The sequence below is a fragment of the Tachypleus tridentatus genome, chromosome 13, assembly GCF_004210375.1.
Source record: "Tachypleus tridentatus isolate NWPU-2018 chromosome 13, ASM421037v1, whole genome shotgun sequence".
Classification (NCBI taxonomy): domain Eukaryota; kingdom Metazoa; phylum Arthropoda; class Merostomata; order Xiphosura; family Limulidae; genus Tachypleus; species Tachypleus tridentatus.
In genome coordinates, this window is record NC_134837.1 from 35,779,313 (window position 1) to 35,901,096 (window position 121,784).

Sequence of the window (121,784 nt, forward strand, 5' to 3'; positions counted from 1 at the left end):
CTTGATACTGAATATTTATACTTGATATTTATGAACGCTTGATAAAGAAATGGCTTGAAAACATTGATCCTCATTTAACATTCGGCGAGATGGAGGTCAGAAAATTATCAATAATACTTCATTTAAATGAAAGAAATAAAATTAATGGATTTCGTCAGTATTCGACGGAAAAGACGGTTCGGAAAAAATCGTAACGTTTGAAACACTCTCTGAGTACTATACCCATTTCCTCAAATGAATGTGAACGAGAGCCTTCGTAGATAAATTTGATTGCTTCCCCAACTAGAACTTCGTTGATTAAAAAAATCGTTTCGGCACTCATGTTTATTAAAGTTGCTGGACCGCCCTTCACATACTTTGATCCCAATGCCCGGCATGGCCAGGTGGGTTGAGGCGTTCGGCTCGTCAATTCGGAGGTCGCGGGTTCAAATCCCGGTCGCACCAAACATGCTCGTCCTTTCAGCCGTGGGGGCGTTATAATGTGACGGTAAATCCCAAAATTCGTTGTTAGAGTAATATCGCAAGAACTGACGGTAGGTGGTGATGACTGGCTGCCTTCCCTCTAGTCTTACAATGCTAAAATAGGGACAGCTAGCGCAGCTAGCCCTCGAGTAGCTTTGCGCGAAATTCAAAAAACAAGCAAACAAAGATTGATCCCCTCAAAAAAAAAAACTAACCAAAGTCATAGTGGCTCCGAAAACGTCACTTAGCAAAAGCAAGAAAAAAATTCGGGGTATTCCGTCAGATGAGAACAGAATGAGAATTTGAAATCTTCCATAAAAAAGGTAATTCAGCATGTTTTCATCTCTTAATTTCTTACATACACTGCCGGCCAAAATCTTAAGGCCAATGAACATTTTCTGTTGTTAGACTCAAACATCTATTTGAGTAGAGCTTCGAAAGATGAAAATAAGAAAAGGGAAAAACAAAAAAAAAACTTTTTTAGCACTTAACAGGGAAAATGTGAACACTATGAAATTAGCCTAAATACTAGCTGGTGAAAATTTTAAGACCATACCAAAAATAAGTCTTATACAGGGTAGTAAATGCCCCAAAAGAGGTCTCAGTGGTGAGTTGCACAGCCGTCATTGCAAATAACTGCAAATATTCGCTTTGACATGGTCGATATAAGCGTTTGCAGAAGGCTGGCTAGAATGTTATTCCAAGTAGTGAAGATGGTTTTACGAAGATCATGGACTTTATGGAATGACGTCCTTGACATCCACCCCGAAACATTTTCAATGGGGTTCAGTTCGGACGAACACGCTGGATGGTCTAAAAGAATCACGTTATTCGCCATGAAAAAGTCCTTTGTCCTGCGGGCATTGTGGATTGCAGTGTTGTCCTGCAGAAAGATCTAGTTATTTCCACACAAGCGAGGGCCTTCGGTCAATAAGGATGCTCTCTTCAACATGCCAATGTAGCCAGCCGCTGTTTGACGCCCCTGTGTAACGTGAAGCTTCATTGTTGCATGGAAGGAGAAAGCACCCCAGATCATGATGGAACCTCCTCCACTGTGTCGTGTAGAAAATGTCTTCGGTGGGATATCCTTATCGTGCCAGTAACGTTGGAAGCCATCTGGACCATCCAGGTTACATTTTTCTTATCAGAGAACGAAACCTTTGTCCACTTTTCTACGTCCCATGTTTGAAGCTTTTCAGCAAAGTTTAACCGAGCTGTTTCGCGGTGTGGAAGGAAGTGTGGCCTTTGAAAACGTTTATGGTTTTTAAAGTCTTTCTCTCTTAGATGCCGTCTTATTGTTCTTGAGCTGTATTCTGCGTCCGTGAGGACCTTAATCTGGTTTGAGGATCGGCTGGTATCATGCCGGACCACCCGTCGTATCCTCCTGCTTAACGCCGGCGAAATTTTCTTGGGCCGACCACTTGAAATTCTCGTTCCGTATCCCTAACGGCATATTAAGAAATTTGCAACAGCAGTTTTACTACGCCCAATCTCAACAGCGATGGCACGTTGAGAGAGACCTTGCTTTTGCAGCTCGACAATTCTGCCACGTTCAAACTCTGTCAGAATTTTAGCCTTTGACATGTTTTTACCCAATGTAACACAGGAGATGTTAGTAGGAGATGTTGACAACGCTAATGCTTGAACACAAATGACTAAATTTTGTTATGTGTTTACCTATTAACGCTTCGTTTCAGTATGGTCTTAAACTTTTGACCAGCTAGTATTTAGACTAATTTCATAGTGTTCACCTATTAAATGCTAAAAGAGTTTTTATTTTCATTCTCCCTTTTCCTATTTTCATCTTTTGAAGCCCTACTAAAATGAGTGGTTGAGTCTAACAATGCAAAATGCATATTTTTCTTTATGTTCATTAGCCTTAAGAATTTGGCCAGCAGTGTATAAGTACTAGCACCATTGTTGTTGTTTTTTTTTTGGTTTGTAAAAACAACAACGAAAAACAAACAAAAAGCACTGCGTATTTGCACATGAATTTCATAATGTGAAATACACTTCCAAACTGCAAAATTTAAGGTTTTCGATGATACAAAATGAAATTAGTAAACACATATAAAGTGCAGTACCGAGACTCGTGTTCGGACATTACACAAGAGCATCGAAGTTTGTTTGTTGTTAACTTGTTTGAAACAAATGCTATAATTATAAATATAATAATACTATATTAAAAAATATAAGCGGTGTCTTGGTAACACATTTAAAATATGTTTTTATTAATAAAGATGTTGTGGATTTTTATGTTTTCTAAGAATTTCAACAAAGAATTTGTGCGCTTTCTGTTAAAGTGAAATAACTTTTAGCATTGTATAACGCGTTTTCAATTTTCCAGGCGGCGTTTAAATATAATAGACTATATGATGCTCCATGATTTTAGCTTGGTATTGAAATCTGATAAATTAAATATGAAATTATACTCTTTAGAAAATTATGTTAGCTAATTTAATTTGATTACCGCTTTTATGTTACAATCTATATGATATTGTGAAATGATAGTGTATCCGTGATGAAATATTTTTTGTATTAAGTTGCCTTAACTTTTGTCTTAAAACCCAAAAATATTGCACTTTATTTTTAGTTTCACATTTTTTGAATGCACACCATAATACTATTACTAATAGTAATAATACAATACTTATCGCAGTGACTCTTAGTTAAAACTTTAACACGTTTAGTGTCAAGTTGGAAGTTAGTAGTAAGTCTTCCCTAGATCTCGTATAATTATTAATTAGCATATAAAAATCTTACAGATTGAGTACAATTTACAAATATTAGTACTGAGTTGTACTACTAGTAGTAGTGAATTTGGTTTTTTTTTCCTGTTGATGGTTGAATAAAAATTATCCAATTTCTTTTTTAATCTTAATTGATAAGACAAGAAGACTATTTTAAATTTAACATAACACAGTTCAGTTGTGAGTCACCAGTTAGTGTCGTGAAGTGTTACATAATTAATTATCTCTTATTGCAAGGTTATTAAAAAACTGCATTGTTCAGAATTCTCATATAACTATTATTATTATATGGTATTTGCCAAGATTATGAAAGAATGTTTTGAATATTCTCATGCTGAGTTGGTGAAAATATCAGACAATAAATTTCAAGGGTTTTATTAGGCCATTCAGTAGATATATCTGTTTAATTATTAAAATATTATAAACATTGGCCTCCACTGCAACTGTCACCTTGGAATTGAACAAATGACATATGCTTATTAGAAAAGTTTCAGAGGAGGGTCATTAGAGTAATTATGGGTATGAAAGCATAATCAGTTACAAAAATAATTTAAGATCTCTATAATTTATTATCTGTTTATAAAAAAAAAAGGCATAAAAGGTAATGTTGAAGTTTTAAAACTATTCAGGGTATTAATAGGTTGAAACCTTCTGATTTCTTTGTGCTCTATTTTGAAGGTAAGAGGTCAGAAGTTTAAGACTTGAATAAGACAAGTTAGATTCCAGTTAATGGTATTTTAGTATATTGAATGAGTTGCCACCAGCAGTAATTGAGACTAGCACCTTACTAGACTTTCAGTTAATTTCATAAAAAAATAAAGTGTAGTTTAATTTTACATTTTAGGAAGGGGGGTTGCATGGATGGTTTTGAAGGATCATGTAGCCCCTTGTTTGTATGTTATGTTGAAATTGTTTGCGTGGATGGTTTTGAAGGATCATGTAGCCCCTTGTTTGTACATTATGTTGAAATGGTTTGCATGGATGGTTTTGAAGGATGATGTAACCCCTTGTTTGTATGTTATGTTGAAATGTTTATGACTATTTCTCAACATTTTTCTTACCAGAGACTGGCTTTCTGTCTCCATGAACTGTGCTGTGCTTGTATTTTTGCACTCAGCTAAAACCTCATGACAACTTACACATGAATATACTTTAATTTTTCCTGTTTGTGAAATCCTGTAGGCCAGCAGGTAGTTGTGATGAACTGGTGTTGGTTCACGAACCTGTGGTTGGAAAATGGTGATATACAATACAGACATTAAGAAGTATTTGGTCATGTACTTCTTTAAGCATGAGTCTTTATAAAGAATAATTTATGTATTTATATTCTAGTTAGAAATCATACTGGCAATTTAGAGGGAGAAACATATTAAGGTAATTATTTGAAAGATCTATTGGGCCTTTGCTGATGTGTGATTTTAGTATAGTGAACAACTGGAGTTCTGAAAGCCTTTTTACAAAAATTTTATTCTTGTTGCAAAGGTTTTCTTGAATTATAAATTATATAAACATTTTCAGTCATTTGTATGATTGTTTTGAATGTCATTACAGTGAGTCTTATTATATAAAGACTGTTGATTTGCCTGAGCTCACTGTTGCACTTAGAATAAGCTACTTAGATTTTTTCTCATTCAGTCTAAAGAGCTTACCCAACCATGGTTGATGTGGCTCTTAAAGAATTGATTTGGCCTGGAAATATTTTATGAATTTTCAACTGAAAAAGGCTTTATGTATATAATGAACTTGCGAGCAAGTTTACTCTTGGCTGGCAAGGTATGGCTGAGAGTAGTTGATGTTGAAAGTTACCATAGGCTTTACGTACTTTTACGTAAAAAAAAATTTGGATTAGTTTACCCTCCAGAGCATTATAAACATTAGAATGTACAAAAGACTGTATTTTATTACTAAAATACACAAAATTGAAAACTTGGTCACAAGGTTTCTTAGGACAAGACGTCACTTGATTAAACCATTGTTCTCATCTCATGGGATTCATTTCTAACTTTCAAGTGTCAAATATTTGGCAACACCTGTTGAAGGGGTTGATTAAATGGTTATGATTTTTAATATGTCAGTTATAAAGTGACACATTTTGAAATGGAAACTAATATTGGGGTAGAGTTGTGGAACTTGTATCGTCAGATGTCCAAGACTAAGTTTTACCATTTGTACAAGTTTTTTTTTATTATTTCACTGATTTTTTCTGTTATTAGAATAATACTCTAGGAAATTTTTTATGGAACCACACAAGTTCCTGGAAATCCTGAACTGTGTAATTGCAATACATACACATAAATATGTAAAAATGCATACTACTTAAACCTTGTACCAGAATTTTATACATAAATTAACTTATTCGCCTAATTTACAAATCTTCAAATTCAGAATAACAAATATATCTAAAACAATACATTATTTTATATACAGTACTTGCCCAGAAGGTTTTAACTTGAGCTCTAGAAATAATATATAATAAAAGTCACAAGAAATTTAAAACTGTTTTATGTATGCAGACATATTAAACACCATTTTAGTTTGTGGCAGCATTTTTGTAAGCCATAATTTCTTTATCAGTTCTGCCTGTAAAATTGTAATGACTGGGTATTAAAAAGTGTAAAATACGTGAAAGAACGTAATGTATGAAAATCTTAGATGCAAAATTTAGTACTTACCATTCTCAAGTAAGCTGACCTGCTAGTGATGTGATAGATGGATATACAGTGTGACTAAAAATGACCATAGATATATTTGTCCAAAAATAAAATAGTTTGCTAAAACTAAATAATCTAATTTTATTTTTGTTAGATTTGCTTATAATGGTTTGCAATGGATTTACTTAATAAATAGCTCACATTTTTCATAGTTTTTTTGTGAAAGCTACAGAAAAAATTATTTTCTCGAAGTGGTAAAATTTGATATGCAGCGTGTTTTGCACCTAAGTTATTTATATATATCAATGATCCATAATACATGGCTTGCAGGCCAAATTAGGTCCATCAGCCCATTTTGTACAGCCCAAATTATAATACGCAACATTAAATTTTGTCTCTTAATTAGATGGAAGTATTTTATATATTATTGAATTCAAGAGTTGCTGCATCTCAGTTTAATATAAATTTTGTTGAATAGTCTTTAGAGTTAATAGAAAATGTTAAAGGCTCAAAAATCTTTCAGGCCAGATATGATTATTTATACTCACATTTTAGCTAGCAATGGACAATGAATGTAGCAATAAAATTTAAATTTAAGTGTTTCATATCTTCTAAATCAGAAACTTTTAAAATGTATTTACATATTGTCACTTTATGAACTTTTAAAAATCATGCCATGCCATGTCTGCGAAATACCACATTTAGATGGAAATCATGTAAACATTTGGGTCATTTGTGCATTTTAGCACAATTCAAGAATTTGTTGGGTGTTTTTCACTGTGATATAAAAGCAAAATTGTAAAATTTATATATTACTTTATTGTATCTGTATTCTGGAACAGAAAGTGAGCAAATAGATTTTTTTTTACTTGCAGTCTGCTTTATGGAAATTTTTTTTTCAAAATCTTTACACTCTTGATTAGGGTTAAGTTTTCTAAATCCAAATTTATTCTATGAAATAATTACTTTTCTCTAAGAGTCACAAATGTGACATTATTTGTTATATAGTTAATATGTAGTTTATATATGAGTTATCATATTAAAATGTCTACTTACTATATAGGTATAAAATTATTAAGGTATGTGATTAGTGTAAGTTTGACACATCTTTGTGTTGTTATTTGGAGTGTTGACTTCTTAGGCTGAATGGCCTTTGGTGAGTTTATTTTGTGGTATACAACTATTGATGTTTTAGTTTTTAGAAGCTATCATTGGTTCACTGCTGAATTTTATGATGTCATTCAATGTAAGAATAAAGGGGATTGTTGTTGTTGTGAATTATATTTCAGAACACAGAGAAAATATGGTGATAGAAAGCCATTTGTCTTGTCAAGTCAGCACTTCTCTACATGAAGTATATATGTTATGTGACATCACCCTTGAATTAAGTTGAAAATGTATGTTAGTATGAATATTATGGAGGTCCTTATTTGAAGCTAAAGTTTCAAATTAAAAATTATAAAGTCCTCTCCCTTTCACAAAATAAATATTGAATGTCAAATTCATTCATCATTTTTTATGATCCTGTACAACTTGAAGGAGGAATTGTTGTTGTTCTTTCTTTCTTTGGTATAATAGCATTATACTTCTCAATAAAGGCCATTACCTGTTCACCATTGTTACTTGCCATATTAAAATGTTGAACTATCTGTATTGCATCCCTTTGGTCACCTCTGAACTCCCTCAACACAGGGACATAATACAGATGATATTTCAAAGCACCTGAAGTAATCTGCTTTGTTTTTTGATTAAATCTTCAGTTGACATGCCCTCATAGTTACTGATGTTCAGCTGGATGTATATTGGAGGCTCATTCCTCCCTTTCTTCTCAGTTAATTCCTTAATCACTGCTCCAGCTCATCATGACCAAAGCTGTGAGCTGTAACAGTAAGACCAGATGTTGCCTTTCTGTCTCTCAACTTGGCCCTGTCCATAGCTATATCTGGACTGATAATATTTTATCTTGCACTGTTTTTAGGTTTAGAATTTGATAATTGTTTAATTGCTCCTCTGTCCTCATTGCTGTTACTGATGCTTTATCCACTAACATCATTATCACTTTTTTCTGATGATCCCTAATAACTGACAGTTTCATACAAGATCTGCTGTTTCTGTTCTGCTTACTATTTCTTGCCCATGCTTGCTTCATCTTTTATTTTTATCAGCCCTAGATTTCTTAAAAAAAAAAAAAGGACATTATCTACTTAGCCTATGTACCCCTGATGTTCCCTTTCCCTCTCAGCAAGGAGAAAGTCCTTGTCTTCTGGGAATTTTTCTGAGGGTTGTGGTACTCTTATAAGTGATGTCAAAATGATGATTTATACTGTTGGCCAATTTTGCTGCCTTCAAGTTGGTAGTAGTATAATGTCCTGGATGAATTATAAATTGAGCCTTGTTCTAAAATACTGATGCCTCCATTATCATGACCTTTGGGCTTTCACAAACTTTCTTATTTACTAATTTGTGATGGCAGAAAGATACACACAGCACTTTCCCATTTGAAGGTAATTGGCATGTGCCTGGCAGTGGTCAGTTGCAAACTCTCTTTTTGTTAACCTAAAGATGAACTTAGGTCAAAATATTGTTCTCTATTTTTAATAAAAGTTTTAATACTCATACCAGTCATCATGAGATATATAATTGGCCTCCTGTTAGTTCAGTTTCTATTGAACCAAGTACCAAAGTAGTCTGTTATCACAATATCAGTTTGCAGTGACATGCCAATATAGTATCAGCTGAAGTGTTACAGAATAATCTGTTTGAATACTTGTATACCCTCACATAAATTCTAGGAACTGTTGTCATGTCATACAGATTACACTGAATTATAAAATGGCAGTATGACTTTTATGCAGAATATTGTTGAAAATTTTGAGTAATTTGTAATGTTTCAGAATATGCTATAACATTTACGAATAATACCGAGTATTCCAGAATTACTTAGAATATTCAGAATATGCAGATTTAATACAAGCTACAAAGTAAAATTTCAACTATCTTGAGTAACCTCTAAATGTTATTCAGTATAAATAACACTTGGTGTAAGTTATTTATTATGTATTAGAATAAATTGAGAGGATAAGAGTATTATAAATCTAAGCTTCAGAAATAAGGGCCATTCTAATGAACATTATAGAAGTGAAGATTTGGAGTAAAATCAACTTAGAATAAGTTCATGAGTAAATGTTTGCACTAAAGTTAGTCCCTTGTTGTCATGATCACAGATTATACTCATCTTAACATTTAAGAACAACAAAAGGCTTGTTGACCCATTTCAGTTGTTGCATCAATGAAACTGATCAGCCATTATTAAGTTAAATCTTTATCAGACCTTCCCTTAAATTTAATGTATCTGCCACAACTGAATGCAACCCATTTAAAAGGCCAACTATCCTGTTAGAAAAGTAAAACTATTTTAGTTGAAGATGGCTCTTACCCTGTTGTATTTAATATATTTTATACCTTGTCACAACATTAGATAAGTGAAAATATGATTCATCAACACTGTCAATTCCCATAACAATCTTAAACATCCCTATCAAATATGATAACTCACATGGATTATCTTAGATTTATTATAATTGAAAGCCATCTGTCATTTCCTTGCCAAACTTACCAAATAATTTAAATACTTATGTAAAGTAGCAACATCCTTCTTGAAAGCCAGAAACACCCAAGACTTTAATGGTATCAACAAACTTATGCAATTTATTAATATATTACATTTTCAACTAATTGCTTTTCATATACCCTTTTTGATTGCCTAATGTCCTGTTTGACCAATCCTCTTTATTTTCTATAATTTTCTAAGTCTTCCATCATAGCAATCAAAGAAACTTCTTATTGAAAATGTATTCACCTGTAACTTATCACTTGCTGATAAATCGTAAAGAATACAGTATCTGTTGGGGTAGAAATTAAGCTAGTTAAATAGATTGAGAATTTTTGGGTAACAGAAGGAAGAAGGTTATTTTAATGGAGTGAAATAACAGTGGATTAATGTTACGAGTGATGCACCTCAAGGTTCTCTTCTGGGCCCTTTATTAGTTCTCATTTGTACTGATTACATTGATAATGGAATAACTAGAAAAATTAAGTTTGCACAAATCAAATATATGAGTATTCCAAACTGTACTGAATATGCTCTAGTTTTGCAGTAAAATATTTTGACAGTTTGGTGAGATGGATAAACATATGGCAGCCATGATCCTTTTAAATGAAATGAAAGAAAACTAAAACATTTTATTGTTATTTACCATAATTTTACTTCAAAATTAGTCATACTTTTGCAGTAAAATGGACATTTATATAGTTATAGATATTTGATTAGAAATTTTTCAAGATATAGATGGTGGAATGGCAACTGAAAATAGTGATTCAGAGAGTACCAATGGATGGACACTTTTATCAACTATGAAAGATGAACAAGAGGTAACTTAAGAAAAGTTCTTTTTTATGGTTTTACCTTTATCCTTTGGAATAACAAATATACAAGTAATTCTCTGTATTATGGATGTTTCAAAATATGAAACAAATTATCCTATATACATATACTAATTTATATTCATTAAATTCAGTTTATAAAAGTTGTTACTTCCAGTGGTTGTACATCACGGATGGAGAATTGCTTTTCGTTACTAATACCTCTAATACATAATACATAAAAGGATGTTTAATAATTTGAAACATTTTAACATTTAGTTCAGTTTCTGCACTTCATGAAGTATCAATGTGTTCAGGTCATAAAATGCCTTCAAATTCCATAAAACCTGAGCTTATGCTATAGCAGATAAACACAAATTGTAAGAAGTTACACACTTAGAAACTCAAGTGTATTACATATTGTTGAATTTAAAGATTTTCATATTTGTTAATACAGTATTAACAGAAGTTTAAAATTTTTTCAACTTGTTCATTATCAATATTGCATAAATTACAGCAAGTAAGAGTAATTTGATTATCTAAGATTCTTTATGTTCATCAGTTTTAAATCTAGATTACATGTGTGCACATTATGTTTGTAGCCATTCAGTGTTGGTATAATAATCATTCAACATTGTATTTCATCTTTTATCAAATTAAATGCTTTCATCTAGTGTAAACTTAGAATTCACTCAGAATCTGTTGTGTTTTATCTTAATTAATAATTGTATGTGTGTATGCATGTCTACACACACAGGAATATTAAGTATTGAAAATTCAGCATAAATATAAAGCAGTTAAATATTTCTAAACACTTGTATACATGTTTAAGTATGTACATGTATACCAGTATCCAGAAAGAAAAAAAAATCTTATTTACTCCCATTTTGCTTATCAGCAAGTATGAATATTACTCTGTACATGGAAAAGCTATCTGACTTTATAAATGATAAAGTGATGTGGCATACACTCTGTAGTAGTTTATCATGCCATTAAGAGCTGAAGTTGATAGCTGGATACATGAGTGTGTATATACTGTATTTATGTACATATTAAATTACATGCTGATTGCTGGCCAGTCTGAAATTATAAATGTAAAGTAACATTTAAAAATAGAGTTATTGTATTAAATATGTCAGAGAAGCATCTCTCTAAGTATCCACAAAATATCAAAAATGTTAATTTTGTACCTTTTTAAAAATTTATTTAAAATTAGTAATGCATTTTACAAACTTCTGTTTCTAACATTCATAAAACTTTTCTAACTAATTTAATTATTCGATTGAAAATGGTTAAAAAAATTAAGGGAAACAAAAAACATATAAATACATTGTTTATTGCTTGTTATCCTGCTTTTATATATGAAAGATTATATGCCATACTACAGTGGTTAAATAAGTATTGTGAATAACAGTAAGCTAGTACATGAATCTTTGTATACTTGTACTGATGTACAATACATAAACGTAGTTGTATTACAACATACTTTTGTTCCATACAATATATATACATATATATACTTAATTTTTTGTAGGTCTAACCCCAACACACACACACACATGTGAAAAATATATATGTATAAGTTCTTGATGTAAACAGCTCAAATGTATTCAGTATCACCTAACTTACTTAGATAAATTTAACTTATTTTTGTATGTTATATATAATATATACCATGTCTTTATTAATAGGAGTTGTTAAACAAAATCATAAATGTATGTGTAAGAAGGGCAGTGGAGAGAGACTTAAATTGCTGTTTACCTAGTACTTGTGGCTGTAATATTATGTTTTGGCTCCGTAAGTCAACTTGACATAGTCCTCTCAACCGTTTTACATATCTTTATAATAAACAACTTTAATAATACTGGATAATTTTTCTCAGTGAGAGTTCCATACACACAATATTAGGCTTTGATCGGTCATTATATTGTAATATCAGTGTATATATAATAAACAGTTGCATGTTAATTAAGTCAAACAGTTTCAGACAGACATTTTTTAATTTTATGTAAACCAAATTTTTATCATAATGTTATTTTTGAAAAATATAATTGCAGCAGACATATGGAATATAACCAGTCTTTTATATCTCAAGTTCTACCATAGAAAGAATAAAAGGTTTGAAGTATTGGTTGTGTTTCTTACTAACTATTTAAAAGATGTAGGAAAAAATATACAGTTTTTTGTTGTAATATTTGTAATGCTATAACCATTATAACTGAAATACAATGTTAATTTATTATGATCTGTTTCTTATAAATTGATGCCTGAAATGAGTCTTGCATGACCAGGTGGTTATGGCACTCAGTTTGCAGTCTTATTAGAGTTACAAGTTCAAATCCCTGTCTCATCAAACATGTTTGTCTTTTTAGCCATAGAGGCATTATAATGTGATGGTCGATCCCACTATTTGATAGTAAAATAGTAGTCCAACAGTTGGCAGTGTGTGGTAATAGCTGTTTTATCCTGTATTTCGCTGCTAAATTAAGGATGGCTAGTGCAAATACCCTTATGTAGCCTTTCATAAACAAAGCTTGAAATCATTAGTCTAAAGCATAAAAATCATAAACAAATTGAAAAATTGCTAATGTAGTTCAGACTTCTCTGATATATTAAGTTTAGTTAAAAAACAAAGTATAAATGTAGCAAAAGAGTGGGTGAAAAATAATTTGGTGAACAAAAAAACTTCTTTTATTTAGTGTTAATATTTGAATTTTTTTTTTTATTTAATGGAACACATTTGAGCTGTATTCATACATTTTAGAAGACAGATGGAGATGGTATACTATGACTATAAGCCAAAAACTTTGATATTATTTAACTAATATATAAACAAAAATATATTTAATATTTTTGAAAACCATGTAGCAGAAACATTTCACAACTTTAACCAAGCCTAATTTAGAATCAGTATTGTGTACAAAAATAACCATTAAATCAGTATCACCTCAAATCTGATTTATTTAGTGGGTGTATGTTTACAGTACATGTCTTGATACAAATAGCATAATATTTTACAGAGGAGTAATGATGAAGACCTCAATGAAGAAGGGCTTGTTGAATCAGTTAAGGAGAAATCTGTTGAGAGAGACCAAGTGTAAGCTGAAGTTAAAATTAGAAATTGTTTCAGTTATTTTCATCATCAATTTTCTGATTATGAAAGTGCTGTTAAACAGCTGTTTCAAACTAATCATATTTTGAGCAGTTTACACAAATGTTTCATTTAAAACATTGACAAAACAAAAATGGGACTTTTTTTTTTTTTAAGAAGTGAATCATTTTAAATATGAATAGTACTTCTAGTTAATTTTTCTTGGGTTTCAGAATGCATTATCAATCTATGAGAATTACAAGCTAAGTCACAAATCCTTTTACCAGCTACTTTTAAGATCTTTTTTTTTTTTAATTTTGTTGCTATAGGCAAACTGTTACTCTGCACTTATCACCAATACCTGTGATGGGTACAGCACATTGTATAGGTTTTTGCTTAACTATATATAAACAAACAAAATATTTATCACAAAATTCATGAGACTAAAAATACTTTAAATATTTCCATCAGTTTTCTATAATTATCATCTTTTTACTGTTAATTCAGTTCAGTAAATCAACAGTGCTAAGCCAAAAGGTTAAACTTTTTAGAATGTTGCAATCCATATATGTTTTTCTTTTTGAGATAGCTTACATTTTCAACTTTGATAGTAAAAAAAATTACTTTTCATTTTGTGTTAAACTTTGCAAGATTTCAATTGATAGAAGAATGTTAGATGTGATATATTTTTAGTTAAAGGACAAATATGTTAAACTCTATATGTATTTTGGAAAAGATACATACTATAACTCTAAATTTATTATGATTTTCATACAGTTTAGCTTTTAGTAGATATTAAACATTGATTGTACATTAAAACATGAAAAAAAACTACTTAAAAATTTTATCTGAACATTCAAAAGTTTTAGTAAGTCAGTCTAAGTGAGTAATTTGTATGGCTTTTTAAACACCTCTAAAATTGGTTTAAAAAGGTTCTGTTAGACAGTACATCTGGAATAAAATGTTTGTGCACAAAGAAACTGTAACAGATTGTAGTTCTCTGGGCACAAAAGTCAAATAGCTGTAATGAACTATATGTAGAAAAAGATTTGTTGTTACTGGCTATAACCATGTCTGTCAGTTGTTTAAAGTTGATTAGCAAAACAATCAAAATTTGGAGGGTAATTCTGTGGTGGGTTTAATAAATGTAATGATATCCCACCCTATTTGTAAGGTAGGAGATGCAAAATTATAGATTCTTGCTTGTAGTTATGTTTCTGATTGGTTGTAACAGTGAAGTTAATTTTAGGGAATCCTGAAGGGGAAAAATTGGAGCTCTGAGTAAAATAGCAACTGAGAATTTGAAAATGTTATTTTTGAAATTAAAAATTTCAACTTGGATAATAAAAAAAGTCTGAATTCTTAAGCATTTTTTCATGCTAAGTTTATTGATGCATATTAGTAATGTAGTTGTTCAGTTTACTATTAAATGTCACTGTAGAAGGTTGTATTGGAAGGGTTAAATTGAATTTTTATTGAAGATATAAATTGAACAGAATCTTGGGCCCCAATAGAGCATAGCACTTGTATGTAAAATAGGTATTAATTTTGGACATATATATGCATATATATATATATATATTTATACAGTGCAATGCTTACCCCCTTCTTAAAATTAGCTATTCCTGTTCAGTGTCTGCCCTTCATGTGTGAACTTTTTCTTTGTGCATGCCACAAGCCTTCTTCTCCACGTTATTGTAATTGCAAGATTCCAACATGTCTCTCTTGCAAATCATCATGCATTACATCCTCACCAGTAGTCTCATGTCATGTTCATGTGATGAATATGACTCCCTCTACACTCTTCTACTGAACTATCACTTCTCATTTAGTACTGTTTGAGTTTAGATGTGCTCTTTTGTATGGTTCAGGTTTGACTTTGTTTTTCCTCACAAAGTGGTTACTTTCATCTTAATTTCCATTCATTCAGCTTTATTAATATTTGTCAAATAATTCTAGTTGTCTTATTTCTGTACTCAATTTTGATGAACCTTTCCTGTATAGTGAATTTTGAAGTTAAAGTTACAGCTTTGGGTGTTACATCAGTGACAAGCATTTTTTTCTTGGGCCTCAGGTAAAGGCAACCTGAAAATAGATTTATTTGTTTTTATATGTTGAGAGTTCAAAGTTGCATGGACAATCTTTATCCCCAGACATAACCCAGGCTTGTTTTGATCCAGTTGGGTATGTGTAGACTTACATGGACTTTGATCATCTTTTTCTGCCTCAAGAGTTTGCCATTCCTTCACAATTTCCACCTAAGAAGTCTCGTAGGCCTAATTTGGTTCATGTGGATTTTGTGTCTCAAGTTTATGATTTATCCATTTCACCAATTTCTCATTCACTTATTTTTACAGCTGGAACAATCTTCTCAACCCTTTCTGGTTTTTTTTCCCCTTCCCTGATATTGTGGTTCATCCTGATCAATCTCCCTTGCAATTAAGTGAGAAAATTAGCATGCAGCATCACCCAAGGACTTCTGATCAGTTTACCCTTTTTCCTCGTCATACAGTCTATCCATTTTTATATCAGCACTTGTTAAGTTCCTTATTATCTATTTCGGTGCAGTTCCCAATTTAAATGTCAATTTTACCTGGACACAATATTTTTGCTTGTGTCATACCCTTTCCAGTCTTGTGTAGTATCATTCTTCCATGCACTTCCTATCTGAAGCTTTCCACAGAAATCCTAATGGATTTTCTGTAAATACCTTTCCCTTCTCTCCTCCATTTTAGCCTGCAAAATATTTTCAGTTCTGATGTTATGTACATGGTTTTTTTGTTGTTGGGATCTTATAGGTTGTGATGCCATATTGGCTCAGATCCATTTATCCTTGATATAGCTCAGGGATTTACATATGGTCACATTTTTTAGATGTTATGCCATTGATGTGGTGCCAGAAACTATCAAGTTTTGGGTGCCTTGGTGTACCAAAAATCCACCCTTACAAATATTGAAGGCTGTTTGTTTCAGTTAGAGCCTTGTGTCCCACCAATTTTTCTTTCTCAACCCTTACTTGTTCCTTCTACTTGGAATTTTTTTTTTCTTTTGAAGTGAATGTCAGTCAAGCACTGCCTTATCCTTTACACCTTCATTCAGTGCAACTTTCGTTTCACTGTGCCCTTTTGTCTGCTCATGAGTTTTGTTATTTTTGGGATGTTGTTTTTCATAATATCACTAGCTCATCTGAGATCCCTTCAGTGAGCATTTGTGAACAATAAAACCTCGCTTGAGATCCTCTTTCCACCTCTCCTTTTTCTTCTTTTCATCAGTGGGCATGCTGCTTACTCCACTATGACTGAATCTACCCTTTTCATTGATGCATTTCTTCAGAAATGGAGGGCATGGATTGATCATCATAAAGTTTTGGACTGTTAGTCTCTGGGTGAAAGGGATTTGTAATTCATTGTTCTTGAACTTTTAGCTGTACATCAGGCATAATGTCAATTCTTTCTTCTCACACAACATTGTCTGGCAATGGTTCTTTTGAATAATTCTACGGTGTGGCACATATCAGTCATCAAGGAAGCATCCAATCTAGAGATTTGTGCTTTTGAGTGTTAGATCTGATATACTGGGCCAACACTTCACTTTTTTCCTTTCTTCTCATCCTCATTATCAATTGGAGAAGATTCTGCAATCTGGCATTTGGACACCACTTCCAATATGTTCTTTTCCCACTATCTCCATCATATCACATTTTTCTCTTTCTCAGAATTTTGTCTACCATCTGTGGCTATTCTTCAGACTTCTATACGATTATTGCTGGTAATTTTTATTCATACTTTCTTTCAGGGACCTTTATCAAGTTTTTAACACATGAATCCTGCTGGGTGGTGAGTGGTGCCTTACCAGGTATTCTTCAAATCTGCAGTGTACAACCACTTTGACTTGTGCCTTATCTTTTCTGGCTTCACATGATCACCATGAAGACAAGATTGCTTGAATGTGAATGCTCTTCCAGTATTTTGCTTTGTAAATGGTGGTTGTGTTTTGCAGGTGTACATCTCATAATACCCTCTTATTTGCAATAACTAATACATCAGGGTTAGATATCAGAATCCAATTCACCTCTTTCATTGGGAGACCTCATACTACCATCATGTGAATGTTGGTACCTCACAAAAAGGTTTTGGATTAGAGTAAACCAATCAACATAAATCCTCATATGAGTTCAGGTTGTCTATCTTCCATGATTTCCACTTTTTGTGTTGTGAGTTGCAACTATAGTACTTGGGATTGGTCCAGTGCTATCCTTGGCTATCTTTCCTTCTTTTCTTGCAGGGATGTTATTGACATTTGGATGATCTCCCTTTCTGTGCCATGGTTGAAGGAGCTGATTCAGTGTGCTAGACATCCTCTTGATACTGGAATTGAAGTTCCCAGATAGAAAGCTCATAGCTAATCCACTTGTCATACCAGAGAATTGGAGCGGCTCTTAATATCTGGTTCTTGAGTTTGATGAGGACAGTATGTAGTTGATTTACGAAGTACATGTACTCCACCATAGCCTAGCCATTCTACACCCAGAAGCACATCTTTATTTATCCATCTTTCTCATTGTGAGATTGAGTTGCAATATCTTTTTTTTTGTTAGGATTACTCGTTTACCAAATTCTTTCCCACTCAGATGTGCTTCTCTCATTTTCTGCTTTTATATCTTATAAGTTTCACAAATGGGTGAAGAATATACCTGCCCCAGAAGTAGTGCAGTTACCCTCTTCTAATCTCCAGATCCAAATGACTTTTGTCATTCCCTTGTACCAGTGCCTCCTCCTTCTCAATGTGGGATTCTAACTAATATTTTGAGGGGCAGTTAGTACTATGTTGGTATTTATAATTTGCCTAGACTGAAAACATATTTCCAATAGGTACTAACCTCCTCTCAGGCTTCCTTTCCATCTTTCTTTGGTGCTGACATTCTCTATCAAACTATTACTTTGCAGTTTGGCAGAGAGAGTCACGTGTCACATTAGCATGTCATGCTTCTATTGGTGATTATGTGATGCATGATGATTTGCTTTAGAGACATGTGTGAATCTTGTAATTCCAATAAGGGAGAGTGAAAGGCTTGTGTTGTGGCATGCATGAATAAAAATTTTGCATATAGAGGACAGCAGTAAATGAGAATAGATAATCTAGTGAGAGTAGGTAAGTACTTATCAGAAATACATTTCCAGAATAGAAAAATTATAACTTTTCATTTATCTCTGTCTGTATGACCTATTGTCTGGCACAGTAGACAATGAACCTAAGAGTTCTTTTCTCATGTTCATTTGCAGCAAAATTGCACTGCACACTTTGAGATCATAAGTGCATTATAAAAGTAATTGGTAAATCACACTATTTGATTACAGTAACCTAACTGGTGGTAATTGCTGTTGACTAGCTGCCTTCCTTCTAGTTTTCATCAATTCAAAATTAAAGATAGATAGCACATATAGTCCTTGTGTAACTTGTGCACATATCCATAAAAACAACCAATATTTTTTATTTCTTTTACAATGTTATTTAATGCTCAATCTTTCAGCATCAATCCATTAACTTCTGTTACTTATTGTGAAGTTAAAACTTCAAACAATGTTTTATTATACAGTAGGTGTAAAATTGAACATATAGATTCTATTGTAAATTTTTCACCATGTTTGATGTTTTAAAAGTATCATGCACAGTACACAATTATTTGTAGGCTTACAATTGTATAAGGAGCATTTTTGTATTCTTTTCACTGATGTTAATACTAGAGATAAATGTAGGTTTAAAGGTGTATTTTGGAAAATTTTAGATTTGAAGTAACTCATTCTCTAATGCGTTAGGCTCTGGTTATTTGAAATAAGGTCTAAAATTTTCAAAACAAAATATGTATCAGGTTTTATAGATGCAATGTTACAAGTAATTCTGTTTTTGTTAGAGTAAGGCAACTGCTAATTCTTTTCTAATGAAGTAAATGAGGTTGGAAAAAAAATTAAGCAAATGAAGCATGTCAGCAAAACCCAGTTTATAAGAATATTGTTTTTCAAAAATACTTTTATGATCATGTTAAGTAAATAACTATTGAAATAATTGTGAAAAATACCAGGAAAAAGTGCTTTTTTGGTAGTATGTACATATGAAGAGCTATAAATTAATTTTAATTTATTTAATGTATTTCTGTGCAGAATGTTTTATTAGACAGTATATGATTTTATTTGTTTTTAAACCCACAGAACAGGACCAAACATACCAGAAGTCACTGTATCTGAGGCAAAAGAAGAAACACAAACATCTGAGGAAGGGTCCTCTAATAAGCAGACTGAACTTGCCGTCAAAGAAGATTCATCATTGGAAGTCTGTAAGGAAAGTCAGGTTGAAGTAATGGAAGATGAATGTCAGCAGGTTAATGAAACTAATCCACCACGAGAGTTACTAGTACCATCCAATCATTCAAACTGTAACGTTCCCAACCTCACACGTAAGAAAATTTCAAACATAACTTTACTTCCAACATGACATAATTGATATAGAATTTTCTATCTGTATTCAGCAGCACTTTGGCTTGTTTTCAGTATCACAGAAGATTATTGTACTTAAGAATTTTATTTCCTGTTGATTCTTTAACACTAAAATTTCAATATTAGAGAGAGAGAGAGAGAGCTGTAATTTTCATTTTTAACAGTATCTTTATTGAAAAGCCAAAAAAGGAAAGTTATGCTATTTACACATTATGTTGACATTTTATATGTAAAATGTAGTCATTAAAATATGAATATTACTATTAAAATGCAACATTTAATTTTTATTGAAAGAACAAAATACTAATAGTCTAATAATAAACAGACAAAAATAAACTTTTTTTTTCAGGATAACACATACCAAATGTATATTTATATGTGTCATTTAACCCTGACTTTACCATCTCAGCATTTTACTAGTAACAATTAACATGCAGAGTGGACTTTAACTGTTGAATGAGAGTGTTACGTTTGTAAAACTAATAACAGTTCATATGTTGTGGTTACTTGCTAAGTAACAAAGAACAATGTTTATTAGGTGACAGCATGGTGGTTAGGGTGCTCAAGTTGCAATCAATGTATCTCGAGTTTGAATCCCTATTGCTGAAAATGATCATCCTATATGGTCATCATCTGAGTGTAAAAATTCTTGACTTCCAAAATTATATTAAGTGAAAGTTTTTTGACTGAACAAAATTATGAACATAAACAACTCAGTATGTTGTAGTACTCCTCCCTGCTTGTAGAGTACAAATGGAAGCTACTCCGAACTTATCTATTTTTAGTCACAATTTTGCTCCAGACACAGTTGTAATGTCTCTGAACTTTGTTGTTTTCTGTGGTTAGTAAGTGCTTTATATTTTAAAGTGGTTTCAGTGGGACTATCTCTGGCTTGTTAGTTACACATGAAAATAGATAACTTAGAAATATAAGTTACCCCTTTCTGTTAAATGGTTCTTGCTTCCTGTCATGGCTACTTTAGCATTCAAATAAGTTTAAATTGATTTAAATTTGTAATATATTTCAATACAAAACTAATTTTTGGTAAGAATGGCCTTGACATTTGGTGGGTGAAGTGGTCACTTGTGCTTTGGTCCAGCAGACAGTGCAGAGTTAATTGGTTATATTATACAAATGAAGAGCTTTTATATTGACTCTAATATCTTATCCAGTCAACAGAAATTTGTGCACCATATTTTTTCAATAAAAGTTTGTTTTTGTTTGAAAAACATCCTGCACTAATTTTTTTCATTTCAAGTTAAATGTGATTTACCTTCTTTACAAATCTTAAGATTTTGATCTGTTTTATGATTTTAATAGCACATAAAAGCCAAGTTAGCTGTTTTTAAGTGGGTCTGTTTGTTAGCAGTTGTATAAAAGTAGTTGGATTATGTTAACTTACAAATGCATTTTGTATAAGTAGGTACAAATTAAACATGCTACACAGTTTATTTACTATGACAGCTATGGACTACCCAGCCACTGATAACATCTGATAAGGTTTAGGGAGTTGAGCTAGAACTATTTTAAAGTAATTGTGAGGTAGTGTTTATGTGATGATTATTTATTAATTAGTTTTACGTATTACGAAAAATTTTCTGGTGAACTGGTAAACTTGTTTTTGCATGTTTTGGGTACACACATAACCTGGTAAGGTGTTGTTTTTTATACCAAAAACCAGTAATATGTTCTGCCAAGAGAACTTTTAATTGCAGCAGAGATAGATTACAACAATTTCATGAACAATGAAGGGATTGAAGTAATTAATGAAGATCTCTCAGATGCTTCTTCACTTTCCCCTATCCGTGAGGAATTACCAGCTGATGTAGACATGAAACCAGGAGTTAAACACTATGTTCACACTCGTAACACCCGCTTAAATGTGATACTGAATCTTATTGTGGCATTGGCAGTTACTGCAGTGATTGGACTTGGTGTGGGACATTTCCTAGGTAGCTATAGATTGACTTTTGCTTTTTTATTTGATAAACCTTGTAGAATATGGTATTGATATTGTTTGTTTTTATCTTAGTTTATATGGAAAATGATAGTTTTAGAATTTTGTGGAAAGGCAGGTGTTTAAAAGATGGTGTGTTAGTTTTTATAGATATAAGATATACTTAAAAGTAGCTTTTTTTATTTTTACTTTTGTATAAAATGTATATATTTTTACAATCTCTCCTTTTCTTGAACAACTTTAAAACACTTAGATATTTGTAAAAGAGTCTAATGGTAATTTTTAATTAATTCCTATTTGAACTGATGAGCACCTTTTCAGTATCAAATATAGACATGCATATCAAATTTTAACCTTTAAGCAAAAATAATGATTCTAACTGTTTCAACAATTTTCTAAGCAGATTATTTTACAATTGATATTTTGTAGCATTTATTTAGTTTCATTCACAAAACCAAATGATGAAACTTGTACATAAAAAAAAAGAGAGAGAGAGAGATTGTAAAGAAATGTTTTACTATTCCCAAATTATTGTTTTTATTTAGTAAGAAACCATATTATCATCCTTTGAGAATACGGTTCCCAAAGTTTGGTAGTTTTTTTCTATGTGATTTTCCTTCTCTTTCTATACCTTATTAGGATGCTTTATCATTCTCATTTGTTTATGACCTCACAACGTGTAGTCAAAACAAAATTAATATGGATATACTTTTAAAATAGCTACAAGCAAGTTTTAAATATTATTGGATGTACTTACATCAGTATGAAGTGAAAAAGGTTTCAAGAAGCCACTTATTGTTTAGTGGAAAACATGTAGACCCAGCTCGTGCAGAGTAAAACATTTAAATGTTTAGAAGACTTAGGAACAAACCACAATTCTGGAAATTTCATTATCATCTCTGTACACATTCTTTTCATACCTAAAAATATTTTTATGCTGAATTACATTTGTTTGGAAACTGTAGAAATCTTATTCTATGACAAGACATCAGGTAAGCCCTATTAGGTTTAGAGAGTACAATAGGTAATGGCAAAATATTCTGCTGATTCAGAACTTTATTTGTTGATTTTGAAAATTTCAAATTATCAAGGTTATCGTACTGAAAGAATACAGATAGATAAAAGTAATTTATTGAAAGAAAATTGTGTTTATCAAATATAAGTCGATTTTGTTAACAGAAATTTTGTTGTGTAATCTCAACTGGTGCTGTTGTAATTGGGCAAGTTAAGTCACCAATAAAATTTTGTCACTTTTTGTCATGCTTTTACTGATGTTATTGTAGAAGTAATTTCTGCAATGCTGAAAAATCAAAATAAGTATTAATGAATATTATTTAATTTCACACTGATTGCTTATATAAAATGGAACTTTCTGATTAGGATGAAAATGTTGAAATTCTAAACAAAACAATCAGTGATTTTTTTTATTTTCAAAACCGCATCTCACAACATTTTTTTAAAAGCTCACAACATAAAAAAATTATAGACAAACTAACTCAAATTGTACAAATATTTTAATTAAAACTAATTATTTAATGTCCTAAGTTTCATGCAATTTAGTCTGGTATTTTCATTCTCAGAAGAAAAAATCAATAGATAACTTGCCTAATTAATTTTTCTTTTTTTTATTTCATCTCTGTCTTTGCATCATCTTCATTTTCTGTTTTGATGCTCCCTCCTCATTTGAGTTGATATCCTTTGATGGCAACTGGGCATTTCATTGTGGTTGGGATGCCAGACTGTGTATTCTAGTATCCATTGTTTGCATCCTTTTGACACTAAAAAAAAACGTAATATATTCTATTTAATAATCATCTTTTAGTCAACCTCCTGCCTTGGAAATGGAATACTAGAACAACTTGTGAAATAATTAAGCATGTCAGTGGAAGTACTGTCTGTCATGAAACAGTATAAATAACAGTATATTTTTCTCTTAGGTTGGTCAAATCAGTGGTGGTATCAGAAACAGGTGACCCGCAGTCAAGTCCTTAAACTAAAGCAGCTGGAAGAAGAATTGATCCAATGTATGAAACAAGAGAATCAACTGGCATCAGAGTTTCAGGGCTCTACAGTATGTAACACTAGGTTATAGAAGAAATATGTTGCATGAAACTATGGCCTAGTGCCTAATATACTAGAATATTTATCCTAGCATCCTAGAAACACATATTTTGGGCTGCATTATAATAGTGTTGGTGAATTCCAACTATTCAATTAGAGTAACCCAAAAATTATCCATGAGTGCTATTGACTAGCTGCCTTTCCTCTTATCCAGTGTTTCTCAAATGATAGGTCATGACCTCTCATTGGGGTTGCAAACAGTTTTCTTGAGAAGTCACAAGCTGTCTGTGCTAATTCGACTTTTTGAGTCCTAGATGAGTCTGAGAGGCACACATCACTCTTGTTTATAAACTATGATGCTCTGTGCCAAAAAACATCAAGAATGGTTTCACCCTTTTAGAAATGATGGAGGGCCATGATGTCCAAAGCTGGCTGAGAAATACTGCTCCAGAGTGTAGGTTCCAAATGAGAGATGGCTAGTGCAGATATACCTCTTCTAGTCTTACACAAATGTCCAAAACAAACAAACCTGTCAGTGACCATTACAGCATATTTCAAATAGGACAATCTACATGTATGGTTAGTTTAAGGTATAAAAAAAGTAGGTTTTAGTTAAGTAACACTAATTGACTAATTATAGTTCTCTTCACATGTGAACAAAGTAATAGAAACATAAAATCTTATGACTTTATTGCTCTAATGTTTATCAGGTCCTAAAGGTCAAATCATGAGGTAGTTACAAGCAATACACTTCATTTTACTTAAACAGTTGTGTCAAAATAAAAAAAAAATACATTATCATTTTTCTAATATGTCAAACAGTTGTGTCCAGTATAAGTGAATAAAAATTGAGTTATGATAATTGTTTATACATCCAGTAATATACTTTTGAGATATATACTTGTGGGAAAATATTTTCTCTGCTGTGGTACAAATGGAATTAGGTTATGCCACAAGTGATATATTACTAAACTTTGATCATGGTAGCTGTCTATAAGTAAAATGTTTAAGGATATGTTTTTCTTCTGGTGTAAAGAAGGAAGTACTTTTTTGTTTTGTATAATATAAGAATTAGTCAAAAGCTTTAGACACTGTAATTAAACACTCATAAAAGTGGCTTTATTATTAATGACAAGTCAAAATATATCTTTTTGAATTTCTCATTTTCAATCTCATAAATTGGCTGTCATCAATCATTTTCAAGTGTTAGGTTTTTCTTTCAACTACTTATTTTTTAAATTGGCATGAGGTAAATAACCAGTCCTTATAGAAAGTCATACTAACATACAATTATGTGTAATATTATTACAAAAATTCTTTTTTGTTGTTTTTGTATCTTGCTACATTTTGAACTAATCATTTGGCTCTCTTCAAAATGTTTTTTTTTTAATTAAATGTTCTAGGTTTGCTATAAGAACTCAGAATATTGGAAACAAAGGTTTGAGGAATTATTTGATGAAAGTGAAGACCTAAGAGTACTCATGGAAAAGACTCAAGATCACCTACGAAAACAAAATCTGGGCATGATACCATTATCCCCTGTCTCAACTAACTGCCCATCTGATGTCAGCGAAGAGTTTCACAAGCTGAGGCTTGACTTACTTGTGAAACAAATGGAACATTTAAGGGTGAGGCATATTTGTTTTTTATGTATTTTTTGTTTGTGTTTTTGAACTTGAAAAGTAATGATGATTTATTAATGTGCAGAACAATATATGTATGAAATATTTATGGTGAGATATATATTTAAGAATTAAGTGGATGTCATGCTCAGTACAGATGAGCATACAGTAAAATCATATATTTAATTTATAGACTTAATGTTATTACTACAAGGTTGGCACCAGTCTGTTTCCATTGTAATACTTACCTATTCTCACAGGATTAGCTATTCTCTTTCATTGCTGCCCTCTGTATGTGAACTTTTTACTTATGCTTGCCACAAGCTGCCTTCTCCCTTTTATTAGAATCAAGTGATTCCAATGTATGTCTTATGTAAATCATCATACATCACCTCTTCATCAATTGGAACATACTAGTATACTCACAGCACTCCCTCTCTGCATCTCTACTGAACTACCTCTTCTTGATTGGCAGCACTTGTATTTGGCCTTTTTTTTTTTTTTTTTTCATTCTTTACTGTTTAACATTCATATTCACTGTATTCATGAAGTTGTCTTCATTTATTGCAGTCTATTCTATTCACATTCCAAAGCTGATGTTATCACTTTGGTTGGTCATTCGATAAGGCTTAACATGGTTAGTCCTTCATTAGTTTAACTATGATATTTCCTTACTGTTATATCATCATTTCTATTTCATTTCATTAATCTTTTTTTCTTCACTTGTGGTTGGTGGAACCTCTGAATTGGGACCCACACAGACTTTTCCCAGTATTGTGTTTATTTATTGTTAAGTTTCTTCTTTTTTTTTACATTTTAGGGTTATCTTTTGTCCTGTATAGTTCAATTAGGCTTATCTAGTTACCATGCTTTTCAATTTCACTGTAGTTCTGTTTTAAATTTCTTTATTATTTCTCCTCATTTATCTTGTTTGGTTTGACCTTACTGCAATATTATATATCAGTTTGCTCATGATTTTGTTTACAGGTTTATATACATTAGGGTTACAGTTTTTTTCACTACTACATCCTACAAGATTCATTTTCTACACCATTTTCTTTGCTTTTTAATATGTTGACTAATTCATTTTGTATTTCTTAATAACTTTTCCTTTTACAGTTAGTTTTGTTTCATAATTATTACCATTCATTTCATTTAGCATATATTTATCCTGTTTTAGTATTAATTTCATTTAGTTTATAATTTATTCTTTCCATTATCTAGTGTATTAGTTTCTCATAGTTTTATGGGCAGGTTCACACCTCCACAGTTCCAGAGTTTTCATCAGCTCATCATCATGAAGGATGAATTCCCTACACCATGTTCTTCCCATGTTTCACTGCATTAACTATTTCATTTTCTTTGTGTTTTTTACAGTTTATACTTTTTACTGTTACATTGATTTAATCTACTGTATACCTCTTACCATTAATTTCATTTATAATTTATTCTTTGTACCAGTAATTTAAATTCATGTGTTGGTCCCTGGAAGATAGTGTCTGCCATGCCTGCTTCTACCACTGCTCACCTTCCTCATTTATGGCCAAACCAATTTTCCAACATCATAAAATTTTCAGTTCCCCCTGATCATATCATGAAATCCCTTCCATACTTCTACTGCAGTATCTACTAAACATTTTCAGACATATTTTGCAGAATGTTATCTTTTGTCTCTTTTACATTTAGGTACTTAAAAGCTTTCAATTTTACCTTAATTTAACTTTAGGCAGATTTCTCTCAGCATTTGTTATTCTCTTTTCCCCCATATTGCTCATACATGTTTCACTTTATTAAGTGTTCTATTTACCTTGTGGGTTTGTCGAGAAATACTTCCTCTTTCTTCTCTCCATGTTGGAGTTTTTGCTATCTCCTTTCACTCCCTCCTCACATGGCTTCTTTGCTTTTGGATAATATAGAATGTAATACTGTTGTTCTTTCTTTTCATTATTAAAGAGTTTTACAGCATGTTTGTTTTCTTCTCTTGTCTGGTTTTTGGAGTCATTGTTCATGTGGGTGTCACCTGTTTACACTTCACATATTAGATCTAATCTTACAAAATATTCATATTCTTACATGTCATGTTCTGGTGTTCCTGTGTGGATCACAGTTTGTTTTCTCATGCCAGCACATTCTATTCATTGTAGTGGTTTCTTGATTCTCAGTGTTCTGGCATTTTTGTCTTCCATGGGATTCTTCCTGCATATATCCCTTTACTACATCCATTAACCTCCTATTACCTCTGTTTTGTATCCAGTACTTCCTCCTCCATCTAGGGCTATTGATACCTTTGGCTGAGATTGGTCCCACAGGTTCCTGTATGTTCTTCCACCCATCCTCTTATTTCCCTGGGTGATTTTCCTCATCTCTACCGTTTAGTACTAAGCCTTTCTGATTGCTACTTAATGACCAGCTCAACCATGGTTTCTGTGACTTCTCCAGCTCAGCTTTTACCACCACTTACTCTTTGTTTGTCTCCCATTCTTCTTATCCACTTTGTTAACCAGAACTCCATCTAGACATTTACATTGTTCATCTTCATGCTTGTCTCTTATTCAGTCCTTGGCAAAGAGATCAAGTTATTACTACACATAGCTTTCTTTAACTCTTTTCTATTCACTCTTCAGTGGCATTTATTGGAATAAATGGAACGTGTTCTGCATTTAATCTACAAGTCAGGAATTTCCTGCAGGCTGAATCACTGTGTTTCAGGTGGCAGAATTTCTCTGTTTTTTTTACCATGGATCTTCTGTCCCTTTGATCTTGGGTTATTATGCAGAACCCTTCCATACCTATTTGTGTTTTTTTATGCTTCTTCTAAGTTAGTAATCTTCCCTGACTGCCTACCATTCCAACTTGAGATATTCATGTGATATTTTATTCCCTTGTATTACCTTTGTTTCCATCATTTTTCTCATATTCCATATTTCACTTGCTCTTCAAGCATAATTCCTTCTCCTTTATGCCTGTGTGGGTTAGAAGTAAGGTTTGTTCTCTATGATGTTTCTTGAATATTTTTCCCACTCCCTCTTTTCTTATATCTGGATCTTTCTTTCCTACCCAAGACATCAGTGGCTATAGGAGTTAACTTCTTTAGTTTGATTCTCTTCTTTTCATTTCCCATCTTTATCCTTGTTCCAATCCAGGTCAGCTCCTATGTATGGTATCTGTTTTTTGTTGTTCTGTTGCCCATATGGTTTCTTTCCATGGTTTATGATCCTGCCTTTTATTCTTAGCATTATTCACTGTGTGAATACTTTCTAATAGTGAGCAGTACTTAACTAGGTATCCTTCAGTTGAAATCTGCACTGCATAACCATGTTAAATATTGTACTCTCTTCCATGGCTTTGCAGTGCTCACCTGTGAGCTGAGGTGTTCCATAAGATGGCATTTAATAACCTTGAGATATTTTTGTTTGATAAGCATGCCTGATACAGACCATACTACCCATGAACTTTATGGGTAAGCAGGAAGAGGATAACTGCCCATCCTTGCCATGCTTTGACTGAATAAATTGGTATGATATGCTTTCTGATAGTGATATTCCTCTAGACTCTTCTTTACATATTCAATATTCTTTCTTCTATTGGAGTGTGGGAGTCCTTACCACATTCCAGTTCTAAGCTGCTGTGTTGGTTGATTATGGAGGCACATTCCAGAATGCAGAATGGAATCCACAAAAAATATATGGCTCAACAACTCTGAAGGCCATGTCTCATCTACATCAGTAGAACATTACCATCCTATCACCAACTGATTGGTTCATGTATTTTCCTCCCTTGATTTCCTGAGTCAGTGTTATGGGTCACATCAGTAGTATATGGGATTTTTGTGGTTGTATATTTGGCTATCCATCATTGTTTCTTCTTACAGGGATGTTATTGCCATCTAGAAGGTCCTGGTCTGTTTCATGGGTGGGGGAGCTTATTGCATGTGAAAAATATACTTTTGATACCAGATGTCAAGTTCCTGGACTGATAGCTCTGAGATAATTCTTGTGCCATACCAGAAATTGGAGTGATGTTCTACTGATGTAGATGAGACACAGCCTTCAGAGTTGTTGAGCCATCATCTTGCTGGATGATATGGCTTTGTGATACCATATTACACAACCACTGAAACTGAGCCATAGAAAGTGTAGTTCCTCCCTTTCATTTGGGAGTCTTAATCCTAATGATATGTGGATGTTGGTACCCTGTGGTCTGATGTTGGATTTGAAGTATACCAATCAACTTAGATCCTTACACAGTTTTTGGGTTGTGTATCATTCTCCCTTGATATTCTATGTCAGCATTATGGGTCACATCAGTAGTATGTGGGATTTTTGTGGTTGTATATTTGGCTATCCCTCATTGTCTCTTCCTACAGGGATGTTATTACCACTTGGAAGGTCCCAATCTGTTTCATGGGCAAGGGAGTTTCTTGCATGAGAAGGACATACTTTTGATACCAGATTTCAAGTTCCTGGACTGATAGCTGTAAGATAATTCTTGTGCCATACTAGAAATTGGAGTGGTTCTCAATTCTTCAGCTCTTGGGTTTGAGGTCAAGATGATGTGGTTCTCATTCTACCCTCACAAGGAGGTTGGTACCCCATGATGAGACTTTGGATGTAGTTGACTTACGAAATATGGTCCAGCTACTCTACATCCAGGGGTACATCTTTGTTTACCAACTTTTCCCATTATGGAATTGAATTACAATAGCTTTCTCTGGTTACAATTACTTTTTTGCTGCATTCTTTCCCACTCAGATATTCTGAATATTCCCACCACTCTCATATTTTGTCCTGTTATTTTACACGTTCCTCATATGGACAGAAAGTATACCTGGGTCAGAGGTTGTGCATTTTCCATCTTCTTATCTAACTCTCTCAAGTACAGAGGTATCCATTGGATGCTTTCAGGGGAGTATGTTTGTTCTTCCTTTGCACTAATCTCTCCTCCTAATCATTCTGAGACTCTAGCTAATCTTGTGGGAAGACAGAAGTACATTAGAAGCTATAATGTTTCCTTTTCTGAAAATATATTTCCAATAGGTACTTCCTACCATTTCTCCCCATATGCTTTCAGTGCTTTCTTTTTCTGCTAAACTTCAAAGTGATGGTTCAGTAGAAGTGCACAGAGGGTATCACATGAGTGTGCTATGCTCCTATCAGTGAAGAGGTGATGCATGGTAACTTATATGAGATGCATATTAGAATCACTTGATTCCAGTAAGGGGGAGCAGAAGTCTTGTGGCATGTATAAATAAAAGGTTTGCATATGTGGAGCAGCAATGAATGAAAATAATTTATCTTGTGAGTGGTTGTAAGTACCTATCAGAAATATATTGTCAGTATAGGAAAATTAGTTTCCATGAAACTATACATAGTAATATTAACTTTGTGTATTTTAACAGAAGTTGGTAAGCTTTTAATAAACATTACAAGTCTGGAGTACAGGCACAAAACAAAAGAATGCAGAAATATGAAATAAAATGGCCAGTACTTTTTTGTTTTTTGAATTCATCAAACAGTTTTAACTATTATTCTTTTCACAGCTGTTTACTTTTAATTTTATGAATCTATTGCATGTACTTTGGACCACTGTCTTTCATCAAGAGTAGTAAATCACAATGAGATTTCATTAGCTATTTGTTGTAGACATCACAAACAAAGTAAAAATTCATGATGTTTGCACTCATTATTGGGCTTCACTTTTTTTTCAGTTAGTTAATTTTTTAGGTGAACATTCATGTTTTTTTCAAGTATGCATTTTAAAACACAAAAAATATATCAGGGACTAGAATAAAATGTCCCAAAAGTATTATAATTTGCCTGCCTTTCTAACTAAGATATAAATAGGTTTAAAAAAATTCCATAACTGCTGCTAGAAAATGACTTTACAGAAAGAACATGGAGATTTTCTTCTTAAATACTGTCTTTCTCTGCTAAGTATAAACAAATTATTTAAATATTCCCATACATTATAATATGATCTTTCTGCTGGTTATAAACATGTCCATCAGAATAAATACTGTAAATAATCACACGACACAGGAGAGTGAAGTCTAAGCTTTTTCAATACTTTCTTTTAAAATTAAGAAATTAATACTTAGATAACATAATTACATTTTGGAGCCAAATTTTATTGGGTATGTTAAAAATGGTGTATAAATTAATTTAAATAATTATTTATATTATTCACAATGCATTTGTTTTTTTCCTTATGTTTTCTAAACTGTAAAAATAGATAAACATTTTACTGTAGTATTTATTATTTCAGTTTCTTAAAACATACGAGGAAGTGAAACATCAAGAAAAGGAATCTCGCAAACGTCTCCAGGTTTTGGAGAGTGAAAATACAGAGCTAAAAGCAAAGCTGGAGGAAGAAGAAGAAGATGATAAGGTACTGGAGCAAACAGTTAGTAAACTTAGTGAAGAAAATGTAGAGCTCAAAGCTAAGCTAGTAGAAGAAGAAGAAAATGATAAGATGCTGGAGCAGAGAGTTAATAAGCTCAATAAAGAGAATGTAGAACTAAAAGCTAAACTGGAGGAAGAAGAGGAAGATGATAAGGTACTGGAGCAAAAAGTTAGTAAACTTAGTGAAGAAAATGTAGAGCTCAAAGCTAAGCTAGTAGAAGAAGATGACAAGATTTTAGTGGAGCTAGAGCAAAAAATGGAAATCCTTATGAAAGAAAACAACTTACTTAAGGTTCAGCTTTACTTAAATGATGATGATGAGAAAGATAGTCTTACTAGTTTGAAAGGGAAGGTTCGTAATGTACAATTTGAAAATATAGAGCTGAAGAAAACATTGGAACAACTTCCGTCCCAGCACTTGCAGTCGACTGTTCCAAGTGATTTAGGTGACCAGACTCAAAATATAGATACAGATAAAACAGAAAGTAAGTTAAAGTTAGAATCTTTAAGGAATCAGATTAATGCTCTGGTTAGAGAAAACAGACATCTTAAAGCAGGCATCATTCAGATAAAGTACACTCTGTCTTACCAAACAGAAGAAGAACAACAACAACGATTGAATGAACTGCAGCACGAGAACCAAGACTTAAAAGATGAGATTGGAAGACTCCAGTATATAAAATCCTCTACCAGAGAACATCCTTCCCTTGATGTGCCCCTCAGCGATGAAGACGTAGGTACAGATCATAAAGCTGAAAATGCACCTGAGGATACAGTAGAGTCTTTACTTCAGATGTTGGCTGATGCAAAACAGGAGTCTAGACAATGGAAAAAACTTTATGAAGAAATTAAAGCAGAATTACAAAAGAACAATGCCTTTTTGAATGGTACATCTGTTCCTTGGCTTCTGCCACATGTAAATTGGACTGAAGCAGTTATCACTGGATTTTCTAATGGCACTAAAACTGTTACAGGCATCATAACTTCAGTTCTTGACCATATATCAAAACACAGTATGGCAGATACTAACGTTATTAATGCACAATTAAATGTAACTGAAGGAGTACTTGAAGACTTTCAACAGAGACTAACAGAAAAGTGGACAGAGCTGCAGAAGATCATAGAGTCAAAGCAATATCAGCAGTTCAACAGCAATTCTCAGAAATTAATCTTCAAAATGTCACAAGCTTTACATAATGCAGTTCAGAAAATGCAAGATGTTGCAGCAAGGTTCTATAAGAACCATAAACCCTTAGAGGCTCAGATTGACAAGTTGACTGCAAAAGTTTTGAAAATCATGGAAAGACAAGAGGAGCGATGGACAGAGATGAAAATGAAATGGACAAGAAAGATATCAAAAGGCCAGGTCTTGCTTGATACGGGTGTAAATGAAGATGGTCCTGATGACTACATGATTGTTGATCATCAAGATGAAAATGATAATCAGAAGACTATACTTGAAAACAGAAAAGAAGAATCCAAGAACTCGGGACGAACAGAGCTATGACTAAATGAAGAAAGACAGTGCTGGTGAAGTTCATACACCATCTTTCTTTAAGACCAAACACCAATAAATGAAATAGAACTAGTAGCACAAAGATACTTATGTGATTAGATTTAGGAGAGATATATGGGCTAAAAAAAATTGTACACACAAGAAAACATTGATCCAGTTGTTAAAAATTAAGAATATAAGTTCTGTAGGGAAAAGAGCTTATTACATGTGATAATTTAGAAGCAAAAAGAAAAGCATGAAGAGTAGTTCAAGGAATTTCATGTTGTGAGGTACCTTGACTTACAGTTTATCTGTTAAAAATTCCATTAGTGGCATGTGTTTAAAATCATATACAAGGATACATGTTTGTGATGTGTTCAGCTTAGTGAAAGTAATTGTACTTTTGTGTAATTAGTCTAAATGATTACATCATTGCACTTCTTTCCATTGGCTAATTTTGGCTGATTCTAATAGGACCAATTTTTATTATTATTATTTCAGATTTATTTCAATATCTTTTTCATTTTTTTTTGCTCTGTTTTACTACACAGAATGAAATGCTTATTTTTGTAAAGTTTCACACTTTAAAAGTAATACATAACAGGTACCAGTTTCTTCGATTCAGCAAATGATAATTAGTTGGCTTCATGTAATGAAGGCATTCCTCATTTATTGTGAACTGTTTTTAACAAACACCAAAAGAAGCAGAGACGTACGACCATGGTTAACTACCAAAGATTAGTTGCACTTTGGTTTTAAAGGATAGTGTGTTTTTTTTAACTCCTTGTTTTAGAACAATATTCTTAGCTATTGTATGTTGTTCAGAACCTGTGCAAATTCACTGCTTTGTGTACAATATATTTGTCACAAATGCACAATAACTGAATTTTAGACGTTGTTCTATACACTTATACAGAGTTACTCTACAGTGAATTATTTTGTAAGAGATTATATTATCTACTTCATATGAACTCGTACAATAATTGGTACAGAGGTGTTATTAAACATTTCCTCTGCTGTTTACACAAAGGTGAACTAATTACATATAAACATATGTTAATTTTAATGTAACACCTCTTTTACCTTATTCTATATATTTTTAAATACACATCATGTTGCTCGTACACTCCAACCCTGATTGTACCTAACCTTATAAGCTCGTGCTAGATGCATATTACTGTTTGTTGTCTTGGAAGAATGTTTTAGACTTTAAAAAGTTCATGTATAAAATTAAATACACTTTAGCTTTATACACAAATTTGTATTAAATGTACTTCATTGCTCTGTAGATTAAAGCCTTTCACTTTGTCAATGCATGGTATTTAACATGACCTTCAAGTATTATAATTAGTGTATTAGTGGATATTTATATTTATTAGTGTGCAGAAAATATAAATATATCAGACTAAACTTTAGAGCTTTGGATTAATGTTTATGAGATGTGCACCAGTCTTCAATAATATTTTGATTACTATGAAATGGGTTAAAACATCAGACATCACACATTTATAACTTCAAGATTTTCATACATTCAAGTTTTTAATATTTGCTTTTTCTGTATGTTTCCACTTTTGACAGTGTATTTCCTAAAACATAATGCATTTAAAAAAAAAACAAACCTCATAGAGCACCATAGTTTTTTAACAGTTTGTTCTCTTAAACCTGAGTAAAATGCTTATTTGCTTAATTGTACAATATGTACATGACATGTTTTAGAAGAATGATTCTTTTATGAAAGAGTGATCTAATTGATTCATAGAGAGTGTATAAATATTTTAACTTTATTTCTTTGTAAATTTTTCAAAACAATAAAGTTAACTTACTTATTAGAGAATCTTATGATCACTGTTCTAGTTTTTCAAAGACAGTTTAAAGTTAGTTTTAACATCCCTAAATAGCCTATAGTAGAGATGTTAACCTTGATCTTTTGGGAGAAATATCATCATTAAGCTAATTTTTAAGAATTTTAAAACATAATTTTGCCTTTGTTTACACATTTTACCACACTCAATTTGACACATAAATTAGTGTTTAAATTATTGACATTATTTATACACAGTCATTATAGTCTTTAAAGTGTCATTAAAATATTATTCAAAGAAGCATTAGAAATTTATTGAGTTAATTCAATGTTTGCTTATCTAACATGTTAAGCAGTTAAATGTTAAAGTTGATTTACTAGAAGAAAAAAATCACATTAGGGTGAAAAGTAGAACATGAACATTTTTACCTGTAGCACAAAACTGAAACGTTAAAGGTATTGGTGTAAGTCTAATGAAGAGGATAGACTATGTCCAAGCATTATTAGTACTCTCTATTCTCCAACACTTACCTTGAAAGGCCATAGAAAATATCATAGGAGCATCTTAAGATATTTCTCAAATAAGTCACCTACTTATTCTATTTTAAGCTACTTGCATTTGCATAAGGTTATTAGAGATACAGAAATTATCTTTATCATAAATTATGTGTTACAGTAGTTGTAATGTTAGTGAAAAATACAGTGCACTTATGAAGAACTAAAATATTAATGAACTTGTCACTTTATATGTAATTAAAATTATATTATCAAATTTGCTCAAGTTTTTCAGAGTTTCTGCATGGCTGTAAAAAAAAGAAAAATTACTCCTTGAAATATGTTTGGTGTGAGATGTTTCTGGTCTGAAGATTGTTTATTGACTCTTCCCATTTCAGGAACTCTGTATGATCTTGGGTACTTGCCATTCTACTTGTGATTGAATATCTTTTTAAACTTTCTATAACAGAGATCTTTATAGTTATCAGTGAGCAAAGTTGGATTTGTTACATTGAGTTGTTTTATAATTTTATGATGTAATCTCTGTTTACAAAGTAGATTCTCCAAGTTGAAAGTGTTATTCTAAAAAATGGATCCATTGTGCATTTTTTTTATTAAAATTTAACCTTAAGTTACTGACAGTTTTTCACATCTATGCATCTGACATAAAGTTTTAAAATTGTTATGTGTCTTTACCAAAAAAATGTTTCACCTAAAGGTGGGTATTATCACATTGAAATTTTTTTCAATATTCTGAGCAGTGATATAAACTTTAGAAATTTTATGTTCAGGTTACACATAAACACAAAATCTGATAACCAGTTGGGGAAAAAAAGACAAAAAGCTTGGTGCACATTATGTATATTCAGTGTAATTAAAATTCAGTTTCCATTGAAAAATGTGTTTGCTTAAAATAAGCTTTTACAAATAACCTTCTGTTGAGTAAAATACTTTAATACTTTTGTAATTTTTTTAGAAACTATTTTTTACTTCAGTGTACTGTAATACTGAATTTTTAAAAACCATATGGTGCACATCTGCATTAATTTTATCAACTTTGGAAAACTTAATAGTGTAAGTCATATAATAAAAAGGATTGAAATTCTAAAAATACAAAGTTATTGGACCAGAACTTTATTTCAAAATTCCAAGTTCAGGGTTTCTATTAACCCTTAAACAGCAGGAATGTTGTAGGTAGCAACATCAATTGATGATGACCGTCATTTAAGGGTTAATGTGCAACTACTGTCATGTATGTTTTCTTTCATAACAGTTATGGTGGTCAGTTATCATTTAAACATAAGTAGTTATCCATTTGTTAAGCACATATTTTAATATAAATTGCAGTAAATTTTCAAGAGTTAACCTAGCTTTTCATAATCTTCTGGAATATTAAATTAACAGGTAATTGACTTGATTACCCAAAATATTTTGTGAATTGTGCATATTTATTAGTATCACAAGTATTAGTAAATAATATTAACAGATCATAGAGATTATAAGGGTGGTTTCCAATAATTTAAAAGTTCTTAATTTCATAACACAGAGTTTTGTTGGTGTTATTTCAATTATTTCTGGTATTTTAAAAACCAAAAAAATGTTTCCTTCAGTGCTTATCAAGGAATATATTTTTGGTATGGAGATATGAAACTTTTGCATTTTGTTTAATTCTATTTAGAGTTTAAAACTTGAATGAAAATGTCCACTAATTTGGCATTTACAATTTATTAGTTGAAAATTACAATTTAAAAAATGTTATAGTAACACTGCTTCAAATTTGAACAATATTCATGCATAATTTGTTTCATTTAAAATGGGAAACTTTAGTAAAGTTTTCTGTATTTTATCATGGATTTTATTTTATTTCCTTAAAGTAAATAAACAGTTGATGGTGCAGTTTAAAATATTTTCTTATTAAAGTTTTTTTCATGTTTATGTAACATCTTTTAATGTTTTTAATTAAAGGAGAATTCTGATGTATATTTTTTTAAAGTAGTGTAAGTGAAACAGTGCAAAGAAGAAAATTAATGCACTTGCATTGAAAGGTTATTTTTTTTATGCAATTCAATGAAAAAGGAATTTTGAAAGTATATTTAAATGTTCATGTTTTTTAACTTAAGTAGTGTTAAAAATACAAGCTTGTTATCTGTATTGAAAATGTTATGTTTCAAAACATTAAATCTTAGATATGTCAAATTTTACACATATGTTTACAAAAATAGCATCAGATTAATTAATAAAATATTATGTTTTAAATTTTTTTGAAACCTGTATTACTTTTCAAAGTGTTACATGTATAGATACCTTTTTTTTTTAACTAGACTAAACACCAGAGCTCTCACTAATTTTTCAAACTTAAATTTATAAGAAACAATAATGATAAAGAGGTCCTAGCTATCTAGTTGAATATCAAAATATTGTGGAGAAGATGAAATTTACTTCTTTCAGTAGAATAATGAATACATGTAATAAATACTCAGTTAAACACAAAGGAAATGCAGTAATATTTGGATGGTTTTTATATACTCTTGAGGTTTCTTTAAAAATTCACATTTCTATTGTATTTGAATTATAGCTATGTTTTACGTTCTTGGAATGTAAAAATATAACTGAAAAACAGACAGTGTAAATTTCCTTTAAGTTTTTATAGATCAAAAACTTTGAAGCTCCCCAGTGACACAGCAGTATGCCTGTGAACTTACAATGCTAAAAACCAGTTTTTGATACCCATGATGGGCAGAGCAGATAACCCTTTGTGTAGCTTTGTGCTTAATTACAAACAACAAAACTTTGAAGTTAAAGTAAGTGAAATTGCAACAGAAATTTTTGACAATTGCACACAATTAATTTTGTATATTGTTCAGCATTAAAAAAAGTTGTTGATTATGTATCTGGTCCAGATCTAGTGTTTCCTTGCAAATGTGTATAACATGGAACAAAAGTTACCATGAAGTTGGTACTTAAGAAAATACAATGAACACAACTGAAATCAGTTTTTGTTATTCTTTGTTTCAGAATAGCAGGCAGAAACATAATCATATTCCAAATGAAACAACTGTATTGTCTCTTTTGCCTATAACAGATTCCCAATTCAATAATAGCAAATGAACATTTAACAAAAAAACAGATTGTACTGTTTTCATGAAATGATGTATTTTAACAAATTCCTAGTTTTATAATAACAGATGATTAGTTTAGATCAGAAATGTTTTATAAATTATAAAAAAGGTACTCTGAAATTATAAGGAAAACTGGTAGTTTTATAATTTATTTTAGCAACTTTAATAAAATTATAAAATTGAATACACTTAATCTGGTTGCACATACTTAGAATTTGATTTCTTAAAACTGCAAAGAAAACATTTCAAAATACTTAAGCACTGAGTTCTGAAATGAATGTTAAAACATAGTTCTTGTGTATAGGTAGCTACACATAAGAAGACTGAAAACTAATTTGTATGTAGAAACAAGTGTAAATGTTGCACAAAAACAATAAACAATTTAAAATTTGCTTTCCAAGGTGTGATTTAAGTGTAATAAATGTACGTACAAAGTTCATATTAACTATGGTTGTTTACTTTGTAGTCAATGAGAGTAAAAAATAAAGAAGCAAGTTTTGTCTTAGGTTTTGGTGAGAGAAATATTGTTGATGTGGTTTGCCTTGCTGTTGTGCTCTGCTTCTGTGATAATGTATAAGTTCTGAAGCACTCTTGAGCACCAACAACATCTGTAGATCTTAAAAGCCTTGATCTAATAAACCAGAGTGTAAAATCTGTTATATTTAGCAGCATTCTCATGTTTTGTGATGCTTATAGCAAAAATTAATTACACATGATAAAATATTACATACTGTAACTCCTTGAGCACATGAAAAATCAAATACAAGAAAGAATACAGTGTTTCATGAAAACATCTTAACCATTATGAGTCTCATCAAAATCGTTTTACAGTTGCAAAACTCATTCATTGCATGTTGTACATTTAACTAATATAAAAACTAGTGTGTGTCACTCTACACCTTGCTCGGTTTCTCAAAATGGAGTCATAATAGCCAAAATGCATTTATCAAGATAGAATAGTTTGATTACTATCTGCCCATTGCAATTTAGTGAAGAATGTGTCATGAAGCCTTATAAGTGTAGTACGTATTGGTATAATAAGACTATAAAGTAAATATGTATTGTGGGATCACCAAGTGCATAAAATTATCAATGCAATTTTAAACTTAAATTGTTTCTGAATTAAACTATTTTCTTCTATTATATCACCAACTTTTATAATTAAAAGAACAAACCTCTTTATTCAACATAAACTCTACATTAAGAAATTGATATTTTTCTAGTTTCATTGTGTATTTCATTTTATACTTTCAATACATAGAGTAACAACAATATTAGGTTATACTTTTGTGCTAACCAACATGGCATTGGAATGTAGTGTTACCAGAACACTGACTTTTCTATATATTAGAAATTGTTAAGCTACCTGATTTTTACCAGTAATTATTGTGTGGATATCACATAAATTCATTTTGTGAGTGATCATAATTTTCATTGGCTTACAAAAAAATTTACTGACATTTGATTACACTTTTCTGCCCCTTTATTGATCAAGCTTGATTTCACAAAATTTATTTCAGTTAGCCATGAAATGTAAGGTTATGGTATACTATTGAGGTGGTAGTATCTGCTCTGTCATTTGTGGCAGGCTATATTTCTAGTGTTTAATAAATATCACCCAGTATAAAGTAAATAAAGAAAGCTGATAGTTGAACACTGTAAATTATAATCAAAATTGGATATTTTTTGTGTAGATAATTTATCCTTTATACCTACATTTTCTTTTAGTAAAGTGATTTATTAAAAGCATTTTTATAGAATATTGTATTTACTCTCTACTTAAGATTTATAAAGTTTTTTTTTTTTTTTTTATGTCTTAATATATAATTTTTTAATTTTTTGTTTCTATAAAAGAAGTTTAGTTAAACAATTATCAAAAACTAATAGTATATTAAAGGGAATGAACAACATGTATACTTTTAACAATGAGTCTAATTAACAACCAACAGTAATATCAACATTCTTCATCATTTTATGACATGATTAATGTAGTTAAACTATAACTGTTAAAGGGTGGCAACTTCACAATATGTCTTGTGCAAAAAAATTTGGAACTGGACAACCATTAACATATAACTACAGATTAGTGCTTTTGAAATGTAAAACTGGTTTTTGAAAAATTTTAAGTCTTTCATATTTATTTTCAAGAGTACATTACAGGAAAATTCTTAATAATTTGTAATTCATAAAATTTTATATTGATATATTAACATCAATCTTCATGAATACTGAAGAGTAAATCTGAAAAAGTTTAATTTTGTGGGGGAATTTCAGATAAAACCAGAACTTCCTCTGTCAGCTGATACAAAGAAATTTATAAAAAGTATGAACATGAACAGAAAAAAAAAACATTCAAAGAAAGCAATGTGTTTGAAAATATATTGTTGTTTGGTTTATATATACATGGAAATGAAAAATGTCAGAAAACACTCACTTTGATAGCAGTCTTTTTCTTGTACTCAGTAAAATAACAAGGAATGTTTGCATCTAGTTAAAAGAAAATCCCTGTAGCTACTTAGTGAACCTGAGCGCTCTGTTGTGCTGGATGAATCCATTTCATCCAAAACCAAATATTTTTGCTAATGTTGCATTGCAATCAGTCTCCTTTATTTAAACACAAATGCTATGAAATTTTCCTTCTTGAAAATTACATGAATGACAAAATATAGTTGTAAATGGTCCACTAGATAATCATATTACATACATGCTATGTTCCAAGCATTGGGTTGACTGTGCATTTTATTTATTTATTCACTACTATTTTTTAAGAAATTTACTGTTGAACTGTTTCAGTGGGTATCTGCTAGTTTCCAGTAAATGCAGCCAGAGTAATCATGATGACTTATTTGTTGAGAGAAAACAAGAAAGGGAAGTCCAAGAAGAGAAAAAAGTAAGTGGAACAGAAAGCTAAACACAGTTTCTTGTATGGAAGATAAGCCTATTTGTAGTTTTTTCTCTACCAGTGTTGTCGATGGTTCAGATAATTATGGTGGTAGACAGTAAGTAGAATATTTTATACCTCTGATTCTGTGTAGCTTTGTAGTGTATTGAAAAAAGCTACCACAAAACAACTACTGTGAGGGCTCATTAAAACGTAATAATATCAGTGTGTAACACAATATAGTGGATGTTTTCAAGTGTGTCAGTGTTCAAAGATCTTGTGTTCAATTGCTTCAGAACTAATGATGGGTTATCTGAAAAAAAAAACGTATCTTTAGGTGTACCATAAACAACAAAGGGTGACTACACTATATTGTTGGACAGTGATTTGTAATGTGAAACAGCTGCCAAGATGAATTCTGATAAAGGAAAGTTGTCATGTTGTTAAATAACTGAATGAAAATTCCTTGAAATGGCCTAAAGCACTGAGGAGTTTCTATGTTAACTCATGAATGCAAGACCAAAAAGGAGGACGTTTTTTTAAATCATAGGAAGGTGAATCTGAGGCACTGATTACTTGTACATTTCTAAGTTATGATGTCAGTTGTGTTGATTAAGTTGTTGCATATATGGCATCATCTTAAGATTGTGTAGAGGTGCCTTTTCTAGTGATATGAATATGTCAACCTTTTAAAATGTTTGAGTCATACACAGTTTGGTATGAATCAGGGAATAAAACACTTTCAGGTAATAAGGTTTTGTTAATGGATGATGCTGTCCAGTTACACATGAAAATGGACTATGTGAATAATACAATAGGTACTTCAAATTGTTTTGAATTAGGTGTCTTCTGGAATGTAGAGGGAGTCATTATCTGAGAAAACTGAGTTGTGCCCAAACTATGAAGTGCATTTTCAGTGACCAGATAGAACCTGGAATGTTTGTTCAGTGTACTGAACTTTGTTCATGAACTTCATGAACTATATACAGAATGATGAACAAGAGTAAAGAGATTGTAAGCTGCAATCCCTTTTGTGTTCGTTCAGTAATTTGTATGGCCTAAATGATGAAGAAATAAAGTTTGTGCTGATTAATTATTAGCAGAGGCCGAAACTGTTTCTGAGATATTGCATTCAAATTACAAACCAGCAATGGGTAATTCAAAATTTGTAGGGTGAGCTGAGATATTTTTTACTACGATGTAACATTAGTTTTAGTGGATTTCAAAATGAAGTTTGCATATGTGACACTTTGTATATATAGAAGTAAAGAGAAAACTTTCCAAAAAAGTAAATGTAGGGATAGCTAATATTAAACCTTGAAAAACTGCAAACAAGATAGCAAGGATGGCATTTGCATCATCTCTACGTAGCAGAATGTTAACAGACAAAAGTAGGATAAAACAAACTTAATTGTGATGAAATAATTATATATATGTTGATATATTAATTCTCACATATGCTATTATGTAGAAATGATGCAAATGCCTACTGTGAGGGAAGTTGTAGCTACAAACATGTATCAACAGAATGAGGAGAATGGCAATTAGGTTGGATGGAAAAGTCTAACTGTCATAAATCAATAGACCAACCAATGAAGATGTTCAGTGCAGGGGAACCCACACCAACCTGTAAATGCACTTGCAATGAACATGCAACAAATGAATTAGGGCAGCAGAAGACCATTTCAAAAATCACTTATCTCAGTTACCAATAAGATAAAAGGGTTTGAGTGGAGTAAGGAGTTCAGGTGTTGCAATAATGAAGATTTGTAATGGTAATGTTATCCAAAAAGTCAAACTTTATTCCTTTTGAACAGAAAGGAGAAGGCAGGTTTGGAAAAATGTCACAATAATCAATCATCCCCTCTTGTCTGTCCCAAATGTTCAAGCCTCTAGTGGTGGAGTCATGGTTTGGAGCAAATTTTCTTGGCATGTTCTGGGTTCCTTGGTCCTTTCAGAAGGCAAACTTAGTGCATAATTTCAGGAACATGAAGAACACTTCTCATTGTCACTACAGTCTTTGGATCTAAATATAAGTATCCAAGGAATAAATCTGAAAGGCACATTCCACTATCACAATACTCTGCTTAGCTCACTTCATAAATTGCATGCAGTATTTATGGATTAATGGGAGAAAAGTCCCTTATGTCACACTCCAGTGCATGTATTCAAGCAAACAATAACTCAACACATTATTAGGTATAGGTCTTAATAAAATAGCCAGCCAGTGTGTGTGCCATCTAAACTGAGGACATATCTGTTCACTTGTACCAAAAAGTCCCATGAAGAGGGACATCTATGATTAGTTATCAGTTTGTAATTATAGGTCTAAAACACAGAAATACATATTTATTTTACAAGCCGAGTCAAAGATACTATTGTTTTTTGTAGCGAATATGTTTTCCAAATCCAGAACTGTAAACAAAATTCTGTAAGTCCAGTAGTGATAGGAACCCCCAAGCATTTCTTACATGGATATATTTCAAGAATGAATTCCTGGAAGTTAGATCATCAAACTGAGATTTGATCAATCCTGCCAAATTTCAGTTGTTAGTTTGAATACAACCTATTCTAGCAGATCACTTTTATGTTTCGTATGTTCATGAAAAAGAACATCCATTAGTTAGCTTGCGCTTTTTCTCTGTGCATCTATCAACTGACATGTGTTGGATATAAAGAGCTTTCTGTCTGGTTGCCGTTTGCAAACTAGCAGCACATAGCAATTACTTGGTTTCATGCTTCAAATAATACAATAGTCGACTTTATATAATATCAGCACATAATACATTTGAAATGACTGTTGCCCATCAACGTAACATTGACTTAATTTGTAGATTCAAGATCATTCTTTAGCATTGTCAACCTGTTATTTTAGGGTATTGTCATTTCTAAATATTTCACTACATGATACTGATAGTTTGTTTTTATTGCAGTAATTAACAAACTACATAGTTTTTGTAAACTTACATTTTGTTGTTTGATATACAGGATGTCTGTAAGTTATTGGATCACACCAAATGAACGTGTGGTTTATGGCACATGGGAGACTAATATCTGAAGTTTGTCCCTATACTTTAAAAGGAGTTATTTGAAAGAAAATGCCTATGAACATGTCAGATATGGCACTGTTGTAAGCACAAATAATAAATTCAATTGCAATAGTTGCTCTGGAGATGCTGGCATATATGACCTGTACATAACCAGAAATTGATTACAGCCAGAAATTGTTCCTGTGTCAAGGTGGACTAACAGTGTGACTGGACAAATCTGATATCTTAGCCTCTACCTCATTATACAACAGTTGTCTTGCATAGTTCTTAGTCCAATTACTTAACCAGGGCTTCAATAAGTTTTGTATAAACCTTGTATTTTGTATAATTGTTGGTTTAAATTTTTATTTAGTTTAGCTTGTGACAGATACAATACAATTGCTCCTGAAATAAATGCATTTAGTTTTTCTTCATGAAACACTTTACTTAAGTTATTAATCTCAAGAAAATTTTCTTTCTCACGACTATATGTGCTTGTTTAATATTAGTTTGAACTGCCAGTTGTTAGAGTTTAAATTATATAATCATCAACTAGTGATACAATAATGTTTATTTTTACATACACATGTACAAAAATCCTCAAAATAAAATGTATCAACAGTGTAAAAAGAATAATTTATAGTACACTGAAAATTTGACAAAAATACAGGGAAAAAGAATTTAATAACTATGTCATTATGCAAAAAAATAAAAGATGGGTTTCACTAAATACCATACTTCTCTTTAAATATAATGATACTTGACAGTAAGAATAACATTTTGCTTTACTGTTGTATTATTTCTTTATACCTAAAATATCAAACATCTTGTAGTAATAACAACATAATAAGCCCTTTCTTGTTCTAATTCTTCAGTGAAGCATAATGGTTAATAAGGATATTTATTTACTGGTGTTTAAACAAATTATAAAAGCTTTCAATCATATGAACTTAAAACAACATCCATTTTATTGGGTATATATAACAATTATACTTCAGTGAAAAACTTCAATAAAAGAACACAGGTTTAAAAAAACCAAAATGTTCAAAGAATTTACCTCACTTCTTCTAACTGAAAATGGACTCCAATAATAATTTCTTACATTTAACTTCATATATGTATTCATATAGATTTGTATTTTGTGCAATATTACTACTTCCTATAATAAATTCTCAATTTCTAATTGTAACAATGAGAAGAACTAATATATAATTTTCTGATATTTAGTTTTATATATCACATATTTTAGTAATACTCTTCACACAATAAATCTAAGTTGTTTATGTTGTTGAGGCCTCATTGACAAGTGTAACACTAAGAAAAAGTTTACTAGTTTGCAAAAACTATTCTTTCACTACATCTTATTTTGCTAAAAGAAAGTTTAAATAATTTTTCATTAGTATGCATATGACATTACTGTAGTGTAATACCTCAGAGTCCTATACTTGCACTGCAGAACAATAAATATACATATAATCTCATCTGACTTCATGAATAATAATATCTTGTTATGTAACTCTATGTATAACCTTTGTATATTGTAGTACCTTCAAGTATGCATTTAATATTTGCCATGTTCAAGGAACTTTAAACATTTTAAACAATACTTAGAAGAAGAAATACCAATTACCAAAGAGCTATTATCACCATGTTGAAAGATGGTGCCCTCCCATACACAGAATGAAGTGTACCCAATTTTTATTATCCTTTCATGTGTTCCCTCAAGACCAGTTCTAACTTTTCTACAAAAGACTATGCTATACTGTAGTATGGCATATCTGTGCAGGACTATACTAACTTTTATATGAAGCAGGTCAAAATAGTCTTTCCACATAGTCAAAAACACATTTGGTTCAACTCCATTTTGCTCAATTTTCAAAACATTAAAATGTTAATAGATTTTATTTCTAATTTATTCAAATATTAGCTACTGATGAAACAAAAGTGAAATTTAAAACTATTAAAAAATTATTACTTTCTGAAAATGTGTATATCAACAGAAGAATACAACCATTAGTCTTATTTCATAAGACAAAATATTATAGAAAGTTAACATATATATAAATAACTGATATGAATTAATTAACACTTGAGAAAATTAAAACTTGAAATAACTTAAACAAAAACTAATCACCACTCCAAGTCTAATTTTCATATAATACATTTTACTAAAGGTCAATGCTTGAGTATAACAATAAACTTTCCTTTATATAAATTTATACTATCATAAACTTTCAAGTTTATAACAAATAATAAGAAAGTTAATAAAAATACTTGTCCTTGCAAAACTTAGTAACAAAATACTATTACTGCCACTATATTAATATACTCAGTAAATTCACACAAAATGCCTATAGGAATTATACTACTGTCTGAGGAACAATGACTCATGACTGCAGCTTTCACTTAAAGCAAGCTTTACGGATATGAATTCACTTTATTAGAACAATTGAATTTTTAGGCTGAAATGAAGCAAAGTTTACAAGACAATGTAATTAAACCAATATAAAATAGCTGATGATGAGAAAGAAGCTTCCCACTTATAATAATTAAGTTTGGCCTTCATCTGCAGAATCTTCTACAAATTCATCAGATTGACTTGAGGTACTTGACATGCGTAGATCACATATACTTTTTTCGTCTTGAGAATACAATCTGGAAATATAATAAGAAACATCCTTAAAGACAAATACATTATCTGAATTCAAAGGCATTTTCTAGTTTTTGAAACAAGTAATAAGTTATTTTTAAAACGTTCTTGAAATTTATTTTATATACACTGTCACATACATCTCCAAGTTCTTACTACAGCTTTCACCATTTCACAAGTGGCTTTTTTAGAGGACTGGCAATTCTACTTTTACAGAGCAGTGACACCTTTTAACTTGCAGAGCCTATACTAAGTGAAGTGCTCTGATTTTAATACTATATGTTATTAATTAGAAGGAACTGTTTTAATAAAGTTAAAGAAAAATGTACCAGTGATGTAATTTCAGACAGCTAGTAACAGTAACAATAACTTTACCACTGATGCTTTTTTAAACAAAACAACCTACTATGGTATCTGATATAAAAAAATCTGCCTACAAAAGGTAATGCATGCATTTATTTAAATACCATGAAAGTCTAGTGTGTTTGAAAGTTTTGTTTTTCACATGTGGTCTATTACACCATGTCAGTTTCTCTTATAAATTGATACCATATGAAAAACAATACTTACCCTTGCAAAAATGATTCTATAAGAATAATCAAAGAATTTAGATAAATAATAACAGGTTTTAAACAAATGAAACAAATCTCTGTATAAAGCTTAAAATATCAAACAAGTCTGATACTAAACACTGCTAAAAATACATGTGTATAATGTGTGCTAGCTTTTAATTTATTGAATCCTAATAAAATATTGAGTAACAGAATAAATAATATGTTTCATCAACACACGTTAAAGTTCAGTACCTTTTGTTTCCAAGAAGAAATGGATCTATGATTAAATTCATGGAACTCCAGCCAGATGCCTTGGATATCCCTGTCCACAACTTACCCAAAGCCTGACAAAACTTTATTCCCATCTCTTCCAAGTGGTTAACATTCAGGTGATAACCCTAAGTAGAAACACCACATTCAGAAGTAAAATAATACATATTAAAATTAAAATACAAACAAAACTCTCCCATAATATTTACTGTATTTTGAATAATATTACATAAGAAAATAAACTGGTCAGATCCAAACAAAGAATCATTTCTGTGTTGGTCTTTTACTTACTTATAAGTATAAAGCACAAAATGTACAGACCATCTTAGAATCAAATTAACTATTATCATGTTAAATATATCTATAAACTAGACTTAATACACGATGTTAGGTAAACAAATAGGTTTGAAAAGCTTTTACAGAAATGAATAAAAACCCTACAACCAAAGCACTTTTGAAAGATGGACCTTCCGTCTTTCAGAAGTAAACTGAAGGTCCACTTTTCAAAAGTGCTCAAGTTATAGGATTTTTACTTATTTCTGTGCATACTTAATAGACGTATTACACATTATAATTGTTATACAAAATCTATAAATACAATAAATATATGTTTGTTATAACCAAAAAACAATCCAAAATGAAAAATAAATTAAAAAATGTTGCACTAATTGAAAGGATCCCATGGTATAAGCTATAATGTGGGATATAAAATGTACCCTAGATTTTGGAGGTGACTAGGATCCTTTCAATTAATGCAGCAATTATTTCTTTTTTATTTTGGCTTGTTCTTGGTTATAACAAACTAATACAATTTGTCAGAGGTTTGGATTTGTTGTTCTTAATGCAGTCCTTCATTCTGATTTTAGTTCACTTAACTCTATCAGTATTAATGTTCTCTTAAAAAATATATACATATATTTTCTAAGTCATATTAAGTGCATAACAAAAAAGCAGTGCAAATTTAAATGTGTCTACATCATCCATTTGAAGACCAGAATGAGATACCTACTATACAAAAAATCTTCCCTAAATGTGAAGATGTGTCTGTAATCAAATTAGATTATGTTAAACATGTGAAGCTAACCTTTAAAAACTTGATAAACAGATAAACAAAATATAACTTATGAAGAAACACTGATCTTTGAAAGTACTGATATTTCGCAGGTGTTTTTCTTTGAGCTATAAAACTATTTATCAGTCAGGTAGTTAGCAGGAAATGCCCTCTTCATGCAACATTTATATAAATACAAGAGAACAAATGAAAGTAATGAAAATATATTTAAAAACTCGCAACACCACTGAGGAGCCGCACAGAACATATTTTTCTATGTGATACCCAACATGATACATTATTTATCATTTACATCCAAGGTTTCATTATTTTTTGTGAATCATAAATACAATGTTTCACCATCACAACCATTTAACAAAAATAGTTCCGTTCAACATTCCAGACAAAATAAAACTTACAGCATATATACCCTGATCACAACCTCCATATGTACATTCCATTGTGTAGCTCATAGCAACACCAAATTGTCGCCAAACTGTAACCCGACCTGTGCCTTCTCTGTTTCTCTCAACAGCAAAGTTACAGTTCTCCAAATTAAAAGCAGGTGCCATGTGATGTAAGAGAACTGGAAGACTCTACACATAGAGGAAAAATTATCAATATTTTCCCCAACATTTTGTTTTAAAGATATCATTATTAAAATAAAAACAACAATTTATAAACATCACAATAATAATAATAATGAAACATTCTTTTCTGCAGGTGTTGTTTTTTGTTTTTTGCTATGAACAACCTCCATTTGTACAAGTGTTATATTGAACTTTTATTTTTTTTGGTTTAAGTTAAATGTAAGATTTTGTTATCTACAACTTTATGGCAAAACTTGCAGTGATTAGCAAAGCCACACCAACTGATGAGTATGACTAAACTGAACTACCTCATAACAATGACTGTCTGGTTTTTCTCTATCACAAGACCACCAGGATTGGGAAGGACTACAACCATATAGAAAAACGTTTTTTCTTCGAGAATGACCATGGTAATCACAATATAACTGAAAATAAAGTAAAAAATACCAATAACAATTAAGTTAACTTTGAGATAATAAAAATTAAACATTTATTAGTATGGAAATACAAGTTTTATATGTATACAATATATGAAAAACATCTGTTTTTATGGTAAAGCCACCTATGCTATCTGCTCTCATCCATAATTTTAAACTACTGACCTGCTCCACTCTACCACCCATTATATATGCTAAGAAATTTACTGTCACTCTTAAAATGCACATACAGTGCTTGAACACAACACACAGTATTAAAAATAATTATGGAAACAATAATCAAAGAAGATGTGAAAATGAAAGGCAGCAAAGTAATAATTTTCTGAAATGAAAAGGTGTTTCTGATAGGAACTTTCCTCCACTCACACATTTAGGTTTTCTTGTTTTATACTGCCCTCTATTAGCAAATGTTTTTGAATGCTTGCCCTAAGCCTTCAACCCTCCCTCTGATGAAATCCAAAGTTCCAATACATCTCTCATGTAAATTACTAAGCATCATCTTCCTACTAATAGGAAAGCACTACTATCATGTAAAGTACGTGACTCCCTCTACATGCCACCACCAAACTATCACTGAAGTTTGGTAAAAGATGCAAACACCATAGATAGTGGGGAGAAAGAATGGGAAGTATGAGTGGTGTGAAGTACCCACTGGAAATACATTTGCATTTAAGAAAATTATAACATCCAATATGGTACTATCTCTCTGCTAACAAGATTAGTTTAAATCCCACAATGAATTGGAGAAGAGACCAGTGCAATGAAAGCCACAGGTGTGTCCCCAAGAAGTGACCAAAAGACACATTTTAATCGAGAGGAATAGATCAGAAGATTTAAGGAGAGGCACCACACCACATCTGAGCTAGGTATATTTTTGCCACGAAAAGGACAAGACATGGTGGAACAAGAAAAAGCTCATCTGCATGGGAGAGTACAGTGCAACTAAGAGATATAAAAGAAGTATAATCACTAAATCTCACACTGAAAGGTGGGTAAGTGATTATGTGCCCCCAAGTGCAGAGTGGTTAGGGCATGATAGACCACACTTGGCAAGTCAACTACATCCAAAACTTCACTCACGTGGTACCAACATCATTGCAAGGGTCTAGAAGAAACCTATCAGAAGATTCAAGGAACTCACAGAGCAGCCTAATTCCAAGGATCCTGAAATGAGTCATCAGAATATGAAGGAAGTCCACTGCATGCACTCAATCCTCAGGACCACAAACAAGATAAACAAACCAAGTCATCAACATCATAATAACAAAAGCCCAGGACAGAAACAAAAGCAAGCAACCCACTACATAGAAGAGCATTTGGGAAAGGAAGATGGAAAACCCAAAACCTGTGTACAGACTTGAGTGGTTGATTCACTCAATCTCCAAAATCTAACTTGCTGGGTATCAACATCCACAAGAAGATAGGAAGAGAGCACCTAATCAAAGGGGTGTACTGCATTTAGGCACCTCAACTCCAGGAAAACCACCCACCTGGAGGGTCTTGTAACTCCCTCTACACCAGTAGAATATCACCTTCCTACTCTGACCAACAGGTTCAAACTATTAAATGGCAAGGACTTCTGTATGCAACTGGGAGAAAGAGGAAAAATTGTATTGGAGATTTGCAAGGGACTGCAAAACCTGAAACAGTGCAACAAGTGATCCAAAACCTGTTTTAAAAGCAGATCACACCAATTTATTCAATCAAGGTATGGCAAGGATGGGCTGTAATCCCATTCTGCTATACCCATACCATCAATGGGTGGTGCAGTCTGAGACATGCATATTATGCAGAAACAGGAAAAATATAAAATATGGAATAATGCTACCAAACATCCAAAAATCAAGGAGACAAAATACCTTTCTCAAAGAGCCACATGAGACTTTTGGAGATATAGGCAACTGTTTGGTGCAAATCCCAGAAACCCCAAGTCAATGATCAGGAGTGAAAAATGCTTCACTTGCAAAAATAGATGCCTAAGGAAGAAGGGTGAGTGGAACAGATTAAACGTGAAGCTATTCTGCAACAGAAACCAGAAAACCTTGACAAGGACCTAATAAAAGCTAGGTGAGAAGATAGACAGCACAGGATAGAGCACTGGTGAGACAGCATAAAAAAAAGGGAGGACTATCTGTAGTTGAAGGAATTTAAGGAACCAAGACTTAGCAGGCCAGGAAAGAGCAATCTGAAGGATAGCACATGGAGACACATGGATAAAGGAGACCACCTGAAGAAGTAAATGGATGGGAGGGCAAACATAAAGGAACAGATGAAACCAATCCTAGCTGAAGGCATCGACAGCCAAGGCTTGAGAATAGGTAACTGGGAACTAAAACTCAGGTTGTTTGGATTGAGGGTGGTGAAAAGGTAACAATAACGAGCATATCCAGATGCAGGGACCATACTGTGGGATTAACAAAATCCAGATAGGAAGGACAGACAACCAAGAGAATGAAAGCACCAGTGACATGATATGCTATCAAAAAAATTGATGTGTGTGTGGGTCCACTAGAGAAAACTCATAGTGCAAAAACAAAGAGATTAGGACCTGGTGCACCAGTGATCTATAGAGGCCACCCAGTAAAAATATCACAATGGATCATAACCAACAAACAGCTGGCAATAGAAAATAAATGATCCAAAGCCTGATGAACAACCAGGAGTTTGAGAACAGCAATGTGAAGAGAAATCTTGTTCACTGAACAATGACCCAAAAACCCCTTGGTGATCAACCCATGCATCCGAGCTCTGAAAAAAGCATTTGTAAACAGATGTAACTCACATAAGGGAAGGTGAATAAGAACATCGAGCATCCAAAGGATCTTGTGCAAGGTTCCACTGGCCATGAAGGGGCCACTGAAGCAAACATATGAGCTCTGTCAAGGGGAATGACAGATGACAGAAGTAACCACTACCCAAAAGACAACAGAACCTTTCCAGTAGGAAGTAAAGAAGCAGACAGAGCAGTCTGAACAGCCAGCTCTATAGAATAGAGCCTGAGAGAAGGTGGAGCCCAACCAGGATGGATGTTGAAAAAAACAGGGAGAATGAAGGAATGTCCCATCCAATATGATCAACCATTCCACCCACACAGCTTCCAGAAGAAGCTGATGAGTAGGGCTGGGCAACTCCCATTCAGAAATGACAAGAAGTCAGTTGCAAATGTGTATGTGGAAGTACAGTCCCAAACATATGAATATGCCAAGAAAAGGATCAAACCACTCAAAAAAATCATACAGTACAGAAGCAAAACCAAAAGACAGGGCTCTAAAAGATACACCATTCCAGGATGAGCAAACCTGTGTGGAGTAGGTACAACAGCCAGTTGGAGCAGGAGGTCAAGAACTGTTTCAAACAGACACAGGCACGACTAGTGATTCTAAGAAGGAGAAAGGAAATGAATGTGTAGCTGCAAAAAACATCACAGCAGTACTGCAGAAAACAGTGACAGACAGATATATATAGAGCAAAGTCAGGAAATGGAACCTGGAATCATACCTGGCTATGACAGAGTACAATGGGTCTCTCATAAGGAAAGTCAGATCCCTATTGAACAGAAGCCACCCACAACAACAAGGACACGGTAATCATGTCACACTCAGAACATCATAAAAATGGAACTGGGCAATGGGTCTGGGAGAATATAGCAGCACAGCCCAAAAAAAGACCTAATGGGAAGTGAATCACATGTGTAGGGTCAAAGATGAAAATAAAACACAGCTGTTCAAAAAGTTACAAAGGTGGATCAACCCAAAGCCTGTGAGGGACAGGCTTATCAATGTTGCCACCAAATTGAATGGTAAAAGAACAGTGTAAACCTGAACAAAAGCAAATAGGGACACAGTAGCAAAAAATAAAATAACACATAACTGAGATATAAGCTAAAAAAAACTTATGAGGGCTGAAGAGAATCATCAGGAAGGTTTGAGAAATCACAAGATCTCCAGGAGGTGGGGGAAAATCAAACTCATAATTCAATGCCTGTAAAAGGTTAAAATAATACAGGAAGAATAAGGGCACAAACAGGAGACAACATGCATTCCATATAGTGCTTATCTTCCCACCAACAAAGGCCAAAAAATCCACTGACATATCACCTGTGCCTGTGGCCAAAGGTGTTGGAACAAACAAGAGATATGTTCCGAAGGTGCTAATAGCAACTTCAAAATTCATGCAAGATACAAAACCAGCAAAAATGTACAGTAAACATGGGTAAATCAAATGCTCTCAAAGAAAAGTGAAAGGAAATTAAATGAACAATGTTAAAGAAGAGTTTAACCACATCTAGGGTAATAAATGTTTTAAAGAAAGATGTCTGCACTTGGTTTGGTGGTTGCACATACAAAGAGTCACATGCATTTGTGATAGTAATGCTATTTGTGGAGAGGTGATGCATGGTGATTTACATAAAACATGTGTTGGAATCTGAGATTCCAACAGAGGAAGGGGTTGAAGGCTTGTAGCATGGATTCAAAAAAGTTCACAAAAAGAGGACAGTGCAAAACAAGAAAAGCTAATCTTGTGAGTGTAGGAAGAGTACAGTATCAGAAGTACAGTCAAGTGATAATAGTTTACGCTGTAAATTGTCATTCAACCATTCATAAACTGCTACCTCAGTATAAAGCCTATAAAGTACAAGCAATCATAACATGCCCAGTAATAGCAGTAGTGTGAATCCAGTACAGACCCCAGGAATGAAATAGTATATGAAGAGATTTTGCTGGTCAAAAAAACTATATCCAAAAATTACAGTAAGAATGCCACTTTCAGCAGGAGCTGTATGCAAGATTCCAAAACAAATTCATGAAACTGGTATTGTTAATGATAAAAGTGATTGAGTGAAGCACTCTACACATGTTGTTTAATGTATCAAAATATATTCTTCACAAGACAGACAATGGTGATCATGCCAATGATCTTGCTGTAAATACAGGTGGAGCTGTTACACTGAAAGTAGTAACACACACATTTACACAAAATTGTTACAGTAGCTATGAAACTGCTTAAAAACTACTTCTGAGAAGAGATAACTAAATCAAAAAGTTGAAATGAGTGTTTGGCCACAAACATCAGAATTAGAAACAATGAAGACTTACGTGAATCTAAAATTGAATTATTCAGCAACAATCAAAACTAGTTTGTTTAACAACAGAAAGGAAAATGGTTTCATCATTCAATGTACACATGTAGTGGAGCTTATCAGGGATAAGCTTGGGTCCAAGTTTGGATTACATCTCAATTAAAAGCTTTGGTAATCTACATAAAACTGATGGCAGACAAACTACTGAAAAAGTATAAGCAAATAGTGATCAACCATGTCATTCCCTCATAACTCACTGGGCAGGAATTCATCTTCAACCAAGACAATGATCCCAGGTATGCAAAAAATTTGGTTGAACAAATATTTTGATGCTCAAGAAGCAAATGGAACATTCAAGTTTTGTCCTGCACAAATTCTTGATATGAAAAGACTGTACATGCTTCTGTAAAAAATTATATCAAGATGATAAAGAAACTTCACTGTAATCGATGGAAATACATTTAAAACGCTATCCCACAATCACAGATTAAAAAAACAGTTGATTGGTTGGTTTGGTATTTTATGGTGCCAAACATCTGGTAAAAAGTTAAAATTAAAGTAAAATTATTAAAATTCATAAAGTAAAATTAAGGTAAAACAAAACAAAGTTTAATTTTTCAATTAAAAACATAAATAGCATTAAATCCAATTTTTACATCTAGTGTACAACAGTAAGAGAAAAATTACAGTAATACAAGTTGTAAAGGACTTTCTCTAGCATAATTGTAATGATCATAACTCACCAGGAAGACTAACAGGTAAGTTCAAAACCACTGTTAGTCACCTGAAGTTGGCTTTTCCAGTCCTAATTTTGAGTTATTTGACATTATGGCCATTTTCAGAAAGTAAAGTAATAAAAGTTTTATAAGACTTGTAGCAAAATTTTAATTATAACTCTCCAGGATGACTAACGGGTAGTTCAAACAGCAGCATTAGACACATGAAGTTGGCCTTTCCAGTCCTGGTTTTCAGTTATTTAACATTATGGCCATTTTTTAATTTCAAATCGAACTAGATGTATTTTGATTCTTAAAAGAGAATCACATTAAAAAAGGTCTAATCTATAAATTAAAAAAAACTTAAATAACATTAAAATGATTAATGGCCTTTAAAAAACTAAAAACATTTCTAAGGTAGTGTCACCATCATCAATAACACTGTCTAAAATTACGGATAAACCTTGGAACAGAAAATGCTTAAAATGGTGCCATCGTTGAGAGTCGTAACAATGGCAAGACAGTAAAATGTGACTCATTGTGACTTGAGTGTTCCACAGACAACATATTGGTGCATCAGACTCAGACAAAAGAAAACAACGAGTTAAAAAACTGTGACCTATGAGCAGTCTAGTTAGAACAACTTCATCTTTCCAATCCTTACAAAAGAGGGTTTTACTTGGTAAAACTTGTTTTCACATTGCTTTGGAGCTGAGCCTTAAATACAGGACCATAGTACATGTACAGAACAGGCATTGCAGTTATAGTGCCAAGGCAGACAGATTTAGCTTAGGTGTCGCCGTGCTCATTCCCGTGAATTCCAACATGGCCCGGTATCCAGAAAAACTGGATAGAAGTAGATGTTAAAGAGAAATGGGTCAGTCAGTTTTGAATATCAGCAAGAATAGGGTGTGAACTAATGTAAAGTGATTCCATGGTCAGTAGAGAACTAAGTGAGTCAGTATAAATAGTGCAATTTGAGTACTACTAAGCTTCTATGGGATCCAGGGCAAGAGAAGTGGCATACATTTCAGAAGTGAACACAAAAGCTGTAGAGGAGATACTGCATGTAACCATCAAACCACAATAAACCATGGCATAAATAGGAAGTTCAGAGCTTATACACAGAGTTTCATGAACCTTCTATGCAACTCTGCTATTTCCAACTGTCTTCACTATATACTTCAAAACTTTGTTTCTTACCAAAGCATCCCACCTGGGGTTGTGCTTTCCTTCCTCAGTGGTCCATACTTTTTCAAAACAGACGATCTGCCATTGTTCCTTTTGGCCTTTGTATCAAGGCACAGTTGGATGAATTGGGTCTGTCTTTGGATAACATTGCTGTATCCACTGGTCAGCCCATCCCACCATGGCTTATTACAGTATTACCCAAATGTGACCTATCTTTAAGTCATCTGAGAAAAGCAGACACTCCCAATTGGAAATACTGTCTGCTATTTGCTGAACATCTTTTGAACCATCCTTCCATTCATATTTATACAGATGATTTGAAATCAGGTGACAGCAACTTTCAAGTCTCAGGGTAAGTAATATTTTGAATCATTTTCAAATGCTGCACTGCTTTTTCTTCTAACCATTTAGGACAAGAACGAAAGTAGGAAGGGTGAGAGCCATTGCAATTGATGCAATGAGGGTCTGTTTCACACTCATAGGCTTCATGGTCCTTGCCACATCAACGAGTACATCTCAAAGAACCACGACATAACGTCTTTAAGAGACCGAACTACTGACACTGGAAACATCTGAGAGGGTTTGAAATGTATGGCTGTACCTTGCATTTAAAATAACTTGCCTTGATGGTGGCAGGTGGATGCATTGATGTCAATGTCAGAATAAAGACATTGGATAGCATCATAACTCCATCTTTGCGAGTGGAGATACACCTCACTTTATAAACTCCTTGGATGGAGAAACTAGCGAGAATCTCTGACTCAAGGATGTTTGTCAAATCCCTCTCAACAATAACTCCTCATGACAAATTCAAAGTAGCATGAGACATAACCTCAATAGGTATATCCCAATCACCTTTGAATGCAAGAGGAGTTAACTGAGTTGAGATGTGGATGTTTCCATCAATATGTCACCAGAGCAAAGCTTCTTTACTGACTATGGAGAGCCAGCACATCCATCTAGTCCCTTCTGAATGAAAAAGGGAGACATCTGCCCTAAAGGTTTGTCTAAAAGGGAATGTAGTATAAGAAAACAAGGTACAGGTGTTACAGATGTTGAAGATTGCAGCTCAGAATCTTCAGGACGTGGTAATATACCTATGGAATGTTTTTTCACCATTTTATTTAAGTTTTTATTTAAAGGATTCATAATAAAAAAAAGCATATTTCAGTGTCCATTGACCCCACACACCATGGAGCCTTATGAGGGGATGCACTACAATGCCAAACACGGACACTGCAGCAATGCCAGGGTTTTGTGAGCAATATACCCAAACACCAGCATCATATACAATGTCCACAACACCTGTTGAAAACATTCAACACTGATACTTGGATAACCCTTGCCCAAGTGGATCAGCCACATCATCCAAGGGGAACCACCCCAAAGCTGCCCGTCTACAGGAATTTGAGGCCAAAGTGGTGTGTTAGGGTTGGACCCCTCAACCACCAGGATCCTCTCTTCCCCTTCATGGGTCACCACACACAGCAAACACGTGGGTGGGTGTTTAGATTTCCAAGAGGAGGTAAATTGAAAGAACAGAACCTGCCCTGGGAGGTCTCCTCACCACGTACAGGAATCCACACCGAGATGGAGGGGAGAGAACATGATATATGCTCTGGGTATATCAAACAGCTTACAAAGAAAACACTAACATATAACACAACTGTGATAATGTGCCATTAATAAACTTCATATCACCTAACTGCAATTACTCACTATTTGTGACTTTTATAGCCATATTGCTTGTGTAATTCCATAAATATTTTCCACCACTGGATATCAGAATCCAAATGTTAATCACATGTAAGACTTGTAAAAATATTATTGTAATATTTTTATAGAAAATATTAAAGTTCATTAGAGAGAAACATAACCTGATAACCAAATCATAAAACAAATTTTAAAAGTTTAAAAGTGATAAATAATAACAGTCAGAAATGATAGTACAAAGCATTTGAATATTTACAATATAGAATTGTATTAGATAATACACTGACAGTCAAGCCCTATGGTTAAGTTTACCATTTTTGTTCATCAGGATCAAATGATTGTATTAAGAGTACATACAAAATGTACAATTGTAGAAATACATGTAACTATATTAACTTGATAATCAAGCCATATAGTGTACTTTTAATGTATTAAACCCTGATGAACAGAAGGGTATATGAACTGTGTTCAATAAAGAAACATACAAGGTTATACCAACTTGATTACACCTTGATGTGGATTTAAGCACATTCAAACCTAACAATAAGTAGTAGTAAATTTTTTACTTAAAGATATAAACTGTACAATCAAAAAACATAGGTTGCATTACAGATCACAGAGCAGACTTTGGTACATTTAAACTTTACAATCCTAAGTGGCAAAATTTGTAATACTCGTTAAGAAATGTGTATAATTACAGAAACAGGTTACATGAACTTTATAATAAGGTTATAAGCTCAATTTTAATACATCTAAACTTATTTAATTAGAACAGTAAAAGTGATATTATAGCAAATAAGTACAATAAAAAAATATTAATAGCCAAAGCATAAATTAAATTTTAAAATACTTAAACTACAAGAAAAAAAAACAGTAGGAGACACTATAAACACTGCTTCTAAATGTACAAGCATAGGAAAATCTAAGGCACCAGCAGTATCTACCAGTATTACCAATAATTTATAAAATTTTCATTAACATTTTAAGATGTTTCAAACAACAGAAAAACTTTTAAACAGCCAACTTACAAGAGGAGTTTTCTCAATGGATTTCAAGTAGTAAAAAAGAGCCTTTGTATGAAATATTGATGGATGAAGTTTACTGTTGGGACTTAACCATTGTCGATTGAGGTCTTCACCACTTAAGGAACACCGATAACTAGTAAAAAAATGACTGACTTTATAAACCAGGTTTTTAATTTTTAAATCATCATCTAACAATAAAAAATAGATTAATAGGCAGGTATTACTGATAATATAAGCAATTTGAGATATTCCATTGTTCTGTTGAAAAAAATGTAAAAAGAAAGATTTAATACACTAAACATATCAAAACCTTTGTATGTCTTTTTCTTACCTCCCATTAATAACGCCATCTGGATTTAACATAGGAACTATCTTAAAAATCATCATTTCCCTTAGCCTTTCGGCAGATGGTTTATTTCCAAGTAGAAAATCCACAGTTCCTAGAAAATAAGCAATTGGTAGGTCAATGTTGTGCCAAACATGGAATAAAAGATGGCTTACTTAAAGAAAGTAGCTGGAATGAAAACTATGAATAAGAAAGTAGCTGGAATGAAAACTATGAATACTTAAAGGAAGTAGCTGGAATGAAAACTATGAATACTTAAAGAAAGTAGCTGGGATGAAAACTATGAATACTTAAAGGAAGTAGCTGGGATGAAAACTATGAATACTTAAAGGAAGTAGCTGGGATGAAGACTATGAATACTTAAAGGAAATTGCTGGGATGAAGACTATGAATACTTAAAGAAAGTAGCTGGGATGAAAACTATGAATACTTAAAGAAATTAGCTGGGATGAAAACTATGAATAATTAAAGAAAGCAGCTGGAATGAAAACTATGAATACTTAAAGAAAATAGTTGGGATGAAAACTATGAATACAAAAACTCAGGAATGTTTCAAAATTCCCACAATGACTTATCAACCACATCCAATAACTTGATTATAGACATCTATGATGAAAATTGTTGTTTCAGAATTAGTTATAATTGCCAGATATGTATTCGATGGTTTTGAAACATAAATGAGAAAGAATACTTATGATATCTAATGTGATGAATCATGAACAATTTAAAAAAAACTATCAATTTAGTTTTCACTACTGAGTGGAAAGACTCAACAAAACCTGGATTCATTAAAGTCTGTTTTACTAGGCAGAACTCTTGATATATACACACATTTATTTAAATTCATCAATTTCTTTAATTAATGAAACACATTATTCAATAAAACAGTCAATGCAAGTGTTTTTCAATGGTGTAAGTCACTTTTATATTGTTTGTAAATTTGTACTTAGGACAAAAACTCAGAGCAATATTGCTTCATTAGATAACAATCAAAACAGTTTATGTTGCAGTCAAGAAAAAAAAAAAAAAAGATGTTCTGCTTTATATATAAATAAACCTCTTAGAGAAGCCCAATGTCTCATCTTCCAATTTTTAATACACACAAATCACTTAATGACATTCTCAAAGTCTCTACATACATAGTACTATCTAACACAACTGCAAACAAGAGAACAAGCTTGAAAAATCACTGTGGTAATCCCATGCAGTACTACTGTACTCGCCTTTCATAGACCACGACGAGTTGCTTTCTCCTGGATGTACCCGACCCGTCAGGATTACATATGGCCGGAGAGCTGAAAATAATACATAAAATGCTATTGTTAATTGAAAACTTGTAATTTTATTTTGTATCATGTCACTAGAAATTCTACAGTTGTATAAAAAACAAGTTGTTTTATTATGGTCTAAACTGCCTCCATCAAAAAAATTGTTAATATTATTTGCCATACAATAACATTTTTAAAGCCTGTATCTTAAACATAAGTTAGATTTTCCTTAATCTGATTTTAGCATTTTTTCTTTAAGGCACTAAAAACAATTAAGCAACTTCTTTTTATTTTTAGATTAATTTTCGTTTGAAATTATTTTTACAAATCATTACCAAAACATTACTAGTGCTGATGCCAAATTACAAAAAAAAATATTATTTCCTCAGTTAATTAGTCTGCCTTGCCAAGATCCATTTGAAAACAGATTGTTTTAAATTGTTAGGTTACTCTAAACATACACAACAACAACTGAAAATGTTAAAAATATTTCATATGACTTTGAATCATGATACTAAATGTTTTCATTTTCCAAGATAAGTAACCAATAACGATTATCATGCTCAGTAATAGACAGGAAAAGATCCTGAAATACTGTTCTCCAAGAAATTAAATACAAAAACTCTTACAGATAACTATTTACTATTACTTACAATTATTTCTCATGATTTCGCAAAGATTTAGAAATTTTTAATTTATCTCTCTCCTCTCACTTCAACAGTAAAATTTGTATACATACACATACATACACCCTTGTGCAAATTAATTGAAACAAATGGTCATTTTACAATATTTTCAGCATTGCGGCCAGTGTAGGCTCGCTGGACCCACTGATTTCCTTTAATAATCCTTTTTTTCACACAGACAGCGTCATTAGCTGTATTTTGCAGAATGGTCGATCTATTTTTGGGATATATGACGAAATTTTGAGGAATATACGTCATTCAAAATTGCATTAGAAGGGCAAAGGGACTAGTCAAAAACAACTTCTTACCAACTCAATGAAAAAAAATGGTATCAATGGGGTCTGAAATACAAAAACTGGACCCAAAACAATGGAAAAAGGTGTTATTCAGTGACAAGATTCATTTCTTCATACAGGGTCAAAGAAGTCTACATGTTTGCAGATATCCAGGTGAGAAACTTCAAGAATCTCACACCAATCAGTTCATAAAACATCCCTTGAAGAAGATGTTTTGGGGCTTTTTCAGCTAATATGGTGTCGGAGGCTTAAATATCATAGAAGGTATGATGCGAGGACCACAGTACATCGAATTTTTGCAGAGAAGAGTTATTCCAGAATTGAAAAAGAGATTTCCAGATGGATCTGGCATTTTTCAGCAAGATCTGGCTCCGTGCCACACATCGATACTTGTGTCCAGGTGCTGGACTGGCCTGGAAACTCTTCGGACTTAAATCCTATTAAAAATCTTTGGGTGATTTGTAAAGAAAGACTTCGGGGAAAAGACTGTACTACAAAAGATAAGCTAATTGAGGCCATAATTGAGGTGTGGTACCCCAATCCAAAAATTAGTAAAGATTGCAGTCAACTCGTGGACTCAATGCCAAAGTGGAATAATGATCTTCTGAAAAATAAAGGCGACCATATCATGTATTAATTTGTGAGTAATTTTTGGATTCTCAGAAATAAAATGCAAAAAATTAAAAAAATCGTAATTTTCTGTCTTGTTTCAATTAATTTGCCCACACACACACACACACACACACACACATATATATATATATATACACACAAGATCAGAACCAATATCTTTAGAACTGTATAGGCCTAGCATTCAGTGTATAATCTTTATGTTACTCTCATCAATTCTCCCCACTGAAAACTAATATGGAAAGAAGAGTGATTACATAAGAACATATATAGATATTTACTTGGATTTCATTTCAGATATTTTTTTCCAAAAATTTTATCCTTAGGTAACATTTATGTTCACCTCATGAAATTTATGCTAGACAATTTATGTACTTCAGTGTGAAAGAAAAACTTTATCTCAAAATCCATTGTGAATTATCTTGAGAGTTATGTGGGATGGTCAGAAACTGTATGATATGTCAAACATTTTTTTTATGCTAGTGTTCATTATGACATAATTCATCAAATATTTACCTACAGTTTAACATTTACTATTTATGCAATTATTAATAAAATGTTACAAACTCACACTTAGACTTACATAATTTTTCACACAATGTGAGAAACAAAAATTCAAGTAGTTTAACACACACACACATCTATTTGAATTTTTCTTTCGCAACAATCCAGGCAAATATCCTTTGTAAGGCATTACATACTTCAAAAGATATAAACCAGGTCTCAAAAAATCTTAACATAAAATACACTTCTTGACTAAGGATATTTACCCAAAATGTCATTAAAAACTTAAGTTTCCCTTTAGACATTCATGAATGAACTTGTTTCATCACATGTATGGATAATGAAACTTAGATTTGGAAAATATTAATTGAATAATTTTACTCATCACAGTGCATTCCATATTTGAATCGTTTCAAAATAAAATGTTATTTACAGATTTATTTTATACATTCTTACTTACCATCAGGAGGTTGAGCTGTTATGGTAAGTAGAGGAACAGGATTGCCAGTTATAGAAGTGCATAGATTTTGTTTCTTGAAGTATACCATAGTAGTGTCATAAGAGTTTTCCAGACAATATAAGTGAGTCTTACAGAAACAAAGTGCAAAATATAACAAAAAAAATTACAAGGAGTATCATACAAGTTTTACAAGATCTATATTTTATGTTAAACACAAATGAAAACTGAAATGATTAAAAGAGTGAGTACTGAAAGCCTAAACAAAAAACTCAGAGATTCAAAATAAAAACAGACAGCTTACTTTTGTTGGATGTGACCTTCACCATGCATTTACTTTTACAGTGCATCAAAATCAATAAGATTTTTTTTTCTTTCAAAATGTAGTACATAGATAGGTACTGCAGCATCCCCACCTAACAGTTAGTTTTGTCTTCCATTCCAATAAAGTTATCTTCAATTATGGTTAAAATAACAGTGAAAGGTAATGTCTGTAAATTCTTCAGCAGCAAATATACAAATGTAAACTGCTACCCTTAATGACTTAAAACTCAAATAACTTTCAAATTACTGAACTTCCACTATACATTTATAAGAACTCAGATATAAAAATATATATTCATCAAATATCTTATTTTTTAAAAGAAGTATTTCAAAAATGTATTTATAGAATTGTAACTCAATATTACAATGCTTATAGAATTATTATGCCTTTACTAAGAATTTAACTTTTTCAAAACGTCTATGTATCCGCTTAATCCAATTTAAGCAGTAAATGTTTATTGTAATCATAGGTAATTAAGGGGAATGTCTAAATTTGTTAGCTTTATTATTATACATATGCTATTTGTATAAATAAATCATAGCAATATCAAATTAGTTAACCCAGAAGTTTTTGTTGTTTGTTGTATTTCATACAAAGCCACAAAGAGGCAATCTGACTAGCCATCCTAAAGTTTATAGTAACAGACTTAGAAGGAATGCAACTAGTTAATGCTATCAGCTCATGAAATACTCTTATCAAAGAGTAAAGATTGACCATTACTCTTACAATATACCCACAGTTCCAATGTATGAAGGACAAATATCTTTTTTGACAATAAAAAGGCAAGAAACATAAAATCTCAGACCCACAGCCTGGCATGCTAAATTGTGTGGGTCTGGCCACAGTCTGGCCACATTCACTCCAGGCTAATAATGAGATTGAGGTGTAAAAATCAATCAATAATGAAGTGGTGGTAAATGTTCAGGTTTTAGATTGGTTTCATTCATGTTTAGAATGAAGTTAATTACAAGTAGTATATATATCATAAAAGCTCTTTGGTACAGGTTTTTTTCAAGTTTCTTTGAATATTAAACTTTTATTAACCAGTGTTATTTCATCCTGACACTATAATTAGTCAGAAATATTTTCTACCAACAGGAAAAAGAATTTAAAAATTAACTTGATGTTTCTGTCTTTCCTTCTAGTAGTTCAGTATTTAATATTTAAGATGTGTGTGTATATAAATATATATTAACAGACATTACAGTTCAAAAATATTCACCTGTAAAAGGGAATAGGTGTAGGGATAATGATATGCTAAATAGCAGACATCACCAGCATGAACAAATGACACTGTAAATGACAAGGTGTAGTATGGTTTTCCTCGCAAGACTGATGAAGTTGTGCCCTGACGAATATAATGGTTCTTGTAGTAGGCAATATTACTCCCTGTTCGCACCCATTTCCCCCTTCCTAACATGCTCTCCTTTACTGAGAATAACAATGGACACATGCCTGTTAAAGAAAGTAACATTGGGTTAAATTAATTAACAATATAAATATATAAAAATAAAAATAAACAGATTCCTACAATAATTTATCTTTATAACAGTGCTACAATTACACCTACATCAAAAACTAACTTACAAGATTATTACATATTATTATACCTACTGTACATGTCCATTATAAGGAGCAAAATGCTGTCATAAGTATTTGTAATTGTTTAATTCATAATGTATAAAATCTAATAACCAATGGAATCTCAATGTTTCGAGTTTTGTACATGTACTAGTTACGTCAATGAACGTTTTTATATTATATATGTCTTTAGAGTTTTCAGGCTTTCACAAGTAGTTAAAAATATTGCATATTCAATTTCATTTTCATGCTCTAAGACTATTAAAAAGTTACTTGGAGACTTTTACTCATAAAAATATGCATCTGTATGTTTATGTGTGTATGTGTATTTCAGAGAGAGAGAGAAACAATATTCCATTCATAAGTGCTGGAATGCATTCCAGGTAATGTATTTTATACAAATATGTTAGAAAGGGTAAAACAAAACCATAGGAGAATTACCTTTCAGTTGTTGTTTCCAAAACAATATTATCAATTAGAATATTAACTGTGTAAAATAATTTCTTTGATTAAAAACATTACACGAAAGAGCACTTGCCCCTAAGGAATCTTAAAAATATCAAAGTAAAAACTTTGTGAGTATTCAAAAAGAAAGAAGCACATATACTACCATAAAGTTCAAGGTATATTACAACTACAAAACTGAATTAACAAGAAACTATATAATGATTTTATAAACTATAGTTGCTTATGTCTTGCATGGTAAATGTTTTGGGTTGCCACCCTGATGGAATATGTTTTCAACAAACACCTTTTGCTGTAATGAAGATACAGAGAAATATATGAAAATTATAAAATGTAAAAAATACTCTATGTTTATAATTTTATTGCTCCTATTTGGTCTAGTAATACAACTTAAGAATTCAAAAAATGTTACTTGTTTATGCATGTTGTATATGAAACTTTTACATGTTTAAAGACTGTTGAGGTACAATGCACTCCAAACTACCCTGTCAGATGAAGCTTCACGTACTTTAATGTATTATACTCATTAACTTCTTTCTAAAATCACAGGGAAATTTTTGTCAATGATTTGTTATATATATGTATGTCTGATAAAGCAGTAACATCTACAAATAAGAATCAAGGTGACAAACATATATTTTATTCATTACAAGTAATGAATAACTCAATCTCAAAATTGTGTTTATATGAATCAGTTAAAACTATTTGCTCAGCTCAATACTGAATAACTATTACATCAAAAGCAATTTCATTCTCTTAATGGCTTAACACAGATAAGTTTGTGAGTAATTAATTTGAGAGACAGTAAGTTAATGAATGAGTTACTAATTAAAATAGTAGCTAGCAATCAGTTACTATTAGTGAGTTAGTAAGTTATTGAATTAGATAATAAGTTAACTCTATTAAGACAATATACAGAGTAGGTTATATTACTTGTGCAAATGTTTTTAGAAAAATGTAGTTTCAGAAAAATAAAATATTCAAATGTTAATACACAAGCTAAAACACTAACTTAATTAATTCACTAACTAATGTACTATCAATACAACTATCTCACTAACTACCTTACTAACACACTAGCTCCCTAGTCAACTAACTCACTAAACCAAAAGCAATTAACTCTCTAACTAACACACTTACTATCTCATTAACATTCTCAAGCTTACTGTCTGTCTCGTTAACTTGCTAAACAACTAATTCATTAAATCACTAATTATCTAAATAGATAAATAAGTTTAGTTTAATTCAGTTAATTAATGACTTTGTGAACTAGATAGTTCACACACATGACTCTAGGTTATGATTGGCTAGTTCTCAAGGCTGCCTCATATTGAGCATCCAGTTTATATGACAACAACATCTGTGCCTATATACTTCACCTTCACCACACTCACTAAATATAACTCTTCATTATCCTGAAGAAGAACAGTGAACTAATTGAAAGCACTCAAGTTTTGGGTCTCATTTGAAAACTATTTAAATTTTTGTATGTGATTCTGTGTGCTAACTTCTTAGTCAGAACACATATATACACATATATATGTATCAAACATGTATGCAAAAATGACAATGAATATTTTCTAAAATATTTTGACATTTTTTACAGCACTATGCAAAAGTGTTAGAATAAAGTGAAATTGTAGAGATCAGGCTAATTTCAAAGAACAATAGAAGGTAAATCACAGGTGAAACATCAAAATGTTATTAATCTTTATATACTCTTCAAAAAAAGAAACGCAAAAGGCAAAATTTGAGACAAATTGTTAACAAGTTTATTCCGGGTAGTTCTGTATGACATGTAAGAAACTTTGCACATTCACTGCTGAACATCCAAAGTCTGCAAAGGCGAAGTCCACACTCGCTAGTTGAAGTTTAATGTCACTCAACGTCAATAATGAGTATGCCCCCCGTGAGCATCAATAACTGCTTGGCATCTCCTTCCCATGGAAGAGATGAAATGATGAATCATATCCTGTGGAATGGCTGTCCACTCAGCCTGCAAAGCTGCTGCAAGCTGAAGTAAAGTCTGCGGTTGAGGTTGTCGCCGTCGCAGACGTCAATCCAACTCGTCCCAAAGATGTTCGATGGGGTTTAAATCTGGTGATCTGGAGGGCCAGGGAAGAACGTTGATGTTGTGGTGTCTCAAGAAGACAGTGGTGAGTCGGGCTGTGTGAGGACGAGCATTTTCATGCTGAAAAACGTCGTTGACGTTCACCATGATGGGTTGCACATGGGGCCTAAGAATCTCGTAGACGGTTGCGTACGGTCTGATCGGAAATCCTACGCAGCCCTGGTATGGTTGAGACAGTAGACGTTGCAGTGGTGGTCCTATCCCAAAGGTGACGTAACTGGATGTAGTGATCTTGTGCGGGCGTGGTCACACGAGGTCTGCCAGATCATGGATGGTCACGAGTTGATCCATGTTGTTGGTGACAATTCCATGGCCTTGTGATGGTGCTTGGGTGGACATTCACAGCTCTGGCAACATCTGATCGAGATTCGCCTGCTTCCAAGCAACCAATGGCATTGTTGCGTTGTGCTTCAGTCAGTCTTGGCGTAACTGTATTGCGTGTCGGTGGCTTAACACTGAGCTATGGAAACCGAGAACCCGTTGGACTTGCAGAACATGCAGATCTCTCAAACAAATTTATTGGACACGAATGCATTTTGGCGAAAAATCTGATGTTTTCCTCCATTTTCAAAGTGCACAACTTTTATTGTCATTTTGGTCTGACAATCAGTGCCTTAACATGTGTAACATCACATACTCTGAGCTTGTAACGTTATTACATATATTTCTCTTTAAAATAAAAAAAATATCCCTTTCGCATTTCTTTTTTTGAAGAGTATATTTAATACAACAGAAACTCAGTGGAAATGCTTGAGTTCAGCAAACAATTAATATGTTGTGTGTCCCCCTTTTGCTTTAATAACTGCAGACAGTTTTTCAGGCATTGTTTCAACATATTTAATCAAAGTGTCCTTTGGGATGTTATCCAAATGTCTCTAATACACTCCCATAAAGTTTATTTGGAAGTAACTTTTGATTTGTCAAGTTTTTAGTTTATCAAATCCCAGATCTGCTCAACTGGGCATAGATCACGGACGTATGGGAGCCATTAGATCTTTTGAATGATTCCAGCAGCTTCTTTCTTAGCTAAGTAATTTCTGCATAGGTCAGATGAGTGTTTGAGGTAATTATCTTCTTTATAATAGATTTCTTTACTAATGATACACAAACCACTGGATATACCATGATAAATCATTATCTCATGATACTTGCACTGGTCAATTATTCCATCTATTTTGCAAATGTCTCATGTCATCTCAGCAGAAAAACACCCCCAAACCATGACACTGGCCCCATACTTCGTGGTAGGTGCTATGCATTGAGGTAAGTATTTTTCTTCACCTTTCTTCCACCAGACATACAACCACCCATTGAACCAAATATTCCAAACTTGGACTCATCCTTCCATGACACCCTTTTCCAATCATCAACAGTCCAGTTTTTGTACTTTTTAGCAAATTTTATAATCTCTTGACAGTATTTAGAGATAGAAGTAAAAGTTCTTAACTGCTACATATTCCATTCTCCATGAGTCTCCTTGATACTGTAGATGTAGACACTTTTCTGTCATTTGATACACGGTCATTTATCTCATGCCTGAGATCAGTGGCAGTTTTCCTTCTGTCCCAAAGGCTACATAAACGATGATACTTAACATCACTATCATTGAGTTTAGGTGTTCTGCCTCTTACTTTTCTATCTTCAAATTTCCTGTCTTGGTCTCATGATCTAGGGTGTACTTTACAGTATTTAGGGAGCATTTCAAATGTGCAGCAATTTATCAGACAATTCAACTAGCATCACGTAAAGCTCTTTTGAGAGCTCTCTTCTCAACTGACAGTTATCAACACTCTTTGGACTGTGGCATGACAACAAAATGTAATAACATATAATATTGAATTGTTTTTATCAAAATTTATTAGTGGAATGCTATTAAATTAATTTCTTCTTGCATGCATTGGTGCCATATGCTAGCTCCTTACTAGCTTCTTTTTATACAGTTAAAACACTGCATGGGATACTGTGACAGTTATTTCTAACTCTAAATTTGAACAAGTTATGGCTGAACTCTTATGGCTTGCCCTTGGTATAAGTATGTGGGAATTCTAAACAGTGATAAGTATTCTCACTATGGCCCATTTGATTGTCAACAGGGGTCAACGAAACATTACCATAGCGTTGAAATTTACCTTCTGTAATGGTATGGAACAATTAACCACATAAAATGAAAAAAAATGATAAAATATTTTCTTACCCTAACACTTTTGCACAGTACCATACATTTAATTTAAAACTTCCATGTTTCACCTACCACCTGTAAATATGCTGCTAGATTTTTCACAGTTGATGATATTGAAAGTATAAGGTAGATAGGCTTCCATCCCTGAGACTTCAAAATAAAACCACTGATGATGATAATCTGTATTCATGTCAGAACTAAGAATCAAATCATATTCCTTATCTTTCACCTAAGGGTCACAAACATAAGCACAATGAGTTGTATGTTACAACCAACATGTAATTAAAACAAAAGTAATAACTTGTCCATCATTAGAGCTAAAATAATTTTAATTTTGCATAATAATGAACATCTCCCCAAATAACTAACTCTTAACAAACTGCAATTCTTAAGTAATGCTCACAAGTTCAACCACAGAACATCACACAATTATCCATTAAAAAAAAAAAAACTCCACGTATGTTGTTAGTGTGATAGGATCAATAGAAAAACAAAAGAAATTAAATCATACCTAAAGATTGCTTTAGTTAGAAGCATAACAAATTAACCTTTCTGAAATAAGCACAAACAATTTTTTGTATTAAAGATGATCCTAAATTTTTCAGAAGATAAAAAGGTAAGACTGAATAATCAGTTACTAGGATACTGTCAATTTCCCTTTATTTCTAAATATATATAATGCATTAGATATTATGCAGAAAAATGCAGTTTGTACCAAAGTAGGTGCTTTTTCCCAGAGAATAAATTGGCTCCAACAGCATTTCAGTCCAGCTATTTCAAACAATGAAACTACAATTATTAATCTCACCTCGCAATAATGTTATATTCAACCCAAATAGATGTATTTACAACACAAATAAAATTCCTTGTTACTTGCCTTCATTCATAATTTAATGTATCTTTGTATTTCAAGTTAAATTTTCCAAATTATGTATCGCTTATTAGTGGGCTTAATATTTAAAAAAAACAATGTTCATGCTTTTTTTTGTACAAAAAAGTGATTTGAAATTTCTTTGCAAAAACTCATTCAATAGGAAATCAGACAAGAAACCCATAATTTAAAGTAGACTTTACACAGTTAATACAAAAACAAATCATTTCTAGTGAGCATGATATGCTATTGCTGTATTTGTATGACAAAAAGAGATGCAAGCACTTATCAAAATGAAAAACTGATAAAAAGATAAAAAAATCACAACAACAGATATATGAATAGTAGGATGAACAACAACAACAAAAAATCACATCTAAAGGCAAAAAATACATAACAGGGCAGAAACAGCAAGTAATATAGATCTCAGGAACATTTTTCAGTAATAAAGACATCATTCTTTCTGAGCTTAGCCTCAAGAAACACAGTCCTCCAAGAATTAGATTTAAAAAAATTATTTTATACATCATTTTAAAAAAATATTCAAATATTTATATATACACAAAAATTGCCAAGGAAATAAATATTAATCTCTTCTACAACTCTCTATCAAGACTCATTAGCATAAATTATATATATTCATATTCATTACTCTTCACAATAATCATTCCTACCTTAATTGCTTTCCTTAAATTTCCACTTTCAAAGCGAGATTCAAATTTAAGGTGGGGACCAACATACTGCTGAAGAACTCTGAAAAATGTGTTAATCTTTTTTTTTAAATCATCCCTGCTCTGAACACAACAGTTGTCACTAAATGCACACATGCTATTTGGGTATTAGTCTTTCAAACTAAATATTTGCTAATTATAATATGCTGTCCCATTAGACACAAGTTAATCAAATCATTTTAATGTATTCACACACATACCACTAATTAATAAGGACAGTACACTGGAAAATTTCCAAAGTTAATATGTTAAAGTTTCATTAAACACAAGTTAACCAAATCATTAAAGTTTTAATACCCATACCAGCCATCTTATTAATGTATTGTTACTTCAAGTGGATTTCTCACCATCATGAACAAAATCAGTTAGATTAACAACTTCTAATGAATAGAAAAGCCAGTGTGTTTTGGTAACACTACAATCCAGCTCTGGTTTTCTTGACACGTCGCTTACCAACAAAAGCATAACCTATTGTTGTTGTTAGTCTATGTACTTAAAGTATAAAATGAAATGCACAGACAAAAAAACTAAAAAAAAATATTTTTTGATTCTTTAATTTGGAGTCTCCATTGATTAATGAGGTTTGTTTGTTATTAAAAATGTCAGTGATATAACATGAATATCTCAATTCAAAAATGATTAAATTTTAAAACTGGATCAATTTTTTCCTTTCACAATCAATTTTATGCATTTGTTCTAGGCTAGGTGATCCCACACTACACCTTTACTTTAGGCTTAATATACCAACACTCATTACACTTATAAGGTTTCATGACCCTTACCCTCCTCATTGGGGTAATGAAAACTGGAAATAAGTAACAATATTAAAAACCTGTAAAACCACAGATACTTAAATGAAAAATTCAATGTCATCTTTTTTCAACATATTTCAAAGTTCAAACAACCAAATCTCAGCAATGAAACAAAAAAAATTCAATTTCTTTGTATTTGTTCTTTGACAACTCTATGAAATCTGAACAAATATATACAAAAACTAACAAAGAAAAAAAAGTATATCTACTATTTTAACAATTTGAATCTCTCAAAAAGTGGCTTATATTTTATATATCTCTTTTACATTCTAAAACAACATAAATAAACTCAATATTTATATCCAGTTCAAATTGCAAAAATTTTATGGCCTGGTTCTGAATGTATTAAACACAAGGTAATATCTCTACCTTTCTTCATCTTTATTTTCAAGTCCCTGGAATGTTTCACTCTGTGAATTTTCATCACATAAAAGCTTATCAAGATCATACACGACAAGTAACTCATCAGAACCACTACAATTCAACCTATTCTCCACATGACTCAGCAACTTATTTCTGAAAAAATATAACAATATTTTTAAAACCTTAATTTTATAAAGAGTAGTGGTCAAAGTTTCCTCAATAGATCCCACTTACATCACCACTTTTAATTGGTCAGTATCTCTTTAAATATTGCTAATGTAACAGAAAACCTTGTATTTTTTCATTTTTTATAATCATATGATGAAAACATGAAGCAAATAATGTAATAAGCATATTAAACACTAATATTTGTACAGTAATTTAAAACTAGGTAAATAAAAAGAACAATTTCATCTTTCATTGCTTTGACTTGAATTCATAACTAGTCTCAGACATTTATTTTTATTCATGAAATAAATAATAGTAAGTAATGACTGGCCAGAAAACTGTCACTTAACACAACAAAGTCATCCCTGAAGGCTGTGTGTTTATCTTTTTTTATTTTTCGCAAAGCTACACGAGAGCTATCTGTGCTCCTTGAAGGTTGAATCTAACATACATTATTAAGACTAAATTATACAAATAACTTTTAACTCTAACTCTCAACCATGGACTCAGCTGATTTAACCAAGTTTGTGAGTCCAAAATGACCTTTATTTTCCACAATATAACTTTCAATATGTATAGTGTTTCATCAGAAATTTCTGAAAGCTTCCAGTAAATATTTTTGTTCTTAACATTTACTCAGTACTATTTTCCAAATATATAATAATGACAGGAAATGTTTAGAAAACAATGTTGAACCATAATTATTAATCTATGATAAAATTAAGGACTTTCCACAGTGAAATAATCTGGAAATTCTTTCACCATTTACACTAATCCCCTCATGTTATTTAAGCATTAAATCCAGCTTCCTTTCAATAATCACAGACACCCAAAGAGATTTCTCAACCCTGACCAGAGAAATACATCAGTTGACTACTGTCACCAAAATATAGTTAACATGTCAAAAATAGCATTGCTTCTAGTAGGTTCCTCGAATAACTTACGAGGAAAGCCATCTCAAACAGTTTCCAAAAAACTTTCTCCCTCATAGTTTGATCCTAGCATTTCTCCTTCTACATGCCTGAAATTAAAATCACCCTTAATTATGACTTCATTAACAGTTGAAACCTTAATGGCATTGTAAAGTTTCTCACTAATTTTATCAATTTCATTTGGTGGTCTGTAACAAATTCCATTGAAAGCCTTTTCCCTTTATATTCACTAATAGAAACCCAAATGGATTCAATCTCCATGCTATTATCTTCAATAACCTTAATTTCAACAAGATGTAACTCACATTTTATGTATCAACCCACTTCCCCCTCTTTCATACTCTATCCCAACTGAATAACCTGCAACTCTGTATATTTCAGACACTTCTGTCATCTAAATCATCTATGTTTAACCATGTTTCAGTTATTACCATTACATCAAAATCTTCCATTCCTTCCACTGCTCTAAAATAATCTATTTTATCTTCTTATACAACTAAAATTATGATAGTAACAATTAAGCCTATCCTTGTAACTACTTCTAAAGTCATTTTTTATGCTAAACGTTTCTCTAACTCTTATTTGTTCTGCATTTAATTTTCCTGACTCTCACAACTGTCTGTCTAGTCCTAGTTTGAAACTTTCCTTACAGCTGAGCTAATAGCCTCAGCAAAAAAACCACCCAAACACTATTTAAATATAAACCATCCATTCCACAAAGCTCCCTTCTTCCACTGAACTGATCCCACATGTCCAGCCAGCCTATGTACATGTCCTTATACACTAACCTAAGCACAGCATTTAGCCCAAGTGACCTACTTTTAACTTCATACCCTCAGTTAATTCTGGGCAGTATCACTGACAAAATTAAGTTATAGCTTTTTTCTTTAAATGCCTTTATCAACTCCTTTTGCTTATTAATTAGCTCCTCTGACCTGCCTTTACCTACATTATTAGCCCTTACATGCAACACAAAAACTGAATTTCTGCTGGCACCCTTTATCATATCTCCTGCTCTGTTATTTATATCCTCCATCTGTTTCTAGGTAACATAATTCTTTTCTCCCTATTTACCCACAAACTATTCTATCCACATACCTTAACAAGGTTTCACCAATAATTATAACCTTGTTATCATCCACATCCTTCTCTGACTCTTTTGTTCTCCTTCCCTCCAATAGTTCCTCATCTGTAGAAGCCAAGGGCTGAAATCTGTTACTCAACAGAATAGACTCATTATAACTAAATTCAGTACTTTTTACTATGATAGTATTCTTCTAACTTCCTGAATGTCATTGTTAGCTGATGTATCCCTTGTATATAAATGCTTAAGCTCCTCCTGAAATCCTGCTACAATTTCCCACAGTCTACACTTCTCTTTATCTATTGCTTCTACTTAATTAGGATAGTCTCCTGCTTCTCCTGCAACCTACAACTTCTACACAGAAATTGCACATCTTCATTTACCATAGTTAATTATGTGTCCATATTTTAAATAAAATTTAGATGGTTTTCCTTTAATTACAAAATCACTTAATCACAAAATAAGATATTATTATCTATCCAATGATATAAAGGCTAGATTATAAAAAAACATAAACCAGCATGAAAATCTATCTAAAATGACATACCTATTGATACCAGTCTTCTGTACGTTTAATGGTTCAAGAATAGCTCGACATGGATCTCCTTTCATTTCAGGGTAAGCAATCTTTACAAAAGGTATCTGGTGAAGTGTCCTAGAAGTCATGTCTTCATATACTTCTGAAAAATTAATTTTTTCTAAAAAGTCCTCTCCTTGCTTGATTTGTTTTGCACTCTTGAGCAAAATATTTCCTTGGTCACTACTTTCTTGGGCAAAAGCCTTCTCTGAAAAATTATTCATTTGACTTCCGTCATTGGTTACTATCACAGATACTAAAGGAGATCGTTCCCTAGAAAATATTACATCTGTCATTTCATTACCTTCTACTGCATTTTCAGTTTGTGAGGAATACTTTGTAACCTGTAGGGAAAGAAAAAGAAAGAAGATATTTTTTAAGCAAAGCGTAACAGAAGAGATGAAACTCATTCTTTTTTTATCTGAAAACTTGTCTTTACATTGGATACAGTCAGAGTATGAATGAAGTTTCTTACTTTGCAGAAACCTGTACTGATTTATTATTTTAAACTACATAATTAGCTCATTTCTTGTGTAAAACATACCACCTATGTTAAATAATCTTTTAGGAGGATGAGTGATAATGCAACTCAATGTCACTAAAAATGTTTTATTTCTTTAGAAAAGTAATACAATACTAATGTGATACCCAGCCAAAATATGACATACAATAGCATATATGTTCTATACATACCCTTTCAACTTCTTTACTTGTTAATTCTGGAAAAAACTTGGAATAATTCTTCAAGTCTTCTACATTGAGCTGATTTTCAAGAGCTTCACAAGGAACTTGAACCTTTTTATTTTAATTATACTTTATTAACTCAGAATTTAATACACAAAACTTCCTATAGGTATCCAGCTTATGGAATCTAACAAAACGTTTTTGTATTTGAACAAAACACCAAAGCATAACTGCTGAAAGTCAAGATGAAACAAAGCATATAACCTAAGATTTTTCTTTTGCTTAAAATTAGTGTTTCCTTTAAAGACTAGCATGTTCCTATAAAAAAGTTCAATTTCTATCAACCCAAGTAACTTTTATCCCCCATATATAGATGTGAAATTATCCTCACAAACTTTACATCAGAGAATAACAGCAACACAGATTTTAAATACTACATTTTTCAACAGGACATTCAGCTATATCAAGACAGATAATACAAGAAAGCAGTCAAATGTTCTGTTGACATGTGCATTACATCCCTTCCCTAATAAATCAATTTATAATCATATTAGCATAATGTACTTCCATACTCAAGCTTTCCAATATATTCATGTTCCTTTTCAACTAAATATTTTATACCTGTACTTACATTTATACGCAGTAGCTAGTGTTATTAAAAGCACTACAGTAATTTCAGTATTGCCTTATTGTTTGCCAAAATAGACGATTGTTGGAACTTATATGCATCATATATATTTGTTACAAAAACTTTATACTTTTAAATTAACCAAAAATAATCACTGTTAGAAACAAACATCTTATAATTTATACTTCAATTTTTTGTAACATAAAATGTTTATATTAAGATCACTACACTATTTATCACATCTCTGGAAACAAACTACATTTTCCAGTAATTTTGACACACTTTGTTATGGTTATGTATTAAAAGATTACATAAGAAAATTATATATTCTTTTGTAATAATAACTTGGTTTTCGGAAAAAATATTTTTGGAAATAGATATTCTACCTAATTATTAAGTACTTTGAATAAAAAAAAAATATATAAATAACAAACTTCAGTATCCTCCTGATCAGAAGTTCCATCACCAGAGGAAGAAGACGAACTTTCATCATCCAGAAACTCTCCAACACCACCTATAAAATCAAAATTGAAATAAGTACAATGTAGATTTGTTTTCACTTAAACATTTCAGTTCCTCTTGTAAAACACAAAATACTTCTGAACTCAGAAAATTATTAGTATTTCTGTACAATTAATAATTATTTTCATAAAGCAACATAATATACTGATCACAAATAACTTTCTATATTGAAAAAAAACACAAATCAGTATGAAAACATTCCCTTTGAAATGCAACTTTTTTTATTATTTATTTAAGTCTTGACATCACACTCATCATATCTTGGTATTTCAAGCATCTATTACATAAGTTTCAGATATAGGTTTGAAGATAAATGAAAAATATTACTTGAAATCAGCTTTCATACGACCGATAAAAAACCTTCACATTTGTAGAATGCTCCCAAATTAAAATATTGCAATTTTGAATTAATACATTATACAACACCACTACTGAAATAAGAATTCTATCTTATGATATTCAACTGTTTTACACACTATAATCAAGAAGTTTTAATTCTAACCTTAATTATATCATTGTCTTTCAACTCATTCAGCAATTACATTGAACAAAATGCATGTTTTTTATAATATGGTGTGGCAGAAATGTTCTTTCCAGTATGGGTACTTATTAATTCAATAGTCAGTCTTCAAAAAATTTTCAGACACATAGATATTAGTACATAATTATAGTTAAATTACACAAAAGTTATGCAAGATAAATCCAGTTTGTGGATTTTAAAAAGTTCAAAACACAATTACAAGTGCATATAGACTTTCTGGTTTGCTAGCCTATTGAAAAGTAATGTTAATTGCATTTTTACATTTCATAACACCAAATTTTATCATTTAATGCAACACAAGAATTTCTCAACGTACCACTGGTTTCCCAATATTCACAGGTACATATAGAATTAAACAAATAGACAAGAAAACCACATATCTGACTTATTATAACATTTTTGAACAATACCTAAACCTGAGGGTTAATACCAGTTACTTAAATTTCTATAACAAAAACCAAAATTCCCAAACAAGTTTGTTTATTTATACTTACTTAGCATCCAATAAAAGGATCTACTGAAATGTTAGACACTGAACAGTTAAACAATAAATTTGTATTTATATTTCAATGTAAGTGAAACTTTAAGACCAAGTCATTTTTCAATAATTTGTCCCTGCTCCAGCCCTGCAAACTTCCTAAGTTAGTGCAACAGCCAGCCTTTGCAATCGCATGGTTGAAATATTGGGTCAGAAGCAAATGATGTCACTCAAGGTAAACAAGACCAGTTGTGGTTGGCCTCCTCTCTGTGCATGGAAAATATTGGTTTGTTTTGGTGAAAACAATGTTGTTGTTGTTTTGTTTGTTTTTTTCTGGTTAAATTTCATTTGACATATGTCATGAAAATAGTTATTCATGAGTAAACAACTAAAGTTTTTCACTGCATTGTTTATGGATGTGGGAACACTCTCAAGAAAAAAAAGAGGAATCTCTGCATGAGTCTTGATCTAAGTCATACAGAAAACAGCACACTGTCTGAACAAAGTTTGTATCAAAAACTCATGATAAACTGAATCCATCAAAAGCTACAATACATGCAGTGAGCACTTTTTGGAAAAAAGAATAATTCAGATTTACTTCCTAATTTTTATGGTCAAATTAACCAGCCAAAGTTTGTATCAAAAACTCATGATAAACTGAATCCATCAAAAGCTACAATACATGCAGTGAACACTTTTTGGAAAAAAGGATAATTTAGATTTACTTCCTAATTTTTATGGTCAAATTAACCAGCCCCTTATAGCATTAAAGTATAGAAAGTAACAAATAATTTTTTTTCTCCAAAAAACAATCATTTGATATTTACCTAGGAGGTTATAGAGATTACACAAATGAAATCTAACAATTTTTCAAAATTACTTTGCATACAAGATAGTCAACATACATAAATAAAAAATTCACAAGAAAAGGTTTAATTTAAAAACCTTAACACTATTAAAAACCTGATATTTTGTGTACAAAAGCCTCATAATGTTTGCTGATAGTCTGCAGAATTTCATAAAGATATGCATACATTATCAAAAGTTAAAATATGATTAATCTGATGGTTATAAATTAGTGGTTACATAGTAAGTGTAATGCACCTATTCCTGTTGTCAAAAACATTAATACCTAAGAGGAAAGTATTATATTTGTTGAGATATTTAAACACAGGCATTTGTTACAGAAACACTTCATACTTCTTGTCTGTTTTCAAATGACTCAAAGAAAAAACCTGAAAAGTTAAATATTCTATCATTTCACACTTAACTTCAATCCAAAACAGTGAATCATCAATAAAACAATCAATAATTGATGACACAGGTTTGATCAAATATGACTATGTCTGACAAAAAAAAATCACTTAAATGATATTTCAGACATATTTCTAAAAATTGGTCACTTCACATACACATGTCACCAATCAAACACAGCTTAAGACATCTGCTATGGATGTCTTAGTAACTGTACCATCTATCAAATGAATGTCAGCTAGCTTGTAACAGAAGTATCTCCATCACTAATTGTATGATTTTTCCATCTCACTCATATACCTACAGGTTCACGTGCAGGACTTTTTGAAATTAGCAATGCATCTATTACTGTATCACACGATAACGTTTCAATATAATATTCTATCTCAGATTAACAGATGGACTCCTAGCATCAAAACAGCTACAAGACAAACACCCACTAACCTGGGTTTTCAAAGTCTTTTGGAATAATTTCTTTCCCAGGCAAGGAAAATGATACAGGGTGGTGGAGGGATATAACATCAAGAGCAAGAGGAGGCAAACACCTCTGTATAATGGTACTAGCCTGGACCACTAAGTGATCCCATGATTCATCAGAAATGGGTAAAGCATAGCACCAGGCAAGAAGGGCAGACGGAGCACTAATTTCAGTCAATGCTTGACGTCCAGCCCCTGAAAAAGACCACAATAAATGGAATTTCCAATACTTATTTTTATACTGTTAGAATTGGAACCAAAACAACTTTTATACAAACAAAGAACAGGAAATAAGAAAATATTATTTATTAAATGCATAGATAATTCACATGTACATGAACCATCACTATGCATATGTATTCTTTTTTATTAAGGCTTCTTCAAATTAAAAAATAAGCTACAAAGAGTAATATGGAACCTTAATTTCAATAAATTGAATTCATCTGTCAATCATACACAAAGAAAAACGTCATTACGTCTCACTAATGAAATTTCACTCCTGCATTACATACCACTTTTGTTGTAGCCTATAGAAATACCACTTATCAATTTATCACACAATTATAACAAATGGCACACACGGAGTTATCAGCACCTAGTCTAATTATCAAGCTGTTGTGTAAACACACAAAATTATGAGCGTTCTTAAATCACGTAACAAATGTTCACTGACACAATAGAAAAATACAGTAGTACTAGCTCTGCCTTGTCATTTATATATTACTTAGAAAAAAATTCACTTTACCTCAACATTTCAAGTCTGTGACTTCTCATATACAAACAATACTTCAAACACAGACAAGTAATAACCAGATTTATACTTTTACAATACATGTAGCATCTTTTACTACACTAGAATGTTTTTATTGTTCTATTAGAAACATCCCATATTCTTAAAAGGTAATTTCTTCATGAACTCAGGTAAAAGATGCAACAGATTTTTTTTTGTTATAATAATCTGAAAACCAAACTAAACTGTAAATTTATTATTAGTTCTGAAACTGTAAGAGTAAGTTTATTTTGAGTAACAAGACTTATTTCAGGTTTTACTTTACAGATTAATACAAGCTTACTTATGAAAAGAATCTGTACTAATATAACTGATTGTTTCATACTTACTTTAAACTGTATATTAACCCATTGGCACTGAGACACAAAGATGTGATGGATGTTTTACAGTTTGTTAAGTCACATTGTGAAGTAAACTATTGGATAAAATACCTTAAAACTTCAGAATTATTTTCTACAGTTTTTCCATGTATATAAATTTATAGCTTTGAAATCTTGAAAAGATTTCATCACAACACATTTAAGAAATAATTCAAAATATTTTCCCTTTTTTCTTACTTTACTTGGATTGTAAATGTGTAGAATATTAACATTACATTTTATTATCATAAGTATAAACTTATAGAAGTTTTAATAGGAACAAAGCCAACTTACGGGAGACAGACAAATGAAGTAAAACTTGAAGAACTGCTTTAAATATTCTTAGCATTCTTCTTCCCCTTTTACTGGCAGCAACCCAAGAGCTGGGGTCAAGCAGTTGAAGTAAAGTTGTAATTCCACCATGCTGTATTACCTGTAGGGCATTTTGCCCTAATGAGAAAACAATAAATGTCATGAAACCCTGACTTAGTATAGATTACACTGCATACACACATATAATAACTTGAAACAGTCTAGTATGCATGCAGAATGAATACATATAGGATTACACGCAGCATACAATATGCCCATCTGATTCTGTTTGAATAAATGATTTTAATATTAGTAACTTTCACTTGCTTCAATCGAAGCTCCTAATTAATTAACTTTAGCTTGTTGTTAATTTTCACAAATATACCTCTTACAGCATTTCAATTAAAGATGGCATTATAGTATCATTACAAATCTAAAAGTATATTTTGAAATGTTTTAATAGTTAACTTAATTTCCTCTAATACATCAAACTTGTCACTTTATGATATTAATACATATAGCAAAACCCTTCAACATACCTTTATTTAGTGGTCTGTTTAATCTTAAAGATGATGTACTTACATTAGATTTGGCCTGTGTAACTGTATTAAATAATAGCATAACTCTTCAACATACCTTTATTTAATGGTCTGTTTAATCTTAAAGATGATGTACTTAGATTTCGTCTATGTAACTGTATTAAATAATACCTCAGTCTGAGCTGAATGAAAAAATATGAATATTGATGTATACTTTTGTTTTGACAGAATGTAATGGTGATGAATTTTATTTATTCAGGTTAAAAATTGCACTTAGAAGTTACATATGTGATATATTTAGGTAAAACCAAGTTAATCTTTAAGGAATTTGGACAAGACACTAATTACAAAGTAATGCTAAATCTCTAACTAAATGATTAATTATGGTAAATAAAATAAAGTAGACAAAGTGAAATTCTAAACACACAATCTTTATTAAAACATTAACACAAACACAGTACATGTATTTGCTTTATAGAATAACAGACTGTCATTTTCTACTGAATTCTCCTAACTACTTTCTCTCCAAGAACCAGATTTCAGATTGTTTAAATCCAATATTCCTTAGTTCACAAGAAATGTGAAAATTTACCCAGATCAATTAATACTACTCCCATGACTGGTCATTCTCATCACATAGGTAAGGCCATAACTTATAGAAATCACCTGAACTACCACCAAGAGGCACAGCTGTCAATGTCTTTATACATCATGCACTATTTCAGCAGGGCAGAATACGTACTACTACTCATTCAAGTATAACAAAGGATAAAATACAACTAGAACAAATTGAACAGCTTTCTCAATCATTTGTTATGTGAAACCTGCACATACACAAGACAAAACTAAATTTAGAATAAACACCATGGTATCACAAGATGATAAAAATGCCACACTTTCCTACCTTCCCTACTTTAGACTTTTTCCTAAGTCCACAGATAATTCTAAAACAAATACACTAAAAACTCTTAATCTGATTGAGGAGTGTGTCAATTTTCTCATTTTTTCCTAACACAGACATCACAGCCCCCAACCCACTATGGGTAGGTTAAAGTGCACATATCATGACCATCTACAAAGTTGCATTCAAAATGTAATTACATTACTTTATTATCAATATGCATGAATAAGCTTGGCAGTAAAATGTAGTTGATAAATCAAATTCAAATATTATGTACCTTTTAATTTTAAAAGGAAATATTTCAACAAATCCTCCGTTTTCCCTTGTATGAAAATTGTGATATTTGTTCAGTACATTTTGCCCATTCATTAACAGTTTAACTCCCTTTTCTGATGAAGTTAACATAAATTAGTCATTATAGTATAAATACTATTAAGACAAAGTCTAATTATTATACAATTCAGTCTTTTTTTTTTCCTGGAGTCATAATTTAAAAAACCAGACCGTAATGCCCACCTGTCACATCCTCTCTTTCACAAATGGTCAATAATTTTCCAGACCGTAATGCCCACCTGTCACATCCTCTCTTTCACAAATGGTCAATAATTTTCCAGACCGTAATGCCCACCTGTCACATCCTCTCTTTCACAAATGGTCAATAATTTTCCAGACCGTAATGCCCACCTGTCACATCCTCTCTTTCACAAATGGTCAATAATTTTCCAGACCGTAATGCCCACCTGTCACATCCTCTCTTTCACAAATGGTCAATAATTTTCTCTCACATTTATCATGGAGCATTAGTTCACAAGTTGCAGAAGTGAAACTAACCAATAACCTCTGCAGTACATCCAATCCAAAGCTGTTGATACCAGAGGCTAGATTGATAACAACTACTGTCATTCTGTAAGCAAACCTCCTAGACATTGTTGGATAATGATTTCCCCATTAACCAGAAAAAGTTCATGCTAAATGACTAGGATGATAGTTTTACTTAAGAGTGCCTGATATACTTCAATATCTACTGTTAATCACCCTTATATGGATGATATAAGAGTGACTAAGAGTAGATACTGAAAAGGTTGGGCCAACCATCATGTTGTTTGGTGTAAGTTTTCATTGCACCACCTCCATCAGCAGCCAAGCCTAAATTTGGCTCATCCTTCCAGGAGCTCAAGCAGCAATATTCTCTTCCTGCTGTTGGCTTTTCTGTAATTGTTGCACTGTCAGTTGAAACTAATAACCTTGTTCACTTCACTTTATGGTCAAGTCTTAACAGTTCACTTGAAAGCGATGACCCAAGATTTCTCATGTAAAGTAGATGCTTCATTCCCCCTTTCCAGGAAGATGTTCTGCTGGAGATATCAGGAGCATAGGTTGCAGCATACAAAAAATGGCATAAATTGCAAAGCCTTGCCTGTTCACTGGATCTGAAGAATGGTTTAATCACAATGCCTTTGTTTGGGTGGTTACTTAATAATCAACTAGGTTCAAAACTGACATAAGTGACCAAGCAGGACACTCTGTCAGAAACGAAGTCACAACAGCTGCTGCTACAAGCTTCTTCCCATCTTGTGGCCAGCTCTAAGTTATTACACTACATTGCATTGAAAGTGAAACTGCCTTAGCAATGGTGAGAAAATATCAAACATCCCAATCATTTCACATCATCTTACTGAATAGTACTTCCACAAACATGTCAACAAGGATATTTTCATGACCTACTGAGGTCACTGCAGATTAAGCCTTATCAAAAAATGGTGCAGGTCACCCATAGAGTCATCAAAATTAATCTCTAAGGTACCCTCTTCCAAGACTTGAATTCAGCCCAATGGAATGCTCTGTTTTCCAATGGATCGATCCTCCAGTGAAATTCTGTAATTACTGTCTCCCAGTCTCAGAACTGCTCTTGGTTCAAGTGCTCATTTGAATCTTGGACTGGAATATCTAACCTCAAAATTAGATGTTGTATAGCATGTTCAGAAGTCCAGTCATTATAAGCAGTTATTTGCCTGAAGTTGTTCAAGAAAGGATTCATATAATATTTTGCTGGGCCTCTGAATGTCAGCACACCCCACTCATTCATTGGGAACTATGACTGTGGCCTAGACATTCTTCTTCATGACTTTCCAACCACTAAATGACTGAACTGTATTCAACATTGTGAACAAAGCACAGTAAAGGACCAAAGAGTCTCCATCATTCTGTTGAGCAGCAGTTTCCTACTTGAAAGCAGCAGAATGAGAAAATATACATTAACATTTCCCTAGACTGAAAATGTATTTCCAGTAATACTTATCTCTACTGACAATATAGTTATTCCCATTCTTCAACATTGGCTTTGCCTTCCTAAGCTTTCGTCTCACATGCTTCAGTCTTTATTACCCCACTTAAATGCCCTTAGCAATATATAATTTGCAAATCTCTCTATCCTCATCAATGCATCCTCTATCCCAATACTGTATACAATCACCTCACTTAGATAATGCAATCACTTTTCCCAAGACTTACACCAGCTCTTAGTGAGGAAATAAGGTGGGAGAGTGTCAGCAGAGGTAAGTATTATTGGAAGTACATTTTCAATTTAGGAAAATGTTAACTTTCAAAGAATTCTTACTACCTGTTGACAATATAGCTAGAACCCCCACACTGAGAATGTGGAGAAGCCAGTATGTGTATGATACATACAGAAATCATCTGCACAGAACATTGATGTACCAAGACAAAAGTGGTAGACAAGTGGGAAAACCACACTACATCTAGAATAGGTATGCTCTTCACTCACGACTATATTCTTGTATCAAGGATGGAATAGTATGAATTACCAGCCCCAACCAGACAGCCAAGTTTCCATAACTCAAAATTTGAATTAAAGGATGTTGGTCCCTATATACTAATTTGGTAGCTATGGCTAACATTACAGAGATTTAGATCCCAGCTTGTAGTCATAAAGTGATGCATTTTGCACTGCCTGAATCAAAAGGAAAAGTAAAAAACACCAAAGTGAACAAGGTTACTCCTCTACCTGAAGAAATCCAATAGGCAACACCCCAGGCAAAAAAAATGACAGGACCTTGCATTCTTGACTCAACCAAATGAATATAATTTGTCTAGTCTGGAATTATGAACACACTTCCTCCTGCACTAACCAAGTGGACAAGGAGTATTCCACTTGCCCCTGGAATTTTGGAAAAGATGTGGAACCTGTGCTCAACCAAGGATCTAGGATGGAACCATTCTACATTCAAAATTATGAGGAGATAGTGAACCTCTTTCCATGAACAATGTATTAAACTGACATTGATCAAAGAGAAGAACCATGTACCCCCCAACTGGATAGCTTTGTGCAACTGGAAACTGGGTGTGGTAAGGACTTCCTAGCTCCACTAGTAGAATCAAGGTGGAGGGTTAATGCACAATGGCAAATCCTGAGGAACAGTGCTCTGGGAAAAGTACAATAGGTGAACCAAGTTCCCTAAATTTTTAAAAACAAACCAACCTAAATTTATTCAATCCAATAATAGGCAGAATCCTATTTAGCTTTACTCATGATAGTCCATAATACTATAGTAATACCATCTGGTAAGCACCTAGATGGTGTTATGGAACACCTCATTTTTACAGAGTCTATCACAAACAGTAGTAAGAATAATCAAATTGGATGCTAATGTGGAAATGAACTGAGAGAAACACACCTGTTTGGGCAACATTTGCCACAAAGTGAGATCCAGTGAAAGCAAAAAATAAAGGAACTCTAGAAAATAAAAAGACAAGATTGTGACAAAAGTACCTCCTCCTTATAACATAGTAGATGTTAAAAATAGTCATCAGTAATGGGAAAACTTTCAGAAGGAAGCTGCCAAAGCACATAAAAAACACAAGAGAAAAGCATTGGGAGAAGTCTGAATAATGGCCCATTAAAAAGTTTCCATCTGTATATATGAAATAGCTAGCAAAAAACAAATATGCTGTACAGACCAAAATATGCAAAATGGATATTTGGGAATTCATCTCTAAACTCACAGGAAACTGAAGGATGACAGTGTAAATACAGTCCAGATGATCACCACTAAACAATTTAAAGTGGGTCAAATAACACTTTAGGCTTGAGAGGCCAAAACAAATTCTCAACTTACAATCATAGGCAAAAGTGAGAAATAGATGGCAAAAGAATAGCAGAGATGGATGTATTCCCTTCCTAGTTGCCACAGACTTGGATAGAAAGGACCTATTAGGATATAGTAGGACCTTAAAGGAGACAGAGAATTCTACAAACATGCCAACATCTCCAACTTATAACATTAACAGTCAAATACACATTCACCAAGAGATGGAAAACCCAGGTAAACAAAACAGACAAGAAGGATCCCAGGTACACCAATCCCATCACATAATAAAACACTAAATCTCCCAACCTGAACTAGAATAATCAGGAAGGAGGAGAAACTAAGTAGCCCCCCCTTCACCAACAAAGGAGCATATTCAAAGGGGATAAAGAAAAACCTCACAATCTCATAAACCAAATGATTAATCGAAGAAAAGGAACAGATTCAAAGAGGACAATGAAACACCAAAATCTCACAAATATAAATGATGAACAGAAGAAAAGAAGTAGGATCCATGCTGGACTCACAAAAAGCCGAAGTAGTAAAGAAAAGTGTTAAAAAACAGAATCCAAATTCTCCTCAGAATCAACAAAAAAGCAATTTCAGAAGCCATAGGATAAAACACCCGAGACCAAATAAATGTCTTCATCTCTCAATGAATAAAAACATGGACAGCTCCAACTGAAAGTATACTCTGCCTAAGATAAAGAGGTGATAGATAACAAAGAAGTATGGTAGATCAGATTAACCACCTTGCAGAAAATAGTAATGCAGGAATTTAAACCCACAAGTATCATGTTTAATATAGTTTGTTTATTTTTTAATTGTAATATTACTGAAATTCACAAGGTAGCACAAAAATTGCAATCCATAACAAGACAACTCATAGCACTTCAACAGAAAAACCATGCCCAACGTTTTGTCAAGAAAGAGTGACTATATCATCTGAGTGAGGTGTTTATATACATTACTGGGATAGAGAAAGCATTAATGAGGGAATAGAAATTTGCAAATTCAGTACTGCCAATGGCATTTAAATGGGATATAAAAGTCTGGAGGATGCAACAAAATTGCCTAGACAGACAAAGCTAATCTTGAAGAACAGCTATAGTGTTAATGGTTGGTAAGTATGCTTTGAAATTAAGATTTAGTACATCAGTTCCATTCAACCCAAAACTCCTGTGATATTCATAGCTTTCTTAGTAGTATACCCCCCCCCGTCTTACAGAAGCTCACTACTGTGCAACAGTCCACTTGCTTTGCCAGTTGGTGCCTGCTGTCGCCCCCATTGGTAAGATAAAAATGGCTTGTTGACATCATCCATCAACAGCACTTTCAGTTTCTCTACAATGTTCAAAAGTGACTTTAATCAGAGATATTTGGATATGTCTTGGGGTTTTATACAGGCTGTCCCATCCAGTCTCACGCTCAACTGACAACACACCACCTTAATGATTCTCATCTGTCACGTTTCCCTTGCAGTGAGAAAAATCCTCAGGGGAAAAACTCAATCAACCAATCTTGGTAAACCAGATCTGGAGAGCTCTTCTTTCTAAGTTATCAGTTATTTGTAGCAAGATAGAAGCCACGGATCTTCACGACACTGGCAAAAGAATAACATCCAGAACACTTCTGCTAGACCAATCAACTCTCTCAGACAACCATGTCTTGGTTGTAAATTCTAAGATATGATATTCCCTTAACTATAAAAATCATTTTAAACATGTATCACCCAACACTAGAAGTAAAGTAAATATACCAAACTTCACAATACAATATTCTGTCATTAAAGTCAAATTTCCCACTTTTCTATCTACTCTATAGCACATTGGAGTAAAGCTATCTTTTGAACAATCATACAATTTTGCTTACCAATACACACCCACAAAAATGTAAGGGTATGAAAATTAATCAACCAACTTTAATACATTTTACAAATAATTAAAAAAATCATGATTAAAATAATGTCTTAATGTATTTTAAAATTCATATTTACAATAACATAAATAAGAATTTGCTAAATATACAATAAAAACTAAACTATAGATTATTTTCAGTATAAACTTCATGTCACAGTTAGAATCTTCTGCAACAATGTCATAATTATAAAATTTAAAAATAAAAAACGTTCAAACTGCAATGACCACTGTAATTACTATCTACAGAAATACAATTTCTGGCTAGTTATTTCACACTTGTATAACATGTGACCTACTAGATCTTGTAGCACCAGCAAGAGCTTCCATTGCATAAGAGTTGGTTAAAGATGGTTTTCTTTTAAACCCTCCAATTAAAGAAAGAAGAAGAGGTATCAGGCCTTCTTTTCCTAACAGGCATGCATTTGTGGCTAAAAAAACAATATTCTTTATCCATAAATACATCATAAGCACAGACAAGTTGTATAACTTATTAAACTGTAGGTAAGTGAGAACTATTTTACACCATAATATCAGCATAATTTGTGATTCATAACAGTACCAGAATATTATACTTATAGATCCTTTATTCAATTTGAAACCAATATGTTTTACAAGAATGCTTGTACAAAAATAGATAACATTAACCTTTGATAGATTGTTTAAGCAGAGTATTCATGATGAAACTTTGTAGAATGGACGGCAACTGTCTGTTGTGGAGACACAAGTGTAGAGGATGACATTTTGAAAGTCTTCTGCCTTTTGTATTCAAGTCAATGTGTGTGTGTGTAGGTGCTGACAGTCTTTTATAGTATTCTGGTGGATTGTGGAGAATGTATTGTGATTGGTTGGATTATCATTATTTCTGATTGGAGGAGAGATTTCCTGTAGATTCACCAATAACAGCCACAGGTTACTCACCTCTAATCCAGAATCTCTGTTAAGTGAAGATTTAGTAGTGTTAATATGAAATGATTCTTTGATTTTTCTTGACTTCCAGAATTTGTCTGTGTCAATGATTCTAGTTTTCTCCCAGTTTATTGTGTGTCCAGTTGACATGGCATGCTCTCCAATGGCTGAATTTTGTGTTTACTTGTACTATCTTTATGTTCTTTCATTCTTGTCGCAAGTTTTCTTCCCATTTCTCCAATACATGTATCGTTGCAGGAACAAGGAATTTCATAGATGATGTTTTTCAGATTCTCTTTGATAGGTACCTGTTTGTTTTTTACCAGAATGGACCTTAAGGTGTTGTAGGATTTTCACCAGACTTCTGTTTAAAATTGTTTGGCTATGCATTTGAGTTTTTCACTGAAATGTTGCAGGTATGGTAGATAAATGGTAGTAGTGGTGGTAACTTACTGATCTTTTCTTTCTGTCATGGTCTTCTTGAAGGAGTTTTTGATGAAGGAGGAAGTGTAACCATTCTGTTTAAAACACTCTATAATCTTTTGGCATTCTGCTTTGATGAATGTCTTGTCACAAATGTTTTCTGCTCTCTTGTTTAGGCATTGGATTACCATGTTTTATCGAGGTTGGATGACAGGACTGGAAATGTAGGTATCTGTCCATGTGGGTGGATTTTCTGTATACAGTTGTGGTTATTTGTCTTGCTTGTTTGCTGATGAGTATGTAAAGAAATGACAGACTGTTTTGTTCTTCTATTTCCGTAGTAAAATGGATTCATCAACATAACGTCTGTAGAAACTTGGTTTTGTTGGTGTAGATGAAAGGGCTCTTTCTTCAAAGTCTTCCATGAAAATGTCTGCTAGGATTGGAGAGAGGCATTCATGTTATGTATCCAATAATATAAAACTGACCTTTAGTCTTCCCTGTCTTGGCTGTGATTTAATGAACTAGTATTTTGAAATATAGTCATATTACAATTATTATACTTTACATATGTATACAGATTGTTACCAATTAGAAATAAATTATTAAACTTAGTTTTCTTAAAATGTAGAACAATAAATCAAGAAATCAAGCAAACAATTATCTCTTCTTGCTATGACCTTTGAACTTGATTGCTGCTGGACATAAGTTATTAAACATTTTAAAATTTTACACATGGAGGATATCAAATAAATTTTTTTTTAGGTTTTATATACACATATGAATAATCAAAAAGTCATAAACAACTATGTTGTAACTACAAAATTCCACTATAATTTATTAAGCTTAGTAACTAAGATGTATACAGATTTAAAAAAATACAAAACTTCAAGTAGATTAAAGATGCAATCTACTTTCTTGAAATCTTGCTTTAAAAGAATGTGGTAGCCTTTTCACAGATTAAAATGGCTGAGAAAACCACTAGGGGACACTGAAAGCTGTCAAGTGGTTATTCACATGTTGTAGTACATGCATATCAGAAACCGTTTTTAAAAAAGGAAAGAGGTGAACAGGGCCACTGTGTTTGATTCAGTACATAAGCTATATTTCAGCAAAATAGAAAGATATGAGGTTCTTATTTTATTTTTTAGCTTGTAAATATTAGTAATTGGAGTTTCTAGTTTATATGAATCTATAGACTTTGTATTTTGAGATCACAAACATCTAATTTTAAACAGTGCTGCATTCAAAATACATGCAACTCACTAAAATCTATATTTAGGTGTGTTCTTTTAATATTTACTTTCAAATTAGGAAATTAACTCATATATATGATACTAAAGTTTGAATTATAAACTACAACTTGATTCCAAAGTTATTGACATAAATTCATTAAATAGTATTTCAATAAAATTTTGAATGTAAACCAACAAACATACTGTCATGGCTTTTGACCCATGACCTGTCACAAAAGGTTTAAACTACACAATATCATTCAAATTCAAGACAAATTTGACCCTAAGAGAAACTTTCATATATATGAATACACACAAGTGAAAAACTAATGATTAAACCAAAAACATATAATAAAACCATTTTTAAGGAAACAAATATAACTGTGTGAATATAAAAATGACAAAACTGAACATACCTCTAAAACTCGATATATTTTTACACTTTGAATAAAAAACTAAGTTTACTGTATGTAGCACTTGTAAAAACAATTATGTATGTCTTGAGATCTTGTTAATCTGAAACATAAATTAGAATGTAATGTGGAAATACTTACTGTTCTTCATGGCTAAACTCAAGAATGAAAGAACATTTTGCAGGCATTTTGTTTTCTTTTTGTAAGTTCTAATGAAATTCACTGTTAATTTTAAAACATTTGAAAGCCTAACTTTCACTCCAAACTTCTTGTCTGAAAAAAAATCAGAAAATTTTAAATTGTAACAAAAATATTGTAGATGAATCAATTTTTTTTTGCTTTTCAAGACAAGATTGACAATTCTGTAAGTCATTTGTTCATGATAATGTTTAAAATAAAATTAACTATCTTTTTCATATATAGTTTGTAGTTTTTATTTTCTCTACCCTAACATTACATGGGTTTGTCTGTTTTGAATTTCACACAAAACTACATGAGGGCTATCTGCACTAGCCATTCCTAATTTAGCAGTGTAAGACTAGAGGGAAGGCAGCTAGTCATCACACCCACCACCAGCTCTTGGACTACTCTTTTACCAACAAATAGTTGGATTGACTGTCACGTTATAATGCCCCCACACAGCTGAAAGCAAGCATGTTTAGTGTGACAGGGATTCGAACACACAATCCTCAGATTAGGAATTGAGTGCCTTAACCACCTGGCCATGCCAGGCCCCCTATATGGGTTCAGTCCACTTAATCAATCCTGTAACCATCACTAAAGACGAGTAAAAAAATTAATCTAAATTACCCTTTCTTTCTTTCTAGAATGACTCCAGATTATAAAAAAATTTGAATTATTCATCCTAAACAGCCTCGCTGTAGCTCAAGTTACAGTAAAGAGAATTTTTAAATATGTAGTACACAAATGGATAAATTTTTTTCATTCATTGTTCAAGTTTTCTTAACAAACTAGAAAAATTAATTTTTACATTTTAGTTATATTTATAAAAATAAAAACAAATAAAAAACATGAAAATTACTGCTCATGTGTGTCTTGTACGTTTCTACCCTTAAAGTGGTGCTCTAGCAGTTCACATCTCAGAAGTACCTAAATTATAAGTTTGAGATTTCTTTAAAACTCAGAAGCTCAAAAGAGGTAGAAAAACTGTTTAAATAGTCAATTCAGAGTGTCGTGTGGTACATAAAAGTAATGAATGAAAACTTAACTTCCTTTTAAAATTATGAAATTAAAACTTACATTATATTAAAATTTGATTTCACTACATTTTGTTGCCAAGTTCATTGGCACAAACTGATAATAAAGTTACTTCCTCAAATTTTGAATGTAATTCTAAATCATCATGACATGCTCACTTTGACCTACACCCACACATACAGGGTTAAACATTTTGGACAGCTGTTTATGAACACAATGTGATAAGATAATTTAACTTAATTAAAAGTTTTTTTTCAGTTTTATAATGAAATCATTCAATATGATGGAGACAATAATTTATTTCTATATACTGGTTACTTCAAAGTTTTTCTGACATCTAAATTGATATACTAGTTGAAAGGGTAAAAGCACTAAGTCCTGGTGAGCATACTGTATGCACATATACACTTGACACTTCAAAATAAGCAGGTAAAACATCATTAATTACTTGAGTAACATTGTCAGCAAATGATTAGACAATCATGAATTTAGTACTCCAAAGTACAATTAAAGTATTAACGATATGGTTCTATAGACTTAATGGCACAAGCAATACTCGTCAAACAATGTAAATTTAGAAACCAAGTTGAATCTTTTCGTAGGGTCTTCTCTAACTAATTTATAAAACACATCAAACTTCAATTTAATACAACTTATTCAGATATCATCTTATAATTGACCAGTCTTTTTTTTTCTCTTAGTTATCACTCATTTAATAAAATCTTTTAGACCCTATATAGAAATCCAGCTTATATTTTAGCAGAGTTCCAAAATGAATCACAATTTATTCCTTGTAATGCAAAGGGCATATAATAAATTACCAAAGTAAACACAATAAATTACCATAAAAAATGTAATAGTGACTACATTATTTTGGGTTTAGTTGTTAAAAGTTCTGAGGTTTCAAAAGTCAAACTTATGGAACAGATACATGTTTAAGGTTTAAACTTAACCCATGAAGACCTACATGGAATTGCAAAGAGAATGTTAGAAGTAAAATATTTTCATCCTCCTATGTTTGTTTTTGACAGTTACTCCTTTTCCCCTATGATCACATTAACAAATGGCAAGTTCAGTAGTATCACTTTATATATTATATAAAAAAAAGGAAACTTTGATTTTGTTTTTAAATCACACATTAAAGACCCCACATTATAACAGTGCCATCTTTCTTGGGCAGTTCTCCTACCATAATGACCAATCTTTGCTAAGACACCATATAAGATGAGTAAGTGGCCATCATCCACGGTATCTTTTCCTTTGTATGATCCCAGTATTTCCAGTAAAAGTCGAATGGTGTCATGGGATACAAGGGTGATTGCAACATCTACTCGTCCTATTAAAAAAAACATTTACTTAAGCAGTAATTCACATATATACCATACCTATTTTTTAAGAAAATTTTTAGTTTGGGAATTCTATCCGTAGTTTATATTTCTAAAAGTGCTAATCCTACAGTTGATGCATGTATTTTTGACCACTATAAGCAATATATGAATATCATTATTATGTACTAAGTATCTTATTTTTTATTGTAAAACATGTTCATCATTATAAACATTAACATCATTCATGAAAAACACATTCGATGAACAGTATCACAGTTATCAATAAGGAAAAAAGTAGCTTTTATGACAATACATTTTTATGAACATGCTGTTACAAGGAAATTAACATAATTGTCACAGATGTATCAAAAGTGAGTTAAACAGAAAAATTATAGGTATTACTAGATAAAAGAATACAACAAAATGGATTAAAACTTACCAGTTTTGGAGGAAAGAACCTCATGGAACAGCAAAACAATATTTTGTATAACTAGATGGTCTTGAGTATGCTGAAATTCCAAACAGAATAAACAACTAAAAATCACAATTAATAATGGTAATGGTACAAGAGAATTCACTCATATTTCACTATTTTTAATTTACTAGCTATAAAAAATGTATACCACTAAATTTACTCTTATTGAAAAAAAAACAAAAAAACCTAAGATTACAAGATATTTTGCAAATAATACGTACATGTATAGGCCAATCAGAATAATAATTAATGAAATCAAATTTTTATAACAATCCTTATATTATGAAGAAATGTTAGGTAACACTCTATACAAAACTGTGCTACCTCTTACTTTGGGCAGCATGTAAAAGTCTCACTGTCTCTGATTCCTTTTTTCCTTAGGCAGAAATACTGCACATTCTAATGACTTCACTCCTTCATGGTGGTCATTACAATTTATATAATCACTGTTACACAAAAAAAAATAATATTTCACTGACCTCTGACATCTTTCAATAATCCCACAACAGGGTCATATATAACTGGGTTTGTCAAATTAATATTTGTTTAAACACACACATGCACACAAATGGATATATATACATACATATGATTTTCAAAGCTATGTATACAAAGTGCATCCTTATTGTTATATGTACAATCTCTAGAATTATGCAACACAATTAATATCAACAAATCTCACAACTGTAATTTTTGTTTAAAAACAAATATGTCTCTGTGTTGCCAAATACAGTGCATTAAATCATATGGTGATAAATTTAAGGCAAGAATTATCATTTTATATGGTAAGTAATTCGATTATCATATCACAGCTTTGCATTTCTCTTAAGATTTATTTGCAATAATATATGCATTATTATTATTGTGTAATAGTAATAGATGACTCAGAAATACAAAATGTTAGTGTAATTCAGAGATTATGGAAACACAGAAAAGTCATGAATGAAGATCTGTCATAAAACTTTTAGTTTCCTTTTTTTAAATTCACTATAGCTCACTTTGTGCGTGTATACAGAATAACAAAGTTATATGAAAAATCTCTTCTAATAATTCTTATTTAAACTGAAAATTTATTTCTTCAATACTACCAAGATATGATATTAAGCATAAAATCCTTTTGATAGCACTATTACAGTTATTAAACACAAAGCCTGTAGTACTTCCACATAGAAATAAATCCTGTTACATAGGTTATCTTAGTTTTTGTTTTCAAATTACTTATGTGCATTTCTCTTGAGAGTAATCATGAAATACATTCCACGTGCAGGCATAAAACAAAACCAACCACAACAACCATTACCATCTTCTGTTTTTAAAGATAATTTTGTTTTGGATCATCGCCAAATAATGTTTCTTTTAGTACACAAATCCCCATCCAAGTTCTTGGAAGATATGTTCTGCTGAATGTGCACAAAGCTTCTGACAGTTAAAAATAGACCAAAATGCTAACATTCTTTTAAATGATAGCCTTTGTAAAAATCTTGAAAATCACAGTATTTTATTTCAATTATGTAAGGAAACACATGCTTATGTCAATAGTTCTCAGAGATTCATAGCTCAAAAGAAATTGAAATAAAATTGTTTTATTCACCTATTTGCTTATCCATTACCTATTCTATGCATAAATACATTAATATCATGTATATGAATCTATCTAGCTAGTAAACTATTCATTTCCTTCTGTCTTTGCATTTTCTAAATCAAAGTAGATGCTGTGTAATATAAATGGTGGAAAAGCTATTTTTTCATCTTTTACATTATGCAAGATATTACTAAGATTTGGTTAAACATACTTTAAGCAAGAAGCAAAAAGTTTACTTATTTTTATATTTAGTTTTAACTGTAAAACAATACTATGAACAGGAACAAAAACAAGCACATACCAAGAAACAAGAGTTTAATCCAACATAGTAAAAACATACACTTAAAATAAGCTATAAGCTTATATCCCTGTTTAGAAAATAGTAACTCCAACTTTTTCTTTTCTTCCCTTGGAACTTAAAATGGAAAAAGTTTTTACAGGTACCCAATAGTATAGATATTAACTAATCTATGACATTAAATCAGCAAAAAACAGATAATTTTGTATTAACTCATTTTACAATGAAGTGGTTAAATATGTTATTCTTCATCGAACAATATGCAATTATTGTTTTATAGAACTGGTAGTCTGGCTCTGTTCAAGCACATATTTAGTTAACAGAGCTCTTAGGGTAAAGTACAAGTTCACATACATCTCTTGTTTTCATTTTTCAATTGTTTAGAAACTTCAATATTACTGTAGACTTGTTTGATTAGATATTTGACTAGATTACTCAAGGACTATCTCTATTACATATACCTGATTTCGAGCTTACGGACAGGAAGAAAAGCAGTAAGTGAAACAGTGTAAATGGCTGTGGCTAGTTAAAAATTTACCCAAGAATCAAACACCAATGAGCACATATGATCAGCCTTGATGTTGAAAACCTTTTCCATACGAGTTATTCAACAGTGTTTTGGGGTAAAATTAAATAGCAACTTACATATAATTTCAAATTTTACCAAAGTTTGGATCTCAGTGACTTCATAGCTAGCTACTACTATGACAGCACCCAATGCCAACTTTTGGGCTACCCATATTGAATGATGAAAACTGATTTTCACTCTTGTAATGCACCCACAGTCCAAAAGTGCATACCACACTTTTGTTGCACAACAAACAAGTGATGGATCTTCAAATTTACAGTAAAACATGTTAAACACTACATCACAATTGGCCCATTGTAGACTTTACACAAAATTAAATGAAATAAAACATATTAGACAACAGTAAGTTTTCTCACCTGTAGAATACTTGTTAGTGCAGGAATGACTCCACATGATAAAGAAATGAAAGCCTTCTTGGTCTCTCTAATAACAAATGTTCCACAAATGCATATAAAAACAAAAATATATTTACATGTGTAATAACTTTTCATTTTCTTCATTAACAAGAATTTTTCTTTTCATGAATTTATTAAGGTTTTATGGACTCTTTTATTAACAAAAAAACTCATTATACATTTATTTCAAAAAAAGATTAATGCATCAGAAACTGAGTATTATTTAAACACAAATGTAAAATATATTGCAAAAACTTACCTTGTACATTTTTATGCATACAAAAATGTGTTAAATGACAAGAATACAATGGATAGTAACACTACTTCTACAAGTAAGTTGTAAAATATTAGGTGTTGTATTTCTATTACATGTAAGATAAGTAAAAACATTATTAAATAAAAATGTCAAATAAAACAATAGAAGAACAAATAAAAACTTTAATAAAGATATATGAAATAAAAATAATGTAAAAAATTTAGTTCAAAAATAAAATGTACCACTAATTTTGTCCTATAAGTCATTTTTCACATTATTTTTCATTTTAAGCATATCTTGTCTCAAAATACATCATTGTGCATTTTTATGACATCATCACTTATGTATTAAGACCACAAGAGTTACAAATGTACTCACCAAGTTTTCCAAGTTAATGCTTTGAAAATCAACAATCTTTTTAACTGCTGTACTGTAAGCTGAATTCCTTTTTCACATATTTAAAAACATTGCAACCTTTTACTTCAAGTTAAAAAAATATTCATTCCCTGACATTACAATCTTACACATTTACAAAGGGATAGTTATTGGTTAAATAATTTTTGGCAATACAACAGAACCTACCAAAACTGTAGTTAAATATAAATGCATATTTAAAATATGCAGTAATGTTTTATGACTCAAATGTTACTTAAGCAACAAGTTCAAATTCCTTAACTTCTTGAAACAACTTGATTACATGTAGTATGATGCAACTATTACACACTAGTAGCACCTGACAACTGTTTTAATATCAGCACAATACTGCTAAATTCTGTAACAATGTAAATGTTATTAGGAAGGCAGCCAGTTTCTACCTAATATACTAAAAGTAACTAGCAATGTTAAGGCAAAATACAAGGTCACTAATTACCAGTTCTATATATAGATACTAGATATCTGTCTACCTTTACTACTTATAATAAAAAAATTTACCAAAACAGCTGTCAAAGCCTACTTTTTTACTGTTCTATTTATACAATTACAACATAATATTTCATAATAAATTATTTTATACCACAATATCCTGTAATGTTAAAAAACCTCAGATATGAACATTACATTCTCTCATATGTCTTATTAATGCCCTTCTCTCCCAAATATTTTGTTTTAATCCAAGTCAGATAAAAACAGCAACAAAAAAAGATTTTGTTTCATAGCTAACATTCAAAAAAGAAAACACTTTCTTCAAATTAATACCTTGCACACCTATATCTTACTTACGTATCCTCACCTTTGCTAAATTTATTGATGAAAATAACAATGTTTCATACATCAATATTAACAAATATAACTAGCTTCATAGTTTCTTCACCTTTAATACAATTAATTCTAAGTTATGAAAACTGTGACTAAAAGACATTACTTTGAAAAATAAAAAAACATACTTTTAGAAAAATGTATTGCTTGTGACATAAATAATGATTGTTTACATCAGGGGTTCCCAACCTTTTGGCACTCGCGACTTGAAAATGTAATTTATGAAATAAAATTAATATTATCCCAAGCTACTTCTAACAAGGCTACGCGACTGCCCTGCCAAGGCTTTGCGACCCCCCTGCCAAGGCATCGCAACCCCCTGGTTTACATAATGTTCATTTATTTTAACAAAAACAATTAGCAGTTTTGTAGCAGAAAATTTAATGTTAAAAGTAAAACCTCATCAATTTTATCAATAAGTAAATCTAGATAATTACAAATATACTATTTTCATCTTAACAACTTAAATATTTCACCAGTCTGAATACAAAAAAAAATAATTTGTTTAAGAACAAAAGTTAACTTAAAGAAAATTATCAAAATTGAATCTATCATACAAAATATTTAAACTTTATTTTATAACATGCTACAGAAATATCTTAATTTTTCTTAACTCTCGTTCACTAACTGATTACACATGTACAGAGCTTACTATTTTAAGGAAAGGAAGTGAGATGCACAGGATAAGGGAATTATAGCTTTATGATATGTGAAATAGAAGAAGTGATAAAAAATAAAGGATGAATTATGAATCTATAAACTACTGGGATTTATGTTACCTGCACTCTTTAATGCCTAGTTTCTCTTAACTGGAAGAGTGAATCACTCCTGCTATGTGTGGGTATGTATATATATTACCTCTTTGCACATGTAATAACAAAGAGGCTCACTGTCACTCCAACTGGAAGCTTGACCCCTCACATCCAGTAGGTATAAATAACTTATCAAGACACCACTAAAATAGCTTATAAACAAAAATGATAAAACTAACATTGTGACGTAAGCAATCACCACCATAGTATGTGTCTACTTAACTAAATAGTTCATTAATTCAAAACAGAAGGAAAAAAAAAGGCACATCTGTGAAAAGGTTAATCCCACCATAAACAAATAACGACAAGTGTAGAATTACTATTCTTTTCACATTAATATGCTATTAATGTTAAATATATGCACTGTTCAGCAAGTAGTACTCTAAAATTCATTAATCTGAGGTAGGAGAAGATTAAGGAAATGCTGAATTAAAACAAATATATTGCAGAAAAATTTTTAATTCAATATAATATTAAATATCTTTTGTAACTTTAGTCTATGTTTATGGCTATAACTAAACAAACTTAATCTTGTACTTAATCTAGTTCTTTGACTTTTTTCAGATTAAGAAATAAATCTTAATATTACAATAATATTGGTCATGGTGCTCTTGACAAAGTCAACATATATGTTTAGAACACAGAATAGTGCGAGTCCTAGTGTCTTTCTGTGTTACTCTAATATCCTGAGCAAAAAAACAACATGAATACCAATACCAATTTCTGTCATTTTTAAACATCTGACGTCATAACACATTGCTCAGAGGGCAATTCATTATTTATATAAATGAATAAAACAGCTCCAGAGCCAAACTTAACAGCACTAAAATGGACGAAAGACAAGAGATATTTAACACCTCAAATTCTGAAAAGCATGTCTCCAAAACAAGTCAAAAACTAAACAAAAAACAATTAAGTCACTTTTAGATCCCACACCTAATAAATTAGGTTGTGCATAAAGCCCTTGTGTACACATGATGTGAACAATAACAGATATTCTTTGTTAAAGAACTTCAAGACACCCAGATTGTCTAAAAAAAATAAACTTTGTATTCACTCTGTCTTAGGTTTTTAAATACCATTTCCTGTTCATATTATATGCAAATATTACATTTAGACATGATAATCCTTCACCCTATAAAACTGCACACATTTTTACTAGAGAAATTATTGGGTGCATGCTAATAATGGAAATTAATTTTGTCTAATAACAACTTTCACCTGCACAGTTAAAACATCTGAGATCAAATGTTCTTACTGTACACAATATAATAAGAGAAGCATATGTAAGTATCAGGGATGACATTTCTTAATGACAACTTTCACCTGCACAGTTAAAACATCTGAGATCAAATGTTCTTACTGTACACAATATAATAAGAGAAGCATATGTAAGTATCAGGGATGACATTTCTTAATGACAACTTTCACCTGCACAGTTAAAACATCTGAGATCAAATGTTCTTACTGTACACAATATAATAAGAGAAGCATATGTAAGTATCAGGAATGATATTTCTTAATGACAACTTTCACCTGCACAGTTAAAACATCTGAGATCAAATGTTCTTATTGTACACAATATAATAAGAGAAGCATATGTAAGAATCAGGGATAACATTTCTTAATGACAACTTTCACCTACAGAGCAAAAACAGCTGTTTTCCCTACACTACTTATAAACATATTCAAATGTTTGGAACAGCATGTTTTATGACAACTTTTACCTGTGCACTAAAACATCTGAAATAAAATGCTTTTATAAGACAATTTAAAGAGATACATTTCATGCATGTAAATTAGACCTTTCATGACAACTTTTCTATGTACAGTAAAAACACTTGAAGTGTTTTGAGAACATTGGAGTTGTTGTTATGCCCAATATATTTCATGAACTGAAAATGAAAGTTAAGGACTAGAATATAATAAGCACATTATCATAGTAATTTTTAGATGGTTTGGACAAACTTGCACTTTGCAAAATAATAGTCTTTGTTAGACTTGTATGCAAGGATGACTTTAATTTTTGCTAGTTTTTTACTTGTTTGTTTATATATATGTTTGTATAAGACAGAAATTAAAAATTTATATGTACTCATGCATACGATTCCTCTAAACACAAGAGATGTATTAGTGACACGTGGTATGGTAACTTTCTACCTGTACCTAATGGGCAACATAAAAAACCCACTACAAGAGCCAGAAACTGCCACTTTGACAAATAACATATAAACACATCTTCTAACAGAATTAACATTTTGAATTCATTCACAGCTAGTTTCTAGATAAAATTTGTTTCCTTTGCTTTCCTTGTGCACATAAAAAAGGAAAGCATTTATATATTAAAAACACAGATTAGATTTATTAACAAAAAATAAACATATTTTATACTTAAATTATTTAAAAAATATAGACTTGTATATGTAATGTATGAAATTATAAAAAAATCACAGATCACACATAAAATAGTTTATGTAGATAATTCAGTTAAGTGTGTCAATCCTAGAAAGAACTAGAAATCCTAGTCTAACAATGACTGTTCACTGGCAGTATTTTCCTCATAAACATCAAATGTGTGTTTGAAAGATACAAGATTATCATTAATTCTTCAACAGGTATTTTTACCAGCTTATACTTTTACAAGAGAGCATACACAGTACACTTGTATGTACTGGATTCAATATAACATTCATACATTACTACCAACCTGGCTAAAACAAAACTTTTAAACACACAGAAAATGTTCAGTTAGCTATAATACGATAAGCCAACCTAATTCCGAGCAATTATCCAAGAGCTAAAAATGAAGATATTTAACAATGCACAACTGTTACTATAGCTATTTTTATAAACACTTTCTTACACTACACGTGGGTATGAAAGATGGCTACACAGACAAGTTCTCACCTTGTCCTTTGATGAGGTTTAGAAGCTTCTCTGAAAGGGATTTCACAGCATCTAAGGAAGTGAGAGAAGAACTACTAATAGACCCTCTCTGCAGCAGAGCTTGCAGCTTCGTTACACACTCGTGCACTGGTGATAACTCCTCATTTGCACTACATGCACAATGGTACAAACAGGCACAAAACAAAATCAAAATCACTGCTTTTAGCAAACACACACTTACTGTATATATGTATGTTAGTACTTGATATCAATAACACAAACACAAAACATTACAATAATTATTTATTTATAGAGGAACAAGTAATATAAAACCCACATTCATAGATTACGTACAATACACATCAAATTTTCACATTACATTTACATGCAGATTAAAATACCAAATTCTCATTACCCTTTTTCATTATTAGTATGCACCAAAAAGCATGCAAAGGTAGACATGGATGTATTATCATAACTTCATATGATTATGTTGCAGGCATAAAATGTCTCAATTTGTTTCAATACGTAAAGTACTTGATAACATCAGCTTATTTGCAATCACAGAACATTCAGATATGAAGTCTATACATGTCTACTATATCATCTCATAAAATGCATTTCCTTAAGAATCTTTTTTTAAAGAATTTAGATTACATATTAATCTTTTATGCTTTTATTTTAATAAGATCTTTTAGCATGATGGTTGTAGAAAAATATGATGTTACTAGAGATAGAAAATTTGGAGATACATTGTACTTTATATATGAACACACACATATGTATGTATGTATACACACTCACACACGCGCACATTTAATATTACACATATACTCTACATTCTACATAAATTCACGTGTCTGTTCAGACATAAAACAAGATATGCCTGAATCTGTAATTTTTATCAGACACAGAAATAAGAAATGTGATATTATAAAACAAGTAAAATTATATTATATACTGCCATAGCCTTGCTTCAAATGAAAACATGGTTTTAAATTGTTTGTCAATAATATTTTTGATGCATATGCACTAACCCTATTTTATAAGAAAGCCAGATAAAAATGATCAGGTAGTAACAATAAGAGCTGATAACACTATTAATGTATAGAATACCCACACGGTGATTCAAAGCACTCTACTCACAGCAAATTTTTAGTTTTTCCTATGTATTGCTTAATTACTTTAAAAACTCTTGGTCTGGTATACAATATTGACTTTGTTAATTTATAAGTTACACTTTTAGTCCTAATCTATACAATTAACTAAGATCTGTTTCAAAAAAATGAAATACTTTCAATATGACAACTTGTCAATACGTATGTATCTATTTCAAAATTTAAAAGAACATTTTGTCCCAAACAATATAAGCAAAAGTTTATACATATTAAACATACAAAACTATATAATTAGTTTGTTTTGCACTTACAGACCTTTGAAATTTCCACATCAGTTTACTTACCTAAAGGTAAGCACTGAAAAGGAAAGGGCAAAACTAAGCCCAAGTTATCTTTTGCACTATGGGGTTTGTCCTTATAAACATTAATTGGCTGTTCAATGACTAGGAAAGGATATGTACAAATGCAAAAAGGAAAAAAATACATGTATGACAGATGAAATTGTATTAACACTATTTTCTATTTCAGTAAATTTTAATAGTATTTAAATAAATTATACCACTCATTTTTAAAAGGTTAGTAAAAAACAATTGAACATGCTTTTAACTACATAACCTATACCACTGTTCTGACACAAATTCCTACAACATATGTATTATTAGCATCACATGCTTGAAGTAAATAATTAGTGTTATTCAATATGCTTTAAGCAAACACAAGCAGTATTTTTTGTTACTTGCTCAATCCAAGATATCAATTCTTACCTTTCAAAGATACAAGTGCTAGTGTGTCATGTTACCTACATTGATAAACATACAGTATTCAAAATTATAAGAAGCAAGAGCATACACGCACATATACATAAATGTATATCAAACAAAAATGAGGCATGAATATTCCAGACACATAAAGTTCTCATTTAAGTGATAGGTGTATGATAATCTGGCCTATATGTATTGCACATAATTATTAATTATAACAGATATAAGGTAATTTTTCATCTTAAAATTAGATCAAATATACTACAATGGAGAAACTGTGACCAATGTTATAAATGTAAAATATGACTAAATGGCCTAGATTTGTACCCGACTTTATCAGTGCTAGAGTACAATATACAAGTCTGAATATTAATGTGATCATAAGTAAACATAGTTAAATACATTTTAACTTCACTATTTGAAAGTCAAATCTGTTTGAGACGTGTATGATTAAACAATAAAAAATAGGTCACTTGATAAATATTGACAAACATATCTTTATTTTTAAATTTAATTTTCTGTATCTACGACAGTCCTAATAGAACTTCTAAACTACAAAACATGATGTTTCAGTATTAATTCTTATGCAGTGCTATATATTTTTGTATGGTGCACTTTTCTTATAATTACATGTAACAACAATACATAGTATGCATTTAACAAAGGTTTATTATGTTAAAGGATGCAAACTGTTATTAAACCTTATTAAAATATTAAAGGAAGGAGAATACTTGTCATGCTCTGACAACAAGATATTTACATGTTAGGAAAAATACATTCCTAACAACATATACATGTATCAGTGGTGTCCAGATTAATAGAAACTAATCAAGTTTACTTAGACAAAACAATGATGAAATCTGAGCAACATCATTTCACTTATAATTTAAAAAACTGCTTAGGAACCCACATTTAGCATCCAACATCTAGTAACCAATACATTTCTATCTACGTAATATAACTTTTTCTTTTTGGTTTACAATAAATTATGAGTGTTCAAAGTTCAAATAACAAAACACAATATCAATGGATCAAATAATGCTGGTTTTGCATCAAGAATAATAACTGTCTAAAAATTAATAATTACTGCTATAAAGTGCAGAAAGTGTGGCAGATACATCCATAAGCAATATTTATGTAAAACAACCAATGGCAAAACTTTCAAATATATTTTTATAACAACAGCAACTCTTACTGATCTTTCAATAACTGACATTATTCCTTATGTTATAGACAGAACAAACATTAAAAACTTCCCATTTCAACTTACACAGCTAAGTACATTTATGTCTTAAAATACACATCATAGATTTCAAAACAGTTAATCAGTTTTCATAAAACTAAAAAAAAAGGAAAATCATATGTACATATTTCAAAAATATAATAGTGTAATGTTTTTAAATTTTTTACTGGTTTTAATATCACAGTTTATTCAAATGACAGGAAACCTCCTTACCAAGAAAACATATTGCTCAAAATAACAATGAAGTTTCAGAGAACCAGTTGTTTCTGTATAACATTTTCACATATGACCAATACGTGCATATGGTTAATTACACACACAGTTTTAAAAGGGATATTACCAAATAATAAATATTCTTAGTACCACTCTCTACTCTTCCATACTTTTCTTGTATCTGATGCTTGCATTTAGAAATGTCAATGACCTTAGCAATTTGTATGAGATAACAAAGATGCCTTTCTTAAAATTTGTTTATTGTCAGATACATATAGTAATCATCTATGGTTACACTTTTTATCAGGTTAATCAGGCATTATCAAGTACAACAACAATACTTAGTGAGCTCCTGATCTAAGCAATATAAAAAAATGAAATGACTCACATGTGGCATGACACTTGTTCTTGTTTGTTTATCATTAGAAAAAAAATCTCAATGTATTATTTGATGTTATGAACATCTCAAATACTGAGATGTGAACAAATAACTGATTAGTCCATTTTTCTAATGTAACTGATAAGTGATAAATTTAAAGACTTTTAAACAATATCTTTAAATTTTGTTAACAACTGACATTCTAATGAAAACAATCTTAAAGTTTAATTAATTTGATGTTTGTTGGTAAATTCACAATATTAATGCATTCAATTTGATATAAAAATACTACAGTGTAGAGTGAATATTAGTAGATTTTTACTTCAAATCCCCTGGATTTACTGTGGCAAAACCTCTAAGGCAAAAAACTGAAATTCTGGAGCAGAACATGACTTTCTGTGGCATTAATTTATATTTATGTATTATATTACTTGCCTTAGAATAACATCCACTATTTGTTTCATTATTCAGAACAAGTACACAAACTACATCATTTTATTTTTTACATAAAACTACATGAAAGTGTTTGGGGATAAACTGTAAAACCACACTATAACAACTATTCATAAAGACTATGTTTATGTTTTCTACATTTTAAATCAATACAGTTTTAATGCCAAACAGACATGTTCCCTCTCAGCACCATTAATAACTCCAAGACAAATTATCTAACATTTGAGTCACTAAGTTCATTTATCCATCATTCTTATAGCTCTAAGTATAATTTCTTTCTCATTGTCAGACTTGCTAAGAGCTATGACTGACTGATCACAGCCTTTGAATAAATTTTGGCTAGAACTGACCTCATGTGTGATGAAATGTATCATAAATTAGATTATCACTAAGTATCATTGTAAGCACATACAACACAAAATACAAAAATTATACTATTTCTGTTAAGAAACTTTTGAAAATTTCTGAAAAAAACAATAGACATTTTAAAACTTTTTATAGCCAGTAATTGTTTTCAATTTTTTTTTAATGTGATCATGGAACCAAAGAACATCCTGGTGAGTAAAATTATTGTACATGTACAAACATAGGGTCTGTGAACCACATCAAACAAGTTTATGTACAGTTATGTAGTTTTATGATTTAAGATCTTGTAGTAATATAGGTGAGGGTACTTTGTTGCATATTTTTATGGTCTTCAATTTTCTACAGACTACTACTTTTTTTTTTATTTACAAGCAGAAGATATTCAGTCCAAACTTTTAAATATTTACTTGGCAAATTTAAATAAAAATTAAATTTATTTATACTTGTCTATTTCTGTGAGTGAACCTGTCTTAAAGTTTCATTTTTTTGTATGTTTAAAAATAAACTACCTTCTATTTAATTTTGTAAATGCATCATGTGAAAATAAAACCTTGGTTGAATTGTACAGTGTATCAACTCACTATTGTGATCTTACAGCTGCAGTTTTGCCAAAGTAACTGCTTATTTTGTTAATACATGTGACACACATCTAAATGATTAGCAATTTAGGTTAAAGTATGCAAATCTTTAAGCTCTAAATACCAAACAATTCACATAATTCCTAGAATTAAGTTATACATTTCAAGTTATAAATAATGTAACACGACAATATGCATAACTTCTTACAAGTTAAGAAATGGCCTGTGGTAACAAGAGAATAACTTGTGAATAAAATAAAACCTTTTAACCATGGACGACATAAATTTATTAAAGCAGAAATAAATCCCACCATTTGACAATGCCAATATTACCTGGTTAATAAAAAAAACTGGTATTAAAATCAATTTTACTTAAAATAATATGTGCTTTTTAACTTATACACACATTTTCATATTACTTCTAGTATAAATAGATAGTAAAAATCAGTGTCATAAGCATAACAAAAGTGAAACAACAGCTATTCTACTTCAGGACTAGGAGTATCAAAGCTCACCTTTCTTCCATCTTCTTAAAGCAGTCTGTTTATTGACAGAAAGTTGGACCAAAGCATGAACCAACAGCTGACAGTTACTTCTGCATAGTGCCTGCTCAGACATCAGTTAAATAGGACTTTTGATAAGATGTCTTCAATGTTAAAATAGCTCTTACATTTCTTCTGGTCACGCTTCAAAAACTGTTATATCCTACTGCCTACACAGACTGAACTAAAACACAAGCAAGTTAATCCTTTTTTGGCACACTTTATACACAAGAGTTCAGCCACATGTTGCTAAAAAAGACCTCTTTCAGCATCTGTGGAGTGAATTTAGAAGTTTATATAGTCAAACCAGATAAAACCAGTTTTCATAGCACTTTGAAAGACTCGGAGAAGAACACGAGCTGAAACTGAAATTCAATGAAAACAAAAGTTATTTTTTGTTTCATAGTTGACAGGATGTTTATTTAATAATGTGTGTGTGTCTGTCTGTGCATGGTTTTTAACAAAGTACAAATCAAATTTGCACATAAATGTAAATTTATATTTAATTTTCTAATAATGAGTCATAAAAAATATATATGAAATGAAGAAGTATAATCAAATTAGATTATCTAATATACAATACAAAACATACTATTCATAGCTTAAGAATGGCTCACAAATAAACATACCTGTTAAGTGCTGTAAAAAAAGTTTGTGATAAAAATTAACTTTTTATTGTCAATATCACTTGCAAGCCATTCTTCCTCTTTCATATCTTCCTTGAATAAAATATATACTAAATGACTTAACTAAAATATTTTGTTATTCAAAATTAAAAGCCCAGAATAAGTCCAATACATTTCTCTCCAACTAATTTTATGTATATGCTTAAACTTGATCAAAAGTTTTTATACACATAAAAATAAAATATTTGTCAGTAACTTAACACAAAAATATGCAAATAAAGAAACTATATTTTCTTTTTTTTTCTCTTGCAAAATTTTTAATTACACCTAACCTAGCAAAGCTAAATTAATACATGTATGTGTACTTAAGACAGCAAAAATAAAGTTTCTAAATGCTTGCCTAAATCTGATAGATTGTGTATGAAAAAGTGTTTATCAATCTCTGTAAATATCAGAAGTTTTGTCAGCTTTGTTATGGTAAAAGTTCTTTTACTATAACAAAGCTGACAAAACTTTTTCTAAAATATTGTCAAAAAATTAATGAAAGGTAAATCTATAAAATATTTTAATATGAGACAGGATTTTTAGCATCTCTTCAATATCATTCAGGAAGGTTTTATTTGCATAAAAGACCAATAGTTATACATGTGTAATTGTACATATACTATGTACATAACAAAGCCTAACTGGTACAGTGAATATTGTACACCTAGACAAATCATAATCCACTTTTATTTACTAAAAGCCACAAAAACCAATTTAAATCTGTATTTCATCAAATAATCCTTATTGTTACTTTGTATGTTCAGCTAATGCAATACACAGGTACAGTAATATTTGTATACCTATAACATTTGACACTTAGAAATTCTGCTTGATATGGCAAGACTAAATATATTGTACATAATATTACACACCTTGGAATATTTAGACCAGAAATTGTATTCATAAAGTTATTTTAATAACTTCAAAATGGATTAAGTAAATCCAATCCTGTTTAACAAAAGAATCTAAATGTACTTGCTATTGTTCTTAAAGTGATCAGTTTGTATCTAAATAAATACTTGCAAATTACAAGTAGATATGATAGACTGGTAAATGGCAGATTCAAATCATGATTAAACTTGCTGGTATTTAAAGACTAATTAATATGGAAAGAAAAGCACAATTGCAATTTTAGTTTTTCAGTCTTAACAACATGAACATTGGTTTGGTTTGTGTGAATTAAGCACAAAGCTACACAATAGGCTATGTGTGCTCTTCCCACCACAGGTATCGAAACCCAGTTTTCAGCAGTGTAAGTCTGCAGACATACCACTATGCCACTGGGGGGCTACTGAATGTAGAACTTGAAGGGTGGAATTTTGTGTTAATGAATATTTATAACAAAGTAATATTTTCAATTTTTGTGTATTTTGAACTTTACAGGTCTTCAAAAACATTGCATTAAAAGAAATAAGATAATTACCTAAAAATGTAAATTTCAAAGCCATTCCATGTTATTTTAAATTATTAACAACATGTACAGTGCTAAAACAGTTACTTTAAAATTACATTTACCTGCTCTCAGATACATAATAACATTCGACTTTAAAACATGCATAAAATCAAATACTGCTACAAAAGATATTACAACTTCATATTAGAATTCATCAATCAGGAAATCCTTCTATAGAACAAAAGTTATTAATCTGTGGCATGTAGACCACCAGTGATCCTGGAAAAGTTATACAATAATGGAAGTGTAAAAAAAAAAACCACACATATTTGATGTTTTTCTCAGTAATTTTTTTATTTGTTTTGAATTTCTCACAAAGCTTACAGAAGGTCTATCTGTGCTAGCCATCCCTAATTTAGCAGTGTCAGACTAGAGGGAAGGCAGCTAGTCATCACCACCCACTGCCAACTCTTGGACTATCTTTTATCAATGAATAGTGGGATTGACTGTAACATTATAATGCCCCCATGACTAAAAGAGCAAACATGTTTGGTGTAATAGGGATATAACTTGTGACCCTCAGATTAAGAGTCAAGTGCATTAACCACCTGACCATGCCAGGCATTTTCTTAGCAAATTAGAGTTTTTAAACGACTGATCTCTTACATCACTAACTTTTTACTAAAATACGTAGGAGTGTGTGTATATGCATTTTCTTATAGCAAAGCCACATCAGGCTATCTGATGTGTTCACTGATGGAAATCGAACCCCCAATTTTAGAATTATAAATCTGTAGACTTATCACAGTACCAGCAGGGTACCTAAAATATGTGACTTGATGCTTCTTGTCATTAACTAGAAAGACCACAATTCTCGGATTTTGGGCACTTCGTGGCATATTTTACTATGTTCATGTAATGTGTAACATAGTATACATTCCCATAAACTGCCATCATAAACAGCATTGTGAAAGAACTTCACTGTTTATACTATACTTATAAAATTTTGAAAACTAAAAAAAATCTGAACCTAGTTATACGCTAAAATACAGCATGAATTTTGGAAGTCTTGAAGCGAAATGTTTATGAAAAAACGAGATTGAAAAAGTAATGCATTCGTCCCTCATAAGTCTGAGCAATACCACTACCACAAATACTAATAGTAATAATCAGTGTTAGTAGTGCTAATATTAATACTGAATGAGTGATACTGGTTCTGATGAAGTCTTCGATAATAATTTTAATATTATTAATACTATGTGAAGTGACAACTGACAACAACAAATTAATAGTAATACTAGTAATAGTATATAATTAGAAAATACATACATAATATTTGGTAACTGATTTATAATATTTTTTTTGTGTTTTCTTCTCCAAGTGTCGAGCCAGTTAATAATATAAAAAAGTATAATAAATTACTTTACACCGTGACAAAAGATAGCACACACTTAGTTAGAGTTATATTGTAATCAGCTGACCTGGTCTCTGCCTTACGATTTTTCAACGCATGCGACATCTAATGGTAAAATATACAGTTTATAAATTTGTCGTGATTATTTATGTAACTTACTTTACGTTGTGATACGCATATGACCTTTTCAAAGTATTTTGTTTCTTTGATTGGGCCCGGCATGGCCAAGCGTGTTAAAGCGTGCGACTCGTAATCTGAGGGTCGCGCGCTTCGCATCCCCGTCGCGCCAAACATGCTCGCCTTTTCAGCCGCAAGCCATCCCTAATTTAACAGTATAATACTAGAAGAAGACAGCTAGTCATCACCATCCACCGCCAACTTTTGGGCTACTCTTTTGCCAACGAATATTGGAATTAAATGTCACATTATAACGCTCCATGGCTGAAAAGGCGAGCATGTTCGTGTGACGGGGACCGAACCCGCAATCCTCAGATTAAGAGTCGAGGGCCTTAACCACCTGGCCCTGCCGAGCCTTCTAGACGCTACAAGAATTGTTTTGTCGCGCTGTTTATATGTCACTAAATTCAGGAATATACTATATTATACCGTGTTGTTTGTGGAATAAAGTGCAAAACAATTAGAAATCTACAACCTCTAAAGCAAAACAATTAGAAGTCCATAACATCTAAAATTCCAAATCTGTACAAAATATTTCTTACAAAAGCTCCTAAACCAATACTTAATTCACCTTCGGTAATAATTATAGACTTTTACTTAAAATATTATAAAACAAAGTCATAGAATTTCAAAAGTACAAAAAAGGAGCTCAGGATGTCCCTTCCAGCTCTCAACTACAACAAACACTTACAATTCAAGTATTCATCCAATATTTTCTTGAACAGTTACATTTTCTGTCTTCACCACTCCTGATGGCAGCTCATTTCTAAAGCTAACCAGCCTGTTTTAAAAGTAATACTGTCTAAATTGCATACGACTAATACGCTGCCAAAATTTAAATATTTGCTCGCTTTTTGTATTGTTTTGACTACTAAACACAAAAACTTTGATGATTCTATATTATCAACACTCTTAATAATTTTAAACGCTTCATTCAAATTCCCCCAAATTCTTCTCTTCTCCAAAGAACCAAGTACAGAGATTTTATCTCTTCTCACAGGGCAATCCATCCATTCCTGGTATCATCCTAGTAGTTTTTTCTTAATCTTCTCCAAAAACGTAATGTCCTTCTTGAGAAGTCCCCCGCTAGTACAGCGGTAAGTCTACGTATTTATAATGCTAAAATCAGGGGTCCCATTCCCCTCGGTGAACATAGCAAATGGCCTGATATGGCTTTGCTATAACTAAAACATACATACACACACACCTTCTTGAGAAAGAGGACCAATATTGTATACAGTATTTAAAAGAGACCTTACAAGCGATCTATGCAGTGAGAAAATATTATTTGTATTCAATATTTCTATAAATGCTTCCTAAAATAGGACTTTATTAGCCCTATTGCTAACTACAATACAATCCACTGTCTATACGACTTAAGTTATTTTTCAGTCAAAACACCAGCATATTTTTCTTTAACTCTGTTTTCTACTCTCCATAGAATTTTATACAAATGAATTTTTTTTACCATGTATTGACTGTATTTAGTCTTTGAGCTTCTTATTATTTTGCTTATAAACTGAGAATTGTGAAAATGGGAAGAACCGTAGAAGACATTATTAAAGTAAGTTGATGAGCTGTTTGCAAACCACGATATGAAATATTTTTAATTCACACGTAATATATGTTAATAATTTCGTCAAAACAGCCATGAACTCAATGACGCAGTGGGAATTCGCTAAAACCCTCGTAGACCTCTGGTTGTGTGCTTGCGTAAATACCTCAACTTTGCGCCGTTTCCTAACAAGGAACATTCAAGAAAAATTACGAGATAATATTATACGTGATATTGAACATCCACAAGAGCTGTGAGAAGAATGATTTGTGCCTTTTTTCCACTCAATGAAAAGATGATGATAATGTTTTATTCCTTTATATGTTTGCAACATCAATGGAAAATGTGTGTATGATGCAGCTAAAAAATTATGACTTTGCATAGTTTATGTTCTTCAAAAAATTCCTTCGCATAACTTTTTCTTCTAAAATGTATTAATTTTATCTCACATAATGTGGCAAACGTATGTTTAAGAATAGTGTCAGTCCCAAAGAACTTGACGAATCTAGAGTTAACATGGGGAAAAAATATATTAAAATTAGCGGTACGAGGGGCCTCACCTAACGGTATGACAAAAAAAAAACAATCGTGCAGATTAACGGCCTTGTTTGTTGTTGTTTTTTACAAAACGCACGATAGTTTAAATGAAAAAAATTAAATAATACTTTTCGAAAGGGTGAAATAAACTTATTTACATAAAAATCACCCCTGACTTTCATCTACTGCACGATAAAAATATTCTATCCCTTTTGCCACAAAATTGAAGAAGTCAGCACTACATGTTTTTCGCCGTTCATTAACACTTCTTATTCTCAAACCTTGGGCCCGGCATGGCCTAGCGCGTAAGGCGTGCGCTTCGTAATCTGAGGGTCGCTGGTTCGCGCCAAACATGCTCGCCCTCCCAGCCGTGGGGGCGTTATAATGTTACGGTCAATCCCACTTTTCATTGGTAAAAGAGTAGCCCAAGAGTTGGCGGTGGGTGGTGATGACTAGCTGCCTTCCCTCTAGTCTTACACTGCTAAATTAGGGACGGCTAGCACAGATAGCCCTCGAGTAGCTTTGTGCGAAATTTCCAAACAAACAAACAAAATTCTCAAACCTTAGGTTTCAGTGATTGTTTTTGAATTTCGCGCAAATATTATTATTATTTTTTGCACATAATCAAATTTCCTTTTCTGACCCATTGGCTACACTTGTATACAATGTACACACAATAGATGTTCCACTGATTTATTTTCTCGTCATTTAATGAAGAGTATCTTGAGCGCCCCTCACTAGTACAGCGGTATGTCTCCGGATTTACAACGCTAAAATCAGGGGTTTGAATCCCCTCGGTGGGCTCAACAGATAGTCTGATATGGCTTTGCTTTAAAAAAAAACACACACACACAGTATCTTGAGGTTGACTGTTCTCGTTTTTTAATGTTTTTTGACTGATTGTTGTTGAGACATATTGCTTTGCGACGCAAGAAACAGCTGTTTTCACATTTAGTTGTTGTTAAAAATAATTTGGGTCTGAAAGTGAACATCTAGAGTAAATTACGTTCCTTTTCTAACAGTATGTGGGGTGAGAATCAACTGAAAAGTTCGTCAGATGGTGCGGTAGCATTTCTCCTTGGGCCCTAGATTGTTGGAGTGACGGGCCACAGAACGATAGTTTTGAAAATCAGTCGTAAACATTCAGATTCCAGCCAAATATTTTGATTGTTACTTGAATACTAGTCACATCTGGTAACTTGACTTCTGAGCTGTGGGGGATACGGAAAAAAGGAACCTTTGATTCAATTTTAAATATTTTATTCGGGCATTGAAGTTTTGGTAGCCCACTCAGAATTTAGTGGCCTCTTAGATAGATGACGTGGCCCACGTTGAGAACCACTTGTCTAGAAGAAGTGAGAGAATTGACCAGAGAACTAGTTAAATAGAATGTAAGATATAGATCACAATAAAATATATGTTTCAAGTGTTACATGAAAAAAAAAACATTGCAAAGAAATCAGTGATGTCGAGAAAACCCACTTGTAGAGAAAAATATATGTAAAAACGGCTCGTTTGGGTTGAGAACATTTTTTACGTAGAGGAGTGAACAACGTTTCTACTTTCGGTGACAAACGAGCCGTTTTTACATATATATCGCAAAGAATTGTATATTAAAGCCTCTATGGAATATGAATTCCTCTAAGAAGGTACATTTAGCCTAGCAGACAAAGTCTAATCAAAACACGTGAACAACACAGATTTAGTCAGACATCAAGAAAATTGTCACATCAGCCTAACATGTTCCTAAGTTCACCGAAGAATACTCCATCTGCTCCAAATGAGATAAAAAGCTCATTATTTGAGAAAATCTGTAAGTCCATGGGTTTATGAAAGAAATTCTTGCAATATGTTGATTAAAGCTGATTCTACAGCTATAATAGTTTACCCTCAGTGTAGTGAAGAAAGGTGGAAAATTGCTTCCAAAGATGAAGATATATAGAATAATCATATTAATTAGTTCTAAAATGTTCAACTCCCACTGAAAACAGTCTAGAAAAACTGAAAGTTTTACAACTAATCACACCGAACAGAGGAAGTAAACCATAAGACAATAAGTTTCAAATGAAACTGGAAAGGATATATATTAGGAGGAAGTGCAGACAAAATCTGCTATGTTAGAAAAACAGAACTGTTGTAAGTAGGAAACATAACCAATAAAGTTAAAACTGTTAAAGTTTTTTAATACACTAAGGATATAACACCATTAGGATCAGTGTATAAGCCTAACCACATCAAGGGAACAACAAAGAGCTGAAAAGACATCAGAAAACAGGAATTAATTTATGGGGTAAGATTCAGCCAAGAATAATGCACAAAATGATGTAAGTTTACTATTTAAAAACAAACAAAAAACCACACCATTCAATCAGTTTATCAATGGAAACTTGCAGTGTATTGACTAAAATTAGTTCTACAGTTACAATAGTTTGATCTAATTTAGTGATAAAAGGTAGTAAATTTCCTTGGGACAAAAAAGATGGATAGATACAAGTAACAATTAGTCAGAGTTCTGGCATGACAAAACTTGAAAGTTACCTTTCAAGTAGAAAGCTTCTCTATAGTTTGTTTTGTGGGTAATTGACACTGAAGAATAGTATATACTGTATACACATAAAAACACATTTAATTTATTCATACTTAACATTTAGGCTCAACTTTTAAATTTTCAAGCTTGTCTGACTCCATAGTTTTGTCAGGTTTTACTCCTGAATATAATAAAATTAATTACGGATTACAATGTTAAAGTAATGGTTGAGATCAGTGAAATACAATATAACTTAAAATCATATTACCTTCCACTCTTTTTACATGCTGCAGGTCTTTTATCTGAATTAATGCAGTTTGCACAGTGACACATTTTTGTTCCTTTAAGACAAAGCTACTAATTATTGGCATTCCTAATTTTGTTTGTTTTGTTGTTAAACACAAAGCTTCATAATGGCTATCAAAGCTCAGTTTATAACATTATGAGCCTTTAGGTTTATTGCTGAGCCACAATGGGGTGGTCCAGTTTCAAACTACTGATCACAAGGAAGGCAAGCAGTTGGCTTCACCTATTACCAACTCTTAGCCAACAAAGAGTGGGATTAACCACCACATTATAAGGCCCCATGGCTAAAAGAACAACAAGTTTTGATTCCACTACCCACTGATTGCAAATCAAGTGCTTTAACCAACAGGTCATGCCAGGCTTGGTTGACAAGTAAGTGACATTCACTATTATTAAAAGATATATATTAAAACTGGTCAATTTGTTCATAAAATACAGACCAATTAGTTCTACTTCTGTTATTAGCAATACATTGACATTTCTTAAACGTTTACATTAATGCACAATACACTACATGTTTATAAAGAAAAAGGGTGTTGCATAATGTAAAATTATTAAAGTTATTGACTTCAAGAAAACCTTTGCAAAGGTGTTGTAACAAAAGTTTAATTATCAAATTCAATTGTTAAAGAACTAGTAGAAAATTAAACAAAAAGGTATAGAAAGTAAGCTTAGTTGTAGAGTGGTGACTAATGGGTATTTCTAACTCAGTTACCTCATGTGATGATTACATTAATAAATTATTTTTAAAATCATTGCAATGCTAATTTCTGACACATTCATTTTGTTAACAATTACTACAACTAATGTTTCTGATTTTAAAGCATGTTCTATGGACCCAAATTGTTACATACCTTTTAACTTAAACCAACTTTTAAAAACTGTCCACAAAAATAAAATCCAGATTATTTTTAATATGAATAAATTAATTTGAATTACATTTTGTAAATATATATATATAATGCTTGTTTTTATTAAAACTTATAATATACGTAAAACCTTTGTCAGCTTTCCACTACATTTAAAACAATTTCCCACTGAAGAATAATATCTCCTATAAATAAAGAAAAAAAACTTTAATACAGGTATTTTAGATTTATTATGTATATGCAAATCACTTAGTAAAAAATAAAAGTCAACATTCAGGTGTAATGACAGATTTGAGGACTTGTTTGCAAATTGAACATAGAATTTCCTTAAGTTAGTGTGTGATAATTACTCACACTTTGTTATGTGCCAAATCAAAGTCAGTATCTGAATAAAAAACATACTGCAAGTTAAAATAATGATAATACTTACAATATTTGAAGTCATTGATTGAAACCGTACTCTTGAGACCAACTCTATTGTACAACCATAGACCATTTATAAATTATGCCATATTCACTCACATTCTAGAGATCAACTTCACAATAGATTTTTTTTTCTGAGGAGGGTTGAGGGTCTCAAAGACTTTAGTACAAATGCACCAGTAGCAACTCCATTGGAAACAACCTTATCTATGTTTAAGAGATTATACAAAGTTTGTCATAGCAGAGCAAAACACTGTGATGGACAAAAATGTTATCAACTTCTACTTCATACTTTTAGTCTTAAACATTCTCTGGAAACACGTGAATGTTCCAACAACGATGATCCACTTTAAATGTATAAAATTCATTGTAACTTTCAGGTCAGAGGACAAGTACCTCACTTCAAACAAATTCCTTGAAGCATACTAAGCAGATAAAATAATGAGCTACAAAAGATGTCTATAAAAATAACAATTCTCAAAATTTATTACCATAGTGCCCTAATGAAGAACACAGCCTAACACATACTTTGAGTATGGGTTTCAATTTTTCTTTGATCAACTACTGAAAAATGTACAATATTCTTGTTTAAAAAATAAATATTCTAATTTATGTATCAAATACCAAAAGTTGACAAATTAGTTTTTGCCAACAAAATAATGTTGAATTCGGCTGTGTACACAGTTCAGATATATTCCAGTTGTTAGAAATAGCACCTAACATTTTGTCACTTGAAGCTAAAGAAAATTAATTTCTTACACAATATTTAAATTAACCACATACTGATGATATACATGTACACACAGTACATTTTGTTTTCTTTCTTGGGGTAGCAAAAGTATATGGCATACATTTAAAAAAAGTTAATGTTTGACATTTTACTATTAAAGAAGAACCCCTACAGTTGCAAATGGACTCAGTGTTGATGATTTCCATATCTTGCATCAGTCGTCGAGCATGAGGTTATAGAACGGCAGTTACAAACTGCCCTCAAGTTTCACTAAAGTGTACCATAGCAAACAGTTTTATCCTTTCTCTCTCTAAAACTGTCTGCATGAGCTTTTGCCACCAATGGGGTATTCACCCCAATCTTGAGCTCTGTCCCGGTAAAGTTGTGCTTCCTGTGGTCCACAAGGCAAAGCTTTTGGGGCTTATATTGAGCAAAACTGGACTATAGGTCTCTGGTCTATGGCTCTGCCAGAATCTCAGCCTTGAAGATGTTGGATCCCATCCACCATCTGGAGCTTTAGCTCTGCACGGGGGCTTTCCACCCTTCTCCAATCCAGAGTGTGTACACTGAGCCTCATGAACCTCTGCTATTTGCAACTTCTGTACTGTATGCTTTAAAACTTCAATCCTTACCACAGCATCCCACCTAAGATTGTGTCTTTCTTCCTCAGTGGGCCATGATTTTTCAGAATAGAGACCATCTAATGATTTGCCATTGTTCCTTTTGGCCATCACAGCTAGGCACATTTGGCTGAATTGGGTCTGTCCTTGGATGACATTGCTGTCTCCATAGATCAGCTCATCCCCACCATGGCTTATTACCATCCCCAAGTGTGACCTTTCTTTCAGTCATCTAAAGAAGGCAGATATTCCTGATCAGAAATACTCTTCTATTTGCCAAACATCTTTCAAACCACCCTTCCATTCCCATATATACATATATAAGGATAGTTTGAAATCACTTTACTCTATGGACTCTACCATGGTTTGTTGTGATTCTGTGGTTGCAATCACAACTCCGTCTGCTTTTTGTGTGTTCACTGACAAATTGTATGCCATTTCTCTTGCCCCAGATCACATAGAAACTCTGCAGTACTACGTGAACTGTATCATTTATACTGACTCACTTAGCTCTCTACTAGCCCTGGAATCACTTTGTGTTAGTTCTCACCTTTTCTTGTTGATATTCGAAACCAACTGACCCACTTCTCTTTATCATATACTTCTATCCAGTTTATCTGGATACCAGGCCATGTTGGTATTTACGCAAATGAGCTTGCTGACAATGCAGCTAAGTCTATCTGCTCTGGTGTTATCATTGCCATGTCTGTTACATACATGGACTATGGCCTTGAATTCAAGGCTCGGCTTCGTACCAGTTGGCAGTTCACTTGGAGTGAGCAATGTGAAACATGCTTTTCCAGATAAAACCTGCTATTGGAATTTAGCTGTCTTGTTTTCATAAGAATCAGATAGAAGTTGTCCTAAGTAGGCTATGCACTGGTCACAGTTTTTTAACTGATCGTTTTCTTTTAT

At 31.9% G+C, this 121,784-nt stretch overlaps 2 protein-coding genes and 1 long non-coding RNA gene across 14 annotated transcripts; 1 reads left to right on the plus strand and 2 right to left on the minus strand.

Moving 5' to 3' along the window:
* The first annotated feature begins 2,771 nt into the window (after nucleotides 1-2,771).
* LOC143240096 (uncharacterized) lies at nucleotides 2,772-39,477 on the plus strand. 6 transcript variants are annotated; one of them, XM_076481950.1, is made up of 8 exons: nucleotides 2,772-2,858; nucleotides 10,206-10,294; nucleotides 13,306-13,382; nucleotides 19,583-19,827; nucleotides 21,583-21,819; nucleotides 23,762-23,895; nucleotides 25,289-25,513; nucleotides 31,772-39,477. In XM_076481950.1, exons 2-8 carry the CDS (start codon nucleotides 10,220-10,222, stop codon nucleotides 33,413-33,415), a joined length of 2,637 nt encoding a protein of 878 aa, XP_076338065.1. In that variant the 5' UTR covers nucleotides 2,772-2,858; nucleotides 10,206-10,219; the 3' UTR covers nucleotides 33,416-39,477. The 6 variants fall into 6 exon arrangements, with proteins under 6 accessions (XP_076338065.1, XP_076338067.1, XP_076338066.1 ...); XM_076481952.1 differs by having other exon boundaries at nucleotides 2,804-2,858; nucleotides 10,212-10,294; XM_076481951.1 differs by having other exon boundaries at nucleotides 2,834-2,858; nucleotides 10,194-10,294.
* A 5,804-nt stretch (nucleotides 39,478-45,281) lies between these two features.
* On the minus strand, nucleotides 45,282-98,900 carry LOC143239234 (cytosolic carboxypeptidase 1-like). 6 transcript variants are annotated; one of them, XM_076480141.1, is made up of 22 exons: nucleotides 98,745-98,900; nucleotides 95,884-95,953; nucleotides 95,306-95,452; nucleotides 93,040-93,171; nucleotides 90,218-90,286; nucleotides 82,439-82,594; nucleotides 80,963-81,190; nucleotides 78,158-78,237; nucleotides 77,105-77,206; nucleotides 76,382-76,755; nucleotides 73,657-73,803; nucleotides 72,419-72,497; nucleotides 70,946-71,102; nucleotides 65,740-65,972; nucleotides 64,196-64,322; nucleotides 61,575-61,646; nucleotides 60,337-60,445; nucleotides 60,009-60,138; nucleotides 50,152-50,268; nucleotides 49,673-49,849; nucleotides 48,185-48,330; nucleotides 45,282-47,383 (listed from the first exon to the last, which is right to left on the minus strand). In XM_076480141.1, the coding sequence occupies exons 1-22, from the start codon at nucleotides 98,886-98,888 to the stop codon at nucleotides 47,278-47,280; spliced, it is 3,102 nt and encodes a 1,033-aa protein (XP_076336256.1). In that variant the 5' UTR covers nucleotides 98,889-98,900; the 3' UTR covers nucleotides 45,282-47,277. The 6 variants fall into 6 exon arrangements, with proteins under 6 accessions (XP_076336256.1, XP_076336255.1, XP_076336258.1 ...); XM_076480140.1 differs by having other exon boundaries at nucleotides 90,218-90,349; XM_076480143.1 differs by lacking the exon at nucleotides 98,745-98,900 and adding an exon at nucleotides 96,251-96,333 and having other exon boundaries at nucleotides 90,218-90,349.
* A 5,079-nt stretch (nucleotides 98,901-103,979) lies between these two features.
* Nucleotides 103,980-113,206, minus strand: LOC143239236 (uncharacterized). 2 transcript variants are annotated; one of them, XR_013021072.1, is made up of 3 exons: nucleotides 113,041-113,206; nucleotides 109,621-110,012; nucleotides 103,980-104,164 (listed from the first exon to the last, which is right to left on the minus strand). It is a non-coding gene; the product is annotated as an uncharacterized LOC143239236 (long non-coding RNA). The 2 variants fall into 2 exon arrangements; XR_013021073.1 differs by having other exon boundaries at nucleotides 103,981-104,066.
* Nucleotides 113,207-121,784: the final 8,578 nt, after the last annotated feature.

Excerpts from the sequence above, each read along its gene's own strand:
- LOC143240096 (XM_076481950.1), top strand. The coding sequence starts at position 10,220 with ATGGCAACTGAAAATAGTGATTCAGAGAGTACCAATGGATGGACACTT. Across the intron at positions 21,820-23,761 it reads TGGTGTGGGACATTTCCTAG|GTTGGTCAAATCAGTGGTGG; the intron begins GTAGCTATAGAT and ends TTTTTCTCTTAG. Across the intron at positions 25,514-31,771 it reads AACAAATGGAACATTTAAGG|TTTCTTAAAACATACGAGGA; the intron begins GTGAGGCATATT and ends TTATTATTTCAG.
- LOC143239234 (XM_076480140.1), bottom strand. The coding sequence starts at position 98,888 with ATGAAGAAAATGAAAAGTTATTACACATGTAAATATATTTTTGTTTTT. Across the intron at positions 95,954-98,744 it reads CACTAACAAGTATTCTACAG|CATACTCAAGACCATCTAGT; the intron begins GTGAGAAAACTT and ends TTGGAATTTCAG. Across the intron at positions 50,269-60,008 it reads CCATTGAGAAAACTCCTCTT|TTATATTGTGATTACCATGG; the intron begins GTAAGTTGGCTG and ends CTTTATTTTCAG.